Raw genomic sequence first — 112,029 nt, 5'->3', positions numbered from 1 at the left:
GTTCTGATAATGGGAGGACTGTTTCTGGAATTCTGACAAAAAGCGAACGCTTAACTAGAATTTTCTCGAAATCTTTTTCATTCACAGTGATGGTTTGGCTGATTGAGTGGCAGACTTTGTGTTCAAAGGAGTCGAGCATAGGCCGATGCCTTTAGACTTTTGGGACCCCAAATCCATTGTTTGGCACCATTGACTCGATCCATCACAGGGCCTATCAAACATGATACTTGTTTTCCTTGTTGGATCCATTCTTGTCTTGCTTGGTGGGTTCATTCTTGTTTTGGATCTGAATCCGATGGCGACGGCAGCAAAAGTGTCGGTCGAGCCTTCTATATCTATAGATACGTGTTTGGTTTGATCTTCAATTCATGTTGGATCATTAGGGGGCGTTTGATATCATCGGATTTAAGATCCTCATGATTAGAGAACATTGGAGTTAAGATCACAATCTCCCCCTCCCATCTTAAATCCGACATTTTTTCATCCCGAAAAAGTAAAATAAAGATGTTAAGTGTAGATTTTTGGTTTGACATATGATTTGATAAACTATAAAAATTTGCCATGGATCTTTTGTCACATCAGCAAAAACACGCTATGTCAGACATCAGATCATAGATTTCAAATTCCCGAGTAATCAAACACTCCCTATGTATGGGACCATTTTGAATCCACAGTCCGCAATTGGATATGGATATGGATATGGATACAAAACTATGATTGTTCTTCATAAAGTTGATTTGGATCCTATTTGTGCCTGATCATCTTTCATACAACCCTTTTCACATGCTTGACACAGATAAATTCGGGTCTAAGTGTACCAGATCTGGATTCATGAATGGATCTAAATGGACAAGCGATTGGGGTTCCACACGGTGGAGGAGATCTGAGTGGTAATTTCAGTTAGAAAAATCCAAATCTGAATCTGACGCCTGTCAGACAGGGCGCTATCTGATCAGCATGATATGGAAATACCTTTCCTGTCTAAATCCAATCTGCCACATGTCTGAGGATAAATCTCAGTTAGATCCATATAGAACCTTCCGTGTATAACATGGATCTGGATCTCAAATAGTACATTATGTGAAATAGATCCAATCAAACACGAACTGAAACCGAGACTTAATTTTAAATGATAACTACGCCTCGTCTTTGGAAAAGGTTGAAGGCCAAGGGTGCAAATAATTGGTTGGATCTGGATCTAGATCCAAAAACTAACCAAATAGCAATTATTGGTTGCAGTAGAGGCTCTCTGGGTCTAGGAATTGGAATCAACCGAATACAAGTTTGCCTTTCAACTTTGGAGGTAGACAACTTATGGAGTACCCCTTCCAACTTTATATACAAATAAAACTGCAAAAAAAAAAAAAAATTGGGCTCAATTTCGGCTGAGCGAGAGGGTCAATCTCACCGTTCAAAGCGAAGCCTGGAGGCCCCTTCATCCCCTTTGCCTCCGGGGTTCTGAACTGCGTCGGTGTCAGTGATAGAATGAGACACCCTTCAACTTGGATGTCAAGTCCTACCACTCAATTTAAATTTTATATTTCCTACTTACTTCTTATCACCCGGTCATTTGGTGGTATAAAAAAACACTTGATAATGTAGTTTTCTGTTTTGCTGAAATTGATGAAAAGAAATCCACACTTTTATGTGCCTTTTTTGCGTCGTATCCGTGGATGGAACTGGATGCTTGTGAAAAAGGATGCCCATAGTGTTATTTGAATGAGCTTGAATCTGCTAATGAAAATTGTGTGTCTCTTTTTAAATATTGCTTAAAGTAATATTTAAAAATTTAAAATTCTGGTTAAGAGGCCTTGGTTATAAAATTTAAAATTTTTGAGGGACACCAATATATAAATGAGAAAAACGATCCCGATGTCTCAGTATGAAAATAAACAGTTTGACAATTGCCCACGCAGTGCCCACACCTGCATCCGTCCATGAGGGGATGAGCATGAACATAGATCGGGGTGAGAAGGTGGAGCCGACGCGGCCGGCCTGGTCGCCCACCCCAAGAGTGATTTCTTTGTTGCTTTCCAGAGCTCAGGCAGTTGCTCTGAACTCATCATATGAACTGCCTTTGAAGCCAAGCCACACCTGCCTTCGAGACCGTTTGTTGGTCTCGTCGGCCATGATCAAATTGAGTGCCAGGTTTTCTGGATCTTGCAGGATTTGGATTTCGTTGGAAGGTAAAAGACTCCATTAGCTAGAGAATTGAATTCATAGGATTTTATTAGTAAATGGAGCAAGACGTGCTTGCTTTATAAGAGATTTTGCACCGGAATCCGGTTTGGATCTGATTTCTGGTGCAACTTGGAAACTAAGTGGATTTTATCTGGGTGAGGGATAGGTGCAGTTCAGTTTCTTGTTGTTAATCTGACTTGTGATTAAGTCCAGCAGGAAGCGGGTCCGGTCTGAGCACTGATGCCTTGGAGTCGGATCCGCAACTAGACTGAGAAGGGTCTGGCCTACCAACTATTATCAATATGACAATATCTTTGGTCTTGATTCCAAACAAGCCTCACATGGGCACAACTCCTGGTTTCTCTTAGGAGCCGTTTGGCAACTGTTGTTACTATTCCATGAATCTTTTCCTAAAAAATGAGCAGATTCATCGAATATTGTAACTATAATCACAAAAACGTGTTATTTAAAAAAAAGAGTGAAAAAAAGTGAGAAAATGAAATGCCATTTAAAACACCAAAAAAAAAACATTAAAAACAAGAAAAAATATGTTTTTTCTCCTTTTTATTTTTTAATGCCAAACAATTTTTTTTTCATTTTTTATTCTTTATTTGTTGCAAATCTACTTATCTTTTGATGATGTTTGTGTTATTATTTTCTCACTTATTTTATTTTTCCTCTATTTTTATTTTTTTAATTTTTTTAAAAGTACCATTTTTTCTCTATTTTTTTCTTGTATTTTCAAGCCCCAGTATTATACTTGAAAAAAAGCTTGCTGTTTAAAACTTCAAGACGTTATTTGTGACTATGATTGTAACAAACATTTCATTAATTTGCCTCACTTGCATATTCATATAATACCAATAGTGTATTACTGTTTCCAATGGCACCTTACCTTATCACCTCCCATGTTCTGGATTGGGCCAATAAGGTTATTAATTCCGCATGAAACATCAGGAGCTCAACCCAAAATTAGATTCAACATGATTGCGGGTACTGTTTGTTTTGTGAGATCATATGAGCCAGGTTGGTTTTAGTCTAAAACTTCAGGTCAATGAAGTTTATACAAGTTGGATATATAGATAGTTCGTTTGAGCTAAAATTTCCGTTCATTTGAACTCATCATGCTATGTACAGATTATTTGGTTGAAGAGCCTAAACAAGTCAAGTTGAATAATGGCAACTTGTTGATGCTCCAAGAGCTGCCTTAAACTGAGTCGAGATGATCATGGTACGAGCTAAACAAATTTTATCCATGAGGGAGATCAAGGATTCCTTGTGGAAGCACAGGCATAGACAGAAATGATCCTACCAAATGGATCAAACTTATGGAACCTTTCGCAGGTTAAAAAATTTGAATGCTTGGAGGTTTCTAAAATACCTAAACATTTCTTACTACATTCATTTTCAACTTTTTTGTTTTCTCGGGTAAGTAATAGGAATATTCGACTGCCAGAATCAGAAGCAAAGCCTCCATTGCTTCTAAGGTTCAGTCCGCGAAGATGCTTACAAGTAGGGAGCAAGACCGCTCATGGCATTGATTATGATGCCATAATCGGGTAGTATTCCATGTGCTCATGTGCAGTTTAAGTTTGATATATATATAAATGAAAAACGTTACCTTTTGCCAAAAGGTGCACAATGGAGAATTTTCTTATGCCTTTTTCTTGTCTCGTGCACAATCTTTTTAGTTCCCTAACAGAGGAGGGGTTACACTGCTCGAACCAGGAAATTCGAGTACTTTTCCTCCCAATCCCAACACAAGAAGGACCTAAATCGTCTTTGACAGCAGCAGCAGAACGTCCTGCCCGGCATCAATGCTTTAAGCTTGTGGAAGGAGTGATTTTTACTGCGGAAACAGAAACAGAAACATTGGCGGCTTCTCCAAGAGCAGCAGTGAAACGGCATTGCTGATAATGGTTAATGGCTTGGATCATGCAACGTTTCCCTATTCTTTTCTTGCTTTGATCACGATAATCTCATCTGACCATAATCTTGCTCCATAACGGGTTTCCTTCTACTTTTTACTTTCGAGCAGTAGTTTAATTTTACAGAAGGAAAAACCTGGCCCTACTGAAACTAAACGAATTGCCATGCTTCTAACCAGTTTAGTGACATTTAGTTTTCATTTTGCAAGAACTCCCCATATTTCCCCACTGCTTAATTTTGTTGGAATCAATCCCTGGGGCCGGAGGAATCTGGTTAGGAGATACAGGTAGGTTTTGTAAACCAAGGGTAAGGAATTTGGCAAGTATTCAAGCCTAAAATTAGAGTTTTCAAGTGAAAAGCATGACAGGGGGGTTGTTACCTAGCAGATTGAGGGTCACACCAATTACTCTGACGTTGCTGCACACGATTAAATGATTCCAACGTACAATGGAACAATGTATTCTTCTCATTATTGGAACTAACTGTTCTTGCAATTACCACTCCTTTGCTTTGGGTAGTCCTTGGAAGAAGCATCATAACGTGATTTTGGCAGAGAACTACTGGAAGAGAGTGTAAATTTATTAACGATGGAAGGGGAAAATTGTACCTCATAAATGAGGTCCCCAACTATATACAACTCTTGGGAATGAGACTGCAACATGAACATATATGCTGCTCTAAGAAAGCAGAGCATTTCTTGAGGAAGGGATGTAAAAGTGCCGCACATGAACATTATAGCATGTAATCAGAGATGTAGTCAAGGCAGTGAAACTCTGGATGAAACATCTGATTGTTCAGATTCTTCCAGAAGCGAATGCTTTGGAATCCATGATGTCAAACAACAGCTCATCAACCAAAAAGCGGAAAACAGCAACCTCCATTTCTGCGGCCATCTCATCATCAATCCCAAAACCCTTCCAGTATTGGTTGATATCCATTTCCTTCAGAGGAACTTCCCTGTTTTCATCCATTTCATTGCCCTTGACAAGCCATTCTTTTATTCGTCCAGTAACAGCTTTCACTAACTGATCTGCATTCAGTTGACTTCCAAAGCTTGATTCTTCTTTAAAGACATCAATAACCAGTGATCCAAAGGATCCCCACCGTCTCTTTTGTGTTGCATTCATGTACTGATTCAGTACCTCCATTATGCATTCCTCTACATCCTCTATCTCTACTACACTATCCAGGTAATCTCCACTATTACCGTCATAATGCTCTGCAAAATCCTCAGAATCTTCAACTGGAAACTCAAATATGAATGACTCAAAGCATTTATTGAGGTCAACAGGATCAAGTTCGGCAACAGTTTCATTCTGGCAATTCTGTAGTAGCTGCTGTTTGATCCCTGATTCAAGCAACATTACCATTCGTCAAAACTGATGTACAAAAATTGGTATCACAAAATCAGGACTGATTTATGCAAACAAATACAGGAAACAAGTGGCAGCTAAATTGACGAACGGACAGGATCTACCGACCAAAAAATATGGGACACGAGAAGTAATTTATGGTTGGTTCGTTACAGACTATGTTGCACGAATCCCAAGATTTTACCAAGAAAACCAGAAACAACAGCATGAGTTCTAGGCCTTCAGCACAGTTGGGAAGTCTATAGCCTTTATACCAAGAACCATGCTGAGGTTCTTAACATAAATCTGAAGTCACAGCTAACTGATAGATCCAAATCTTGTCTTTCACACGGTTAGGCTTTGTGCTCAAGGAATGGAAATTTTCTTTAAAAAAATCAAAATATTAGTCAGTTGCTCCAGAATACTGTTCTTGTGATGTCAACTGCATTTGCCTTGTTCGACCAAATACCCAGTCCATCCACATTAAGTTGGACTAGGTAACGTCTTGCATAAACAGGCCCCTTTGTTTCTGGTTTCTTTTCCTAGACAAATGTTCTAATATTATTTGACGAGAAAATAAAAAAGCGAGAGAAACAAGGAGGCCTGGCACTTGGTTCAATAGTTAATATGATGTGACTAAGAATGAATTTGACTCTCATTATTCTCTTAAACTAACGAAACTTAAAAGAGAAAAATAGGAGATCGAAACTTCACACATACTTCGTATGTTTGGAATGCTCTCCACAAAAGTTGCCGTGGCTTCATCTTCAAAAGGGAAGTCCAAAACGGAAAGTGGGCTAAATTGTTCCTTCTCGTGAAACCTTTCGACATCACATTCATTGCATCCATGACCCGCACGCTTGTGCTGTTGGACATCAGCCTGCTTGTTCAAATAATGACAACGGGTAATCAATCTCAAATTCTCAATGCATTATATTTGGGAAGCAAAGAGCGAATTGGAAATCAACATTACAAGTTATTCTATAGTTGTAAGCAGCGTTGGGATTTTTTGAAGGATTCACTAAAGAAAGGAAAAGACTACAGAAATATAACAAAATTGAAACCTAAGAACCCAAAAGATATTCTGTTTAACATTCTTCCGGCTCTCAGAAGAAAAGGTAACAGACAGCAACCTTAATAGATAAACAATGGCCCTCTGGTATAAGAAGTTTCCAAACTTAGCTCATACCTTCAAGAGGAAGCGTACACAAACATTGACCTATTCAGCCCATAATTCCTCATATCACTTCCCATCAATTCACCAAAATTCTAGGTAAAGTGGCAGACATGTGAGTGAGATCACTATCCCAACAAAGAATCATTTTTATTGATCGGAAAAAAATCTGGAGTTTGAGTCTCTACTAAACATTGGTTGAGATGAACTGGTATATGAGATTGTTTGATGGGGAGGACCATGTGTCAGGAACATTTCCTGCGGACAAATTTGGGCAAGCGTTATGTTCTCAGGGCTTGAGAATGCTAATTCAGGAAAGACCGGAGGGTAAGGGAAAAGCAAAAGCCATGATTACTATGCAGTATGCATGCATAAACCTATTATTCACTACTTTTCATACTCCAGTATACGTGCATCGTTGAAGTTTAATCTGAGAGCGGTGAGTTTCTTTTTTTTGGAAGCACTTTGATGCAGCTCATGACAGTAGCACATTTTTCCCAACATAGAAGCTAACATGAAGAATTTAACAGAAAAACTGGATGGGACGGCCGATTCTGAATTATTAGCCACTCTCCCGACAGAGCCGTTCTGTTTTCTTCATGTCCAAGGTAAGTTTATTTCAAAACATCGACCTGGAGGCGATTGCAATCTTTCACCGTGTCTGGCCTAACAAGATGGGCTTCATCAGAATCTGAAATGCTTAACAGGAGAAACATGATATATATAACGCGCTAAATCTTGTATTAAAAAACAAACTGTAACAAGTCAGAAGCCAACTCGACGGCTGCAGCTTACTCCGTCAAAGTCTGCGCAGGTCTCGTTACCACCAGAGCTGCCACCCTGCATGAATGGTGCCGGCAGTATAATTGTACCATATCACAGCGGCTATTAAAACAATGGTAGTTTTGACAAATGAGGTTCAGATTAATTTGTCTTCGCTCGCTGCTATAATACACAACATGCCAACAGCTGCATTGCATTATGGCTTATGGCTGACAGAAGCATTACATCAGCTCAAAAATTGTAGTAATAGGATGTAAAGGAGGAACATAAAAATTAAAAGAACAAGGGAAATCCCGTGACCAACAGGTGACAACGCACAGAGGAAATAACAGAGGGGTCAAGATGGTCATACAAAGCCAAGAGGTAAAACGGAGGTGGTGGTGCAGAGCACCAGAAGGATCGTAAAAAGACTCAAGCCAATAACGTGAATGGGTGCGAGCGTTGGGTCACAGATCTGAGATAGCAAAAACATAAGAAATGGGAGAGAGAGAGACACTCAAAGCAGTAACTCAACGCACCTCCTGCCCGTCACAGCAGTGGGTATCTGCTCTGTCGAGGGAATCCAATCCTCCTCCCGACATCGGCATCCCAACCGCAGGGTTAAACCCAAGTGATTCAATTGGGATGTCGGCTTTTGGTCGCTCGAAGCATTCCAACTTAAAACCCTCCTCCGTAGCAACTCTGTCTTCTTTCTTACTGTGGTAATTCAGTAAATGCATCTCGTCCTTCAACCCATCAGCCCCACCAGAGCACACTGAACTGTCGCTGGAAGAATGCAAATTTGATGCACCGTCGCTCTCTTGCCCGCATTCCGACCACGTACAACTACTTGTACGTGAAGATGAGAAAGAATCCAAGGTTCTATCAGGGATCTGTAAATGCGCTTCGTTCTGAGACAGGGCTTTAGAGTTACAGTACTCATTGTGCATTATTTCTTCGTCCCCGGACGATGTCCACCGCATGATATCTCGAACTCTAACCTGAATTTCAGCTTCCCTTTTGTTGTGGTGGCTACGATGAGAGAGGCTTCTCATGACCGCAGAAAGTCTTCGCGAGAAGCTTCCCTTCAGGGAATGACATTCCCTCATGGGAGCCATACTTTGCCCCCGGAGAATGGTGGTACCATGTGCGTGTTGAGATGGAGTGCAGATTGAGCAGGGAAGAATCTTGACTAAGACCTCCGAAGCCTTTCGTAAGGCAGAAGGGGTCGTCGTAGCTTGCTTAGAGACGATACCGCTGCCTTGGAGGATCCTTTTATTCCTTTCTGATTCCATTTCCAGAGGGGATCCCATGGTGGTAGGGGATTCACTGGAACTTCGACGGTGGCGTCTTCTTTTCTTTGAGACGTGCAGCGAATTCGTATTATTCAAGAAATCTTTAAGCATCAGGGGCCTCTGTCTCCCGTCAATATTTTCTCCTCTGAATTCCCGTTTTTGTAGCCCCGCCATGGTCACAGTCTGTTATTATAGAGAATTTCTGGAGACTAACTCGAAAGAATGACTGTTAATGCGCCAATCGACGGACAGTTCCGCCACAGAGTGTTTTTGATGGGACTCAGAGGTCGTTGGTACCATCATGGAGTTAACGCACAGAGAACAGCTATACATGTACTGTTGATCTTTCCCCAGTTAGGACGAGTGAGGAGACGGGATGTAGAAATGTGAACCAGAGGTAAGGTGGGGGACTCGTTTGTTGTAACAACCAATACTGTTTGTTACCTACTAATTTCATGGCATCAAATTGAATCAAAAGAAACGAGAGAAGCAAACGAAGACAGAAAGCAGGCGAAATGGCACTAGTAGAAGATGGGAGACCGAAAGTTTACCCGCTACATTAACAGAGTAAGTTATTGACAGGATCGATGCGCAATTGGCCGTTACAGCCTACAGAGTTTCATAGCTTTTCCTTTTTCCAGAATTAGACTCAGAAAGTGAGGGAGGGTGAGATGCTGAACAAACAGAGAAGCGTGAGGAGAAGGTTCTTGTTCAGCCTGAGAAGGGAAGGCTGGAGCTAAACCTCAGCATGACCTCATTCTTGGAATCACCGACATCGGCAGGTGATTCCTGCAAAGCTCCTGCAGACATTATAGCACAATGCAGCACATCAGAGAGGCTGTCCATGCACGACCATTTTAGAGAAAGGACATAAAAATCGAAAGGAAGGACAAACAGAAAAATTCAAATAACAGTCGAAACCATGAAAATATTCGCACAAGGATAACTTCAAAAATATGACAAAGGAGAGTACATAAATCCAAGAGACTTGATAGTAGAGAAGCTTGGAGCAGCAGATGCTCATATCGTCGACCTAAACAATTCAAGGGCATAAAATAATCTCTACAGCTGAAGAAAAACATTTATGAGGGCAAAAAAGTGGAAATGTAGCCATTGCTGGTTTGAGAAGGAACCAAAGTGAGAGCACGAACGCATGCAAAATGTAGTAGGCTAAAATCTTCGTCTTGCACAGTAAAGCACGGTCAAGAAAATATACTTGCAGGAAAGAAATTGAGGCTTCCGGTTTCTTTGCTTGAAAAGGAAGGCAACTCTGTCCATGCAACAAACCGAACTAGATCTTGACCTAAGCAGCACCGTATCAGAGGGCGAAAGCAGTAACTCACAGAAGAAACCACCTTTGAGCAAAACAACCGGAAAATTTTCACCGTCTTCTTAGCTTACTAAAACAACAGGAAAAGAACCAAAAAGGGACCCTCTGAACGATCAAATTTCTAAAGAATGCTCCAGAACGAGAACGAAGATCCAAAATGCTGGTCACCACCGGCTAAAAGTTCCACAAAAGAACCAGAAAAACTAGCTACCCAGATGGGCCAGATCACCTCGAACCAAGCGCCGTCTGCCGAACTCCAAATTTTCGCCGGGTGAAAAGCGAGAGGCGGTTTCCGGTGAAAAATGAAGGATCACAGCCCAGATTACAGGAAGCGCCGGCAGGAAAGCTTCCAGAAGAAGTCTGAAGAAAGGGAGGAGGAGAGAATGAGAGAAGGCGCGGGAGAGAGACGATTCTTGACCTAAGAAGCACCTGTCACCTGAGGACGTGCAAATTTATAGGCCAAGAAACCGCGCAGAGAATGGCGGAGATGGCGCCAACAAGGAGACAAGGGACCGCGGTGAAAATCAAGTGTCAAAGTAAAAAGGCGGACCGCAGCAAAAGGGAAAAAAACATGAACGGCCACAGTTAAATAAACCAACAGATAAATTGATTTTAGCTCTTTAATTTTTTTTTTATAGTAACACTGACTCACAAAACATAATCAGTTGTTGTGACTTATAAGAGAAAAACTTTTTAAATTTTATCAAAACACGCCAAATCTTTTACTCCACCTTTCACTTGGTATGATCCCATATAAGGTTTGTTTTTGGTGCGACGATCACTTGGTATGATCCGATATAAGGTTTGTTTTTGGTGCGACGAGAATTCAAAACAGTAACCAACTACTAACAACCCTTGTCTACTCCCTACCAAATTATAAAATGAGCAGTTTACAATAAAAAAAAAAATTGTATTTGATGCCTTGCCCCTTTCTTTTGTTGTTTTTTTTTTCTTGTAAATGAGACCCAAGATCATGTCAAAGAAGGTTGAAAATGACCAAAATGCATTTATTTATTAAAATAGAAAGTCATTCCTGTGTTACGAATGTAAAAGCGACTTTTTAGAAAACTCAGCTCCAAAAATCAAAGCAGAACAAGTTATATGTCATGGCAGATTACATGTTATGAATAAGAAATTACCAAAATACCCTTGTCGGCTAAGTGGAAGATCCCTCCCCTATAAACACAAGTGCTTTGGGCAAGGAAAAAAAAAACCCATAGTAAATGATGAAAATGTGGCGGAAATACAATTTTTCATGTCATGGACAATACATAGAAATCAACCTCAAAGCGAATATGATTTTGATAAACGCTGTTGAGGGCATATAATATAAACATCATGTTCCTTCCTTTAAGACACGATTAAGGCCGTGTATATCCAAAGAAGACGTCGTTGAGGGCATATAATGTAAACATCATGTTCCTTTAAAAGGATGATTAAGACACAATTAAGGCCGTGTATATCCAAAGAAGCACTAATTGTAACACCTCAAAAAGTGTAGTTCGGTATCAAAGATTATAAAAATTTTTAAGGGTTTTTAAAGGAGGTCATTGATGAGAAGATTGTCCTCGTTCCTAGCTTTTTTGAGCTTGTTGCTGAAACTACTAGGAGGTGGGTTGGGATTCGCCGAACCAGGAGCTCGAGCTCAGGAGTGGATCAGATTATTATGGTGGTATCAGAGCAGTTTCAACACTTGGACTTAGGGTCCTACACGCGTGGATGCGTGTGCCTTAAGAGAGGTGGATTGTAACACCCAAAAAGTTTAGTCTCGTATCCAAGATTACGAAGAATCTTCAAGGGTTTATAAATGGTGTCATTGATGAGAAGATTGTCATGGTTCTTAGTTTTTTTTAGGCTGGAGCCGAAACTGCTAAGGGGCGGGTTGAGATCCGCTGAACCAGGAGTTCGAGCCCAAGAGTGGGTCGGGTTGTTATACTAATGAGCATCATTATATAAATAAGCCAATAATTGGAAACAAGGGACATATGCCACTGCTTGGTAGGTACATTGCAAGTTGAATGAATCTAGTTGGAAACCTTAGTTGCTTTCCCAACCAATATTGGTAGCATTGATTTGGAATGGAATTGGATTTTCACAAATTCCACTCGCTCTGCGCCGTAAAATCAAAATCGACATAGTTTTTAAACCAGATCGAATCAAAACGACTTTTTTTGTGTAAAGATCAGGAAGTCAAAAAATTATAAGAAAAAGAAAGATTTAGAAAATTGTAGGAAAATCAAAGATTTAGATTCGAGTAGGATGATTAACTATTAACAGCACTGGATTTTTCAAGACATTGGGGTCCCTTTTTTGATGTGCCTATTGCGAATCAGACTCACATTAAAAGCATCCTCTCGCGATCTAATCATCTAATGAGTATCGAGTACTTTCCCCTTTGAACTCAAATGCTTTTAGATCAAGTTTCATAATCATGAACAATCAAGATTTTCTAGCTGATGGGCACTTGAGAGTGCAGACAATTTATGTAATTTTTGAGTTATCATGTTGGAATTCTAAACCTTTCAATAAAATTTTTAATAGACGGACATGGGTAGTGGTCCTGAATATAAATTGTTTTTTTTTTAAGATCACACTATTTTAGAAATGAGTAAATACATGCAGTTTTTGTATGTAAATAATATTGATGCCTTTCATTTATTTCCTGTGTGCAACCATCCATTTTCAATGTACTGGTTTTTTTCTCTTGTTTTTATACTTACATAGAGAAGCTGAAGTTGGAGAGAGGCCTCATAATTACCCGGCACAGAAGATATGGTACACCTGAAGAGAATCCTATGACGCATATACAGGAAGAAGGACAAAAGGTTTTAACTTTGGGAGGTACACTTGAAGAAAGCAACTCATGATGCTGGTTGGTTTAACTCACAATTTTGATGTTTTTTTTCCAAATTATAACATAAAAACAATGTTTGAACGCATTATTTTCTTTTTTATGATAAATAAATAAATAATTTCGATTTTTTTTCTAAATTATAACATGAAAACAATGTCTGAACGCATTATTTTCCTTTTTATGATAAATAAATAAATAATTTCGATTTTTTTTCTAAATTATAACATGAAAACAATGTTTGAATGCATTATTTTCTTTTATGATAAGTAAATTATTTTTGAGATTTCAGTAGTGAGTTGATAAGGCCAAGTTGATCAACGAAAATGAACAAAACCCACTTTTTATTTATATAAGTTTATGCTTTAAACAGTAAGGTTTTTTTAGGGTATCATGCGAAGAGTTTGAAAAAATGCAGTAACATTTTAAAAAATTTAAAAATCTTAAAAATTTAGAAAAAAATAAAATAAGTGACAAGCTGATAACACAGACATATAAAAACAAGTAAATAAACAACCAATAAAAATTACAAAACAAAAACAAGCAGTTTAATATTAAAAAAATGAAAAAAGAAAAAAACGTGAAAATACATAATTTTTTGTTTAAAAAACAGCATTTTTTTTTTAAGTTTTAAAGGGTGGCCTATTTATCGTGTCTGATATGCATTTTATTCGAAAAAAAAAAACATGTTTTTGGTTACTATGGTTGAAACCTCTTCTATAAGTTGCATTCTCAATATAACTTTGTTACTTTTCACTTATGAATATACTAAAGACATTTAATCTTTGTTGTACATTTGAATCCTCATTGAAGATAGTACCACGTAAGTGGCCTTAGTAATAATGTACATTAACTTATTATGAGCGGATTGATCCCCAGTAGGAGATCCGGACAACCCCATTGTGACACAAGAACTGTCAGCAAGAAGATAAGTTTGTTTTTCCACCTTCACAATCATGACTTTAATTTAGATGAAGCCAAAAACAAAGATAAACTATCCTATCAACTTTTAATCGTCATTTATTATGGTCATTGGAGATTTGACGCCTACCCAAGTTTAGATTTTTTTCATTTTCCTGCTACTTTTACCTATTTATACTTTCCATGATTCAATGGAAGCTGGCACTTATATAAATGGCAAGATCTACTTTGAACCACCACCACCGTGTTTGCACCAAGTTTAAGACAAACTTAACCCAAAGTTCAGAGAACAGGGAGGGAGAGAGAGAGCCGATAGATAAAGATTCTCAGGGATAAGCTACCAGAAAGGAAAAGATAAAGAAATAAAAGGAGTGGAGCTTCGGCACCTATCATTGTTGGTCATAGCTGGAAAGAACTTAACTAGAGTCAGGCCAAGAAATGGCTAATATGAGAGAGAGAGACTGCCTTTTCTTTACAAGAAGATGAAACTGAGATGCTTGAAAAATTGGAAAGGGAAGAGCAGATCAGGTGTTTGTTGAAGAAAGAAGTTAGGTAAGGTCACTTTTTCTCCTGAAAATTCCAAATCAGGAGATGGTGTGTGAGGGCATTGAGGACTGCAGGACCCACACTGATCATTCTCTTCAAAGGCTCCTCAACCAGCAGCCTAGGGTTAAAGATGAGGTCCACCACCCTTGGTTTATATGGGCTGAACCTGCCTGACCTAACTTTACAGGCTACCTCAGGAACTTTAAAAAAAGGTACTGATTCAATACCACCTTACCTTTGTATGTGATTAATGATCATTGCTCATGCAAGAAATTTTATATTGAAACAGACTGCAATTTTTTTATTTATTGAAGTGGAACAATGGTTTTGAACACAAAGGACTTTTTCCTTTTCTTTTTCTATTCTCTAAAATATCTGTTTTGTTTATTCTGTAGTCTCCTACTTTTCATTGATGGTGCCTTGGAAGATGCTGCCGATTAGTAAAAGAAAAGAAATTTTTCATTGAAGGGCCAACGTTTTGCAAGTTTTTTTCTTCATGCCCCTGCATGGATTTCGTGAACACTGTTCAAATTAGAAATCTGATTTAAACTGCCAGACGTCTTGGGCAGCCTGATTTTCATATGTCACTGTGTTTTCTTCCTTCTATGTATCTATGGGCAGGAAAACAGCCCGGGAAAACAGTCCCAATGGCAGCTCTCACATCATCCTTCTGTACTGAAGCATTTTGTACTTTTACAAAGAAGATATGACAGACGTTTCGTTCTATTTACCGACCTTCAACTTGGTGAAGGAAATAGTAAAATTGAAACCCTACTTACTAGTTGCCAGGGGACAGCGAATGTGAGGCTCATATCAGGAAAACTCATAAACATGAGATTCCCTTTTTCCTGGGCTCCAAAATGGATTTTTCTGTGCATTTCTCACATAAAATAAACAAATTCTGGCCTAATGTGGATATTAGAAATCTCTGATCATCTGATATTTCTTAAGACCAAGGACTACAGATACCATGCTGATACCTTACATCACATTTTGTGGGCTGTGATTCTCCTTCCTATGCATGGCGCCAATGTTATCCAATCACCTACAATCTACATTGGTTTTTGTGTGTTTGGAAATGACCCAACTTGCAAAAGTAGGTGAAGAAACAGAGATCTTCAGAAAGTGAGAGAATTGCTGGTTTCAGAAGGGAAAAACTACAATACTACAGTACTTGCTGTTTTCACCTTGTCAACAACTATCACGAATTGGAAGAGTACTTTAGCAAAGAAAAAAGGGCATAAGAGGACCATATGTTCTCAAACTGAAGTAAAAATTCTAAGATCTGGTCTCCTTGCTGTCGCAGTTAATGTGGCCAATTATTTGCTGCGACTTTTCAACCCAAGCCCAGTAAGGTTGTTAAACAGCACAATTTTTTTGAAGCCATATTGAAAAACACTGTAGCCTGCAGAGAAGTTGAAAACAATAGTTCATTTAACAGTGATTTACCTATTCTACATTACTCCTCTCTCTCTATATGTACCAGCCTCTATTTAGCCCATTCTAATAATTCTCAAAGCAGGTCGTACGCATGGACGATGATTCCGGTGCTGGTTGCACAGCCATTAGTGGCATGACAATAACCATTCATGATCATCATGTGTGCAAATTTTTAACTGGGACAGTGAAAGAGTCAGTTCTTATCATTTTTTGGCTGTGTCATATTTGATTTATTAATCTGCCTTGCATCCAACAATTTACTTATCAAATTTAGATTATATGGTCTCAGCTTTCCCCTGCTGTTCTGTGCTTTTGATGACTCAAGAGGCTGAGTACTGTTGGTACATTAATCTTGCTGAAAGAAACCTTCTTCCTAGCTACATATAACTAAATTTGTCAGGCTGCATTAGAGCCTGAAGAAGGTTGAAAATGGTGCTGTGATGCAGTATTGCAATGTCAGCTGCCTGTGCTTCTATACTTACCTCATTATGCTGACCATGTTCAAGATTGAAAATTTGGGCAATGGACCCTACAGATCAGAGGGTGATATTTTCAATGGGGTCACAACTGTCAGAAACAGTTTGCAACCAAAAGATTAGAAGAAGTTATCAGCATCAATTGCAGTCTGAGGAGTTTGGATGCTTGGTCTCCACATGCCCACTTAAAGTACTGGTTGGAGAAGTACTAATGAGACGAAAGTCTCAGACATCATAAAAACTCAAGGCCATCACCTTATTTCAAAAAGGAACTTGGGTCCACAAGGCATGGGGCTCATCTGTGAGAACCATTCTAAGTTTTGGGTGGTCCTTTACAAGGATTCATTCAAGTGCATCATTAATCTACCCATTGGTGTATAATTCATTTTTGAATTATTAAGATGTGTCACTATTGGTACAACTGTTTGTTTAATCATTCTTTGAATCATTAAGTTGTATGACTATTGATGCAGCTGTTTACTTAACCTATCTGTACTCTGCTGATAAGTAAGAACTTACTTTGACGTCTTGTAGCTAATTGTGAGAGAATTGTTGATGTACAAACCATGGCAAAGATCCATGTGTCTCATCAGGTGAGCTGGCTTAAAACCTTATGCTTGATGGAGAATAAGACTTTAATACTGGCCCTTGATGCAACTCATGGTATTCCTTGATAAAATGTCTACACAATCCACCACTTGAAAAAAAAGAGAAAATGAAGTGCACGGCAAAAACATGTTGAGCCAAATTTCACTGTGCACTAAAAATTCCCTTGGGGCCACGAAACATGCCGAGATGCGGCTGGTGCCTCTGAAATTTTCTGTCATCAGTTTGATTCCTATCGTCCCTATATTCTTGTGCCAATGAGGTGATACTAGTTGACATACATTAGACCCACACGGGAAATTGATGAAGCATTTGACAGGGGCAGCTGGTGGGCATCACCTCTCATCCGAGGTGGGATGCAATATTCCTCTTGCTCACCCGGAGCTTAATTGGAAACCCAAGTACGAATGCTTGGTATTTGGCTTGCTCGACTCAACCAAGCTTGCTAGTTGACAATTATTGCTTGTCACACAGTTGATGCATGCAATTTGTTGCAACTTCATTTTGCAAACAAACAAGCTGATCAGAGTTGCAGTTCCATTAATTCTGAGCAACTCAGCTTGGTTCAGCTTAATATGTAATTTGGATTCAAGATTTTTCCACATTGAATCTTGAACAACTTGGTTTGTGATAACAACGTGGCTCAAACTCAGCTAGTCTAATACATATAATTTCTTTACGAGCTTGAGAATGGTAAGGGCTGGTGTAAGATTATTGCCAGGGGTCCCGATTTATCCATTTGTCAATTGATAAGGTTGACATAAACAAACTCCATATTCAGGTCCGAGCAATCGTATACAACCCTATTTCCCGTCTCCGGTTCGCCGCTTCCCGGCTCAACCCACCTGAGATTCTGGTTGAAACATTCATGAATTGAAGGTAGGTCAACAGTTAAGTAGTTACTATATATATGATCTGTTTTGATGAACTCAAAATGGTGGGTTTTCTGATTTCCCATACAGTGTCATATTTGGGAAATTGGTTATATCTGCAGTAGGAGTTATTGATTGAAGGTGGTGTAGATGCTTAAGGGGATAGAATACTTGCAACCTTGCAGGTGCACATGGCAGTGTTGCATTTTTCAAAGTGAGTAAACTGATGAGTGTAACAGTGTAGTCTGCCAACTTCCCTTACATGAAATTACAGTGACCACCACTCTGCCCATCGTGGCAAATTATATATCTTGGGCAGCTTTTCAATTAAATTGTTCAAAAAGTGAAAGAAACAACAATGAATATATATATATATATATATATATATATATATATATATATATATATATATATATATCGAGAGAGAGAGATCACTACAAACTCGTACGACTACTTCAACAATAACCACCAGATATTTTTCATTTACTAAGTTTGTGTTTCCTATCTCAAATTTTCCAGTGTCGAAGAAATTGGCTTCAATGGGCCTGTTCAAATCAAACAAGTGGCGAATCATTTCAGTTCGTCGGCCAATACAAGTGTTACCATGTATCATACATCCATTCAGTTTTTATTATTTAATTTTAGATATTTTTTTCATTTGTTTATTACTTGACTTTTATAATTTTTAAAAGTGTAAATAATAATAATATTTGCTGAATCATAACCAATTCATCTGAATCGGCAGCGTAACCAATTCGATTCAATTTTTCATTATGAAAACACTGGTTTTCTAAATGTATGATCTTCTTTTGAACAACCATTTTTTTTTTTTGCTCACCCGTCCAAATAACGTTAGTTAGAAACTTAGAACCAAAGGTAGCCTTGTTAGGAAGGAAACGACATGCATCAGCCATGACTACCAGTAAAAGAAAGTTCTTTGTATTTACAAAGTGTTTCCTTATGAACCGACTCACGTACACAATCTTCATTTTCAAAACGTAGCTAGGAATTGACAAAAGCTCCACCATATTTAATACATATGCAGATTTTATAAGCCAGAAGAAATTGGTTTGTATTTTATTTTAAGAGTTCTTGGCTATAACTCAACAATATGTCGTTTAGGTTTGATCTTGACTATACAACACGTATACGTTCTTTTATAGCTAAAACTTTTATTTTATAATTTTTTTTTGTTATATATATATATATATATATATATATATATATATATATATATATATATATATATATATATATTATGGCGGGTCGGGTACATATACAAAATAAAGAAAGAATGAATGGTTTTGTGCCTAGTATTTATTCTTTCAACCCAGTTGCGGTCCACCATGTTTTAAGGGGATTGCACTAGGGGGTTAGTGCAATAGATGAGACAGAAGTTGGTAAGTGGCCAATCCCCATTTCATATTGTTAGGGCGTCAACTTCTTATACTGCAAAAAGAGAGATAGTGGCACATAAATTGAAGTATAGTGGAGGCGTCATTTCGACACACTGAAAGCAGATCTGGTACCTTGAGACTTAGAGTACGGGGAGAAGGGTAAAAGCTTCAACCCTTTTGTTGGATGGTATGATGAAATACTCCTCCGCTTTTCCCAATTCACCCAATAGTTGAGGTCCATCATCATTAATGAGTTTACAAGATTGAAGTAAATCAATAAGTTAACCTGTTAATGAAGTTTATAGATGAGTTATTCATTGAAAGAATGGTGTACCAATCTAGCAAGTATATCCACAACGAAACGTGTTTGACAAAATTCATTTAAGCCTCCTTCGATTTGCCAAAAATGCATTTATGTATTACAGAATTGTTTCTTGGCTCCCCCTCAATAATTAAAAATTTTATGTACAAGTGTCCTTGGCAACTTGAATTTCGGCTCCACCCCCGGCTCGAGCCTCAGAAGGCCCAGCTCAAGCTCAAAGCTATTAGCATGGGCTTTCATGCTTAGCCGTGTACAATTTGATATCCTTTTTTCAGTAACATAGTGCGGCCATGAGTGTTGAACTCGATGGAGACCTCTTAGAAAATCAAAGAGACGTCCATAGAACTCTAAAGAATATATGGTGTTTATTCTAGAGTTCCATAAATCTACCTTAATCTTTGATTTAGATTCATAAAACATTTAAATAGTATTCTCTCTGCTAAGCTGCTTCTTTGGAGGTATTTAGGAATGAAAACGATAACAAACTGTTTCATAATATGTCAAAGAATTGGAATATTCATGAAACACTGTAACATGAATGTTCATTGATCCTGCTCCAATCTTTGAGAAAAATTCATCAAACGGTTTGTTCCTGTAGCTATTGCCAAACAGCTTCCTAAAAGTGATCTTTATTGGCATTAAAAGGCTCTTATATATATATATATATATCATTTGCATGAAACAACCCATCTTTTGCAATATTGGTCTCAGCGTTTTCAAAATCAACTAGCAAAAGATTGAGCCATAAAGATTTCTTACCATTACATCCAAGTTGAGTTTTTGTGTTAAGCTTCAATTTTTGGTGAGTTGCCATGATTCCTAATCGATCCATGAAATCAACTGCTCCATTCAGGTGTAGGCGTCGCCTTTTTTAGGTTAATTGCATTCACTTCAATTCTAGTATATTTTGGGTTTGGTTAAAGAGATTGTGTAAGGTTGTGCCTGTGTTTCGTCGTAATTTTTGTTGATGCATCCTTATTTTTGTACATCTCCCTTGTAAATAGCCACTTTTTTGTGAATACCTTTTACTAAGAAAAAAGGATAGGAACCTGACTCGCGGTATAGTTTACTGAAAGAATTAATTTAGAATTGTTGTCGGATCTGATATATATATATCTATATATATATATATATAAGTCTTTGCTTACTCAAAAGCTCAGCCGAGCTCATCATTCCATCCATCTCACTTGGAAAGATCGAACGGTGGCTTTTTTAACTACTCTCAATTCATGTGGGTTTCTTTCTTCTAGAAAAGAAACCCTTTCTCTCCCTCTTTCCTCTTTACTTCCCATTTTCCATCGTCTTTCGGCAGAATCTTCCTTTATTCTGAAGAAGAAAACATGGCCTTTCGTACACCGTCATTATATATATATATATATATCTATATATATATATATATATATATGTAATCCCTAAATCCTAATTCTAGATATAATATACCTGTAGAAACATGTGAATTGTCTAAGATCAAACATTTCAGATTTCTAACACTTTTTTACTTCCTTCCTTTCCTTCTCCTTCCTTCATCCCTCTCATTTCTAACGCCCTGTTTGGATGAATGAAAAGAGTTGGAAAAGGAAAGACTGAACAATCAATTCTTTGTTTGGTTGACTAATTAAAAAAAAAGACAAAAGAAAGAAAAAATAAAAAAATGGTTTGGCTGCAAAGGATGGGAAAAAAAATTGAGTGAAAGGAAATGATGCTCTAATGTAAATTCAATCTCTCCAAAATTGGAGAGATCGATAAAGAAAGGAAAAGTCTATCCCTTTCTACCATATATGCCATTGACCTTGCGTGGCTATTTCTCTCCCTCCCTGCCATTGGTTAAGACTCCGACGGGTGTTGGGTCTCTCTCTCTCTCCCTTCTCGCCATTGCTTGAGACTTCAACGACAATCTTTCCCGTTTAGACCATACCGACCATCGCCAGAACCACCATTGCCGCCGTTGGTCAGTGGGTTGCTGTTGTTCATTGTGTTCCATGTACACCTCTAAAATTAAATGTTAAGGGTATTATTGTAAAGTAATATAAATTTTATCTTTTCCTTTCCTTTTTATCCAAACAAGCTTTATAATCACATCTTTCATTTCCTTTCATTTTCCTTCACTTCCTTTCTCATTTCCTTTTTACTTTTCTTTTCCTTTCCTTTCCACCCTTCCCTTTCATTTCCTTTCCCTCCATCCAAACAAAGTGTTATTACCTCTAGCCATGCCCATGATAGGTAGAGCAAAAGGGGGAGCCCGGCAGCTCCTCCCCTGCCATCGCCGGCTGGGCAGGCCAGGATGGTGGAGGAAGAGCCGCCGGGCTCCCCTTTTGCAACATGAGAGAGATGAGAGAGGGAGAGAGAGAGAGAGAGGGAAAGAGAAAAATTTTAAAAAGGGAGGAGAATCTGGGCCATCTGGATTATAAGTCTGATGGCCTAGATTTGATGTCATTAAATGGCTACACAAACTCAATGTCACAATTCAGTTGATATATATATATATATATATATATATATGATGTCTCATACAATGCATTTTCCCATCGACGGATAACATGATGATTTTGATCGTTTTTTTTTAATGTATATTAGTATCACTACTATGTGTCTTTGTAGTTAAAAGACATGCCTCCCCCGGGTCTCCAGCATAAGGTGTACACCACACTGTGATCATACGATCATAACGGTCGGATGCTCTAAATTTCAAAAAAATAAAAAACAAGCCGCCTTCTCCGACACCCTTACGTGTTGTTTGGTTGGAGGGAAAGGGAGGGATTGAACAATTTCTCTTTCGTTTGGTTGACTAATTAGAAAGAATGGAAAAGGAGAAAGTTTGTATGACTGTAATGAGGGGAAAGGAAAGGAAAGGAAGGGAAATGAGAGTATAGTGTAAATCCAATCCCTCTAAAATTGAATGGATTGAGAAGGAAAAGAAAGGAAAGAGAGAGATTGAGCATTCCATTAATGTCTTTCCCTTCCCTTTCTCTTCCCTTTCCTCCCTCCCTTTCCCTCCAACCAAACAGGGCATTAGCGCATCGTGGATGTGATAGAAGGGTGAAAAATTCACAATATTCTTTGAGGAAAACTACTCCATTCATAAAACATATCATCCACGTCGAGTTGTGCCCAAGCCAAACTTGGTGCAAGCTAAATGGTAAATACATGTAGGTTTGTCTCTGATGGTGTGGAAAAGATGGTGGTGGTTGAATTTGAATGTGTACTTGAAATATTCATGTAGGTATTATATAAAAAGTTTTATATTCAAAAGAAATTTGAGGCAATTCAATTGTTATGTGTGATGATGAGAATATCTTAATTTTTGCCTCAACGGACATAGTATAGTTGGTCGGGTAGGTAGATACATGAAAAGCAAGTCGCTCATCCACTTCATGTGGGTACTACTTTTTTGGACTGCAAACAACGAAATCGTGACACTATAGTTGACAGGCATACAGCATCCCACTCAGGTTTTGACGTAAAACAAGACCCTAAAAACGAACACAATAGGGTTGTTTTTGTTTTTGTTTTTTTTTTTTGGGACAAGTAGGGGTAGTGGGTGGGCGCAGAGCTGGGGGCTTTTGGATTTTTTAATTGGTAGGTTGTTAACCTCCTATTTACCATAAAGAATGTATTAATTTTCAAATAGACTAATGTTGCCAACAAAATTCCGCCTATCACTTCATGTGATGATGAAGTATTTCAAACAAATAACTTAATTTGGATCAATTCATGATCAATAATTCACCAAGGAAGCCAACTTTTTCAACATCGTGATCAACACATCAACTCAAAAGAAAGTTGTCGATGAGATGCTTCTAGTCGTATGATGCTTGCTAAGTTTATCAGTAGGGGCTTTAATTATGCTAATCTAGATATGACATGTTACCGACATAATGTCCTACACATTTAGAAATGGTGAAATTGATTCATTTACAAATGCTTGGTAACTTGATGAGTAGGGCCTTTTCGTTATGCTAGTAATTATCATTTGATATGACATGCTATTGACATACAGAATGTCCTTCACATTTAGAAATGGTGAAATTGATTCGTTTACTCGTTTCAGAACTAGTGTGCCCACATTCTTCAATGTTCCAGAATGTAGAAGACTTAGGTGGTTAGTTGCATAGTAAAATATTGGTAGATAATGAGTACTTTTGTCATCATTGCATTATGTTTTTGTTAAATTTGGCTTACTGTGCGATTTAATTAATACTTCATATGTTATGCTACGTTATCACATTTAGGTGCAATTTTTACATTATTAAAAATGTGTAATGAGTTATTATTTCTGATGTGCTTTGTGTTCTGGTATGTTTACTTATGTAGGTCGAGTAAGTAATATGTGCTTCATTTTATCTTATGTGTGCTAATTTATACCATCATCAAGTTCATGAAAGTTTGCTTTGTATTGGTTTAGGTGCTCATTAAATTTGTAAATCAATTAACTATTGACTTCTCCTATGTGATACTATAAATGAGAATGTGTGCAAAGAAAATTTAAAATTTTCAATTGTTCATAATAATTATGCATATGAGACAACCAATGCGCAGTGGCATAGATGCATTGGCCATCATAAGAAAATGCAGGCTAACAATGTGTGCTCACTCATAAAATTGCAATGACTTCCTATTTATGGCACACGGCAAACCTACCTAATTAGTGTGTATTTTTTTTTAATTATATGATGGAGAATAATTTATGTAAGTATCAAATAAATAATTAAATTTGTTATGTTTTTACTAACTTTGGTATGAAAATAAAAAAGTTCATCATGATTTTCAACATTCAGAAAAAGTTAGTAGATGTTTAATTAGTTTAGTTTCTTTTCCATGATCAGCCATGAACATATGAAGTTACCTAACACAAAAAATACCTAAAAAAATCAAGCAAAAAACCATCATTCTACTCATATCTTAAGGCACTAAACACCTTAAACTTCTATTTTTTAATTTTGTGTTTACAATTCAACGCTCCTGGTAGATTGGTCTTCCTACTTTTATTAAACAATAAATACAACTTTAAAATCGCAATTGTGTTGTCATAGATAAAATAAATGAATTGTGTGCGGAATGATTGGTGCAATGTTTAGTAATTTGATGTTTAAAAAGGGTTTTCTTCAAGTTGTTTTTGAGAATGAGTATATGATGCAAGCACCACTCTTTTGGTTTGACTATAAAATCGATGCACAATTGACAAGTTTGTCATCCTAAACATTTTTATTACCAGCATTGATGAACTTGATCATCGTTCATCTAAAACTTAACAATTCTATCTCTTTTCTTCTAACTTGTTTCTTTTGAGATTGAGTTGGGTACACAACATGTACACCTTGAAAAAAGGCGAGAGTGTTGGGGGTATTTTAGAAACTTTTCATGATGAAGTGTACCTTTTACTCTTTTTTTTTTTTTACAATTTCATTTTTTGTCTTTTTCAAAACTTTTATTTTTCACTTGATGAAGGTTATTTTGGTCATTACACACCCCTGTGCGATTAACTTACATTATAACTGTCCCATGAAATTACATAAAAAGATGAGTGAAATTTATATAACACTATAATACATTGTTTCGTGAATATACATCATCATTTTTTGGAACAACTTCATAAGACAATAATAATGTGTTATTGTTACCAAATGATCCTTAAGTACTAGTCAATTTTGCCTTCAAAATTGGGTGGCAGTGAGAAAATTATCAATGTCAAGACACCTAAAACTTCAGATTTTTCTGAGCTTCTTATTTTGATGTTTGCTTCATTTAGTTGTGGGGAAATTGATTAATTTTATTTCTTGAAATTGATTAATTTTATTCCTTGCATATGAAAAACTCATTTCCCATTAGGCAGCTCAAATTTTAACTGTCCAAACACATTAGTTGGATCCATTGTCTTCTAACAACTAAATGATCAATTCTTGAGTGCTTTAACATCAAGTGCAAAGAATATTCACTTACCCAACCATCTTTAAATTACTAAGTTCCCATTTTCCACAAATATTGTTGGCGGGTTGGGTCAAATGAGTTGACAGTGTGTGTGAGAGCAATAATGAGAACAATAAGACAATCAGATAGCGACTGCCCATCTTTCTGTTAACGTATATATATATATATATATATATATATATATATATATATATATATATATATATATATATATATATATATATATATTTTGTTGTAATTGTACGAAAAGATGCAGACAAATTTTAATATTAATATATATATATATATAGAAGCTCTTTTAAGTGTGAGACTTGTAATAAATCATTTTAGATTTTCTTTCAGTTCATCAATCTTGAAATGACCATCATCCGATATGAGCATTAATAATGTATTGTTGTACATTAAAATCATGAACATTTTAAATTTGATATCGAATTTCATTGCTCTTCTTCCCACGTAAAACGGTTTGATGCTTCCTTTCTCAAGGAAAAACTAAAAAGAGAAGATACCTTATCTGTAGCTCCACAGTCTTTCATCTTCAGAATTTTCTGGCGAGTTTTCCAGCGACGACGCGTCCATTCTCGGTGGAGTCAGCAGCATCCCCTCGGCCATGTCCACGAGCAGATTAGGCATGTTGAACAGCACCTCCTCGTCGACGAACTGATCTCCCTGCGGCGGTTCCGGTAACGAGCCTCCGTCCTCCAGCAGCTGCAATGCTCCAGCCGACTCCATATCCGTCGATGGCCCGGCCGCAGGCGCTGAGATCAGCTGAGAACTAGCCGAACCATCAATGCCTGGTGGCTTCCGGAACCTGTTCGCAGCCTCGATGGCTGCCGCCTGGATATCCTCCCACGAGGTGGACGGCGGCACCGGGAACGTGTCGGCTACGTCCTTGAAGTTAAGCACCGCATCTCTTCCTTTGAGCGCGAGGGCCGCGACGTCATACGCCGCAGCCGCCATCTCCGGCGTCGGGAACGTCCCCAGCCAAATTCTCTTCATCTTCCCAGGCTCTCGGATCTCCGACACCCACTTGCTCCCACGCGACCGGATTCCGCGATACACCGGATGCTTCTTAGGCGAAGGCGGCGGCGAGCTCTCCCTCCGCCGGGCAGCTCTAGAGCGGGAGACGGGTTGGCAGGTGAGCATGGGAGGCATGTGGTCGTCCATGCAATGCTATTGGTGGTAGTGGTGGTGCTGATGGCGGCAATGGTGGCAGTAAGAAGGATGACTGGATGAGGTCTGAGTCTTCCCCGGTGACGGTGGTGGCGTTTATGTGATGGCGATGATGGCAGTGGGAAAGAAAGACTGAGAGAGGAATGAGGCTTGGCAATGGTGCTATGTGCAGTAAGAAAACAGATGATGTGCAAGGAGTCTGGCCCCTTCCCGGTGATTGATGGACGCTGAAACGACGGCTTTCCCTCTCGCTCTCCGTCTCCCTCTTTTCTGTGATCGCCTGTGAGAAGGCAATCAACAGTCAAAACCTCTCTTTCTCTCTATTCTGTGATCGCCTGAGATATGCTTCCAAGGAGACTAAAAATCCCAGTTTCGGAAAAGTTCTCAGTTGGTGTTATATTGATGAAACTTCCGGCCGGCAACGAAACATACGTCTAGATTTTCATGCCGTCGTGCGTAGTGCCGTTTTTCGCATTTTTTTTCACCGAAAAAGGACGTCGCCGGCGGCCTGATCTAAAAAAGAAACGTACCTACATAACAGTCCTCTGGATTTGGTTGGACCAATCATGCTAACTCGTCCAACTAAGTTTATAGAGATCCTTCACGAGCATTTACCAAAGCCATCCATTAATTGCCGTTGGATCACTTTACTTCCCAAGCGCGACAAAATGCTGTAAGCATCCAAAGTTTATGGGAGAATTCTCGAGACTTCGGCTGCGTAACCTACTTCACATTTTGTAACAAAGGGACAAAAGAGCCGGTTCCGATCTGCGATTTACTGCAACAGAACGGCGCTCGTATACCTACAGTTTCTCATTTTCCGCCAAGTTTGTCATCCAGCAATTCTGCTGTTTCTTATACTCAATCGCGAAAAAATTAATTTATCATTATGTGTTACAAAAAAGATTGAATATATATATATATATATATATATATATATATATATATATATATATATATAAAAGAAAGAGCTTAAAAATGTTTGATCAAAAAGTTTACTCAAGTTGAGCTTCAACTGGGCCAGCTAGACTCAACTCATAAAACTCAAGTTCGAGCTCAAGCTCTACTTGAACTCTAATCCAGCTCCGTAGAATAGACTCAAGCTTCACTCGACAGTGCAACTCGAGTTTGATTTGTTTAACTCATTTTTGTTAAGCCTATCTAGTTTCTCGTAACTAGTTCAACTTGTTAACTAGTTTAGTTGATACTTGGTTAATTATTTTTTCATTATATTTCAGCATTCATTCATTTTGTAGTCGAACCAAGTCGAGTTCTTTTAACTCGAACTAGACTCGTTTAACATTTCGAACACACATTCGAACTCAAGTTCGACTTAAATTGAGTTTTGACGAGCGAGTTTGAGTCGAGCTTCAGCTGACTTTACTTGTTATAAAACCCTATAAAAAGTGCACCAAATAAAGAGAGAGAGAGTGTCTGTGCCACTGCAAATCTGGTGTTGAGAATTTACCCATAAAAAGAAAGTAAAGTGTCATACTAGTTAGAGTATGACTGTTGGAGATGCATCGAGGCACTGACTTATTAATGGCCTTATTGCATCGGGCGGTACCACTCTGTTCATATCAATAAATGTGATCTCTAGGTCAATGCTGCATGTGTATTGATACAAAGCCTTCAATTTTCACTCATCCAACAGTTTTAGCTTTTCCTTTTTTGGTCGTAAGTTTAAATGAACAGATGGATTGTACACGTATATGATCCAAAAATTGTATTAATCCTGAACTCAAACATATAAATAGAATCTTACGAGCATGTCGCAGATTGCGCAGTTAGATTTATTTAAAACATTAAAAATTGTATGGCACAATAAAAGGATATTTGATCTCATCCATGCAAAAAGAAAGTGGTAAATTCCGGCAAACATGTAAACCTGACAATCTATCTACATGCACGGATGTGTGTGACTTAAGGAAGATGGATTATAACATTCTCGTTATGAGTAGTAGATTCATAATCTTGTACTTAAGCGTATGTATCCTTTTAAGCACTAATTGATCAGCTAGTGTCCCGTCTATTCTCAAAAGTGGCTGATGAATTAACATATGTTCTTAAAACAAATGTTGGCAAAAAAAAAGAAAAAGAAGAAACATGTCTTATTTCACAAAACACTAGGTGATAATGAATGAACAAATGCTAGACATCACGATACTATCTGTTCTGAATCAAAAACATGGTGTTCTTGAAACATGCATCTAATGAACGTGTGTTTTAAGAACATGATGGTTTCTAATCAAACACTCGCAAAAGTGAAGCCCAAGATGTAACTTCAGACAGCTTGTGTAAAGGGTTATGGTCTCACTTTCCTCAACTCTCAAAACATGCAGTTAATATTATAAAGCACAATACGCTTATGTATGATGTATCCCTCAAAGTGAACCAACTTAAGAGGCGCATTATTGCCATTGCTAATGCCAATGCACAGACCGGAAGCAGGGATAATGAGGAGCTTTCAGACATTTTTCAAGAAAAATGAACAAAGAAGTTAATGAAAAACTCTCTTATTTGGTTATATTAATGGCACATTTTTCAAAACATCCACTTTAACATGTCACTTTTCAGGACATTATTTATTTATTGGTAACTATTGTTCGGACCACGGAGCCTTAAAAAAAGAAAATAAAGGTTTAGATATACACATCGCGGTGTACCCCCCCTTTTTTTTTTCTTTTACCACAAATCTAAGTTTTAACTCATGGTACGTACAAGGAGTACAAGAGGACACGGTAGCATATTGAATTTTTTCCAGTTATCTAATTAAGAAGGTACATGTTTTATTCATTATTTGAATAAGCTTTAGGTCTGGGGACAGTATGGGTAGGACCGTGATCGAGGACGCTTTGGAATCATGCAGAACAGAAAGACCAAAGAAGTTTAGGAACGGCACATGTCCAGTTGAGCACGGCCGAGATTGCCTCTTGAGTCCGGGCCCGCGAAGTCCTTGAGAACAAGTCAGGACTCTCTTGGACCTACTCCTGGACCTATTGGAGTTCCAGACTTTTGTCAAGATCTCACCAGTTGCCAAACGAGAAGCTTACCGTTTGTTCTTAATATCACTTATGATGTCTTCGACTTATTTCCGGTGAATGGAGAGACTCGTTGTCCGGCAGAGAGTCGAAACTTAAAATAAAATAAAAGGTTTGCTTTTAATGTCTAATGATACCACCTTTGTTGCGCATCAACTTACGTATCAGTGACTCTTTTTTAAAGCACAGGCGGTTGACACTCTTAATCTTCTCGAAATGTCGTATAAAATGATATAGTGATAATTTCTTGAACGTATTAATCTCAGTTCCAAATCTCAATGTTGTATAAACTTGTATCGTCATTGTATCACTTTGCTCACTCGTATGGTGTATGGGCCGATACGACCTGTATTTTTTTATTTTATACGTTCAAATGTAATTTAAAGTTAATTTAAAAAATGAAAACAATGACAGAAACAAGTATTTTAAAGAAATCCATATCTATTATATAATTTTTTAAATAAACGGTGGAAATGAGAGAAAAAGAAACGAGACATTAATGCTTGTAAAAAAAAGGAAAATAAATGAAACGAAAAAATTACATAAAACTTATTAAAATAAGAAAGAAAAGAAAGGAAGGTATTGTCAAATATCACGTTTGTTAACTATATAAAGTAAAGAAAAAAACAAATTTTAAGTTTTTTACAGTAATATCAGTTATATATATATATATATATATATATATATATATATATATATATATATATATATATATATAATCAGCATTTTCTCTACTATTTCTATTATGCCTTGAAGGGCACAATCATCCTCGTTGAAAAATACCAACTGTTTTAAACCCTTCAGTTGAAGATTGTGAAGCATAATGATAGTCTGGTTTGAGATTAAAAAAAAAACATAGGCAGTGACATGGAATACGTAGCAAAGGATCACCCGTATCGAGAATAGTTCCAGTGACACACAGACGGAAAGCGTACCCGCTTTCTAAGTTTGTCTTTTTGTGAGGTTAAAAGATGAGTTTTGTAAAAGACATGCGCATGTTTTATTTTATTTTCCGAAACACGCTTCAGGTTTGAAAATGTAAAAATATTCTCGTGGATTAGGCAACTATATTTTTTCGAGGTTTCATAATTTCTTTGTCATGTTTTATAAAATGATGAAAATTAGCTCGACCATGCCCCTCATAGATTTTTTAATAAAAAATAAAAAGAGAATTTAGATGTAATAAGTATTGTATGACACATTGCATGTTATGATAACAAACTTGGATAAGTATAACGTTAAAATTTTTCTTATTTCGAGTGATATATTTTGAACTTGTATTTAGAACTAGTTGTTCTAAAAGTTTGAAGGACGACTTCAATGTTATGGCATTTCACTTGCAACGTTAGAATGATCCAATCGCCTGATTAACAAATTACTTGCTCCAAAAAATTGGACACGAATAGGAAAAATTAGAGATTTGATGCCCATTCTGGATCTATGATCCAGACATGGGGATCCAGAAAATTCTCAGTTCAAACTATAGGTGAGTCTTTGGAATAGAAAAGAAGTATGGAGCTGTGGTAACTTCGACGCTTCACTGCCATGTGATCACACTTGCATATATCTCACATCCCTTTCATGTACACAGAGAATTTACTATGTCTAGCAATTTGATCGGATCATTTATGTGACGTGTTCAGCCAGACATAATTATATAGTATTCCTGGCATGACATCATATTGTCAGGCACATAGATTAGTAGCGTTGCAATTGCTTCGGATCCGATTTTTTTTTTTTTTTTTTTTTTGTCAATTTTGATTGGAACTAATCTAATCCTGAACTAACTTCAATGCATTTCACAGTTTTTGATCGGATCAGTTTGCAATTCTATAAATAATTAAATTGTTCTATATCTTGTCGTAAGTTCAGCTCAAGTTTGAGCCCAGCTCGGTAAACCGAGTCTAAGCTCGATTTGGTAAAGCTTGTGTCACTTGAATCATATATATTTTTTATTTTAAAAAATAAAAACCACAAAAAAAAGTGTTAATCATAATGAAAATGGCTGACCTAACCCTAAAGATTAATCAACATGGAACACAGAAACCAAATTAAGTTTAAACGAGTTGATCTCGTGTAACTCGAACCGCGCTTGTTTCTAACTCGAGTTCGACTCGTTTATTAAACGAATTGAAGTTACACAAGCGAGTTCGAGATTGGAGCTTGTTGTGCATCCCTAGTTGAAAATCCATAATTAACATTGATAAGAATTTAAAACCAATGTCCGGACGTACGTTTTTTTTTCCTTCAAAAACTCATGTTGAAAACCCGATTGAAATTCATAGATTTTATGTCGATTTGTTTATTTTTCCACATAAACATCACATTTTCATTGGACACATATAATCACATCGTGCATATAATACAATCGTGTTCATGTATCATGTTTTAATTGGTTTGCTTCTATATTTTAGCTACTATTACCCAAATGATACGATAAAAATTTGAATCAGGAAGCTGTTGGCACGTACTCTTTTCATTAAAACATGTGTTGCGGTTTATGTGTTATATAGATAAGAGTCATAAACGCACCACGGTACATCAATAATGAATATGACTTGGTTATCTAAAGTCACTTTACCATCTAATTAAAGATTGAAGGTTACAAAAAAAACCAAAAGAAAAATATATAAATTAATATTAGATGACGATCACTTTTTCCTCCTTATTTTTCTTTTAATTCATGTTAAATCGAATTGTATAGATTATATGGTTGGGTGAGTCTAAAAAGTCACCATTCAATATATATATATATATATATATATATATATATATATATATATATATATATATATATATATGTTTAAAGATGCTTATTTAAAAATTAAAAAAAAAAACTTTAAGAGACTGATGTGTTACCAAACCCAGAGAATCAGCTGTGTTGGTGAAAAATATTAAAAAACTCATTATGTATATATCATTGAAAAAAAAAAGAACTTTAATGACTGGTGTGGGCTCTGCCACTATTTGTCACCAACTTGCAACCAAACTCAGAGAATCAGTTGTGTTGGTGAAAAATATTTAAAAACTCATCATATATATTATATATATGATTGATTGTCAAATGGCTAAATAGTTGAAACCATTAGTTAAAAGTGCTATAAAACTGCCATTAAAGCGTCACCAACCATTTTTACATAGTTGTTAATGTTCTATAGCTAAAATTTTGAAGATGATAAATTTTAAAAATTTAATCATCCGGCAATGTTCGGCAGACAGCTAGTTTCGATTCCTACATACGTAAGAGCCGAAATCTCCAGCCATCCGGACATTCAGCGCTGTCCTGATACCCTGACCTCCTCACCTAATTGAGTTTTATCAAACAAGTTCAACTCTTCGTAAACAAGCGCTTGGTTGTACAAAAAGTTGAGCCCAGATTCCCATGTCAAGCTGCATACAAGTGCAGACAAGGACTGTCAAAGTATAATTCAATCACAGTATTTCTGAAAAATCGGATCATCAACATCTCCTTCAAAGAGAGGGAGAGTAGATTTCATCTCCTGGCTTTCATCTTAATTAGCGAAATCTATTCATGGGGTCGATGATTAACAACCAGCGGTTTAACCCGAATCATTTGCAGTATCACTGGTAGGGCGAACGTGGACACAAATGCGCGAAATAAGGAGGATCTGTCCTATTTTCCCTCCCTTTCTTGTCGTCAAATTGTCCCCATCCATCGTTATCTTATTCTTGGTTGGTTCTCAATGTGGGTTGTTTTGGGAGCCAATTTTTTCTCGTGGGTTACTGCTTGGCAGCCATGATGATCTCCGGAATGAACATTGTGATGACTGTACTTGGCTCTGTGTTCATCATCTCTGTGCGCACCAGGTTGGTCTGCACGAGGATAGCGTCCAGGCGGCGGCAGCGGGAAGATCTGCGCCTAAATGTAGAATTGGTGAGCTTGGTTGAAGATCACTCTGTCTTGTTTTAGTTGGGTCTGGCAACTTTTTTCTTTTTATTAGGTTATGAGAGTGGCGACCGTGCAGTGGGTGCAGAATTTGGCATAACTGCAAGTAGCAAGTTGGGTTTCAGCAGAACTCTTCTATGCCTGGTCGTAGTTCTGATATTTGCTCTGCTTTTTAGTAGATTCCCCGTTTTGATGGAGATTTGGCTTCAGTTTGAAGTTTGGAAAGCTGAGATTGTTGATCACGGAGAGTTTTCAACAGACTTCTGCTTGAAGAAGGGTAAAATTTTATCGAAGAAACGAAAATAGTAGAAACCTCCTTCGAGAGAAAAATTCTTTTATATGGAAGCTTTTTGTTTCTCATTTTAAGTTCACTGAGAACATTATTAGGTTGCTGGTGACTATTTTGATGATAAGCTGCTGAGTGCTTTAGACTTGCTCACAATTGCCGAATCCAAGGTATACCATTTCCATGTTAGGTTTCTATTATTCCGTCGTGAAATTCCCAGCTGCCTCTCCCTTATCTACCAAGAAGGACTTCCTATGAATAAGACCTTGCAGCAAAGGACAGCCAATTTGTTTCCATGATTTCTGAGGTTTTCCTTCTGCAAAAATTAGATCACTTGCAACTCGGGGAATTTTAACTCCAGCAAGGAATGCAGAGATAACAACTACTTGGTTTTCACAAAAAAGTAGTTTACAAGTGTTCTACTCTACCCTTCTTCTGCCATGGTAGAACACCAGTGTTTTAGGCTTCTGGGCATGTGGTAAAACACAGCGTCCTTGATTTGGACCATAGGATGGACGATAACTTTGATAAAGCAGAAAGAAGTGGCATGTTATTGGCTTTTGTAATTGTAGTTGGCTTTGTCCAAAAAAGGAGAAACAAGAGAAATTAATCTGATTGTTCAGCAACAGCCACCATTTTGGGTATGGTGACAAGAAAACATGCCTTGGTAGGATTGTTACCTTTATCTTGTGATGTAAAGTACAACATTGTAGTGGCATTCAATACTTACGCATATGGAACTTAATGTGGTTAATTTCCTTGCATAATCTGAGAAGTGGAACTGTACCATAGTTGGATTTTTTATGAACACATACTTCAGCAACTTGGTTACTGTTTTACTTTAGAAAAACGAAAGGTCGATGAGGAGCAGCATTTTGCAGGAGAACTGACTCTACAACCCTGCAAAATTGACCCATGCCTTCATACACGGGACAGAACGGTACAGTGTATTTATGGAGACATTTACAAAAGGTGCACAACCCCTATGCGATATTGAGTTGCATATGCGCTTGCAGGCTGTTACTGACAAGCATATTCACAGCCTACTTGCTCTCTGCAATGGAATAGCTTACTTTTTTTCAGCTATGTAAAACATGAATCACATAATTGTTCTAGTGAGCTTGTTAACGAATACAGCTCCTGTTCCTATTCAGAGCGCACCTTAACAATTTTCAACTACCAGTTTAGGTCTCCTTTTTGATGCCCCTCAAAGCTTTGCCCTTAACCTGTGGGATGAATTTGCTTAATTTGTTGCCGCCTTCCATTGCTATGGTTCTAATACCTCCTACTGTTCTGGTCGTAAACTTGCAGGATTACATCGACCCGATTTCGTAGTTATGTGCATGACTTTGAATCCTATTAATGTGGAGAAAATTTTTATTGACAGAGCAAACATACATGAATTGGAAGAAGTTATTGTTGCAAAGTTTCCTACGACAAATTTCAATAGTGATGATTTCCCTTCTAAAGAATATGCCCAGTAAGTATTCTTCGGAAAAACAACTTGAATCACTTTTTATTGATTCTAGACTCTTTCTGAAAGTTAAGGACACCAAATTATATCTTTGTGATGATTTGGCTTCCTCACGGTTAAAACTTTGACGGATTTGACTACTCTAATTTGTTCCCTCTTGAAGGTCAACTTCAATGTTTGCCACATCCAAAAAGTTTGGTTTGTAGCATTGAAGTTGTTTCTTTCATGATAACTGAGTTGCTTCCGCATCCTGCATATTGGTCTAGGTGAGGATCATAAAACAATCATTCAATGTGCCATTGTTTCTGGTGCTGATGGTACAGACGATTAATGAAGAGCTTTTATTGGAGTTCCTAAATGCTGCACAGTTTATAGAAGAGGAGGTTGGTGGAGAAGAAATCTCTCCACGATCTTGCAACTGCACTGATGCAGGACCAACTTGCAATTGAATTTAAAGTTACACACCGACCAAAAACAAATATATCTGAAATAGAGTTCCATTTCAGAGCCATTTCATTCACGACTCTGAGTTTGTAATATAAGAAGCCAAAACATAGTTCTCATACATTTCGAGTTTGCTAATCAAGTATAACAAACGTTGGAATAAAATAAATTTTTTCAAGAAGAGTTACCTTCCTAAAAGGCTTAAAAAAAGAAAAGGACCTTTCCGATGCGAATAAAACTTTTAGCTGGACCTTTTGCTAACAACTAAGAGGGTCCTTGAGGAAGATGATTAGATGAAAGTTAAAATAATACGAGAATTCGGATACTTTAATCTTTTTATTCTTTTGTATGTTGATTACTCCCATATACTCAGGTGCTCGATATGCTTGGCGGGGCAGTATCAAGGGAGGGACGTCTTGAAGACCATGCCAAAGTGTGGCCATGCATTTCATGTCGCTTGCATAGACACATGGCTGCTAAAAAAATCAACTTGTCTAGTTTGCGGTTTACCATTGAGAGATGCTTATCATGAACATCTCCTACAGTGGCTATGGCCATCCAAAGAACAGAAAGTCCAGATAGAGACACCATTACTGGACCCGGAAGGATGACCTCATCAGCTAACGGTAGAAGCTCCACGATTTTCACCTCATTGTGGCAAACACAGCACACCTTGAAAGGGGGAGTTCCATTTTTCGGATGTTTTAGCAGTTGGTGTCCATGGCTTTGATGATCCATTCCAATTGCTGATTTGGATTGCTCAATCTGGAGAAATAGGCAGGCAATTTGCACTGGACAAGGTGCACATGAATGCGTGGAGATTCTTACAGACGTATGCTATTATTGTTCACGGGTCAGAAAGAAGTTACTAATTCTCCTGCATTTCTTGAAAAAATCCCAGCATTTCTGCCATGCTTTCGAATGCTTTACTCAGGAAGCGGCTCCAAAACCAATGCCATTAACATACCGGCGCATCGACGTGTTGTTATCCATCAGCACCATGTAACCAACCTTATATTGATAGGTCACAGGATGAGAAACAAGCACCTGCAGAAACTAGGAACCGGTATTTGGAGCAAAGACAACCAAATTGATATTGGATGAGTAAAGTGATTATGTTTATTTGAATGGCGCCATCCTAAGAGCATAAAATTTGATAATCAGCATGAAATAACAGTAACAGTATGCGTGTGTTTGTGTTTTTGTGTGGGTGTGCGTGTGTGCAGAGGAAGAGAGAGAGAGAGAGGGAGAGAGGGAGGCGGCGCATTGTGATAACACTTAGATTCAGTGTCAACCTCATGTTACAACGACAAGAAGGAAAACTAGACATTCAGATTCAATTTGGTCTTTTAACTTTACAGCGTCAATGAGGAAAAATAAAAAAACGTAAACATCGAACAAGAATTTCCAAGTCATATTCCCTGCCAAGGAAAGGTAGATAAATGCTGTATCAATCTCAGGCAATCCATCAGCCCTATGGTCAGCTTCTTCTAGCCAGGAGTCCGGTACTTGATTGTGTCTTTCCATTAAATCAGTCTTCCACAGATGCAGATGACGCAAAATAATAGCGGAAGGCTATTTATCGGAGAATGGGGAAGGTGCTGACAGAACAGGCAGCAATTACCCAACATGAGGCACAGCAAAAACTTGTGCAAAGCTCTGAAAGTATCAACGTATTTCAAAGGTTCCACAACTTCGTATCGCAGCCGCAGTCGCAGTCTTAGTCTTTCACTGTCAGAGCATTATTGTATTTCAAGGCTTCCATAATTTCATGGTGCAATCTTCACCATACGTTGCTACCGAATTCTGATGAGGATGATGAGTAATTCCAATTACATCCTTTTCATGTGCATCCTAACATGATCAACACCAAATAAGGAATCAGTCATTTGCATTAGACATAGTATTGCAGCCATAGAGACCTCGTAGGTCTTCAAAGTCTCATATTAAGCCATGACAACTTGTAGAAACTCAAACAGCTAATAAGAAAATAACAGTAATTCTTTCTATACTTTTTGACATTCCTTCAAAATGAGGAGACCTAAAAGAAACAACAATGGCTGAAGACAATCAAATACCACATAGTCTGAAGTTTGTACTTTTCATTATTGCAAATGCAAACATTGTTTCTCATTTTCCTAACGAGAAAAACAGAAATTTAAAAGGTGAGTGCTCTTTATTTTCATTTGAAGAAGCCATATAAGCTTAGTTATTTAAAGAAGTCATGCAAACCCCAGATTTTTTCCAAAAATCATCACAATAGAGAAGGAGGGAGGCACTGTCATATCAGTGGAACATTGTACTCAAGCTATAATTTACAGCAACTTTAAGCCTCAATATCCCAAGGGCAAAGAAAACAAATAAAATAACTCACTTTGATTAGGTGTTCCAGTTTACCGGACTGATGGCTGAAGCAATAAATGTAACTGCAAAAGAACATGAGAAACATTACTTTTAATCCAGCAATGTCTACTCTCTGGAGGAGAAACAGAGTTTAGGACATTGATAAGGCCTTAAAAAAAGTGAATAAACCCAACTAAAAAAAGGTCTCAGCAATCTGTGGAATCTTCAAAACCTACCGATCTTCACCAATACAGTAAATCCATTCTCCTTTAGGTGAAACACAGGCTGCAACAAAGTCTCCCCCCTCTCTTCTACCGGAAGAAAAACTCTTTACCACCTGCAAGTGCAACTTGTAAGGTAATCCATTAACCATATAATTAAGACCAAACACCAAAGATCTTGCTCAAAATGCTAAAATTTGACTGATATGCATAGTAATTGAGTATTCAGATGTTACATCACATGCAAAATACAGGAATGGAGCTGCAGTTAGGATAAGCTGGATTCAGAGCAATGTCCTTGTTAGGCTTTCAACAGGTCAAGCTTAAGCTAGCAATAGTTGCAAAAATTTTCACTGACAAGGACGAAGAGAAATGTTTGCTTAAGTTGGTCTATAGACAGTAAGAAAGAAATACAAACAAACACTGAAGAAAGAGAGCGGGAGAGGTTACATTTTCTGGATGCAGGAAATAACAGGACAAGTACCTGGCCCTGGAATGTCATGATATATATTGAAGATGTCTTGTTGCAGACGATAATATGCTCTGTGTTCTTTGGGAAGAGAAGAACAGAGTTAACAGATGCATCACCACCCTGATTGCCCAATAAAATACAAGCATGCTGATTAGGTCTTGAAAATTATCTCTAAACGATGGTAACACAACAAAGAACATGTCTCAATTCATCTGCATCAATAACTATGAATTTGGTTAGTTTGTGTCTGGAGAATATACCCTCAAAGGAGGTGGAGGTTTGAAAGTCTGTAAACAATCGGTAGTCTTTACATCCCAAACCTGCTTCCAACAAAAGGAAAAAAAGGATATTCATTACAGACTGTAGAGGACAGGAATGTAATATAAAGTGCAAACAACATATGCAGATAATAAACAAGTAGTTAGCTCACTTTCACTGTACAGTCACTGGAGGCTGTAATAACACGACCACCATCACTGCTAAAAATTGCATCATTCACATAAGATGTGTGGCCTCGGAATTCTTTCAGCATCTTCCCAGATTTAAGCCCATGGATTCTGCCAGTAGTTAGTACAGTTTAGACAAATAATGCAGATATTCATATTAGGAAAAAGTTCTGATCAAAGTAAAGGATAGACCAAATTCATCCCAATAGACTCTATCTTGTTACAAGCAACAGCAGATAGCCTCAGCCTAAATATAACATTAGTTTTAAAACATAACAACGAAAGTTAGAAGCAGTTGTCAAAGAAAAACCTACACGTACAAACTTCTAAAAAGAAAACAACTAAAACGGTTTATGAACTCACATTAAACATTCAATAACATGATAATAAACATAAGCAGCAGTTTGAAACAGCATAAAAAAAAAGTTACAATTTAATGTCACTGCTTCACAATATTTCAAAGCAAGCAACATCTTATCATTTTCTAAGTACCAACTGTTAAACCTCTAATTCTAACTTCTAAAATCTAAACGCCTATCTAAAGCCTAAATTATTATTCCTTTTTTTTTTTAAATAAAGAGGGAATAGGAATGCTCACATTATCACAGTTTCCATGTTATATATATATATATATATATATATAGAGAGAGAGAGAGAGAGAGAGAGAGAGAGCAATCTAAAACCTAAACAAAGTGACGCAGGAGCAGTTCATTTGTTAGTCTATGCAGTTTGGATCCATACTATTGGGTTTATTTTCTTATTTATTTTCATTTACTGGGTTTGAAATTTTTATTTCAATAATGGATCCAAGATCCAATGTAGTTCGTAATCTCTATTTAAAGTGGACTTATGGTTCATTTTGGGGGAAGATTAATGAAAACCCTAATCTCTTCTTTTACATTATGTCCTTCCTTTAGCTCTTTTCTTTATCTACGTTCCTTTCAATTTGCCTTCTTACTTGTCGTTTGGATAATAGTTTGCCGCGGGGGTTAGAGCTAACCCTCTAACCACTGCATCACAAAGACACAAATATTCTGAGTATAATAACACATAATATATCAACTATAACTAAAAATATGGTTATTAGTACACACATACCCAAATATACAAAAATATGTTCCTAATGCAAATCACGTGAAACATCGACAAGAATGAGGACAAGAAAATCTGCATAAAAATTAGAAACAAAAGAAAAAGAAGAAGATGAAGAAAGAAAAAAAAGCCTCAGGCAACAGAAGAAGAAACAAAGAAGAGAAAAATGAAAAAAGATGTAGCTGTTGAGAAAAAAAGATTAGGTTGTTGAGTTCCGGGCGCGCATGGCAGGTTGCCTAGGAACAGCTAGGCTAGGCAACCAGTAAAGCTTAAAGACCCAGGTATAAGACTAGGCACGCTCTAACATATCTCAGACAACAGCTTGAGGCCGAGAAGCTAACACAAAGACTCTGGATATAAATGACAATAGTCCACAGCGTGGAGATTCTAGGGTACATCTTCATTAACAAAAGAAATGAATAATTGCCTAGTTTTTGCCATGACAGGAGCAACAGGATAGCTGATAGTAGCTACACTTTCTGACTTGTGCTTTGAACCCCAACCTTGTTTCAACTACTTTCTTCCCCCACACCATTTTCTTTGACAAGAGAAAATAAGATAACTAGAGATGAATGATAACAACAGAAGATAATAATGATGTACAATGTACATCCATTAACAGCAACCCGAATAACAAAAAGTGGTAAAGTAATAAAGTAATATCATAAACCAATCAGATGATCACCCAAATCTTCATGGAGGAACTAAAAGAGTACAATAAATGGATAACTTCCAGCTGTAACTTTCTAAATGACCTTGCAGTACTATCAAAGGAAGCACTAAGAAGCTGGCTTCCATCCCGAGAGAATGAAAGACTAGTTACGCCCTGCGAATGTGCACGTTCAAGTCGACGCAAGCACTGTCCAGTCCTTAATCTCCATACCTGCAAAACAAGGAGTAAGTTTGTATACCAATATTGTGGCAAGATGAAACAACACATAAATAACCAGGACACACAGCACAGCCAAAATATTAAAAGCACTACATATATATTTCCATCTTTTTGTATTTCTTATTTTCCTTTTTCTATTATATATAATTTCTTGGGCTTGTCAGTCATCTGCATGACCAACTAGCTGCTATACTTGCCAACAGCAACGGTCCATTGATTGCTTTGCTGCATATACAGAGGACGCTTTGGCGCTTTTGTTAGTTTATCTATCAGTAAAATTCATGTTTGCTACTTGTTTGTTTAAACATCAGTATTAATTTGTTTTAATTGTATGCATACACATGGTTGTGTGGGTGAGAGTTTTCATGCAACCCGAACTTTTTGAAAATACTCTGCATCCATGTCCACATGTCACCTGTGTCTGCACCTCTACATGCACTCATGTGCCATAGTACTAGACAGTACAATGACAAAAAAAGCTACTCAAACTGTACAAATGGAGATAAAGAAGGCCCTACAGCATTTACATAGATCATTGCATAAGCACTTGCAAGTTCCCAAATTGAATATTTTCCAACCGTTTGCAACATTGATTACCTTGATCTTTCCATCTTGTGATCCAGACGCAAGCATCTCTGAGTCTCTACTAAAATCCATGCAAAGAACAGCATCATCGTGCATCATAAAAGCATCCTGAATTAAAATATGTCAGTTATTATAAATTTATAATAGCAAAATTTGTTTAACTCATTGCAGAAAGGAAAACACAAGCACAGCCGGGTAAATTTGAGACTAGAAAATATCAATCATAAATTATATTATGAATGGGAAACCCATAAACCAAAAGAACCAACATTCTAAGCATAGTCACAAACACAGATGTCAAGATTTTATTGGCAAGATTTTCCTTGAGCATCTTTTGGCAAGGTTTTCTAATGAAATCCTTGGAAATCTTCCAAAAACATGAAAAAAAATCTAAAATTAGATTAAAAAATGAAGAACTAAAGAAGAAAATACAAAAAAGGTAAAGATAAGTAACCAAATTAGTAAGAATTTGTTAATAAACAAGTAAATGCAAGTAATGCAACAACCTTAAAGCAAATAAAATAACTACCGTAACATGGAATGAGTAACTAACAATTATATGACCATAAGTGCCATAAGTTAGCCATGCTGCCATACAAGTTACAACACACAAGTCATAAGGTCATCGAAGTTGTCAACGAAACATAAAAAACAAAAAATTTCTCAATAACTAACAAGCACCAAAATTCATAGTTCAAACTACAAAGGTTTCAATTTCCAAGGATTGAACAACATAAATTCATAAAAGTCACCACTTCTCCCTTCAAAATAGTTATGCCTATTTGGATTTTAAACTCTAATGTCTTCAAATACCACAGATGCCCTTAACGTTCAATGTTTCTTTGCCATAATATTTTCGCTCTTTACAATTTTGCCACCTTAAAATTTCAAAAGCCAAAAGGCATGTGCAGGTGAAAGAGGGTACATTAGCAGAAACACCACTCATATTTTTCATGATACTATTGCGAGAAATTTATTTTGGTGATGTTTTGAACATATCACGATATTTTCACTATAAAAAAAATGTTTTCCCTTGTTTTGGCAACCAAAACATAATATTAAAAGTATTACACATGTTTGTGCATGTGGTTACAAGAAAATATTAAAAATAATAATAATAATAAATTAACTCTTTACTAATCTGTGGCATCTCAATCTATATATCATGTTCTTGAAAAACTAAAAGAGATACCAGTTTCATGCTTCTTCTTCCATTTTATTTATAGACATGTACACACACGCACAATCTCTGTCAAGATTTCAGACATTCTCACCATAACAAGAAGTTCCTCCCTAGTTCCATGTTCTTGGATAAACTAAAAAGAAAGAAGCCCATTCCATGGTACGTTTTCTAACTTGATTTACCTCTACAAGTAAATGCAAGAAAGCAGTAGTAATCAGACTAGAACAGCAAGAAAGGTCTCCAATAGCAAAAAAAGATGAATATGGGAAAACCAAAGTCAGCTTACATCAGCTTGATATTGTAGATCCTTCTTTAGCTTGCCACTTATGGGATCCCAAACCTATCAAAGCACAATTTTCAACCAGGTGACAGATCATCAGAAAAGGAAAAATAAACAAGAAAAACAGACATACGAAGCATATCTACCTCAATGAAACCATCAACCGAGCATGAAACAAGGAACTGCCCATCAGGTGAAAAACGAGCACTTTCTGGGTGACTTTTCTTGCCAAACTATCAAACAACAGGCAAAAATATGAAAATTAGTTCCAAGGTTTTCTTAGGGGAAGTAAAAGAATAGACTCCTAATACATGTGATTATGAAGTCAAAAAACTGTGATTCTTGATTCTTATCTTAACCTTCTTAGCAATTCAAAGCCTTAAAATATGTGCAGAAACATAGGACTAACTGACTATGCTTAAAGGCTACAAATGCCTAAGGGCCTGAGCAAGTTTCTAGATGGAAAGGAGTTTTACTTTTCATTTTTTTTCCATGCTTTAATACTTTAAAAGAAAATTCCATTTCTGGACCTACCTTTTGGCCACAATTCCAAAAAAGGACAAGTGTTTGTGATCTCCCTAGTAAGGTCAAACTTTCCATGAAAATTGTCATATAAGGACGTGAAGTGGTTCCTATTCACTTGAAAAAATAGAAAACATTGGCTGCAATTTTTTTCAATATTACCTTGTATCACTAGATTATGCCTGATCGTTTTGGCAATTTTTTTTTTCAGGTTAGCAAGAGTTCACTCCTGGCCTTTATTAGGAAAATCACAAATGGACCCAAGGTGGTCCTTTTTGGAATTATGAGCAAAAGGTAGACCTAAGATGAAAACTTCCTTAATATAAAATGTGGTGAGAGTTTTAGTTATTTTTAATTGCTCCAAGTTTTCGATCATCTTAAATTTCGAAGCCAGTGCCACAATTTCCAAGTCAGTTTTTTTTTAAAACCTTCCTTTCAGTCACAACTAGGCCAATTAGCCCCTCCAATGCACTGAATAGACCCAGCCATCCACCAGACTTTTGATTTCTTGGAGAAAATAATTCCCTTCTTCTTCTCTCCTTCTTTAGTACCAGTCCTCAAACTCTGGACGTTCGAGTGTACCAGTAACTTAATCACCGCAATGCCAGGGGACAACTGGTATTGCTTGGAGAAGATATTGAATGTTATGAATGATATTGTTTCATCAAAGGCCTATGGCTAATTTTCTCATCTTTGGGATCTTCCAACAGTTTTTTCTTATTGGTACAGCTAGAGCTATGTTGTAAAGTGGCATACCATGGATCTTTAATGATTAATTGAGTGGTTTGACATCTGACCACAGTCTCTCTGAGACACTGAACAAGAACTTAATACATGTCTTTCATTTCCCAACAGAAGAACTAAAATTGAGAAAACCCACCCAGACTTCAATCAGAAGTTCATGTCAGAGAAACTGAGGTATGCACATAAAAGACGTGATTACCTTTATGGTATGCACGAGATTTGTTGGGTACATATCATCCTCATCCTGTTTCATTGCTGCTGTTCCTCGGAAGAGATCAAACTGAGTTCCAGGAGGAAGCAACCCTGAAAAAATCACCAGAAACCATTTTATTCCTAATACTATCCACATTAGCCCAAAGAAAACTATATCACATATAGTATGTCCCTAGAGAAATGAAATTATAATAGAACCTTGGTGCTGCTGCCATTTTAATGCTTGCCCAATCAAAGCCATTAATCGTGATGGTGGAACAACAGTGACTTCAGCAGCCAAAGCTGAAAAAAGCCAGCAAATAAACACACCTATTAATGAAAAGCTAGGCCTTTCAATAATCCAAAAGAAACAACTACAACTGCACTTGATTGCATACAGCCCAGAAATCAACGTAAGGTCACATTTTTGTGTTGCATAGGGTAGATGTTCTAAACCAAAAATGACAGACTGCTCACTTTAAAACCCATATATAATTTATACAGAACAAACATGTCTTACAGTGATTTGTGGGTTTGATCATGAAGATTGCATCCACATAGTTTGTTTTATGAAATAAAACTCTAAAAGAGTTTCAACTTTCAACTGTGGGTTTCGGCGAATCAGTATGAAGAATCCACAAATACAGACAATGTATGGTACTATGGTCGACAAGGCAGAGACCATGTTGCAAAAAACATACAAGTAATATGCTACCTTTTAAGGAAGGGAGGTAAGCTCACCTAAACTTCCACCAAACAAACTAAAAGACTATGTCACACGGGTATGTGTGATATGGCCAAGTAACCATGTCAGTACGTGGGTATGGCAACATGGGTACAGCAGCTGCATTTTGAAGCTTAAAAATTTACCTTTTCAAATTTAATTTTGCTTTAATTTTGATTTTTCCCTTCTTTTTATTTCTCTTCCACCTAGATTCTACAGGTATCTCCCCCTTTTCTTTAATTTTGAAACATTTGTGGATTATTATATATGTATTGTATATACATGTATATATGCTCTGCCTTACCCCAGTACCCATAATTTTCAAAACTGATGTGCCTATAACCACACCGCTGCACCCGTACCACACCAGTATTCACACCCATGTAACATAGCTAAGAAATGATATATGCAATCTAATAAGAAATATGATCATTTTTATTCTTTATAGAAACAACATATCTTTATTCAGTTGCCCTTTGTTTCACTGTAAGTGGTATAATAATTCACCTCTCTGCTTAGATATGCATTGAGAGAAAGCCTCATACTAGTTATTTTGGATAAATATTCATAGTTAAGTATACATTAGTAATGTTAGGTATAACACCCAACCCACTCCCACACCAAGCTCAGGCTCTTAGTTTGGTGGATCCCAATTCGCCCCCTGACAGCTTTGGTTTCAACCGTAAAATGGCTAAGAACCATGATAATCAATCACTTAGCAACCCTCTTCATAAGCCCTTGAAGGTTTCCCACAATCTTTAGTACAAGACTAAACTTTTGGGATGTTACAATCTAACCCCTTTAAGGCACATGCATCCATGTGTGCGGCAGGTTTAAGTGTTGAATCGGCTCTAATTCCACGATAAGATTTAACCCACTCCCATACTAGGCTCGGCTCCTAGTTTGGCAGATTCCAATAGTAACGGCGGTCCCAACCCTAAAAGAAAATCAACCACTTACAAACCCTTCTATAAACCCTTACAATTTTCCTACAACCTTTAATGCAAGACTAAACTTTTGGGTAGTTACATTGATTATGATTAAAGAGGATAATGGAAAAAATAAGAAAAGCATGATTTACTCATTTTAACTCATTAACCCAACTTGAATGAGTCACAATTGAGGTTTAAACTGACAAGAATCTGCTTTTAAAGAAGTGTGCAAAAGATCTGATGCATGTTTTCACAATATCACAAATATAGATTATCTTAAAAACCTTAGGCATGAAAAGAATTTTTTTTTTTTAATGAAAAACACAGACTACTAAACAAGAAACAGAGGGACACACCCCTTCTAGCACCAGCCAAACCAATTTTTCCCTGGTGAAAAGTTAAACAAATAATTGTTGGCAACACGCAATTCCAAAAGGATGGCTCAATGATTACCAACCTTTCTAGAAGTGTTGAGTGGTCAGAAAATGGCCAACTTTTGTTTCTTTTATTTTCTTTTGGAGTTTTAGCAAGAAAAATCATCCAGCTGCTCACACGAGCATGGCCATTCAAGCAGGTAAAGAACTAGATTTTGAGTAAACTAGGTTTGGTAAAAAAATGTGGTTTTGGTTGAAACATGGGATTCCCCTGCTCTCAATCACACCAATCTCAGTCTTGAGGGTTCAACAAGATAAAAGGAGAGGAAGGACTTCCAAAATCGAACCTTGAGCAATCTGTGCACGACGCTTCTCCTTGGACACTTCTTGATATGCCTGTCATGGGGACAGAAACTGCTAAAGCAAGTAATAGAATCCCGTAGGGAACCAAAGCTTCCTTTGAAGAGCAAAAATTAATACATCAACAGCCCAGATTTTGAAAACATAAAACACTAATACAGCCTAAAGTGAGGATGAGACACATAAAGCCACTAGATCAGCCAAAGCAACTATGTTTACAAGGTACAGAAAAAAGAATAATCAACAACAAATCTACTTTAATTGACAATCTTGAAAGTCAACTGATGACCGATTTGTGCTGCCATAATCATAAACAATGTAGACCAGCAAAATATGTTCATCTAGCCAGCCAAAACGCCCAACCAAAGTGAACATCAAAAGAGTACAGCCAATAGAAATCATGAGAACAATAGTATGGGTTCTGGATTTAACAATGGATCTCATAAACCTTCACTTTGTCAGATTGATATTGACAATCTCGGTCTGCATCCAATAATAGATTTTATATATATATATATATTGTCAAAAGCATTAATTGCACCTTGGGTGGTTAGAGGAGCCTAAAGACTAGGCAGGACTAGGTGCACTATGTGGGGCCCCCCAAGAAAAGGGAAACTAATAAAGTATAATACTATTTTTAAAAATAACAAGATAAAACCATTTCTTAATAAAAAATCTACAATTATCAATTTACAACAATAAAACAAATAAAATGCATGGTAACACAAATACATTACACGCTTTAACATGATAATAAATCTAACTAAAACTTTGAAAATCAAATTCAATAAAAAGACTAAATATTTACGAATTATATACTATATAGTAGAAAAGAAAAGCTTACAAGTAAATATCAATGTTTCATAGCATGCAAAATCTGACCATTCTAAATGCCAACTGCTAAATCTCCAATTTTTATTTCTGAAACTAAAACCCAAAAATAAAAAGAAAGCCTAAAGTTTACTAATCTATCTAAGAAAAAGAGGGAACATCAATCCTCAATAATAATCACTGTTCATGTTAGCATTGTTTGTCATAAAAAAAATTATACTACAATTCTAATAAACAAGAAAAAGTATTAAGATCACACATCCTCACAAACCAGAGTTAAAAAAAAATGAACCAACAAACAAATATTCAAAGTACAATAGTATATGAATTGTAATTAGAAGTGCACATGCACTCGTACTTACAATTTAATATAAAATCACATGGAACAGAGAGTAAAAGATAAACTGCACAAAAGCAGGGGGAAAAAAAGGAAAAATCCCTCAACAAAAGCAAAAAATAAGAATAAGAAGTAAAAAAGAAAAATAATTTAGGTTGTCAAACAAAAAAGACCTACACATGTAGGCAATATTTCAGGCACCTACGAGTGATAAATTGCTTAGGAAGAGGGTAGCTTATGTGAGGAGCCAAGCCTGGCATCTGGAAGAGCCTTTGACAACATAGAGCACTTTCTCAGAATTTTTTGATGTGGTAACCTTTCAAAAAGATGGAAAGTATGAACTTTAAGTCACCTATTATTGAGCACTATTTTATTCTTCCCGAGAGTGCACCATTCATTAATGATTTACAAGAAATCTATGCTTACATTTACTTGTAGTGTTGGTGACATTTATTTATATGTATTACCCGGTTGACTTCAGAAGAAAGATTAGAAAATTTTCATTTTCTAATAAGATTGTCATTGTTTAATTTCAAGAAAAAGGAAGAGCAAAGTTTATTTTTAAAATTTTATCACAAAACCATCTTAACGCTAGAAAATAACATGGCTTTTTCTGATATTACGAAAAACTGAGAAGTATAAAATTTTAGATACAAAAACATCAAAGAAGCAAAAATAAAACAATAAAACAATAAATGCCATACATACTCAAATTATATGAGAGAAAAGACATGCTTTTCTCTAAAAAATTACTAACTAGTCTAATACAAAAAGTTCCTAAGTCAACCTAGACAAACCCACAAAGTTACACTTCTTTACAATAGATAAGCAATTGTAATCAGGCCTTAAACCCATATGACACAACCATACATTAGCTTTTTAGGGCATGTTACACATAGGAGTGTATAATATGACATTTTAATTGGAATCCTTAAATCAACCTACTTCTTTTCTGTTTGACCATCTAAATGTTTTACGTTAATTCAATTGGTAACACGAAATAAGCAGCTACAACAAGTTTAACTATTCAAACGATATATGGAAGCACAGCAGGCTGTTGCTGTTCATGCTCTAGCTGTAAGATTTGAATGCTCAACAGCCTCAAGACAAGAGGCAACATGTCTACAGGATGTAATGCCCAACAAAAAAAAAAAAAAATCACTTCATTGTAAATCAGTTCGACAGCAGATTGAAAAAGTATCGAGCAAAAGTGTATTGTAGATCCTCTTTGCAAAATAAGATGGCAGAAGGTAAATGCCTGGAAGCAGTTGGTGACATCCATCAGAAAGATCAAATCACCTTAAAATATCATACAAACCTCATGTGGATCAAAGTATGTTCGGACCAAAAGATGCTCAAGCCTTAGATATCTTTCAGGCTGCTCCTGTTTCATAACACCCATTGCCTGAGTCTGTCTTAGAATAGCACGTGCAGTGTCCAACTCCCGGAGCTCTATCATCTCCAAGACAATCTGAAATTGAAATAAAAAATTTAACTACAAAAACCATGAAGGATGACATACAGCAGAAAGAATAGTTTAAGCATCCACTTAATAATCAATCCAATTTAACCAACAATTTTGCAGAAGGTGAGGTAAAATACCAAACAAACAACAAAAACAATTATACAGACTTGCCCCTCAATTCCCACAATTATATGGCTAAAATACCAATGGTATAGCGGAAAGCATATTTATCATGCCTAATGGAAGAAAAAAAAACATACTAAAACTTCACAAGGTGCAAAATCAAGTAACAACATACTAAAGGAATGACTAGAAAGTCAGTAATATCAAAAGAAAAAAGGATGGAATAAGCCTAACTTCTGAAATTACCTTCTCCAACTAAAGCAATGCATGCATCGTTTATTCCGGTGCACTTGCCATGCTATTATTCTATGTCAAAAACTTGGTTGTCTTAGACATCTGTATTATGAATAAAAGTGTATTCAATTCAACTGACTTGTTTGAACCACGTGGGATTTGACATATAATGAAGTTATGAACAAACAATGGATATAGCACAGTAAGCATTCCACAACTCCTTGACCTCAATTTCTCAACAATGCATATTATACACGAAGCAACTCTATAATTTCAACAGCTGTCCATGGTGATTGGAAAAGGATAACGATAGTGACTTGAGGAAGAGAAAAACGACAGCCCTCTGTTCTAGGGGAGAAAAACATATGTAAACACTTTTCATTTAAGTGGTTAGGTAGTTTTTCCATCTATGGTTATACCATGTTGGGCTTGCAGTGCTGTCACCTGGGCATGTGTGCCTGTCAATGGCCCTTCAAGTATACTGCTTCACAAAATTGAATATAGGATTGGAATCCAATTTTAAAAAGGTGCTGAAGTTCCAGTCCCACAAATTCTGTAAATCAGGAGACTCTTTTTAGAGTGAACAATACAGCCTATTTTAAAAGCGGATACCAAAAGTGTAGATCACAGAGATGACCAAGTGGTACCAAGTTCCAACAGAATCTGGTTAAAGTACAAGAACAGTATATGATGGTAACATATAATATGCATCAGCCTCTTCATTTTAGACGACCAAAGCCTCCAGACTGAGATAAAATCTTTCCTAAAGTTACCAAAATGTCAATGATTTTCCATCAAAATCACATTAAGGTTATCACAGCCTTGGGTTTGTACCCTGTAATGACCAACACAGATGGAGAATGCAAGTCTGAATATCTATCCATTTGGACATGACCTCAAATTCATGGTTAAGTCTTGACTTCCACAAGAAGAAAATCGTAAGCGACCAACTTGAGACAGGTAGTTATTTTAACGGGGTGAAAGGACGACGATATTAATAAAAAATAATCCAGCAGGTTTAGTACTACAGAGCTTCTGTGAAACAATTCGTCATTTCCGAAATATAATTAATAGGAGTATGCAACAATAAGGCCACATCACCTGCTCGTACAGGTCCTCAAGTTTCTTCCTCGGAAGTTTTAGCTGTGAAACTTGCGGCAATATAGCATCCCACCTCCCGCTGTTAATGTCAGCAACAAACGTCTCCAGGCTGTCCACAGTATTCAAAGAAACCTGGCACTCACTCTGCAGTACCTGAAAGGTCTGGTGGAGCGAATTCTCTTTGCAAAATTGAAGCACAATCTTAATGACACTGCATGGGAAAAACAAAATCGACGTCATCCAAATGCACGTTTCACAAGCTGCCCAAAAGAAATATTTCATCGCAGGTAGAACCAAAACCAGGGGATAAATTGCACATTCTACTGATTTAAATTCACTACGTTTGAATGAAGGCATTCACCATGATTTTGCACTCGCAACGCGCTGTGCATCAAGAACTCATCACCTTCCACCACATGTCAAATTCATTTTCCATTCGACAGAGAAGCAGTATAGATATTCAATTGAATTTATCTTTTGGAGTTATCATAAGTTTCTTGACAAAATCAAGCGTCCAATACTCTAACTAAGCTCATACGATTTTCTTTATAACTTAGTGAAACCCTAGTTGAAAATACACCCTACAAAAAACCTAACCTAAATACCATGAAACTGACTATACGTTCCAATTCTAAACATTGAAAAAAAATGAAGTAGCCAGACTGGACACACAAGATAAGACGAAGAAACCCTAGAAAATAGAGAAGTGCCACTTTTGCTTACTCTCGAGCCTCGATTTCAAGAGTCGACATCCTCGCAGCCTCGCTGAACGAACTCTTCACCTCAGAGCGAAGGAGTTCGTGCCTTCCGAAGGTCCCCTAGTCAGAGAGATGAAGAGAGGGTTTAAGCAACGAAGAAGCTCAGCCTGTCCGAGAAAAACCCCCCTCTCGCAACGCTGGGGATCAGAGAAGGCGGGTTAGATTTGGAGATCTAATATTGGATCCAGACCCGATATTGCCGATATCAATATAACCAAGTTAGGGGTTATGAGATCCATTATTGGATCCGGACCCAGAAGATTGTTCTCCTTCTAGCAATTTATATAGAAAAACTTATGAATGCCCCTTCTAACTCTTAAGTTTTACACATGAACGCTAGTTAGCACATTTTTAGTAAATATCTCCCTTAAAAATTCTTGGCATATTGGTGATGACTCCTTTTAAAAACTCTCTTGATGCATTGTGGAGTGTTTCCTTAAAAACTCTTCATATATGGTTAAGAGTTTCTAAGATATTAGAAAAATGAAAGGTTAAGGGTTTCAAATAAGACTGGACATCAAACCGGGTACCCAACAGACATAAACTTAGCAATCAGACTCGGCTCGACAACTAAGCTGGTCGGAATTGAGTTGTCGGCAAGGCTTTCGGATCTACCCGAGTCTGGCTTTATCGAACCTCATGGTTGCCGAACCACTTAACTACATCAAGACAAACCCAATTACCTTAATGACCCAGTCTTGACCCAATACCCAATCTTAAGCAGGTCCAAGTTGCAGGATAAAAATTGTCAAGAAGACACTGTCCATACATAAGTAACTAAAAGAAAACATGGAATCACTGGTGCTGTAAGAATGGTTTATATATATATATATATATATATATATATATATATATATATATATATATATATATATATATATATATTATGTGTGTGTGCGCAAAAGAATGTTATGCTATTTTTCCTACTTTCATTGGTTGGACATGAAGATCTCATGTTGTCAGTTCGATATCTTGCTCACATTGTAACCAATGCATTTTGGAGGCCTATGTGTTCTGATATGAGGCCATATTGATTTGTAACGACCAATATGGCCCCGTATCGGCTAATATATTAATATTAACCAAATTTGAACTTAAATGTGTAAAACTGTAGCATTGCTTTTGCCCTTCAAACATTTTTTATCCATACAACAAATTTTTTGGAATCCATGTTTGTTGCACATACATCCATTACATTAAAAAAAAAAACAGAATTTCTCAAAAAATATCAAGATATATAGTTATGTACTGCCTTCAGTCATTGCTAATTACAGTACTTGCATGTCGGGTGAGCAGGAGGTTAACAATCCACCACCGCCTGAAGAAGGCACAAGAGCCCGTCATTTCTCCTGCCCCGGGATCCTGAGCTGCGTCCATTTAAAGACATGTGCTTTATTAATCTTTGGGCTTCCTGGCTGATTGCATTTGATACATTTAATCTGATTTGTATGCTTGCCGATATTCTTTCCATATTCCGAAGCTTGTCTAATCCAGCAAGCTTCATGGACTGCCTTGAGTGAAAGCTCTTCATGCAAATGATCATCGTCTTGAACCAAACAAGATTTCTTACAGTAACATCACCAACTGTTCAAAACGAAGCACCAGAGATGAACGGGCTATGGAATCTACCGAAGTTGTGGGAATGCATTGATGGGAGAGCATTCTGTCCTAGAGTGAAGCACCCATCCTATGTAGCGTTCAAGGCAATTAGTAGTTCCTCTTTTAGTAAAACTCGATCACAAGTAGGGACGTCAATGGATCAGATTTGAATCGGGTGTACCTTTCACCATGTCAAATTCATCAATTAGCATGCTCACACATTCTAATTTGAATGCAAATGATAAAAAAAAAAGTCTATATCATATCCGGATTTAAAATTTGAATTCAAAATTCGAATCCAACTTTTAAATTCACAACTGAATCCCAATCCGACTTTTAAGTATGCAATCAAACCCTTACTGCATTCTCATATATTAAAAACCAACTTTCAAAATGTATAGATATCGAATATACGATATGTTTTAAAACTAAATCTAAATTCAAATCTGAATCCTATCTGATATCTATTTAAATCTGAACCCACATCCAAATCCAATTGGATGCCATTTCTTAAATATGAATCTGATTTACTATTTTTTAAGCAATTAGATCTGATATTTGATCCATTAACATCCCTAATCACAAGTCAGCCTTCTCTAATTTGTTTTAAAACTTTGCCTGATTCTTTTTGGGACTGCTTTGTATATATCGTGTTTCCCTTCTCCAGTTAGTAAGTTCATTTTCTTAATAATAAGGGATGGGGACCTATCCTCAATAAGGTTATTTTTTAGTAAATATTCCAAGTTGATTTACTGTTTTCCATGTGGTCATTATTGTGTGAGGGCTACCCTTCCCCTTAAGACCATACTCTTCTTTGAACCATGACTTGCAGATGTAGTGCACTCAAAGATAACCTTTCTCTTTTGAGTTTTCTCTTTCATATTATTAAATTTATAGGACAGCTTAAGATCAAAGCGACATTTTGTTTGATATTCAATACCATATGCAGATTCCATTTAAGACATTCATAAAGCAAATCTTATATACATATATATATGTTAGGAACTCTTTGGCGGAGTCTACATCTTTGCAAACAAAGGACAATTCTAGCTGTTTTTCACACATTTAATGGTCTATTCTTGGTTCACAAAATATGATGTGGACAATGTCCCAACGAGCATCACATAGTTAGTAGCACAAGAAAAAGGCATTGTAAGTTTGAATCCTATGAATATTATGTTTTTGTAACATACAAGATGAAGCATAATACCAAGATGAATAATCCTATACCTGAAGGGCAAGAGGAAAGAAGAGAACTTCGTCTCTTTTTCGGCTAGTGGGTCGTAATCATCTTGTCCAGCTCAAAATGTGACCTAGGACATTAATGTTTATGACTTTTTATTATTATATTTTCTTGCACTTTTCATCCATCAATGTGACTAGATTTTTAGAAAAGCAAAATACGAAATGATAAATATATGACAACACAGTCCATGTTCTTTGCATATGTAAGAGAGAGAAAGAGTAGATTTGGCTGTTAAATATATTGGTTATCTTGCCATTAATTTTTACAGATTTAACCACATGGATGTGGTTTGATTGTCTGAAACTATGAAATTCAGAATAAAAAAAAAAACAAGAGAAACACACACACACACATGCACACACTCATCTGACTGGTTCATTTCTACCAACAATGCTAAAATATCTTGGCCACTTGCCCTTTTTTGTGCGGAACTACTAAAAAAAAGATCCAGTGGTTCTCAAACCGACCTTTGAATTCATTTGATTAGGATTCCCATTTCAACGATCAACCTTTTAAAAAGTAATCTTGCTTGGCTATACTTGTACAAGAACTCCATCATCGATGAATTTTTATTTGGTGAAATAAATATGCAGCTAGCTAGCACAGTCCATCTCCCCTTCCAAGCATGGAGACTGTTAGCTACAAAGCCCGACCCTCACCAATAATTGCGCTCTTTCAACGGAGGCAGAAATCAAAAGAGCTGAGGACGTCAACAACTTGAAGCTTTTAACCATGGCGGCTTTGGTTTCTGGCTTGCGTGCTGGCCAAGGTTGGCAGCTGCAAAGTTCTTTCTTTTCATAACAGGGACACGAGAAGAAAGTCCCGAAAATAAATACAGCGGTCACATCTTATTTCTTTGGGGATGTAACATAAGATGATGGGTCTTTAGTTTGATTCTTTCTTACTGCGTGTTATTTTTTATGGACTGAAAACAGCGGCATATGCACCATTAAAGCTTTGGACCTTTTGAAAGAGAAGCTGTCACCTCTGGTATGCTACCATTTACAAGTTGACGAAGACATGTAGGTGGTCGCGGTTTGAAACACAAAGAACACGAAAATCAAAGAATGGCACACGCCAGCTCGTGAAAACAACAGTTAGTTGACCATCAATGGCTTCGGTTTTGAAAAGCCAACGCGTCCAAGCCAACTTAATGAAGCTTATGTTCAGAAACACCATCAGAAATACTGAAATTTGCTTCAAAAGAGACCATTTTCAGGCTGAGTTTATCAATTTCTTATTGATTGTATAGTATGTTTTTCTTAGCAAACTGAAAAGTTACTGTTATGAAGAGTAATTGGTGGCTCCTAGACATGTCTAAACACCTTCAAAATGGGCACCAAACATGCTTTTAACTTGATCTGGAAACATAGTCGATGTGTTTATCCTCGCATGCTGAGAGAGGACTGTAGCTCAATACTCACACAGGTGCTGAGCGTGGAAGCAATAGGTGTGTATATACGAATGGAAAATGAGCTAAAAACAGTCATATTTGAAATGGGTTTTTCAGGTTTCTCATCCAATGATCTACCAATATAAAAAGGCACGTCATGACTCATGGTGGTTTCTAAAGGGAGATAAAAAAGTAAATTTTATATATATATATATATAATGAAGTCAGTGGTTAACAATTTATCGATTCATTAATTATGATTCAAAAGAAAAAAAGAGGATATTGTCAATTCCATGCTGTACCTGCACGCTGGCGACTATTTTGGCGAGTCCATGTAACTTAGAACGAATTTAATTTTATAAAAATGTTTTGACTTTTCTACCGTCAAGTATTTCAAGTTAGATAAGCCATTAACTTCATTATTTTTTTAAAACTAAGATCGTAAATTGTCAATGATCACAAATTTTCTTTACTCAATCAAAATCTATTACGAAACCATAAGGTTAGGGCACAGTTTGAATAGGTGGAATGGGACTGTGTCTCCAATTCAACCTGCAGGGGTTATGGTCCATTCAATCTGTTGGGGTGATGCTCTTATATTGAAGAGAATAGTGAATCTCTACACGTATGTTGAAGCATGCGAAGAACTCATTATCTCACACGGACGTAGCTCTAGACACAGAGATAACTCTCCTGCTCATGTTTCGGCTCTCATTCAGACAGTGAGATAACTCTCCTGCTCACCTGAAACAAGGTTAGATAATGTGATATAGAAACTCAAAAACATAAAGAATGGTGTTTGCATTTGTTTCGATAATCCAATTTGCTTCTCTTATCATGACTACCACCTCCACAAAGGGTAAGGCAAAGCACAAAACAGGCACTCGCAATGCATCGGGCTCAGCAGCACGCAATCGCAAAGAGAATAGACCAAGCTGTCATTCCAGTTGTGAACAGTGACCGATGAGAATCAATTAACTTGTTGATGCTCAGGTTTCAATGGATTTCCTCGAAGGGTTACCTACAAGTTAGATTGGAAGCAACGTTATGACGACAATATTGGAAGTCAATAAGTAAAGATCTTAGACCATGCACAAGCTGAGATACTGTAATAAAATATCAACTGCAACTAATTCATAAGGAGAAACAAGAAAAGAAGCACATGGTTCTACAGGTCAACATCGAACAAGTTGTCGAAAAAAATAAAACAGAAGAAAGAGAAGACAATGCAGGAGACACGAAAAGTGAACCACCATACTGAAGAAAGAGAAAGCAGAAAGGAAGAAAACACACAGGTTTGGACTTTCCTTTGTTTTTCTTCTCCGATCTGCGCTTTGCACGGTGGAGCTAACAGTCATACGCCGACCACCATGCACCACCAAACACCGCAAGTTGCATTAGGCATCAAAGCCATGGGGCCCCTCAGGAGCAGTGGTCAGTTGCGGAAGAGCTGCATCCTCTTTGTCGACGCTGTTAAGTGAAAGAGATCCATGGCAGCAGGCACATGGAGCATGTCCTCTGTTTCCTTCTGCGTGGCAGGTGAAAGAAATCTATGGAGCGACAAAAGGTTGGTCCTGGAGCAACCAGACATCCGAACAGATTGTTCATCACCAGTGCAAAGTTGGTCAGACTTCCCTAGTTCTCACTTTGGTGGGGCGGATGCCTTTAAATGGCAGAGCTACATGAGAGTTGGTGTGGGCACCAAAATATGCTTATTCTCACAAAATATATTTATCTTCACATTAGTGACTTAAAGAGGTTGAAGTTTTTTTAATTAGTACCCTCCAGCTAAAATTTAGGGTTCTGCCATGTTCTTCATTTTCTCAAGGTCAATTTTGTCATTTAGAAAAATGTTTTTTTTTTTCACTTTTAACATTTAATTTGAACTGTTTTTATAATATGCAGGAGATGGTGTTGTGTTCGGTTCCTCACATTGTTCTTTTTGCAATGCAATCTTTCATGAATGTGTCCATTATTTTTCAGGAAACTCTGTGTTACTGAAAATGCAATATTTCTATAACTAAAAGCCATCATAAGGTCTGAGACCCTAACAATTGTTCATGCATGCAATACTTTTACGGGGCGTTTGGATGACACTCTCATATAACCAAGTTTTGTGAATACTTAGTTTTCATCAAACTAAGTATTTTTTTAAATAAGTTTCTCAAATTTGAGCCGTTTGCTTCGATGACACTTCTAAAACCTGGTTTTAGATAAACAAGCTGAAGGGGGTCAGGTTTTTCAATTTTTTTTACAAAAACAGGTTTTGCCAAAACTGGGGTTTCTTCAAACCTAATTTTGATGGCACCCAAACACTTCAAAGGTTTTCAGGATAAAACCTGGTTTTTTAGTGTTATTGAACTGCCGATTTTTTCTTTTGTTCATCCTCCCACTTGGAACATGTGGTGCGGAGGGTCTGGGACTCGAAATGAGTGTTGGTGTTTGGGATCCGAATGTGAAGGGATTGAAATGTTCTTACAAACAAAATTCAAATCAAATAATGAGAACATACCTAAGTTGAAATTCCAAGACCAACTTCATTTCGCGGACTCAAATCGAAAATCGATGATGACAAACAGGGAACAAGCTATATTCACAACCCATACCCATCACTATGATAATCATATAAGGGCGGTGGCAGAGCCGGAAATTTCTGGTTGAAGGGCACTTTAAGTTTAAATTTCAAATTTTAAAGAGCGTTCATATGAAAAAAGAAACTGAAAATTAATGAAATTTATATATATAAATAAAGTAACTTTTGTGGGCTGGTGTGGTCACTGCATAAGGGAAAGCTCATATATTGGAAAAAATCAAGTTGATAATCTCTTCATTATTATATTTTCTTCATATTAATTAATTAATTTATTATTCTTCATATTAGTCTCTTATTAATTGAAAAATGGAAAACCCAACCAACTCAACCAGACCATCGTGGACAACGGGTACGACAGCTCCACTTATGGGGAACGGTCGGTACCCGTTTAGCCAAAGGGGTTTTCCCCTTAGGTGCAACCCTTTTATTCATAATCTCAAATTTGGGCTTCACGTTACTGATGTTCCCAATACAGGGTTTCAGTTTTACATACAATTGTGAAACGCCAATGCCGTTTGGCAAGAGATAAAAATGTTTATTTACGATGAAGGAAATGGAATTATGGTGATAATGTCCTTTTCATTTCAATAAAAAGTTCTTAACATGAAGGAACGTTATAGGGCAGTAAGAAAGAAAGAAAAAAGATTTTGTGAAAGTTCTTTACAGAATCACAGATTTCATGGTGAGAAAGGAAAAGATATTTCAAGTTGAGCATGCTGTAGTGAAATTTTCAACAATATTTCCTCAGATTGTATAGTTACTTAGTTACATGCCTATATTCTGCCGGTTAAAATTTTCTTCATCGCCTTACAACCCCAAGGGTATGCTTTTCTGAATCCAAAAGGACGCGTCAATCACTCAAATTGCAGTAAAATCTGGTGATCTTAAACTTGTTTTTCCTTTTTCACAACTACTCTAATTTAGTGCACCGTCCTGAGTAAACAGGTAATAGGAAGTACGTTGATTGCACTTGAATCATATTTTTTATAAACAATGATTGTAGACCAAAAAAATATTAAAGAAAATTTTCACTCGAGCAAATCAAGCATTGAAAACTTATAAAATCAATCACGTGCATCACATCTATACGTCACTATTTTTGAAAAAAACATAGAAATGTAACAGATATTGGTTTTCATATTTCATTAATCGCAATCAAGCTTCTCTCTCTCCCTCTCTCCCTCTCTCTCTCTCTCACACACACACACAGAGGAGAGAGAGAGAGAGAGAGTCAGTGGCTAATACATATTCATGCACCAAACACGCAGTTGAGTGATAAATTTGTCAAGAATACCGTTAGAGTTCTACCAACTTAACAAATTTTGAATTTTATTTAAATGTGTGTGCCTTCTCAACCAAACGTTCCATCCTCCAGTCATAGCCAAGCCCCGTGCGACACCAAACAGAGATCTTCTAGAAACGCGTCAATTCCGCACCAGCCATCACGCTTCTGGACCCCAGACAATCAGCATCAAAGACAAAAAGTTGCCATCAGTGAATACAAGGAGCATTCCAACCAGCGGGAAGGACAAGGAGAGGTTCAAGCTGGCAACTTTGATTCCAGGATCAGAAAAGTAATTGAGTTCTTTTGTATCAGGAAAAAACTTATTCAGAGCCAATGCACAGCACTCACCGTACCAAATTCATCGACGACAACGTTGCATTTCATCACATGCTCCGATATAGACTGTCGACACCAACTTTGGATCTCATCACATGCTCCTTGGTAAATGGGCCACCACAGAAAGATTTGTCAATGTTTCCCGGCATTGTAGGACTAGGACATACATCTGTCATGCATTTACTCATGGTCCCAAACGTAGTTCACCTCACATCAAACAAGATCTACCTAGTGAAGATGGAGAAAATCCAACTTTCTGCAGGGGGGAGGATCAATGGTGATAGAATTTCAGTTAATTTGAAAGCAGAAGTAAAATAGTAACAAAGCTTCAAGCTTTTACAACAAAAGAAAAAAAGGAATTCATTGGTTATGCAGCTACCCACCGTTTCCTTTCTCTTTTACATCACCAAACATGGGAAGCGAATATCTGGTTTTACATCACATGCAGCAGGAATCGGCTACAGCGTGCTGGACTTATTCAAATAATTTAAATGCTCCAAATAATTGAGGGCCCTTTCCTCCCTCTTTCCGTGTATATATTGCTCCCTACCAGCATCTCGCATCCAAGCCCCTCCAAAGTTTGGTTGGTAGCTTACAGCGAGAACATCCGACCTGGTGTTCCTCTGAGCTGCACCATGGCCCTCCCTCTGCCATTCATGACAAGCGGCCCTGCAAGTTCCACCAAACTGGAGAGGTTTCAGGTATCACCATCTTCTCCTGCAGAGAGGATCCGATGCTCTAGCTTTGCTGCTCAAACCAGAAACATCCATATCGATCGAAAGCAGAGCATCGGGATAGAGCTCTTAGGCCGAGAAGAAATAGAAGAAATTCTATTGAAAACCCGTGTGACTGATCAGCAGGATAGCACAGGGCTTAGAATTGCTTACCAAGGAGTAGCTGGTGCGTACAGCGAGGCTGCAGCAAAGTTGGCCTGCATAGACTGTGTTCCTATTCCATGTAGGTCTATTGCAGCTGCTGTTGGGGCAGTTGAGAACGGGAAAGCAGACCATGCCATTGTGCCTGTGGAGAGCACGATGGAGGGGAACAAGGTTCGAAATTATGAACTTTTACTAGAGAAAGGTTTGTACATCACCCAAGAGATAAATTTATTTGTGCACTACTGCTTGCTCGCAATTCCAGGGGTGAAAAAGAGACATGTTAAGAAGGTGATGAGCCACCCGCTTGCACTAGCTCATTGCAGCCAGGGCCTAGCAAGGCTTGGCCTATCTGCTTCACAGGAAGCTGTTGATGATACTGCAGGCGCTGTTGAGATGCTGCTCTCACAAAACATGCTTGATACAGCAGCCATAGCCAGTCCACGAGCTGCTGATCTCTACCGCCTGCAAGTCCTCGCACAGGGCCTGCAAGATGAATCATGGAATGTGACAAGGTTCTTGATTGTATCCAACAGCCAAACGAAAGTTAAGAAGAAAAATACCCCAAAGACCAGCATGGTCATCACTCACCAAGGTGGTTTGCAACCATTGCTGCGGGTTCTCTCAGCATTCTCATCACGAAATATCAATCTGGCAAAGCTTGAAGTTAAGAATTTCACAGCAGAACCTGTTAGAATCTTGGATGTTCGTGATGGTTCGACTAAGGCCTTTCAACATGTTTTCTATGTTGATTTTGAAGGAACTATAGATGACCCAAAGGTGAAGGATGCAGTGGCTGAAATTTCAAGCTTCTCCACATTTACCAGGACCCTGGGCTGTTATGCCTCAGATTCCAAAATCTATGACCTACATTGACACCTGCATTGACGTCATAAATTCCTTCTGATACTAAAGAGACAACTTCAAGGATGGGAGAAAAGTGGACATGATATTTGTAGAGTTTCATCAGATGCTATCCATTAATAAGAGTTGCAAAGAGCTTTGACGTATCTGTAAGTTGTATAAAGATGTAAAAAATGCTGATGTAAAACTAGTGCTCATATTTATCAATTGCCATGCTTACCCCTTTTGTTTTGATAGTAAAATGTTGTGAATGTGAATGTTATGAAGCCAAAAGATTTTCATTCTTATCTAAGTAGAATGTTGAGAGTTTCCTGCAAATCCAATCATCGCATTTTGTTTATTAAAGTATGCAAGTTACAAAGGTTATAGCACCAGTAGTCACCAATTATGCAAAATTCCTGATCATTACAAAAACAAGAGAGAGAGAGATCTATAAGCAGAATTGGACATGGAAAAAGGACCTTTTATCTTCAGTGACAGATGAAATACCACCAAGCCCTTTTCACAATTCCTGCTTTTGCTGACTCTCCTTTATATGGAATCTCTTTCAAGAACAGTTAATGTGCTCTGTTGAGGTTATGTGCCCGATGAATGAAACCACTGCTATAAGGCATTTTTGTATGTGCATTTCTTTCTATCTCTCTCTCTCTCTATATATATATATATATTTATATATAATATATATATATATAATATATATATATATATAGATCTGTGTGTGTGTGTGTGTTCACATTTTAGTTGGCTTCAGGAATCTAGTTTAATGACCATCTTTTGCAGTTGCCTACTTCTGTTTCAGAATGACAGACAAAGGTCATCCCATATTACCTGGGTTCATGCTTTAGTCATGCAAATTCAGTGTAAAGAGGTATACAAACAACGCTAGAAGTCTATTTTTCATGTATATTTGCATGCAAATCATCAATACACACAAAAAAAAAAAAAAAAATGAAGATGAGAACACACTGGATTCTACAAGGCAGGAATAGTTCCTGGCATTTAAATTGGTAATTCAGCTGCCATTAACCACCTTCTATCCAAAAAAGATGTTAATCAGATTTCCAACAATATCAACGAGCCACACGAATGTAGCAAGAACCTTTTTGATAAAGCAAAGGCCAAACTGAAAATCCACTGCTCCTTCCTAAACTCCTGCTACCGCAAGTGTAAGAGATCATGTAGCAGTTGTCGTAAAAACAAAACATACAACCTAATCCCTTCTCAACTAACACCTGTCAGAAGTGAATGCTTGGAAAAGGATGCAACTCAAACGTCCAAGACAAAAGAAGAACAAGAAAATAAGGGAAATTAAAAGCTATCTTTTCTTCTCAAGTGCAACAAAATCAAACAGAGGTGAACACCTGAAAGAGATGGAAACTTGCCTACCTCCAAGAGATGGAGAGGAAAAGAGTCAAAAGACACAAAGAGGACAAGATGGTAATAACGAGTTAAGGCAATTACATCTAAATTGTTTGAATAGGTTCACAACAGTAAGTATGCTCAAGGGAACAGGATTCCACGAGGGAGAGCTTGAACAGGGATCCCGTTGGTTTGGCTTTGACTGGGGCCTACTCACTGAAGAGATAATGAGGGAAAACGAGAAGAAGCAATTAGACAAGGCCAAGCAAGGAATCTGGCCTAATTTTATGGCAAGCATTAGAGTTTAAGTAGTGTTTTAGAAGCAGAGAGGCTTCCAATAGCCAGCTGGTTAAGGTGTGGTCTTTGCTCTTGCAATAGAGTTTTGGGCGCCTTCCAAGTAATCCCAATGCCAATCAAACAAAACTATGCACCTCGATCTCAATGGCTCCATAAATGGTATTGCTTACCTCAATTTTGAAACAGCGGGGTACCATGAACATTCAATTCAAGGCTTGTCAACACATGCTCGTCGAGCTCATCATAGATTGAAGCAGAAGCATCACTAGATACAACTCTAAAGGGAGTTTATTAGAATAATTCCACTGACAAAGTTAATGTCCTGAAAGTTAAGCGTCGCCACAGTAAAACCAAGTAGTAAGAGACAAAAACGCCAGGGGGTTCTCCTGCAATTCAAGGTGTCAACCAAGTGCATATCGTTTATATACCAACAACCAATAAATGTCAGTATGAAGGCTTTTTAAGGTTTGCAAGTTCACTAACATAACCAAAGAACAAAATGTGGGATCGTTCAGCGAAATCAGAGAATGGCAACTTCTGCAAGAATGTTAAACACCAAATGCACAGGTAGTCTTAATTCTTTTACCTGCAATCCCCTCATATGCAAGCCATAGATTGTCGCTTAGAACTGAAAACACAGAGAGAGAGAGAGAGAGAGTGTGTGTGTGTGTGTACTTTGGAGTGGCATCCATGGCTGTGGCGGCAGACCAGAAAATTTTGGTGGGGTTTGAGGAGGAAGAGGACCGTCACGGACTCGGTCACTCAAACCACTCGAACTTCGTCCCGTATTTTGAATTAAGTTGGCAAATGAAGTAACCGCTTAATCACTTAGACCAATGAAATTCGATGTTGGAGATTAAGTTGAAAATATACAAATTAAATTATTTTTTTATGAAACAGAAATGGCCATCAAGAGGCAAGGAGCCTCAGTTTAAAAAAATCTTTTGGTTTACCTTTTTTTTCCCTCTCTTTCTCTCCCACCCGCTCTCGCTTTTGAGGATTATTTAGTTTTTTTGGAAAAACAATTTGGCTTTTATATTTTCTATTTAGTGTCTGGTTCTCAATGTCTGATCCCTTTAATATATATATATATATATATACTACTTAAGTTTGAATTGAAAATTATTTTAAATGAAATGTGAACACCTTATTGATGTTCATAAACACCAATTTGGTATAAATCATGTTTTAGTTTAAGTTATTTTTGTAAAAAAAAAAATCGATCTTTCCACTATCACAATTATTGACAAACATTAATAAGTGGAAACATGACTAACTTAATATATATTTATCATCAAATCACTCTTAAGATCACACACACACACACACACACACATATATATATATATATATATATATAGAGAGAGAGAGAGAGAGAAAGAGAGACCTAACTCAGACTAGCTGCTAACCAAACAGGGCAGTCCAGGCCGACTCTCAAGTTCTATACGTTCGAAAGTCGATTTTTTAACCCCAAGCCCGGCCTGATGCTGGGTCTTACTCATGAAATGTGTTTATAAATCATAGGCATTTATAATTTAATTTTTCAAACATGAAGCAGTTACCTTTGGAAACATAAAATATTTTGTGGTTTTTTAAAACTTTTCATTTCTTAACATTTTTTTTTTTCGCTATCAAGCGTTGCAGCCGAGTGAACGGGTCGGATGCCCTGGTAAAGTAAACTGAAGCCTGCTTTTCAAATGTTGGACAAGAAAAAATAATATTAGACATATGTTCCTTAAGATACACGCTCCTGTTTTAAGAAACATTATGTGATTAAGTCTAGCGTTTGATTATTAAATATAAAATAATATCTATATCACCTCATGTTTGTTGAAATGAGACATGTTTGTAGGAAGTTTGTTTTGAGAACATGTTACGTCAAGGACGTGATATTCTTGCCAAAAGTTTAAATTTTATACTTTAAGAGGCGTTTGTATGAAGAATAAAAATTATAGAGATATCAATATATACTTAAAGTAATTTTAATGCACTAGTGTGGGCAATGGTCTACACCAGCCCACACCTTCATCTTGGGCTCTCCGAGTCCAACCCAAAAATGACTTGGATCTCCCTATATTTTTATGAGCTTGAAAGAACTGGGTCTATATAAGTCAAACCATTCAACTCTTCCTACAATTTGTCCTGGGATGCCATTCCTTATTAGGGATGTCAATATATCTGATTTGAATTTGATATTTGACTAAACCGTTTTAAAAAAAATAGATGTAAAAAAAAATTCACAAATTAGATCATATTCGGATTTAAAAAATGACATCCTATCGGATTCAAATTCGGATATACGTAAATATCTGAGCAGATTCAGTTTTGGATCGGATGTAGTTTTAAATAAACATCATGTGCCCAATGCTCTTCCATTTTGAAAATCGGCCGGATTCCGTTCATAAATTGGATTAGAATTCAGATATGAATGTAACAATCAGATTCGGATTATCAAATCACATTTCGAATTTGGATTCAGAGATATATAATTTTTCTTTGTCCGTATTCGAATCCGAGTACATGCATATCCGAAAAAACGGATATGGCTAATAGTATATCCAATTCAAATCGGATCCGTTTGACATCCCTCTTAGGCTCTTAGTGGAAGCCAGGTGCAAAGTTATCAAAGAAAAGGTGCTGAAAAGAATCAGTCCTCTAAAGATGTACCTCTCCTTAACATGCCTGCTAAAGCATATGCTAGATAATGTTGTTGGCTTTTGGGTAATCTCCTTTAAATTGCCTAAGGAGACTGAACCACCAGAAAAGCTACATGGTTGGATTCTTACAAAGAGATACACATAATGAGCAGAAATTTTACTTGACTGGCTGGGGATTGCCTTTGTCACCCTCTTTTGAAAGAAGGAGCAAGCATGAAGAAGATAAGCGAGGTCGATGTCGCAAGTTTTGCGCGGCATGCGAGCCAAGTTCGCATATCTGATCATGCATAGGTTGCAAAGTACCTTATGAAGAAGAGCAACTTATAGTTGGTTGGGAGCCACAAAATTGACCCACGGCCTTGATCTGGTGTCGTTTGGGCATGAAAAAACGTTTAAAAGGGCCGTTTGGCAATAGGAACGGTAACAAATTACTTTATGAATCTGTCCCAAAGATTGGAACATCTTCGTAAAATAATATAACACACTGTTTCATGAATCTGCCCAAATCTTTTAAGACTGTGGCCATGACCCTTAATATTACTCATCCTTGAAAATTGCTTGCAGCCACAGCATCATTTAATTTAGAAGTGTTCTTTTTGAAATGGAATTCCCTAAGCTTTGCCCGAGAAGCTGCGCCTAATCCTTCTTTGAGTTCATTCCTTCTCACTTCTCAGTCTCTCCAAACTGGCGTAGCCTCAGATCTCTCAACCATTGTAAGAAAGAAGCCAAATCAGCTTTCCCATTTGTGAGATTCACTTCATAATTGATTTTTTCAGTTTCTTCATTACTTTCTCGCTTTTTCTCAATGCATTTCGGTATTTTTACAATATTGCACATGGTATTACGTTTTCATAAGTATACAGTTAGTTCTTCATTGACCTTTATCTTACTTTTTACTCATGTTCATTTATTAATTTATTAACTTATTCTGCACTATTATTTCATTTGCATTTATTGCTCGAATAATTTGGTCATAAACATATCTTACCTTACACTTACCTAACATTTGAGGCCTGTTTACCTGCTTCCGCTGCCCATGTCTCTTTCTATATCCATTTGTAAGCTTGAAGTTGGCAACAATAGGAATATATAATTGTTTCACATATCTGCCCCAAATATCAAGACAAATTTTTTATGTATCCCAAATATTGATACAGATTTATGAAACACTGTGTTGCAGTATTCCGAATCTGCTCTAATATTTAAGATATATATATGGAACAATAACATACTAATACTATCACTGTTGACGAACTGTCCTTGAGTCTAAAAAGTCTGAATTTCCCTGTCACCGACAAGTATAATTGCTTCCAACGTCACACAATACAAAATGGAAACAAAAGTTTGCCGCAAAGCAATCTTTTTCATGGTAGACAACAACATATCAATCCAAAAGTCGCAGTGGATTAGGTAATCTCAACTAACACACTTGGATTTGAAAACCTTGGCAACGTAAGCAAATTTTAGTATATGCTATCTTCTGTTTGTGATCTGAACCACTAGGCTTGCTTCGGATCTGTCTTTACAAAAGATAACGATCAACAGAGAAAAGAACGATGCTTCAAGACCAATGGTTTTTCAGAAATTTGGAGGAAGCAGCATCAAAATTTGCAGAACTTTGTGAATCATCTAAGTCAAAAACAAAACAAATTTTGGATCTAAATAATTGTTTGAGCATGCTACCCGATGATTTCAAACACAAATACTTATCTGCATAACACAAAATCCTCATGTAAATCACTAAATCGTAACATAAATAGCGAACATTTGACACAAACTAATTTTATGATGCAAATGCAGAAGACGCGTGAATAAATAAAAATTTTCTGATCAGTAGCAGAATGAGGTGCAACAGCACTTACAAATATTTCTTTTAGCACATTCAGATCAGCCAACATGTAACATTCACAACCACGCAAAGAGTTAGGTTCTAGATACTGTGTACATTATTCTTCTTGGTACCAAAACGTCTTGCGAACCCATTAGAGATGCATCACTCAAACACCACCTCAGTGATTCAGAGAGAAAACACAACCTGGTTCAATAATTAGCAGGATCATTCGCGTGAAAACAACTCCAGGACTACAGAACGGCCAAGAAGATTCATCAGGCCAAGAAAGAGGAAAACCAGCGAGGTTTAATTTACAAGATATATAACATTGCAGCCGCGCAACATCTACAAGTTACGACACAAAAGAGAAGGCCAACCTTGCCAACTACAATTTGCTCCACAGAGAGAATGAAACAAGAGTTACCAGGGTACTTATGTAGCAACAGTTCTCATTGATTAAAAGGCATAGTTAGTGTTTATTTTCGGCTGAACAAGCTTCGTAACTTCCCTCTCTCTAGCTTCTCCAGCAGTTTCTTGGCACCTGGAACGTCCAATTCACACAACTTCTTCAGATACCCAATGGCACCATACGAAATCATCAGCTTTTTGCACTTCTTGCTTGAAGACAGAGCAGTCAAGCAAGAGATAGCATACTTCTTCGCTGTATTCTGCATACTTGGTTCGAGTAATTGGACGAGATTGGGCACACTTTTGTCGTCTTTCCTAATGTCTCTGCAGTTTTGTGGGAACATTAGCAGATTTCCAATTGTTTGGGCAGCGACCTCCCTAGCACTGTTAGTTTTGGCTTCTAGCATTTTCACAAGTAGTGGGATGCACCCAATCTCACCAACCAACCTTCTCATTTCCATAGAATTACATATCCGACATATAGCAGAAGCTGCAGCTTGCTGAGCACCTAAGGAGCCAGCTTTGAGGACGTGCACCAGACGAGGAAGAAGACCTAAAGAAATCAGATCTTCCAAGGGCACTGAACCAACCAAATTGCGAACAGCACCTACTGCCGATTCTTGGGGCAAGGGGCCGTCAAGATACACCAGAAGACGCTGCAACCCACCTTGAGAGACCACTTGCCGCCTAAGGCTCTCATTGCTGCACGTCATGTTCTGCAAACACTCAGCAGCGTACTCCTTAGAACCCAACAAAATTCCGGCATCCAAAAGATTTACCATGACCGTGACCACCCCTTCTTCAGCAAGAATCTGTCTTACTTCTGGCACCGCGGAAAGGTTCTTTAGAGTTCCCGCTGCAGCCGACTGAGAAACAGAAGCCCCAGTTTGACAGATGCCAATTAGTGGGGGAATGCCACCATGCCCAACGATGGAACGAGCAGTTTCGACAGCCATAGATAATCTTTGAAGAGATATTATAGCCTTCTCCTTGGCCATTGGGCTTCCTGACTCAACCAGCCTAATAAGAGGAGGAAGCACCCCTTCAGATACAAGGAAATTCTCACAAGTACCTGATTCGGCCAAGGTGCAAACCACAAAAGCAGCTTTCTCCTTAATCTTAGGAGAACTTGCACTTAGCAACTGAACGAGAGCAGAGACATTGCTTCTTCCCAGAACACCCAGTACACTCTTCTCATCTTCCTTCATGATTTCCACCAGGTTATCAAGAGCTTGGTGCTTAGCCTCCAAGTGACCAATCTGCAGACGAGCCAACAGCTCCCTGATAGTCCACTTTGCAGGCTCTAATCTTCCTCCTGTCACTGATTTTGTGACAACCACCGGAAAGGTGGCCTCACCCAGGACACCGGTTTTAACAAGGAGTCCACAGTCATGAAGATTCAAGTCCAGTTTTGCAGACAAAGCATCAAGATTACTCTGCATCTGAAGTTTACCTCCATAGTTTTCCTCAGAGCATCTTTTAGCCAATCGAACGGCTTCCTCTAAAGTGCTCGAGATTGCTACAAGCTGTTCCATACAGAGGGTGTTCTTGGAAAAACAAGGATGGCTGGATAGATCAGACAAACAAGACGGTACCTTTTCCAGCTTGGAGATTATGATCTTCCACCTGCCCGTGAAAACGCTCACGGCCCTTGCTTTCTTTAGGGCTACTGGAATCAACCCATTGGCATGTCCTAGCCATTCTTCTGTGGTTTTGGTGTCCACTTCTACTGTTTCTTTGGCCATTCTTTGCTTCTGAAGACAAAAACTGATGTATATCAATCCTGACAGATCAATGAAGAAGAAGCCAACATGGTGAGTCTGGACCAGGAATCGTCTTTTCTAGAAAAAGGAAGGCATGCAGATGATATGAATATAGAAAATCATAAACGACCCCTTTTTTATTCAGAAAAAGTAAACGTACCAGTGCTTTGGGGAATCTTGTATATCACTAGCCAAGCCTCACGAAAATCAAGACAGACCTAGATAATCTGCAAACCATAGGGAAGAAGCAGCAGGACCACTCTTGAGCATCTATAGAACGGCCTCAGAAGAAATGACTCGTGAGTGAATTGATAATCTTGAACCCAACTACCCACTTAACCAATAGTTAATCTTCATTCTAGTGGCCAACGGAAGAATCAAGTCAACGTTTTGTAGTATTAATATTAAAATTTAAAATGGCCTAATATAAATATTAAAAATACGTGCTGCAGACACATACAGAGCATCCATAAACCACAAGTTGCAAGAAAAAAAAATCCCCATTCACACATGCTCCTAGTCTATCAACGTCCCGAAAACTAGCTCGTTTAACGCGCACAAATCTGCGGTTTTGAATCCCAAGGTAAACAGATCACCAAAAGGATGTCCGTGTCATGCTCCATGTACAATGAACAAGTACGGTGCAAGTCTGAACCTCATAAAGAAGAGTTCGTTCTTTACCTTTTTGAAGTGTTATTTGCCATGAACATTCACCGACCGCATTAGTGCGCTTCGCTTGTAAAGCAACAGAATTTGCATACTGCATGCATTGAGAGGCCGGAATTGCACCTGTATATGTATTCATGAAACGCCAAAAAAAGAAAACGAATGAACAGGTGACATGACAAAAATACCCTCACAGTGGCACCATCCATGATCCATGTCCGCAAAATCACAGTTCAACTGTAGGAAATGGCTCCAATTTGAAATATAATGGACACCTCAGTGGTGAGCAGGAGCGGACGCACTTTATATTAAAAAAAGTTGGTATTTCATGAACAGACAGATAAGAGAAAAATGTCGGACTATTGCTACCGACGCTCCTTTTTGAAATGCTCGCTTCTAAAACAGAACAAGCTCAGATGAGCAAATCTGTCCTTTTTTTTCCTTCATGAGATAATCATATTCAATACGTCTAATTAATGCAGGGAACGTCAACGTTCTAGGATAAAAACAGGGAACTCCATTCAAGAAAACCACCCACCCGAGTCCGTAGGTCCTACTTCCGACCCACAACTTAGAAAATAACCATCAGAACTTTGTTCGGTCCCGGACACCCTTCACCTACCCAGACACGGTGAATGAACGCCTCCTTTGGGTAATACCCTCCATGCCCACAAGGATTGCAGTCTTGACTTTGGTACTGTCACCTAAACATCCTATTTAAAATTTTAAACAAGTTCTAGCTTTGACAAGACCTGAAGCTGAAACCGACATCTCGGCAGGCAAGGCTGAGGGCTACCTTGGGAACAGTGTAGAGCCAGTGGAGAAAGGCTCAACAGGGCAAACACGCTAAGGCCATCTCGGGTTGGTTCGAAACTACGGCGTGTTCAAATGGCCACATAGTCTCCTTTTCCTGGAGAAGTTATATTCACCTTCCACGGAGAGGTTATTCTAGCCTTGTAAAACCACGAGCCAATACAAATCTTTTCCCTTTTTTTTAAAAAAATTGAGGATGATTTGACAACATTTTATACTTGAAATTGTGGGGAAATTGTTGGAGATGAAGCCCCCACTTTCCTCTCTTGTTTTTGGCGTGTGGTATACCTCAGGTGAAAGTACACTGTGGTTCGCCCTGTAACCGTGGTTTGCAAACACGCCTTGGGCGTGATAATGCCGCAGGACAGTGCTTAGAAAGCCAAAGGCAATGTGGAAAATTAATTCTAGGGAAATTTTTCTAACCTTTCAGCTGTTACTGTCTATGGCAGAATATGAAGGCGATGTGAGAAAAAGAGGGCTTCAGAGCAACAAAGCCTTCAGCTAGGTCGGCTTTCAGCAACCTGAGAAGGAAAGACAGACGCAAGGTTAAACAAGAAAAACGAAAGCAAATAATGCACATAAATTATCTAGGTTTTGAAACCTAAATGGGTTGGCAAGATGGGGCTAGCTGTGGCTGTGATCTCGACTCCAATCACCATGACTGATCCTTCCTTGCCCAAGTCAATGCTGCATCTGTACAACCTCAAAAGGGTTCAGGTTCCAGTTTTTCTTCAAATAATTTACATCTACATTCTTATGTATAGAAAAGAAATGAAACAACTCATTGATATATCTAGATTCTTATTTGTAGACAAGAAAGAGAATGAAACTCAGGGTACTGAAAAGAAAAGGAAACTCTTGGAAAAAGTTGCAAACATTCTCTTGCTTTTAGTTGAAAAGAATTCTTTATCAGCGGAATTAAAAGATTAAAAGAGAGAAGCAGAATTCTGCGAATCGTGTGCAAGAAATAAAGAGTATGATAAATGAAGAAAAAATGCTTCATTTTAACAACAACTAGGCAGGGTAACGGATTTATTCTCTTTCTAGAGAGCGATAAAGAGATGAAACCCATCGACTCAAAAACTTACCAAGGATATTTTGAATAAATGAAAGGGAAAATTTAGGAAAAATTTCTTCTGCTTCTGCGGAAAGCGGCGAAAAAGTAAACTCATAGCCAAAGCGAAGTAGAAAGAAAGAGGTCGATTTCGAAGAAGAAGCAGGGGAAGAAGGAAATATCTCAAGAATGTTTTATCCTGAAACTATGCCTCTTCTCGATCAAACAGAGAGACGCGGAAAATTGACCTTTTTTGCACCAACAACAGACAGAGGACGCTAACAAGGCAAAATGCATCTTCATCCGCAACAATCCGTAGAAAACCGCCGTTCTTAAAACAAACAAGAACCAGAAACTCCGTCATTCGGCCATCAATCGGGTAAACTCTATCTTCGGCAGCCGAAGGAACTTAAATCTAAAAAAAGATCCGTTTTTTCAATCATGCACAGAAACCTAAAAGTTCAAATTCCAAAAAACATCAAAGAGATGCAAAACTCAACCGCTGGAACAGCGCGAGAGTGACTGGAATGGTGAGAAGAAGAAGAAGAAGAAAAAGAAGAAGAAGAAGAAACTGTCCTTTTTCCATAAGAATTTGAAACTTGAAAACTCAGTAAGATAAGATCAAAAGATACGCGACAAAATTTACCTCGACACTCCAAACCTCCAGAATCACTGATCACAATGGCCACCCCGCACAAACTCGTCGACGAAAAGAAATTCAAACTAAAACCTCGGTGCTCCTAAAAAACAAAGGGAGTTGGGCCTTGGGAGAGCGAGAGAGAGAGAGAGAGAGATTTTCTTACCGCGATTATTCGTCCCTCTCTGCAAATTCCTTCCCAGCGATCGGACCAAACCAACTCGGGAAGCGAGAGGGCGGGAAGATCCCGACAGCCGCGCCCTCGACAGCCCACAAGACGATCGAACGGCTCGGCCGCTGTCAAAAAAATCTCCGTTTTCGAATCCCTTTTCTCCACTCTCTCTTCTGAAAAATTTCACAGACGTCCCAGTTCTTTCCTATTATGACATCCACGGAACCTCACCTTTTTAGTTTCTCGAAACGGCCCCAGGCCACTTTCCAAGTTATTATGCTTTACATGTGAATGAGAAGACATCTTCCCTCACTAGACAAGAGGGTTATCTTAGGGCATAAATTTTTCCGATTTTATTTTTGTTTCCTTATCTGGGTAGGTTCTTCGTATTCAACATCAAGATGGATTTCAGTTATTTTTAACTAATAATAAATAGTCACTTATAAGAGTCATAACATATAACATGCTCCCTCGAAAACAGCTAAAGCTATAGAAGAAAAAGAAACACATAAATTCTTTTCTTTTTTTTTTTTTACTTTTCTGTAATTACTCTTGTATCTTTATTTGTGCGAAATTTTCTTATGCGTCAAATAATTCAAGAGGTTTAGGTGAAAGTAGGCGTTTAGATTTTTATCAGACAGTCGTAGGCCTTCTTTCGAATTATGCGGGCACGTAGCGCCCTAGACGTAATTGTACACTCTCAGTCTTCGTGGTTTTCCGAGATCCAACGTGGCGCCCCGAGGGGTGCTTAGGCGGCCGGAGAAGGCGTAGGGCAGGCCTCCACGTGGCGCAAAGTTTCTCTATCCACGTGTTTCCCACTTAGGGATCGGAGAAACACCCCCGTTGGCACTATTAAATTACCGGAAAAAGGGATACAGCCCTTTTCGAAATTTAAAGTAGCGCCGACCTGTTTTCCGCTTTTACCCCCACGAAAAGTGAGCTTGCCGTCCTCTGTCCCCCAAGGACCAAGGCAGAGGTCGGGATGTTGTCCTTATTTACGGAGAACGACTAGTCCTCGCTTGAGTCCAAAGGGAATAAGGGCACAATTGGTATTTTATATTTGAAGCGTTACGCTGGGAAGAATGAAGGACGAAAATGGCCCTTTGGGATGGGCCCCACGGGAGTGGGGTTGGTGGGATTTGTGGAGCCCACGCTGCCGAGGAAGGGTAGCGTGCCTTTGGGGGCGTGTTTGGTTGGGCGTTCACGAGACCGACGGCCACGCCCGTGGCCGGACCGATCTCTCGAGGGGCGGAGAGAAGGGACCCGCCCGGCGTGGGAGCCAAGGCTGGGTGGTTGGCCTTCTGCCTCTTTGCTTGCCGTGCACCCTTCTGGAAGGAAGTCGCTGCCGGAAACCGGTCGCCGGCAGCCTCGAGTTTGGGATCGAATATAAGCTTTGCTTAGAAAAGTGTAAAATTTCATTTTGTAAAAGTGACGTAGTGTAACGTGTCGAGAATGGTTAACAGGGTCGGTGCAGAGTAACGGATCTGCCAAGCACGCATCACGCTTTTGAATATTGAAACGGACGATTCACGTTCAAAAGGCGTTTTGTAACTTCTGTTTGTTCTCCTTGTTTCTTAAATGATGAGGACGAGATAGTCTAGGGCTTGTTTATGGGAACCAAAAAGTTCCACGAACTTTTTTATCCAGAAACTTATTTCTCATACGTGGTGGAAGAGATCAGCTGGTATTTGATGACTTAAATGCATTAAGAAATACTTGATAAAATAAAAATACCCCCCGAATTAAGGTTGCAGATGAATTGGGCCGGAGATCGGGTGGGTGTTGGGCCAGTGCTTAAAATTAATCTAGAATTGAATCTGTCCATTCGGTTTTATTGAAGCGAATCAAATTTAGCTTAGTATTTTTTTTTCTTCTTTTTTAAGATAAAACGACAATTGGGAGATTCTGAAACCATATTGATTTTCTTGTTGAGAATCATGGAACCCAAATCCTGAGATTTAAGATACAAAGATCTCGGATTTCATCAACTTTGATATTCGTGGTAAAGAATCCACCTCTAGATATTATATCCCGTAAATAATAGCAAGAGCCAATCGTGTGCTATCATCCCACCTACCGTGAAAACGATAGCCGTTATGCTATCCGACGATCCAAGCAAAAGACAGATTGTAAAGACTGGGAGGACAAGCCTATCAAATAATTTCTGATCAGAATTGGTTGCACTCATTTCACAGGGGAATATGAAGAGGATGAATTTAGACACCAGCTTTCTTGGGGAAAAAAATAAAAAAATAAAAGCACCGCAAAAGCACCGCAAAAAATAAAAAAATCAAAATCAGCTCCAGAAGGGATGTCTAGCATAATAGCATTCGTACATATAAATAACAGGCAAAAACATATGCAATAAGTGAAAACCTAACTCGAGGAATAAAGACTGGAACAAAATGGCTGGTTAAGGTAAACAGGAAAACCTTCACATAAACTCAATATTGCCATAAAATTCCACCAAGAAAAGAGAAACAAAAAAGGGAAACTCCTGGCAGTCTCTATCTTAGCTTCCTCAACCACAAACTGTAATGTCAACACGACGAGGTTATCAGTTTACATGAATGCACCACAACATTTGATGTCTAACTGCAAACGTGCAAAAAATGCACCAGTCAATGCATATTAACCAGGAGCACAAGATGAATTCAGCTTACTTTCCACCACTTTAGCAATTCAGGACCTCGATCTAACAGGCGATTCACTGGTTAAACGATAAAAATTATTGTCAAATACACAAAATAAGCAGAAAGTTAATAGAAGTAAAGAACTAACTTGTAGCAGCGACAAATGGACAAGACTCACCTGTGACGCCTCTCATAGTTCGGGCTTTCTGCTCTACCATAGTTGGGGCTACCCCTTTCATCTGGCCTTGCATAAGGGCTGGGACCACGCCCATAGTCAGGGCTAGCCCTCTCAGTAACCCTACCATAAGGACTTGGTGATCGACCATGGTCACGGCTTCTCCTCCTCTCTGGTGTCCGGTCTCGCCCTCGATAGGGGCTATAATCATTTCTTTTATCATCATCATCACGAACAGCATACTCAACAGAAATAATTCGGTCCATCAACTTGCTGAATGTTACAAATGACAGGCAAGGAATAACTTCAGCAACCAGAGAAGAAAAGCTCTATAGCCACATCAAACAATTTATTTACCATGATATAACAATAAACAGATTTTTCATAGGTTTGTTCAATATCGATTGGCCATTTCATCATTCTGCCGCTATAACAAACATACTAATCCATAAAAAACAGTAAGATAACAATAACCTCTGGTTTGTTGCTTCCAGTGCTTTGGTTGCATCTTCTTGTAGTTCATATTGAATGAATGCAAAATTCCTTCTTATTCTGATGTTCAGAACTTTTCCAAATGGGTCAAAGTGCCGCTCAAGGTCTCTTACTCTGGTATTGATTGGATCAAAGTTTATAACAAACAGTGTTTTTGTCGGTCTCAAGTTAGCAGCAGATCTTCTTGAACCAGCAGATCTGCGACCACCACGCTCTTGCTGCAGGCAAAATTTACAAAACAGTTAATATAAATGCAAAATTTAGCTCCCCAAGAAAAATCAAGAGAAGCAAAAGGGAAATAAATAAGAGACCTTTGTCCATTCAACTCGAAGCCTGCGGCCATGCCTGCCAAACTCTGTCCTGTCAAGTGCACGTATAGCATCCTCAGCATCCCGTTCATCATCCATGTATACAAATGCGAAACCTGAAACAGATCAGCCACCAATGAATAACATAATAAGAGACGCTCATAGATGCACACATCTCCAGTAAGAGGCTTCCTTGACATGACAAGTGTTAAATGGCCCTAACAAGGATACACTAACTCCAGGTGAAAACTCATGCAGCCCACTACCATCTCTTCAAAAGCTAAAAACTAGCAGACTAGAAACATAAGAACAGACCTTGCAAGCTGAACTAAATTGTGTCAAGAAACAATAACCAAAAGTGGGTGTTGGTGGGTCATCCAACAAAAGAGCTTGCGCCATAAGTTCTCCTTCTTGGCTGCAAAGATGGCATTGGTTCCTACCATGAGACATGCCTGAAACTGAAGACTTGGGCGTGGGTCATGAGGAATGAAAGGTAATGATTGCTTGAGGGAAATGTAACATGATGCCATTGTGGATCAGATCAGCTCTTCTGAAAGAGTATAGAAGATGAAGCACTGGCACGGGCAGGAAAGGTAATGCACATGAGCCCATCAGCCAGGAAAGGCATGGATGCTCCAAGAAATTCCTGCGTCAAAGAAATTGTTGAGTCGGGGGGCTTAAACTGAAAAAAATATTCACCTTTAGAAACTTTTATTGACCCCCAATCGGGACTCAACCAATGAACCAATGAAATTTCCTTCACTTGTAGCCTGAGCACTGCAGTGAAACTGGCGATTGATGAAGCAGGGCTACCACCTTCATAGAAAGAATGAAACCACCTTTGCTCGGAGAGACACTTTGACATTGTGTAGCATGTCCATGGACTTGAATTATTAACATGAAAATACTAAAGATCTAACTACAACCAATGAACTCATCATGATTTACACTCCATTCAGATGTCCAGTCTGTACAAAATGAATCCCTTCATGTTTGGAATAGAGATCTGAATTTATAAACTAAATTTGCGCTATTTGCGGCACAAAGAACCACCAGTAGCACACTGGAAAAAAGAAGATATAGAATACACAAGTTTTTGATAAAGAAGACGAAACCACTTACCTGATTTCATATCTACCCTATCCACTTTCCCATATCTGCTGAAAAGGCGCTCTATTTCAGATTGTCGAGCATCATAATCAAAATTCCCACAATAAACAGACCGCATTTCTCCAATAATCGTCCAAGTTTCCTGATAGTAGTTAAAATGAAATTCTCAAAACAAAAATTGGCAAAAAACACCTACAGAAGACCTGAAGAAGCACACACAAAAGTGCTGTTTTGAAGAATGAGTATTACAAGCATAAGAGGTCAACCTTACACTCAACCAGAAAAAACCATGGTTGTATAAATGCCAGCATATAATTACATTTCCAAGCATGCAGGTGAAAGACTAATTTGTAATTGCAGTAGTTATGTATAATTAAGCTACTGGTAATTGGTGTCAAACTTTCTTAAAAACATAATTCCAAAATACATAATCCAACAAGAACAAGAGCATGCTATATGAGGCCATACTTAAAATATAAAGGTACAAAATGGAAAAGGATGAGCAAAAAATGTTTCCTCATCACTGAAATTCTAGTAACAATCACAATTTTTTATCCTTATATCTTCACAGGCAAGAGAATATAATAACCTAAAGGGGCAAACAGAAAAACAGAAGTTTACAGAATACTTGCATTTGTTTTAGTGTCAACAACGCAAGAAACAAAGAAACTAGTTTGCAAACCTACAGATTGTGAATCAATGCATTTTTAGGTTTGATCACCAGTAAAAAAACTCAATAAATCAGTTTCTAGATTTTAAATAGAAAAAGACAATCCGATAATAACTTGACCCATAGTAACAAAAAACCCGTCTCTTCCGAAAAAAGGCTCAATAAAAGCTATGTCACATGAGTGCGGGGTGCGGGTGTCCGAGCAGCACATCCCAAAAAATTTAGGTGCAGCTGTGCGGCGAGGGTATTTGTTCATTATTATTATTATAAATTTATTATATATATAACAGAATAAGCATGTATATATTATTATTACAATTTAGTTATTAATGTATATAACATACTTGCATAATTGTATTGCATAGGAAAATATAAGAAGAACATATATTATATATAATATATTATATATAGTAATTTAGTAATATGACATACTAAGATTCTAACATAAAACATAAAAAATTGATAGAATCATAGAAGCAGAAATTGAAAATTTGAAATTAAAACTTCAAAAGAACAACACTAACCACAGCTGGTCGGCTGCATAATGCATATATAAAAAAGCTTATATTATATATTATAAGTTTATAACATGACAATATATCACTATATCAGTTGCAAAGTATATATGCACGGCTGCATATGTACACGACTGACAATATATATTTGTTAGTTGGACTTTGAAAATTTTATAGTAGATTCAATAACAACTGAACAAGCATCTAAAATAAAATGCTAAAATGTATACAAAAATAATACCAAAAAATGGGACACATTTAGACCGGATGCGGGTTGACCGCACCCGACTCGAGTTTGACGCGAGTCAAGTGCGTGTCAGAAATGGACAAATATAGTCTGGTGCTGCTGACCGCATCCGACTCGCGTTGACTGGGCTCGGGTGCGAGTCAGAGCCACACCCATGTCCAGAGCGCACCCAACTCAACGCAACTCGCGTGCGGAAGTAAAATAGAAGAGTGTATATGACTTAGAATAAAAGTGTTGAAAACAATGAAAACAAAAAGGAATCTGTCTTTTACCCTTTAAAAATAATCCAAAATGAATTTTTTACATTTTTTCTCAACATTTTTACATTACTTTTGCTTTAAAGTTTTAAACTTAAAGTTAAATTATTTATCTTCATTTTTATCATTACTAAAACATCATCTTTGTCACTTTATCAAGTTATTTTGTATGTTTTCTTGTAAGTTTTTCATTTATTTTACTTTTTCCTAATTTAGGACTTTTTCTTTTCTAAAACATTGCTGAACTTTTTCCGAGACTTTCCCAAAATTTTCACCTCTGCCGAAAAGCACTCAATGAAAATCCTCACCATTTACTATGACATGACCTTATAATGAAATAGAAAAAATGTTAGTATTAAAAAAAAAAAAAAGAACCTATAGGCTATAGGTTTCTTCACACTACTCGCAGTCACTACTTGCTAAAGCTTGAGATAGGCAGTCTATATGTCATTAACGTTGATTTTTGATCAATTCAAACTGAAACCCTTAGTGATTAAAGCTTTAATAGGGACACTTGGGCCATTATATGTGTTATGTATGATGCACATGCATAAAAAATAAGTCCATAAAAAGATTTTTCTGAAAGAAATGAATGTGGTAGAATTTTGTAAAACAATTCATTTAAATTGTCATTTTCCTTAAAGATGTTTTAGCATGTATCACTGTGACCCATCCATATGGATGCACCATTTTCGAGTTGTATTAATAGCAAAAGATTGAAACCAACCAAAGAAAAGGAAAACCTGGTTCCAAACAGGATGAAGCAGTCTTATACAAATTTGAGAACTGAATTCACGTCCAGGATGCCGAATCAGCTAATCAGCCAATTCAGCAATTCAGCTTAATTGGTTATGAATTGGCAATGAAAATCAGTTTATCAAATTAAGAAAATAAATCGAAGAAATAGTAAAATATGTAACATAATTAAAAAAAACTTCCAAAATTAAAAAAATAATAATAATAGTATATGACCAGTGGCACCTGTACTGCCACCAAATTGAATCGACTTGCCACTGATTTGATTTGAATCAGCCAACACAGCTCAATGTTACAACACTAGGATGATGTGTTGAGCATCAACTGCACAAGCAACTGGAAAGCCACTAGGCTCTGCACCCTGGATTAGAGATTCATCCCACTAACCATGGAGGTGGCACTGGCATGCATACCAAGTTTAACAGTTGACAGCACAACCTCAAACCATTGCAATTAAAAGAAATGGAGAAACCCAAATGAATGAAATCCCCCAAGCCTTCAAGCAAGTTTCAGACCCTTATTCTAATCATTGCATTTCAAAGGGCATTTCAGCTAAATAAGGGAACATTTTTGCAAAATCATACTTTTTATTCTGCATCCAAGATATATGTCATGGATTATGAAGTCAAAACATCCTATAACCACAAGAAACCATGCCCACAAAACAAACATCGTATTTTGCTTTTAAGCACCATAACATATACACAGCCATAAAGCACTGATTCTTATCTATTTCTTCCCAACCCAAACATCTTACTATTCAAATTTTTAATTGAAGGTTTTCACGATTAATCACTTCTCCAAACAAAATACAACAACTATCCAACAGATGGAAGGTAGTACAATAATTTAACTATTACCAATGGCCCAAAATAATCACTACCTTTGCCAGTTCTGGCAGCATCACAACACTGCTAATCTATGTCATAAAAGCCACTAGCGCCTAGGCCAATGTTGTAAAAAGCGTATCGTAAGCCGTATCGTTCTGACTCTAAGATACGCCGTATCGTAAAATATCGTAAAGTATCGTAACCGTATCGTAACCGTATCGTTTTTTTTTTAATAAATATGAAAAAATAGGAAAAAATCGAAAAATTCATTCAAAAATCAGTAAAAATCAAGAATAATATGTTCTTCACAAAAAACATGTTTTTACAGAATAATAGACTTATTATTGCTAGAAAGTTACTGTTCATCATTCGTAAACATCAAAATTCATAACAATATCAATCTAGAAAGCACAAGTCAACAATTACATAATTTATATCACAATTTCATAACCATAGATTTATAATCTTCATCATATTCATTTTCATCCTCATCTCCATCTTCTTCTTCTTCTTCATCTTCATGATTTAAAAAAAAAAATCTTTCCTCCCAATGGGAATCAGCCACCCACGCACAAATCCATGGTTTAATAGATGATTTCATAGGTTAAAAATGAAGAAGGGGTGGGTTTTTATTTAAAAAAAAACTCGAAAAAGGGAGTTTGAGCCCCTTTTTTTTAAATCAACCCGTATCGTACGATACGGGCACGTACACCCCTATTTACGATACAGGAGGTGTATCGTATTGTATTTGGTAAACGATACGGCCCCGTATCATACAATACGTACAACACTGGCCTAGGCACACCTGGGTGTGCCTGTTCACACTTAGGCAACAATTACAATAATGAAGCTATTAATTAGCTGACATTAAGTTATATACTTATATAGTATGACAAAAGTCAACATTATATTATATGATTAATATTACACTTGTATACTGAACACAAAATGCAAATTTTATAGCTTTGAAGATTCAAGAAGCTGAAAGCCTATACAATAAAGTATAATTAGTCTGCTTGTAATTCTGTATACAAAGGATATAATCAAGAACCAATTGAGTTATGAAGAATTAATGACATTAGCTGAAAGCCTGAAACATAAATCAAACTTTTCACAAAACATAAATCAGACTTTCCATGTCAAAGATTTTAGAAAGCTTTCCATTAGCAAATTAAATGTTTAATCTCATAGAATGGATCTCACAGAATGGAATGTATATTTCATAGGAAAACTGAAAACTATGAACTGACGATAATGAGTTACAAATAGATTGTAAATAGTCAAATAAACATACTGTAATGAAACGAGTTACAACTTACAAACAGAGTTGCAGACTATATAGTAAAACATAATCTATGTAAACATTATTACATTAAAATTATCAGCCCATATATATTATAGACAAATAAATGGACTATAATCAACAGACAGAGTTACAGAACTTACAATGGAACAGAACCGATATAAACATATTACATTAAATAGCCATTTCCACATTCAATTGATCGTGGAAGACTATATCTTAGACTTCCATAATCTTAAAACGTAAACCACAACAATCTCCAACACCCATTTAATTTACACTAAATAGTCTTGGACTACTATGGACTAGGCGTGCCAAGTCCTAGTAGGCATCTGCCAAGGTGCAATATCACCTGGACAGAGGCGACGCCTCAACAACATAGCAGCTAATATCACTCATTCAACTTTAGAAAGATAAATCCAATTAGAGATTTAGAGCAAGCAACGATAGCTACATTTTAGTATTTCTTCACAGTGTTCATAGTGTTTCATCTGACAAAAAAAACGGAGATATCTATGTCCCATCTCCACGTCCACAGAGGGAGGGAAAATAAGCGCACAAAAATGACTTGACGATTCAATTATCTATGCCGCTTTTGAAGCTTTCATCTACCAAAATCTCACTTTTAAGTGTTACAGAAATACCCACTCAACTTCGAAGAGAACGAGTCCCAAATTCTACCAGAAACATGGTGACTCGGTCAGATCAAGGTACCAATCCAGCATAAGACCTAATTTCACGGAACAACCATTTCCAGTTCACATTCCCGAAGAAAGTAACGCAAAAGCGCAACCAAACAACTGTCCCACGATAGATCCAATTTTTCAACATGCATATTCGAGCAGCCGCCGTTAAAAATTTCACCCCAAGGAGAAGACGGAAAAGTAATTCTACAAACCTAAGTACAGCAGTTCATCAACATAAACCGTTCAAGAAGTCCCAAACAACCTAATACTGGAAACGACAGAATCAGAAGAACATGCAAGCGGAGAAGCATACCACCAATCCACCGACAAGCTCGGGTTCGACGGGGACGACGACGTCAAAGACGGGAGGTTGAAGAGGGAGAGTTGAAAGGAGAGCGAGAATTTGAACCCTTATTCCTTTTCCTAGAGAGGAAAAATACTGAAATGGCCTTAGAAAAATCAAAGATGGCTCGAGAGCGGGGTGGGTCGAATCAGGTACGGATCGAGGGAAATAAAATTAGGGTGTCAACGTCGGGTTCCGTTCCAATACAACTCTTATAATATCCAACCAACATGATCTTGCTTTGTCAAACCCAAGAGTCGGATCCGAATTCGGATGTATACATAAATCTAGATCTGAATTTTTACATGCAATGAGATATAATAATTGTCCAATGCAATTGAATGTTCATCTAATTGTAGGCTTGGACATCGGGCCGGCCGGCCGGTTTACAAAACGCCGGCAACATTTTATATTTGGATCGGGCCGGCCCGACTATTAACGGGCCGACTAAACCAAATCCGATGCCTGGCCCAGCCCATGTTTTAACTGTTAACTTAGAACTCTACATCTATATGTTCAGCTAGACAAACACACATGATATTCGTCCCACTTCAGTGGTGGGAAGACAGAGCTTGCAAAAAGCTACTTCACAGAAAATATGTAGAACATGCATTACCAAGATCTTCACCCTAATATAGAAAATACTATTGGCGTATTATTCAGAAAGTTCCCTAAATCCATCCATGACATGCCACTAGATATTAACACCATCAACGTAAATGAGAAAATAGAACTCCACACCGCAGGCCCATTTGGCAAGTATCAAGCTTCAGAAGAACACCATCTCAGGCACTTTTGAGCAACAAGATTTCATTAAACGTCATATACTTAGATGGTAGTAAATATATAGGATTCAACCACACAAGTCAACGGTGTAAGATCATAATTTAACACTATTGGAATACCATGGTGAATGACTGCAATTAGATGCATGCAGTCGTTAGTGATACATGGCTTTTACAGTTGAACAAATGAAATAACCTCTTACAGCCGCAGAGAGTTTTCCAAATGCTACACAACACATTGTATTGAAAAGCATGTTTACAATAAATGGTCGACTTACAGTAAACAAAAAAAAAAAAAAAAAACAGGAAAAGGTTAAGGAACACGAAAGGGGAACCAGTCCTGAAGGGAATGCTTGATCAGCTGAACTGAGCCAAGCAACATTTTCTCCTAGTCGATATCTCTTTCTCTCTTATACAAAAGAGGAAAAGAATGTATGTACAGAAGAACTGAACACAATAAAAAAAAAAAAAAAGCAAGGTTGTGGAACACGAAAGGGGGAACGAGCGAGGGTTTACCTAAAAATGGAGGCTGATGATGATGATGATGATGGGCAGCAACAAAACCGAAATAGAAACTTTGACAGATCTGTACGCCAAAAACTGAAACGATTGGGTCCCTAGCTTCAGTGCTCCACCAGATGAAGAGAGGTTGGGGCGTGCGGCGACGGTGGCAGCGGCGAGCGGCGACGGTGGCGGTGGCTTTAGTTGGCACAGTAGCAGAGGCAGAGGTGCAGAGCCGCACAGCTCTCTCTCTTTCAAATGAAAAACGAAGGAGTGTCGACGGTCGAATGTCAAGTTTTTTCGACCTAACGGGCCAAGTAGAGGCTGGCCCGTTATGATGTAGCTCCGCTCCGGCGCCCATGCCTTGTAGTGCCGATGAAGTTGACTAACTGACCTTGTGAATCTCCGGGGTTTTGGTTGCAGCCTGAATCAATAGGAACAGCCATATACATGACATAGTTTAAAACTTGGTAAAACTCAATCAAGTTCAGCGAGTTGGTCTAGGTGCCAGTTTCAGGTAACGGTCCTAAAGGGCAAGGGTTTGAATCATTATATATTTGCTTCCATTTTTCTAGGGATGATTGAGACGAGTCAATTGACATTGCCGTTTGATATGAACCAAAGCTTTGAGAATTAGTAACCCCTTTTTGTGTCTTCTTCCTGATAAAGTCTCAGCAATCTTTTTTCCTTGGTTAATAAACCATATAATTACATTTATATGCAATTGTCTAATAAATCTGGACCCAAATTTTACTCTTAAATATATAAAAGTCATTCTAAACGCAACAACGTCAAGATGGCCGAGTTGGTCTAAGGCGCCAGTTTCAGGTACTGGTCCGAAAGGGCATGGGTTCGAATCCCATTCTTGACAAAACAAGTGTTCATTCGTTCTTCTTTTTTCCCTTCCATTGTTATATGGCAACATCTATAAAAGATCATATTAACTAAGCTCCATTACTCGGCAATCCTCCGCTCTTGCCCACCCTCCCTTCCTCAGTTTCTTCTTATTTTACGTTTTCCTTTTAGATACATACCACTGGTTGTTTTATTGGGGGATCGTGCTTCTCTTTCGAATTATACCACAGTGCTGACGAGAAAAATATATATATATGGTACCTAACCAAGACAACACATAAAACTTTGACAAAAACAGATAACTGTTAGCATGTTATTCTTATCATACAATCAAGCGTTTGGACTCCATCTTTGCTCCGTTGAGCACAAACATGTTATAAACTCAAAATGTATGAAGTTATTTGCACCAAAACCAAACACCCGTTACACTTGGACGTCAGTTTAAACTTAAATAGGGACCGTTTGATATACCCAAAATCATAGAATTTTAGAATCAAAATGGTAAATAAAAATTATTAAATAAATTAACTAATTTGCTTCAAGAATTAAGAATTTGAAACCTGGAATTTTGTTTCTACTTCAGTTTGACAAAGAGTAATGATTATGAAATTTTCATTCTTGAATCAAAGTTCTAAACCATCAAACACCTGCTCAGTATGCACACCCTTGTTCGAGGGTTTCAGCTTGCCAAGTGAACAAAGAGGCGGCAAGGTATCTTTGCGATCTCATGTCCTCTCGGCTACATGTTTTTAAAGGGGGGCAGAGTTTGATGAGGCTAAACTTGTGAAATTAAAATATTTAAATTTTCGTTTTTTGATGAAATGAAAATTGCTTTCGTAACAAAGAATTTTGATTCCTGAATTATGGTTTCGTTTTTGAATCAAAAATTTAGAATTGTGATTCCACCAAATGGGGTGGAATTACTATGATTTCACAATTTTGGAATTTCATCATTGGCACAAGTAATGAATGTCATAATTTATGAATTGTAGAATCTTAATTTCTATTTTATCAAACAAGTCATTTTTTAGAATCAAAATTCCAAATTATCCAACAGAAATGTAAATTTTAACTGAAATTTTCAATCCAATTCCAATTTCAGGTGAATTTAATTTTTCGGAATTTTCATTACAAAATCCAAATTCAAGGTCGTCAAACGCCCCTCAAAGTGTTCCATTAAAAAAAAAACTTGTACAAGCTAAAAATAGTTCTTCTCTCTCTTAAAACAGAGAAAATAACAGTTCCAACTTCGAAATATCAACATCTACAAACAGTTGAACCTTCTCATCTGCTTCCTAAAACTGGTGAACATCTGTTCACATTTTCCAAAAACCACTCGCACCAACTCAATCTCAAGGACCATGGGAGTGGTCACAAAAGATAGAGAGAGAGAGAAAGAGAGAGAAAACGATGAATATGCCAGCCATCAAATCATCTTATCATTTGATGTCTACCAAAAGTATATTAAACCTTAACAGAGTAATTTAGAGAAGCAGAACAGAAACAAATAATATAAAACAAAATTAAAACTCCCAACATAGACAGCCATGAAATGTCGTCAAAATGCAGAAGTGCATATAGCTAATGCATGTCCAACTGTTTTCTGCCAAACAAATCACTCGCTAAAATATTCACCAAGACGAATTCTCCAAGATCGCCATCAACTAAATCAAAATTTTCTACCAGGTGGAAGTGTTTGACTTTGAGTCTCTTAACTCTTAGCAGCCTGCTTTTCCTTGGCTTTCTGGATCTTCAGGACCTTCTTAACAATTTTCTGCTCTTCAACCAAGAAAGCCCGGATGATCCTGCAAAAGAGAATAGCAAATTAAGACGAAAGGCTTGAAAAAGATGTTGTCCATGACATCATGTACATTACAACTCTAGGAAGAAAGGCATGTACCTCTCTCTAACAGCACCGCCTGACAAAACTCCACCGTAAGCTCTGTTGACAGTCCTCCTGTTCCTTGCTAATCTAGATCTCTTGTACTCAGTAGGCCTCAGGTGAGGAATCTACAAAAATGATCACAGTACTTTGCATAAATTACCACGCAAAAGCTACTAACGTAGGAGAATCCATCCCGACATATGCACTTCGTAGATGCATTTCATAAACTACTAATGTGAGCGTTGTTCGTGATTGTTCATATCAGAGAGAGACGTCTTCTGAACCATGAACAAACAACAGAGATGCTTGTGACTGAAAAGCAAAATAGATCCTGGTATGTGGCCGTTTTCAGATTCATCTTGTCAACTACAGCGGTTTTCAACTTCCCTTCGATTAAACAAGATTGTATTAAGTACTAACAACACAATGGAAAGGGCCACCAAATCAATACACAATTGCAAACCAGTGGTTACAAAAGATAAGAAGCTCCATAGACAACAAACGCTGTTGACAAGATACAACAATAAATACATTTTTAGTCCTGCATGTCACTAACATAAACTCAGATTGTATTAAGTACTAACAACACAATGGAAAGGGCCACCAAATCAATACACAATTGCAAACCAGTGGTTACAACAGATAAAAAGGTCCATAGACAACAAACGCTGTTGACAAGATACAACAATAAATACATTTTTAGTCCTGCATGTCACTAACATAAACTCTCCTTAAATGGTCTCGGTTGCATTGCATAAATAGCAAAAAAGAGGCCATCACCCTTCTCTTGACAAAGAATGGTCATTACAACAATGTTTTCATGCATGGTCCACATAATTAGTTTCTCAATGAGAAAACATAAGCATAAAATCAAACCAGATAAGCTATGGCACAACAAAACTTAATGCATTGGCACAAGCTTGGGTATTCAGAAATCAGAACACTTTGCCCCCAAGAAATTGAGTCATAACCAGAAATTATCACCAAGCACGTAAACGCAAACTTCCAGAAAACACTGAAATCAACCAAACGATAAAAAACTGCTGTCAGAGACAGATTCATACCCCCTGAATCCTCTTCCCCGTCACAGGGCAAATAGGACCCTTGGCTCTCTTCTTTGAGGTTTGATACACTAGCCTACCACCTGAAAGCACAAAGATTAAAAAAAAAAAATCAATAACTACTACAAAGAAGAAAAAGTAAAAGAAAATTAAAAAATGAATAAGAAAATAAGTAGCTACAGCCCATATGCACCGCAACCAAGAAGAATATACTAAGTTATTAGCTGAAACAAAAATGCATAAAAGGTCATCGTAGCAAAAATAATTTCAAAACCCAAATACAACAGCTAAAAGACAATTAGGGTGACCAGAATAATGAGTATAACAAAATGAAAAGGAAAGTTAGGAAAATAAAAAAAGTGCATAAACAATTGATACAATAACAGCAATGTGCCAACAGCATAAAAACAAAAGGAACTGAAGAGATAAGATCGCATGGAAGGGAAGAAACACATTTGTAGAAGCACTATATGACAAAACTCAATTTCAGAAGTAGAATAAGGAATCCAAAAGTGAAACCTTCATAGCACAAAATACGCACTCGCAAGATATAGTATCTAGCTAGCATGGCAACAGAAGGCATTAGGCAGAAGGCATTGAACAAAGAATAAAACAACATTGGATACCAAACTTGAATGCCTTGACAAACTAACAGTATTTAGCAAAAGACCAAGCCAACAAGGTATCAAACATAACTTATTCACAAGATCAAAATGATTTAATTAAAAAAAAATCGGAAAGTTGAGGATTGAAAAGCAAAAGTGAAAGGCCACCAACAAAATCCGCCACTGAACCTGGGAAAGGATCAATTCGCCTTCAAGGACGAAGAAGACAAAGTACCACCAAATCAAGAACCCCAAAACCCACCAACAACAAGAAACTAGAACAAGAGAGGCTTGCAGACCAATGCCACAAGAAGAAACAAATGACACTGGTTCTTAGGATCACAAACATGTTCAGCCCCACACCATCGCACAAGAAAGAAGCCAATCGGACTCATGAGACGAAATGAATTAGAGTTTAGGGTTTAAGAACGTGTTACCAGGCTATCAATCTAATACAACAACAGCCAAAGGAAAAATAGTAAACTTCAGGCGATTACCAGGAGTCTTGACGACCCGCGTCTGGTTGGACTTGGTGGCATAGCTATGCCGTTTCCGATAGGTGAGTCGCTGAACCATGGTGCCGCTACCTTCTCTCTGAAATTCCAAAAGTGAGTGAAGAGAGAAAAAAGGTAACGAGAAGAGAAGGACACAACTCGAAAATTTTCATTTACGACTTGGAGAATGTATACATGCTCAACGGACTATATAATGAAACAGCATCTATGTAAACAGTATTACATTAAAATTATCAGTCCGTATAAATTATAGGCAAATAAAAGCAGTATAATCAACAGACAGAGTTACAGAACTTATAATGGAACATTGTGTTCCATCTGACAAAGAAAAAGGAGATACTCATGTATCCATTTCCAGTTCACATTCCCGAAAGAAAGCAACGCAAAAGCGCAACCAAAAAAATGTCCCACGATAGATCCAATTTTTGAACATGCATATTCGAGCAGACGTTAAAGATTTCACCCCCAAGGTGCAGAGGGAAAAGTAACTCCACAAAGCTAAGTTCAGCAGTTCATCTCCAGAAGTCCCAAACAACCTAAAGCTGGAAACAACAAAACCAGAAGAACAGGCAACCGGAGAAGCATACCACCGATACGCTCGGGTCCGACGGCGACGACCACCCCGAAGACGGTGGGTTGCAGAGGGAGAGTTGAAAAGAGAGAGGTTTCGAACCCTAATTCCTTTAACCAGAGAGGAAAAAGACTGAAATGGCCTTAGAAACATCAAAGAGGGCTGGAGAGCGGGTTGGGTCGAATCAGTTACGGATCCAGGTCAATAAAATTAGGGCGTCAATGTGTCGGGTTCGCGTTCCAATACCACTCTTATAATATCCAACCAACATGATCTTGCTTTGTAGTCGGATCCGAGTTCGGATGTATGCGTAAATCTGGATCCGAATTTTTACATGTAATGGGATTTGAATATGTCCAACGCAATTGGATGTTCATCTAATTATGTGGGGGGGAAAAAAAAAAATCAAATCCGACCAATAGTAGGATCTGGATTTTCTCACAAATACAATTGCTTTGGGTTTAAAGTTGAGCCAAACAGTAAACTGTATCCAAACAATTGACATCCCTACGTAGTCTGATCATGTTCATAACGTAGCATCCAGATTCCAATTTCGGTAGGAGTCAGGTAAGTTATTTTCAACTCCAGCGTCATTAAGATAAGATTTTTATTGGCTCATATGGACCCATATGCATTTTGTCAGCCTCTCCATATGTTGCTAAAATTGCATATGATTTAATCTTAAATCAATTTAATTCTTTTTAAAATAAGAAACACAATCCGATGCACCACTTAACCCAAAAATTTGATCCAGGCCATATGGGTAGAATTTACGGTGTTCAATGATGTAATGATCTGAGAATGTATCAACTTAGTTGCACTACAAGCATCCTTTCCAAGGGAGTGAGGAACATTGCAACCTTACGTGGTCGTCAGTGTACTCACACTCACTACACAGCCCCTTGTTTGAACAAAGAGGCGGCACAACAAGTGGTACAAGGCAAGGGCATCACCATTAGAGATCGGAGGAAGGCTCCTCACAATAACGGAAGCGTGCAAAGACACTACTTCTCCGGTAATTTGTACTGCGATATCATGTCCTCCCGTTCGTCAAAACTGAGAAAACTGGCAAAACAATCGCGAATAATATTGCACGACCGCTACAGGTTTGTGAGCACCAGTTTTAAGTAAGGTATTCCATTTTGCATCATGGTCTAAACAAGCATGTGCTTGCAGTCTTCTATTGCAAAAATGGAAATAGGGATGAACTACATTCTGGTTTTCGCCGTCTTAATGCGGAGAAAAGTTTACCGAAAAATGCACTGCTCAATTCCATCTTGGTCAGTACTCACCTCATCTTGGAGGGTTATATAAATCTTGGGGGTAGACGTCCTTTGGCTAGTATGTTCCAGTCAATCAAGAAAAATTCCCATAAGATTCAGATCATGAGCAGAGGGGCAGTAGATCTTGCCACTAACATTTTCAACCACCTTTGATTTTGGGCTTATTTTTGGTTTCCTTTACTTGATTCCGCATGCGTATTCCTGTGTTATATTTTTTCTTGGCCCCATTTTTTGTATGTAACTGGTTAATTACATTTCGGTGGAAATGGCACCAGAAGGGTTTGTTGGGGAAAAGAACACTTGAACAAGTTAGTAACAGTTCTACTCTTAAAACAGAAAAAAATAACAGTTCAACATCCACATACAGTTGAACCTTCTCATCCAATTCAAAAACCACATCGCACCAACTCAGTCTCAAGGACATGGGAGTGATCACAGAAAAGAGAGATAGATACAGGGAGGGAGAGATGAATATGGCAGCCATTGAATCATCTTATCATTTCATGTCTAAGACAAGTCTCTTAACTCTTAAACCTTAACAGGGTAAATAGGAAGCAGAATCACAGAAACAAAAAATCAAAAACAAAATTAAAACCACAAAGATAGGCAACCATGAAATGTCGTCAAAATGCAAAACTGCATATAGCTAATGCATGTCCAACTGTTTTCTGCCAAACAAATTACTCCATAAAATACTCGCCAACGCCAATTCTCCAAGATGTTCGCCATCAACTAAATCAAAATTTTCTACCAGGTGGAACTGTTGATTTTGCTTCTCTTAACTCTTAGCAGCCTGCTTTTCCTTTGCTTTCTGGATCTTCAGGACCTTCTTAACGATTTTCTGCTCTTCAACAAGGAAAGCCCGGATGATCCTGCAACAGAGAAGAGCAAATTAAGACCAAAGGCACAAAAAAGATGTTGTCCATGATATCATGTATATCCTAGGAAAAAGCATGTACCTCTCTCTAACAGCACCGCCTGACAAAACTCCACCGTAGGCTCTGTTGACAGTCCTCCTGTTCCTTGCTAATCTAGATCTCTTGTACTCAGTAGGTCTCAGATGAGGAATCTACAAAATGATCACAGTACTTTGCATAAATTACCATGCAAAAGCTACTAAGGTTGGAGAATCCTGCCCAACACATGCACTTCGCAATTGCATTTTCAGAAGCTACTAATGTGAACGTTGTTCATGATTGTGCATATGAGAGAGAGAGGATTGTGCATATGAGAGAGAGAAAGGCATCTTCTGAACAACGAACAAACAACAGAGACATTTGTTTGACTGAAAAGCAAAATAGATCCTGGTTTGTGGCCGAATCCAGATTCATCTTGTTAACTAGAGCGGTTTTCAACTTCCCCTTAATGAAACAAGATTATATTAACTACTATTAAAAAAAAAAACACACATACACACAATGGAAAGGGCCACCAAATCAATACCACAATAGCAAACCAGTGGTTACAATAGAGAAGAAGCTTCATACAGACAAACACTGTTGACAAGATACAATCATAAATACAATCTATCAAACAATTTATATCTTGTTTGAACATATTCCATCTTTATAGCCATGAAAAGATACGTTCATGTATATGCATTTTGATCATGACCCATTCTCAGTGTATGATTAACTCAAAACTTTAGAACACCGTTTAACAAGACCTCAATTATTTTTAAAACTAGGAAAGCCATTGTGAAGGACTTTCCGTGGATAAGTACCTTTAGTCCTGTATATCTCTAACAATAAACTCTCATTAAATGCTCTCGGTTTCAGAGGCTATCACCTTTCTCCTGACAAAGAATGGTCATTACAACAATGTCTTCATATTATTATCATGATGCATTGACGCCTGATACAGAAACTAGTCCATGTATCCAATACAAGCTCAGTCTTGGACATGAATGCCAACTTAATGAGAAAATATCTAGAAATTTACAATTTTTATGACCAACATAGAAAGGACACCCATGACATTCTCATGCATGGTCCATGTCATTAGTGCCTCAATGAGAAAATGTAGGCAGCATATCAAAACAGATAAGCTACAGTACAACAAAACTTAATGATTGCCACAAGGTGGGATATCCAAAACATTTTGCTTCCAAGAAATTGAATCATAATCAGAGACAGATTCTTACCCCCTGAATTCTCTTCCCCGTCACAGGGCAAATAGGGCCCTTGGCTCTCTTCTTTGAGGTTTGATACACTAGCCTCCCACCTGAAAGCACAAAAACAAAAAAAATATATATTCAAACAGAACTGCTACAAAGAAAAAAAAAAACTAAAAGAAAACTTAAAAATGAATAAGAAAATAAGTAGGTAGAGTCACTATGCAGCCGCAACCAAGCAGAATTTACTAAGTTATTAGCAGAAACAAAAATGCATAAAAGGTCGTCATAGCAAAAATAATTTCCAAAAACCCAAATACAACAGCTAAAAGATAATTAGGGTGACCAAATTGATCAGTGTAACAAAACGAGAAGGAAGGCCAGAAAAATTAAAAAAAAAAAAAACAGTGCATTACCAAATGATAGAATAACAGCAATGTATCAACAGAATAAAAAGAAAAGAAACTGAAGAGATAAAATCACGTTATGACAAAACTCAGTTTCAGAAGTAGAAAAAGGAAACCAAAAGTGAAACCTATACGCACTCAAAAGACACAGTATTTAGCTACAAAGCATGGCAACGGAAGGCATTAGACCAAAAGGCCTTGAACAAATAATAAAGGAAAATCGCGTACCAAACTGGAATGCCTTGACAAACTAACGGTATTTAGGCGCGAGAGCACGCCAACAAGGTATCCAACAAAACAATGTATCAAACAAAACTTACTCACTAGACCAAAATGATTTAAATAAAAAAAAAATAGGAAAGTAGACGATTGAAAAGCAAAAGTGAGTCAAACAACAAAATCCGCCATTGAACCCGGGAAAGTATCAATTAGTCTTCAAAGATGAAGAAGACAAAGTACCACCAAATCAAGAACCGCAAAACCCATCAACAGGAATAAACTAGAACCAGAGACGCTTGGAGACCAATGCCACAAGAAGAACCAAATGACACAGGTTCTCAGGTTTAAACATGTTGAGCCCCAAACCTCACACATAAAAGAAGCCAATCGGACTAACGAAACGAAATGAATTAGGGTTTAGGGTTTAAGAACGCGTTACCAGGCGATCAATCCACATACAACAAACGCCAAAGGAAAAAAGTTAAACTTCGGGTAATTACCAGGAGTCTTGACGACCCTCGTCTGGTTAGACTTGGTGGCATAGCTGTGCCGTTTCCGGTAGGTGAGTCGCTGAACCATGGCTCCGCTACCTTCTCTCTGAAATTCCACATGTGAGTGAAAACAGAAAAAGAAAACGAGAAGAGAAGCAGACAACTCGACAATTACTATTTACAACTTGGAGAATATATACATGTTCAACAGGTAGCGATAGAGATGAACATTACAACAGCTTGCATAATTACTTTACTCCTTTTCTAAGATTGACCACCAGCTCACCGGGTCCATGTTGCCTACCGCATACACAACATTGGACGATAAATGCAACAAAGGTAACGGCAAACGGAAACAGAACCATTAGGTAGCGTTTGATGACCTCGGAAACAGCTCAACCTCAAATCATCGCAATAAAAAGAAATGCAGTAACCCAAATGAATGAAGTCTCCCAAGCATAAACACTCAACTTCGAAGAGAACGAGAACCAAGTAAAACATGGTCACTCGGTCAGATCAAGGTACCAACCCAGCATAAAACCTAATTTCCACGGAACAAGCATTTCCAGTTCACATTCCCGACAGAAAGAAACGCAAAAACGCAACCAAACAATCTAAAACTCGAAGCGACAGAATCAGCAGAACAGCCAACAGGAGAAGCATACCACCGATCCACCGACACGCTTGCGACGACGACGACGACGGCGGCGGGGTTGCAGAGGGAGAATGAAAGGAGGGCGAGATTTTGAACCCTAACTCCCTTCCCCAGAGAGGAAAAGACTGAAATGGCCTTTAAAAAACTCAGAGATGGGTGGTTCGAATCAGGTACGAATCCCGGTCAAACCACTAGGATGTCGACGTGTGGCTTCGGGTCCCATTAAAAATATCCAAATCTGGCTTGTCAAACTAAGAGTCGGATCGGAGTCGGATGCATATACGTAAATCTGGATCTGAATGTTTACATGTAATGGAATTCGAATGTCCAACGCAATTGGATATTCACTAATTTCGTGGGAAAAAAAACATATCTTGGCATCAAACCAGACCACTTGTAGGATCTGGATTTTCTCACGAATCCAATTGCTTTATATTCAAGGTTGAACCAAACGATAAACTATATCCAAATCATTGACATCCCTACATAATCTGATCATGTTCATAATGTAGCGTAAAGACTCCAATTTGGTTAGGAGTCAGATAAGTTATTTCCGACACCAGCGTCATTACGATAAGATTGGACTGATGCATTTTATCAGCCTCTCCATATGTTGCTAAGCTTACATATGTTTTGATCTTAAATCAATTTAAATTTCTATGTAAACTTATTTTTTTAAATGAGAATCAAAATCAGATACGCCATATCGGTGAATAAATGAACATGGAAAGGTACCAACATTGACAACACCACTTATCCCAAACCTTTCTCCGGGACATGTGTGCGGAGTTTATGGAGTTTGGTCTTATGATTTTAGTAGCTCTGCTGTATCGAACACCTAGACTTCCTTCAACCCATACACTTTTTTTGTAAACAGTCAACTTTGCACTGATGTCTTAGGAACTCTCTCTCTCTCTCTCTATCTATCTATCTATCTATATATATAGAGAGAGAGAGCTATCAGAACTGATGAGAAACACCATTAAGTTTAAAGAGATTAGACGGGAAAAATTAAGTTCAAAAAAACACCAATCATATTTTAAAAAGACCGAAACACCCTTTAAAAGAAGAAGGCCTCTCGATGAAGAAAGCTTTTTTTATTTTATTGTTTGAAAGGTATTTTGGTCCTTTAAAAATATAACTGAATTTTCCCTTTTTTCAACTCAATCTCCAAGGAATCACTGGAAACAATTTCCATCAAGTTTGGCATGAAAGGATCGGGTAGCTATCAGTTTTCCAACATATACACAACAAAGAGGACCAAATGAAAGAAATTCAAGCTTAAATGTTTCTATTGTATTACCAAAACTTCCAGACCTTCTTTGTAGCAATGTCAAAGTTCCTTCTTTTCCTTATATATACGGCAATTGGCTATGAACCGCTTGGTAAGAGAGCAAAAATTTTCATGGAAATCAAAAGATTCTTTGGTAGGGCACTTATGCCTGATTATATCTTTGTTGGCAACACTATTGATGCACACGATGGTCACAATTAGAATAGAGAGCTAGTTTCTCTACCTTGACAAAGCCAACTATTTGCCAGGACGACATAAAAGCTCCACAGGTCATTTTTTACTTCCATATTCAAGCTGCCCTAGCATGCTAACACAAAATTTCCCGTGGATGCAAATCCAGAACAACCATCATTGATGGATAGACTCTAACAAAATTCAAAATCTTGAACATCGATCGGAAAAAGAGGAGCCATATTTTATAGCAAAGTTTTCAGATATCACTTTCATCCAAGCAATGCACCCAAGTAGCCACCCGATACCTTTACCCAAAGCTCTGTCAAGTAAGAACACTTGAAGTAACATTTCTCAATTCATCTTCTGAATAAGATCATTGATTAGATCTTCTCTGTTTCCAGCATCACCACCATCCTTGAAATGTTTTTTCATCCTCTGCAGGCCACCATCAGGTGCACGCAGCTTGAATGGCTGAAGGAAGCTGCTGGCTTCCATGAAATGAGATCCCACTGAAGCAATCTCATGAACGAGATCTTCGATGCAAATGATGCCATGTTTTCCCAATGCCTAGGAGTGAAAACAAAATGTGATCTTAGTAGAGAGACAAGGTTACTACACCAAAACCTAACGGAGAAATTACTAGCTAGGCAACTGAGGCAACAAAACCTAATTCACGTCAAACACAAAACTTGGAACTACTTGTCTAGACAATTTTAGGGCACCTAAAGAAGAAACACACACACAAAACCTTGCTTAAACTCCAAACTCTAGCTTAGCTTCAAGTTAGTGACAAAACCATGAAGGGATTCTTGTTTCTCCCTCGGCTATGTTAGCATCTACATGTCATGTCCTACCTAATTAAGAGCAGGGCACTTGATGTTCTACACACCTTGCCATAGCGACTATCCCCAATGATTCTAGCAAACATATCAGTGTACAGACTACGCTAAACTGATACCAAAATGAACAGTGACATGGAATCTTTCATTGCTAAGTAAAAGCACCTGCTGACCTAAACTGAAACTATAAAACCATGTTGAGATGCAAATGGCATCTTCATTTACAGCTACATCGGTCACCAGGAGACCTTTTTAAAATTGTGTACTAAAATTGCACAAACATGGTAGCCCAATTTTCTTGGTTATTCTTTTTACCAGCAGCAGCTCAAGCCAATTATTTCAGTGCTGAATAATAACAGAACCAATACCTTCTCAATGATGGAGTTATCTGTGAGTGGGATTCTCTCCTTGTTTATCCTGCCAACTCCCTTTTTCAAGATCAGCTCCTTTATGCTCCTTAAGTTAGGATATCTGAGCAGCAATAGGACATGAGAGTCCAAAACATGACTATGACTGATAAAGTTACACAACAAGAGGACTACACTATCTTCTTACCCATACGTAACATAAGGTTCCACCACTTTCAATAGTTTTGCCGTCTTGTTGTTCAAAATGATAAAGACACCATAGAATAACTTCCTTAGGCGCAATAGATAAAGGATTTTCTTTGTTTTTGGATGCATATCATTTGTCCTGAACAAAAAAAAAAGATAAAAAACAATGAAGAAACGATATTGGAAACCAGTTGGAAAAGCATCATAAAAAACGTACAACATATTACCCGCCAATACGTGTTACAAACAACAATCTGGATTCAGGTGTCTCGTGGGATGATTTTTGCCTTTTCTTGTTTCGCTTCAATCTGAAGCTATCCAGCTCCTGGAAAAAGTTTAAACAAGAAACAAACTATAGAACTGCACAGAAGAATATATGAATCGTCATTTCCTTGGCAATATATTAGTTTATTAGTTCCTGAAAGGTTGAAATTTCATGGATTAATGATTACTCCCTCCTCTTCCTAAACCCTCTTTTTTTCTCAGCCTGTGGCAAAAGTTAATTATTACTATACGTGACAAATCACAAGATTTTCCAGTCTGCAGTTACCGAAAAGTTCAGTTTTCACATCTAAGAATGGAAGGGTTCAAAACAGAGAGTATCACGTTAAAAATTTTATGGACGATGTTACATAATTAGGTTAAAACTAATTTACACATTTGATTTGAAGTCGACATTATAATGATGTCCATCTTCACTGAACTAGTTAACAGCAAAGTCAAACGACACTGCTCATTTCAGTTCCCAAGTAAATGTGCAATTCAGCAATATATTCCATTTGCTCAATGCGACACCAAATCACATACAAGTGTAAAAATTGTTTCTTCTGAAACAGACAACAACAACAATTACCTGCAGTCTGTACTCCTTAATGAACTGTTCAGCCCGCTTAAATTGTAATTTACGGTTCTCTTTGCTCCTTAGTTTCCGAGCTTCAGCTTGCTCTTTCCTTCTAATTACTGCCTGCTCATTATCCTTCCTCTTCTTTAATACAGTTTCAGGAACATAAGTTAAGGGTGATGGTTCTTGTTCAGCCATGACCTAAAGATTTATCCACCAACGTTAGCAATGAAACTATGATCATCCTTGCCCACCCCAAAAAAGCAGACCCACTAATGGCCATTGAGAAAGAAAACCAAACAACGAACATGTGTACATGTCAGAAGACTCAGAATCAATCAAAGAAGATACCAATTATATCTTTCACAAATTCAAAAAATTGTTTCAGTGTCATTAAAAAGAAATATACACATCTTATTCAGTCTCAAATTATGATACAACTAAATTCAGGTCAGAAGTGGAAAAACATACAAGGAAAAAATCCTGTGAGTCTGTGACAAAGATGGAAAGCACAGAACCGTTACATGATTCCTAATTCAAAAGCCCCATTACCATTGCATTGAAGCAAACTAGCAACATATGGATGCAGGGTGCAGACGCGGGTGCCGGTGCCGGTCCCGGTGCAGCGAATCTCAAAAAATTTAGGTGCGGCGGTGCGGAGAGGGTATTTATTATTATTAGTAGTAACTTATTATTAATATCTGGTACCTGTTTCATATCCCTTAAAAATGGTTATATCATTATCCCTATGCTTTCAGCCACATCCCTACAAGATAGTTCTGAAGCATTTGCAGGCTTTAAAACAGCACATGGGCGCACGGACAAATAGCTAATAACTTTAATATTTGTCTTATTAAATTTGACTAGAACAAGCTTCCATGCCTCTGAAATTTGCAAGCCGGGACGTGCTCGAGATGTCATCACCAATAATTCTTTCAGAAAACACGATAGCTGCAGGCCAGCTAGTTTTTTATACTGAAAACCAGGTCAAATAACTGAGGGAAAACAGGGTATATTATCCATTGAGGACAGTTAACTCCATTCATTCCAATCCGAGAACTCTACAAGTTATAAGAACAATTCATGCTGTGTACTTTACATGTTATAACTTATAAATTTATAATTTACCATTGGCTTTGCTGTCGAGGACTCGAGAGAAAGAGAGAGCTAACAGGAAACACAGGAAACACAAAAAGCAATCTACGCAGGAAACACAGGAAACAATCACCGACCCTATCTCTCTCTCAAAAGCCATCTACGCACACAGGAAACACAAAAACAGAGCGTCACTCTAGCTACCTTCCTTCCTTAAAGCTAAGTGAAAAATAAAAGGCTAATCGTCTGTAGATTGTCACCTGATTTTAGAGAGAGAACAGCGGACGAGGAGAGAATGCCACCGGTTAAGGAGAGAAAGCAGCGGTCGCCGGACGGAGAGGATGCTGCCGGTGGAAGACACGATCGCAACGGATGGAGAGAGAGAGAACAGCGGGAAGGGGCGAGTCGTGCCCTAAATCGATAAAATTTAAAAAAAAAAAACCCTTAAAAAAAATGGACCGAAATATCCTGGTTCAGTTTGACCTGACCCGACTCGTGTTAGACACGAGTCGGGTGCGTGTCCAAAAATGCGATTTTAGTCAGGTGCATTCAGCTGCACCCGACTCACTTTAAACTTGACTGGGAGTGAACCTTCGCTTCAAAAAATGGACCAAAATATCGGTTTGACTACACCCGACTCGCGTCAAATGACGATTTTAATCGCATGCGGTCAGCCACACTCGACTCACTTTTTGGATGATTTTAATCGCATGTGTTCAGCCGCACTCGACTCACTTTAAATTTGGCTGGATGCGAATCTGGGTCACACCTACACCCGCGTCGATGCATGCACCTTCATGATAGGCAGTGATTTACAACTAAACACAGAAGATTCAGGTTCAAATGTATGCCTAAGGTAATATTTTGGATGAAGATAAGTTGCATAAGTGCAAATAGTTTGAGTTAATTAAGATTAACGATGGAAATTTCACAATAAAAAATATTTCATTTTACCATACATAAAGTAAACCAAGGAAAATTTCTTTCACTGATTATTTACACCTTAAACAGGATTAATTCATGGTACCCTAGAATTATTCAAACAAGGTACAAATTAACAGAGAACCAATAATTCTCCTACCAATGATATTTCAGTCATATAAGCCTGCTTTAGAAAGCCAGACTATGAAATGAAAGGACATACATTTCAATGAAAGGAGGAAGAGTTAATTACTAACTCCGATTAATCACCTGATCCCCTTTACTAACTACGCCATGCAATTGATATTTAACAGCGAGATGTGTGTGTGTATATATATATATATGAACCACTTCCAATTTATATTCGAGGAATATATATAATTAATGAGTACTATTCTGCTATTGAATGTTAATTCAATTATAAATATTTTCACCTAGAAAAATATGCCAACTACAAGAGAATTTTGGGTGTCATACCTAGAGGTGGCCCCTAGCAGTGATGAATAAATCACAAACACAAATGACAAATACTGATATCATCACTAATCATCATAGTTCTTGTTAGCAGTTGATATGTTATAAAAACATTAAGAATGATGTAACTATAGCGGCAATAGTGCTGCAAAAAGGGGATACCGATATGCAAATTGTGCATAGCGAAACACCTGACCTGAGACACCATAAAGCAGTCATGATTAGCCTCCGGCTTGCCCGAAAACTATACTGGCTGTAGTTTTTATTGGCACCTAAAAGATCTAAACTGATGCTTTTCACCTAAAAAAGTTTTACCTGCTAAGGCCAAATGTTAGTTGGATCAAAAGGTTGCTAGAAACAATAAATATTTGTAGATTGAAAGTGAGAAATTTTGAACTTTGTTATCTAGATTGATCTCAATCATTTAAGGAAAAGTACATCAATAGAACAATTTATTTTTTACTCCAAGACCTATTTGCCTCAAAAGAAACTAAATGGTTTGATTTAGTTCCTGCAGAAAACCAAATACGATTGGACTCCTGTTAAATGGAATATTTTGGCGCCAGTTTTCTTTAATCTCAAGCTGAAAAAACCGCTAGATCTAAGCAAATCGTATATGGAGCAAGTTCTAAGCATCCATAGATTCATCCAAATTAGAGAGTTGCATTCCCATGAAAATTTGAATTTATATATGATATAGAGCCGTTCCTGACACCAGGATTACAATGCAAGATGGAAAATCGATTCACTCATTGTTACCAGGTCGAGCCGTTCCTCTCACCATTATCAATAACAATTCAACCAAAGATGACGGTTATCTTAATTTAAAGAAGATTTTATATATATATATATATATATACCTGAAGAATGAGATAATGTACTCGCGGGTTGCCTTCATTTTCGAAATATTAATCAACAAATTATTCTAAGAAAGTTGCATAAAACTCAACAATTAAGTAGAAATATTAATTTGGGTGATCAAAGACAGATGAACATTAAGAAGTGTATGCGAGATGACAATGAAAAGTGCCGAAGTCTTCCTCTAAAAGGTCCACAACCAAAAGGGCTGAAGCTTAGAAAGGGACCAAGTGACTAATCTCATCATCTGCTTAATGTCGTTGCTACAAGTTGAGGTACTATTTAAGTCCCAAGTTCCTTCAGAAGATGCAGAATCCTGACTTTGAAGGAAGCTTAAGACGAAATTTCATGAGGAAAATGTTGTTAAGATCAAATGAAAGCATCATACTAAAAGTTAAGTATGAGCGATATTTAGAAGAAGAGGGAAGTAGAGATTTATTAGGGATGATCTAGCGAATGCAAACTGATCTCAAATAAATGAAGTTTGAGGAAGACAATGTGCCTGTATTTGAAGCTTTGAGGGCGTTTCTCTGTACTCCAAGAGAAGAGACTCGAAGTCATCTCTCCCAATACTTTCAATGATATTTTCCTCCAGGGGTTCGCAGATGAATCTTCAACGTGAAATCACTCAAAGGGGTTGGAAAGTAAAAGGTTCGAAATGGTTGGGAAGAAGACGATTCAAAGTTGTGGGGAAGGTGAAAAGTTCTTGGAAGCTTGAAGGAAACAATCACTAAGAGCAGCAGTGCCTGTACTGCATCAATCTTAAGCAGGAGAAGTTAATCTTTGACGTCTGCATGGGGAACAGTTTAGACATGGAAGAAATTGAACCATTTCGTTTGCAGACAAAAGAGACGCAGGTCTGAAGTCAGTGTCATGACTGCACGCCATGATACTCAGTGATTTAATTAGAAATAAAGGCAAAAGATTTAGGTACAAACAGGTAGAATGTTTTGGATGAAAGTAAGAAGGTTTTCTGTAAGCGCATTAGTGCAAATCACGCAAGTTTTAGACGCAAATGAAAACAATTACCTGTGAGTTGGGTGGTATGCAAGAGGCACAAAGGAAAAAATACACAGCTAGATCTGCAGTGTACATTTCATGTACAGGAATCTTGTAGGAGCCATGGTTTCATGAATTAATATTATTACCGTTACTCCACTGGACTTAAAGAGTTTTTAAGCTTTTTGAGGATTCAAGGGCTACAAAACTAGGGAAATCTTGTGTATCCAGAAATAACCAAACAATGTTTTGAAACGTATAGAGTTGCAGATAGGAATGTCAACGGATCGGATTCGAATCGAGCATATCGAATAGCCCTTAATCACATCCACTTTTTTGGATACTCACATGTTTGGTTTCAAATTCAGATTCAAATACAAAATAAAAGAAACCCATATCTGAATCCAAATCCAAAATCCGATTTCACAATCCGAATCCAATCTCAATCCATTTTTTATATTCATATCCAAATCCAAATTTTGAGACCAATTTTAAAAAATTGGAAGAACGTTAGATGTAGGATATTTGTCTAAAATTAAATCCGACTCAAATCCATATCCGAATCTGACTGATTATTTATGTATAAATCTGTGTTCGAATCCAAATCCGATCAGATATCATTTCTTAAATCCAAATCTGATCTGGTTTCTTAATCGGATATGATTTTTTTTCATATCTGATTTTTTGGATCGCTTCGGTCGGATATCCGATTCAAATATGAGGAAGGGGCCTTGGCGCCACCACCCCCTCCCTCATATTTGAAAAAATTCAAAAATATATGTAATTTTTAAAAACTTTAGTTTAAATGTCTATAATAAATTTGAAAAATTTTGTTTTTGCTCCTATTAAAATTTTGAAACTACAGTTGAGCCCACGCAATGAAAAATTTTTGGCTCTGCCTCTGCTCTCGACCATAAAAGGTTCTGAAACAGCTCTCGAAGGCGGCGGGCACAAAAATGCAAGAGCTAAAGCTTCGGGGCAGTTGAAAAAATCATTCATCTGGCCTCAAAACAAGATTAAAAAAAGAACTTGCTAAAGCTATAACTTAGTTCAATGGATGATACCTGTTTTGTTCTCACGCCCCTTCATAAAAAACAAACTCGAATGATGCTTTGTACTCGAAGCTCAGGAGCATTTTTTGTTTGTTCTTTCGCTGTTGAGTACTGCTCTTTATTTCCTGTAGTTCATCATAATAATTCTTTGATCTCATAATAATTCTTTGATCCCATCTGCCAGCTCTTATCTGATTAACGAAAACTTTGGCTCGTTTTTTTCATGCCCTTGGCGCAGAAATGACTTCATTCATGACGATGATCATCAACTGCAACAAATGTTGAATTTGAAGGCACCTCGTCGGCAGCTTGCGGCAGCCAAAACGACAATGATATTGAAAAGATATTGATATTCTGCCGACAAAAAATCTCCGTTATCAACCTGTGTTCCCCTATTTATTTTTTAATTAAAAAAGTATTTTAAAATATTTTAAATTGACTTAAAGCAATTTAATTTATTGACAGGCCAACATTGATTTCATTCTAGTTTGAGGAGGAATTATGATTCTACAATTTTCATTCTTCCATAATCAAAATTTCAAATCATCAAACACCCCATTCACACACCCACACTATATATATATATATATATATATATATATATATATATATATATATATATAAGCATTTTTAAACGATTCGTCGCCAGAAAGTTCTGGGTAAGGAACACTAGTTATAACATTTCAACATTTTAAGGAACACCAATAATAGACGAGAAAAAGTACCCCAAAGTATCAACATGAAAGTAAATGTTTCTTTGTTGGTTTTTGTGGGCAATCGCCCACACAGCACCCACGCCTACCTCTACCCCTAATTTGCTGTCCAAATATCAGTAAATTCACACTGACCAACCATTTCAAGCATATTTACGTAGTTCAAATTATTTGTGGGAAGAATAGTTTCAAGCATGTGTGCATGAACATATGCATAATCATACTTTCTTCGTATTATGTCAAGTTCGTTTGAAGTGTACAGTTTGAACATTGAGGATGACAACAGAGTGATATCTGTTATTTTTTGTCAATAAAAAAGATGTGGGTGAGCCCCCAAATGGGTTGCAGCGCAAGGATGATAACAAAGTGAGTTTTATGATATTCAAGGGACGAGGACTATATATATGTGTGTGTGCAGGGGCAAAGACAGGTGGGGTGTCCGTAGGGCGTGTGCCCCACGGAGATACTATAAAACGTTAAAATTATAGTTGGATTTAAGTGGACTTGAGTCCAATTATATGGGGCAGCCCCACGAGACTGGGGTCATTGTCCAATGAATATGGGTAGATTTGATTGTTGACTTTATATTTAGTGCCTCGAAAAAAAATTTCTAGCTCCATCCCTGTGTGTATGTGTGTGTGAATGTGTACATACTTCTATTTTCTGTGATTTTAATTCTACTCTCCTTCAAGAAGTTGCAAAATGTTTAAATTGCACTCGTAAGTGATTGAGATTAATGCTACTCTCTTCAAACATGTCGATCTATTTCATATGATTTTGATTGACAAAACACACACACATATATATATAACCACTTAGATAAGAGACAAAAACCAGACCTACAAAAATTAATTATTAAAATGTTTTTTGCAACACAATTTATAGATATGATCTTAAGAGTGATTTGATTTTGATGAGAAACATATATTAAGTTAATTGTTTTTTTACTTAACTAATAAATCTTTTAATAGCCAAAAAATGAACGGCTCTTTTAGCATCAAAGTTTTGATAGTATAAAGATCAATTATTTTAACAAACATGACTTAACTGAGGCATGATTTGTATTAAATTAGTGTTTATAAACAAATTAGATGGTTCACATTTTTTGTTAAAACACTTTTTAAGAGGAATTTAAGAGGTCACGTTTTTATTCCTTACCCAAGTGGTCATATTATATATATATATATATATATATTTTCGTTTATGAAGCTGCTTTCTCATGACTCTTAATCTTAAACACGTGACATGCAAGTTTCTCCTGCATGTCGTAGCAATGGAGTAAGAAAGTTAATATACGTAAATGAGAGGGATCTAAAAGTGCTCCATATCTTGTAACTTTAGCATACATTATTTCGCTTTTGACTGGTCAAATATTGAGTTAACCAAGACATTGCAAAATCACTAACTAACTTCATGGCCAAAATGTCAATCATTTTGGAGGGCTCAACAAAAAAAACTCATTCAGTAGTCAACAGTACATTAAGCAACACCCGTTTTTCGAGGCGGCCAGGTTTGAAATGAGATTAATTTCTCAGCAAAAGTGGAGCCTATATATGAAAACTAAGTTGTATGAGGTTCTTTTTTGTAGTTACGACCAAACGATAGTTTAATATATATGTTAATGTTTTGATATATTTCATTGTTATACATATAAATGCCCCAGACAAATTAAAGGTATTGAATGAGTGCCCCCATCAGAAAAAATTTCTGGCTCTGCTAGTGGGTCCTATAAAAACATTTCCACACTTAAACTACCTGGATCAAATCGTGCGCAAGATTGCACACCTGATCACAAAAGTCATAAAACAAACCTGACCCACATATGTTCACCGACTAAGATCCAAATCCAAACCCATTGACATTGCGATCTGCATGCCGCTTAAGTTTGTCAAAGTAACATTAAGGCCATTAGATTGTCATTATCGTTGGGTTTACGTCCAAGTTAATCACTGCATAATCTCCTTACTCCTTCAAAAATTATTATTTTTGTGCATGTCATGTTCATTGCATGTTTGATAATGTCTTTTTTGTCAGGTTTCTGTGATGGGTGACATAGAACCAACACTAAACAAATGTCCTTTTTATATCAAACAGATCTAAAACCCTAGAAAAGGGTGAATCAAATTTATGTCACTGCTTACATCTTCATTCCAATTGACCAACATATCTTTTGAGAGCCTCAATAACTTATCAAAAGTTGAGACTCAATAGACAACTGCAAGATTGACATAATGCCCTTAGACCAACAACAAGATTTAGATTATTTTAGTTACTATTGAATTGCAATCTCTCAATGTGCATTCCAATTCTTTAGATCTCTAAAAATACAAGACTGAACTTCGCGGGATCCAACAAAGTTTCCAAGTGATTAAGAAGAGCCTGACTAGCTCTCTTCCGCGGCTCGAGGTTATCCTTCGTGGAAGAATTTCATTCGCGGAGCCGAACAAGGGACTTGGATGGTTAGGTTTCCGAGGAGTCGCGGGTTTGGATCCCGATGCTTGTATCGGATCTCCCCCAATCAACAAAACCCCAATTGGCACCCCATTGACATTGCAAGAAAGCATGCTTGAATGCATCATGCATGTTTTGAAAGAAGCAAGGAACATAGATGACATTCACTTATACAATAAACTAGGCTTACTTTAATAATTAAAAAGGATTAGCTGACATACTCTTCGATAATAAACTAATCATATTAACGGTGGAGATTTGTGGCGTTTTATTATACTAATGTGAATATTAAACAAATCCAGATCGATCTAGGGTTTCAAAATGCTCTTCTGTTGCCTCTTGAATCTCCGACAGACGGTCCAGGCTAAGCGAGCCCTGACCGGTCAAGGCGTTGACTCAACGTGGTTGGGCAACAAGGTTGAAGGGCAAGTCTCAAGAGGGCAGCTAAATTTTAATTAGTCCGTAATCACTTTCATATTTCATTAAAAAAAAAAACGCTAGTGCATCATAGCTTATAGAAGCACAGCGAAATACATGCGTTGACTTTGACCGGTCCTGACTCCTAGTGGGGGCCCGGGTTCATGAAGCCCTTTGACCGTGCTAATTATTGGTATTTTTGAGTAAGCCTCACATTGGCTACAATTAGCATATATATTAAGGCCGAATTGACTATATCAATGCCGTGGACTTTGGACTTTGGGTATATATATATATATATATATATATATATATATATATATACATTGAAAGCTTTCCATATGAAGAATGACGTGCCATGAGCGTGTAGGGGACAAACCAAACAGACCTGGGTCCGGTTTGGTCAAACTAGAACCAGGAACCTTGGTCAAACAGAAGCCGAATGTCGAGTTTAGTCAAAGTCAAAGGTCTAAAACAGCAAAAAATGGGCGCTGCAAGTGCAGAAGTGACTGCCACGGCTCTCCAGCTGCCTAAAGGGACCAAGACGGCCGTGGAGTGCACAATTAGACCCAGTTTGACCAGTCAGATAGGAGGATCGGTCAAAGAGGAGGTCCCTTGGGTTGACGTGCTGTGCATGGGCCTGTGGGGATCTGGGCTTCTAAAAAGAGGACCATGAACGGGCGTGCCCCCTCGGAAGGGTGGGCCTCTGGCTGAGTTCGTGGTGGGCGCCAGGGGCTCGAGCCCAGAAGCAACTGGGCTCGATTCAGTTTGCCTCGGAGCAGGGAACATGGCTCGTGCGCCGCGCCGGAGCAGCCGGCACGGTAGGGAGGCTCTCCTTCGTTGGGAACTGTTTTCACCAAATTCGTCCCCGACCCTTTCGGATTTGACAATCTGATCCTTCCCAGATGTCTGTCGACATTTTATTTTTTTGTCAAGTAGTTCAAATTAAAGAGTGCATTTGACCTTCCAATAAAGTTTCAAAAGCATCGTTCGGGAAGGAAGTGTTTTGCTTACTTAATAGAGTTATGACTAAGCCCCTTTTTTCACTAATCACGTAAATCATTTAGTTAGGTACACTGATAAGCTGTTAATTATGATTAATGTAATAAAAAGGTATGCTTTTCAAAAAGTACAAATATTAGGAATGTGTTTGTCATTTTAAATGAGGTTGAACAGATGGGAATTGCATGGAAAGGGGATTAAACCGTGGACAATAAGTTGAAAAAAATGAAAACCAAATTATATTTTCAAGAGACGAAATTACCCATCAAAAGAAGGACAGAGATCTCCATTAAGTAAACAAATTTGTTTTCTCCTCTCACAGGTATTTTTGTCTCTTTGAATATGGGATATATATATATATATATATAGCAGCCGTTTATTGTATGCTGATGGTTCTTTAGCTATAGTTTTAGTATAACGATAGTTTTTTTTTGAAAAAAAAAAATTTAACCATTCAGCAATATCTAACATATTTGCAAGGGCGATTGCAGCCATGTACATTTCTTAAAAACTGCATATTGTGGCGTCCATAAAGGGAAATAACCTCTTAAGTTTTCAAGTCTAAAACTTTGATGGCCATGGATGCTCGAGCACCATTGCTTCCTTGCATTCTGTTTTGTAGTCTTTTTAGGTGTTGAAGTGAAGCAAACTCACAAAAGAGTGCCTTGAAACTCACTGTTTGGGCGCTTGAGTCAGTTTTTAGCTAACATTTTGGGTGATTGACATGAAAGATTAGCTCAATGATGAGGAAGCACATCCAGCAATCTGAACCCCATGAAGAAGTACATTAAATTTTGAAAATAAAAAGCAGTTCATTCAGCTGAATTAGTGATAAATAGGAACAGTATTATGACGTCAAAAAGTTTAAAAATATCTCAAGAAACAAAAAAATTAAATGGTATGCGGCACTTGGCACTTGTCAAATCAAGCGAACAGAATGATTAACTACTAATTTGATTTGAACGGGGCGATGATCGTATGGTACACTCTTCAATTCAAGTGTCGCACATGTCATATGTTTACAGTGTAAAAGAATAACACTCACAAAATCAAATTGAAGACGCGTCGACAGCGCGCCGCTTAGACCAACAAGGCATGGATTGACCCTTTTTTTTTTTTTTAACTTGACCCCAAGATTGGCCCCTCCCTTATTGAAAAGGTGCACCAGTTGCTTTAGGAGGTGCACAAGGGTGATCAACTGCAAGGAAGTCCAAAAGCCACTAAAAAGAATCACCACTTATTAATGCACTAAAGATGGAAGCAGCCCAATGCATGAAGGTACGCCACTATTTCTCTTTGTTTGTAAAATATATTTTTCATTGTTTCTTGAAGTTGCCATAGTTTATTGAAAATACATGTCCTACTAAAGCACATTTTAGCTTACTTTCAAGCTTTTCATAGCATCCCCATGCATTGGTAAACTTTGTGATGATGTACAGATTCATGCTCCCAACTTGTGCCATTGATTTTCTTTATTTCTCCAACTACCATAGAAGTTCAAACCAAGATCTGCTTTAGTTCAGAATAAAACAAGATTCATCCTCACTGAGATGTTAGTGACCATGTCTTGGAAGTTGTATGTACTTTGACTACATGTATTGATGTGATATATCATGGATGCCTTGATTTGAGTTGGTTAATTCACTTTCATGCTTTGCTATCCTTTTTAGGTTTCTTGAAGACATCCCAAATTATATTTTTTTTTCTCTATTTATTTGTGGAATGAATAAAAAAATTTATAGTTCTCGCGTTAACCGGTCCTGAATTAGGTGTAGCTATATCACAAGCAAATGATGGTAGATGAATTGAATGATTTTTTTATGACTTTTTTTTTTTTTTGAAAATTTTGTAAGAAAATAAACAGGTAGATTATTGATCTAAAGAAGTTTCAAGATGCCCAGAACTCAAATTCTAAATATTCCACCAGCTTGGAGTCTATGATAATTTAAACAAATTGAGCACTCTTTTTCAAGTCCTTGATAATCTAAACTAAGTTGGGACTGCTAAATTTAAAACCCAAAAAGCAAAAAAAAAAATGTGTGGACTTTGAGATCAACATTAACAAAGAAATCAAACCAACAGTCTTCGATCGGAGAAGCCTTGTGGCCGACTCGAGGCTTGTAGCTTGAACGTGAAACTTGAGATTATTTATTCTCCCGATTCGAGGGGCAACTGCGGCCGGCGAACGTCAGATATGGAAGCAACAGCTGCGTACAAGGGAGCAGTACTTGATTGTCCGATGCCCCATAAGCCGTCATCCCGCCCAAGAACATGATCCATCAATCGTACTTCGTTCACAGACTAACGCGGC

General features: G+C 37.6%; 10 protein-coding genes, 1 long non-coding RNA gene and 1 other non-coding gene across 24 annotated transcripts; 3 read left to right on the top strand and 9 right to left on the bottom strand.

Moving 5' to 3' along the window:
• Positions 1-4,668: 4,668 nt before the first annotated feature.
• LOC116246745 (uncharacterized) lies at positions 4,669-10,437 on the bottom strand. 3 transcript variants are annotated; one of them, XM_031618597.2, is made up of 5 exons: positions 10,253-10,437; positions 7,938-9,493; positions 7,432-7,476; positions 6,183-6,342; positions 4,669-5,458 (listed from the first exon to the last, which is right to left on the bottom strand). In XM_031618597.2, the coding sequence occupies exons 2-5, from the start codon at positions 8,865-8,867 to the stop codon at positions 4,905-4,907; spliced, it is 1,689 nt and encodes a 562-aa protein (XP_031474457.1). In that variant the 5' UTR covers positions 8,868-9,493; positions 10,253-10,437; the 3' UTR covers positions 4,669-4,904. The 3 variants fall into 3 exon arrangements, with proteins under 3 accessions (XP_031474457.1, XP_031474458.1, XP_031474459.1); XM_031618598.2 differs by lacking the exon at positions 10,253-10,437 and adding an exon at positions 9,910-10,237; XM_031618599.2 differs by lacking the exon at positions 7,432-7,476.
• Positions 10,438-25,753: 15,316 nt separating this feature from the next.
• LOC116248672 (ethylene-responsive transcription factor ERF027-like) lies at positions 25,754-27,100 on the bottom strand. Its single transcript, XM_031621597.2, has one exon. The coding sequence runs from the start codon at positions 26,544-26,546 to the stop codon at positions 25,890-25,892; it is 657 nt and encodes a 218-aa protein (XP_031477457.1). The 5' UTR covers positions 26,547-27,100; the 3' UTR covers positions 25,754-25,889.
• Positions 27,101-33,079: 5,979 nt separating this feature from the next.
• On the top strand, positions 33,080-36,832 carry LOC116247859 (putative RING-H2 finger protein ATL50). Of its 5 annotated transcripts, none has more exons than XR_007572465.1 (4): positions 33,080-33,488; positions 33,680-33,777; positions 35,174-35,266; positions 36,078-36,832. XR_007572465.1 is itself a non-coding variant. In XM_050075958.1 (4 exons), the coding sequence occupies exons 2-4, from the start codon at positions 33,693-33,695 to the stop codon at positions 36,313-36,315; spliced, it is 492 nt and encodes a 163-aa protein (XP_049931915.1). In that variant the 5' UTR covers positions 33,080-33,488; positions 33,680-33,692; the 3' UTR covers positions 36,316-36,832. The 5 variants fall into 5 exon arrangements, 3 of the variants coding, with proteins under 3 accessions (XP_049931915.1, XP_031476092.1, XP_049931914.1); XM_050075958.1 differs by having other exon boundaries at positions 35,098-35,266; XR_007572464.1 differs by having other exon boundaries at positions 33,080-33,777.
• A 138-nt stretch (positions 36,833-36,970) lies between these two features.
• LOC116247858 (suppressor of mec-8 and unc-52 protein homolog 1) lies at positions 36,971-52,035 on the bottom strand. Its single transcript, XM_031620230.2, has 16 exons — positions 51,881-52,035; positions 51,158-51,368; positions 49,553-49,705; positions 47,054-47,102; positions 44,896-44,979; positions 44,684-44,787; positions 43,365-43,451; positions 43,225-43,278; positions 41,768-41,863; positions 41,034-41,161; positions 39,171-39,297; positions 39,001-39,060; positions 38,753-38,860; positions 38,284-38,384; positions 38,079-38,130; positions 36,971-37,558 (listed from the first exon to the last, which is right to left on the bottom strand). The coding sequence occupies exons 1-16, from the start codon at positions 51,907-51,909 to the stop codon at positions 37,457-37,459; spliced, it is 1,545 nt and encodes a 514-aa protein (XP_031476090.1). The 5' UTR covers positions 51,910-52,035; the 3' UTR covers positions 36,971-37,456.
• Positions 52,036-56,923: 4,888 nt separating this feature from the next.
• On the bottom strand, positions 56,924-57,771 carry LOC126409829 (uncharacterized). The gene is made up of 2 exons (XR_007572619.1): positions 57,447-57,771; positions 56,924-57,174 (listed from the first exon to the last, which is right to left on the bottom strand). It is a non-coding gene; the product is annotated as an uncharacterized LOC126409829 (long non-coding RNA).
• Positions 57,772-60,914: 3,143 nt separating this feature from the next.
• LOC116247080 (arogenate dehydratase 1-like) lies at positions 60,915-62,348 on the top strand. The gene has a single exon (XM_031619033.2). The coding sequence runs from the start codon at positions 61,003-61,005 to the stop codon at positions 62,116-62,118; it is 1,116 nt and encodes a 371-aa protein (XP_031474893.1). The 5' UTR covers positions 60,915-61,002; the 3' UTR covers positions 62,119-62,348.
• A 6,087-nt stretch (positions 62,349-68,435) lies between these two features.
• Positions 68,436-73,887, bottom strand: LOC116247317 (uncharacterized). 3 transcript variants are annotated; one of them, XM_031619426.2, is made up of 6 exons: positions 73,758-73,887; positions 72,502-72,593; positions 72,324-72,421; positions 71,103-71,210; positions 70,582-70,648; positions 68,436-70,441 (listed from the first exon to the last, which is right to left on the bottom strand). In XM_031619426.2, the coding sequence occupies exon 6, from the start codon at positions 70,401-70,403 to the stop codon at positions 68,727-68,729; it is 1,677 nt and encodes a 558-aa protein (XP_031475286.1). In that variant the 5' UTR covers positions 70,404-70,441; positions 70,582-70,648; positions 71,103-71,210; positions 72,324-72,421; positions 72,502-72,593; positions 73,758-73,887; the 3' UTR covers positions 68,436-68,726. The 3 variants fall into 3 exon arrangements, with proteins under 3 accessions (XP_031475286.1, XP_031475287.1, XP_049931872.1); XM_031619427.2 differs by having other exon boundaries at positions 68,436-70,412; XM_050075915.1 differs by lacking the exon at positions 73,758-73,887 and adding an exon at positions 73,601-73,727.
• A 2,158-nt stretch (positions 73,888-76,045) lies between these two features.
• LOC116247318 (serine/arginine-rich splicing factor RS41-like) lies at positions 76,046-85,681 on the bottom strand. Of its 5 annotated transcripts, none has more exons than XM_031619431.2 (6): positions 85,390-85,681; positions 78,494-78,623; positions 77,375-77,487; positions 77,046-77,281; positions 76,575-76,844; positions 76,046-76,473 (listed from the first exon to the last, which is right to left on the bottom strand). In XM_031619431.2, exons 2-6 carry the CDS (start codon positions 78,597-78,599, stop codon positions 76,446-76,448), a joined length of 753 nt encoding a protein of 250 aa, XP_031475291.1. In that variant the 5' UTR covers positions 78,600-78,623; positions 85,390-85,681; the 3' UTR covers positions 76,046-76,445. The 5 variants fall into 5 exon arrangements, with proteins under 5 accessions (XP_031475291.1, XP_031475290.1, XP_031475295.1 ...); XM_031619430.2 differs by lacking the exon at positions 85,390-85,681 and adding an exon at positions 84,059-84,204; XM_031619435.2 differs by lacking the exon at positions 85,390-85,681 and adding an exon at positions 77,687-78,017 and having other exon boundaries at positions 78,494-78,625.
• A 483-nt stretch (positions 85,682-86,164) lies between these two features.
• TRNAL-CAG (transfer RNA leucine (anticodon CAG)) lies at positions 86,165-86,245 on the top strand. The gene has a single exon. It is a non-coding gene; the product is annotated as a tRNA-Leu (tRNA).
• Positions 86,246-87,646: 1,401 nt separating this feature from the next.
• LOC116247951 (60S ribosomal protein L34) lies at positions 87,647-91,034 on the bottom strand. The gene is made up of 5 exons (XM_031620436.1): positions 90,883-91,034; positions 90,278-90,374; positions 89,179-89,258; positions 88,130-88,239; positions 87,647-88,034 (listed from the first exon to the last, which is right to left on the bottom strand). The coding sequence occupies exons 2-5, from the start codon at positions 90,354-90,356 to the stop codon at positions 87,941-87,943; spliced, it is 363 nt and encodes a 120-aa protein (XP_031476296.1). The 5' UTR covers positions 90,357-90,374; positions 90,883-91,034; the 3' UTR covers positions 87,647-87,940.
• A 1,589-nt stretch (positions 91,035-92,623) lies between these two features.
• On the bottom strand, positions 92,624-96,160 carry LOC116247952 (60S ribosomal protein L34). Its single transcript, XM_031620437.2, has 5 exons — positions 96,045-96,160; positions 95,389-95,485; positions 94,293-94,372; positions 93,109-93,218; positions 92,624-93,021 (listed from the first exon to the last, which is right to left on the bottom strand). Exons 2-5 carry the CDS (start codon positions 95,465-95,467, stop codon positions 92,928-92,930), a joined length of 363 nt encoding a protein of 120 aa, XP_031476297.1. The 5' UTR covers positions 95,468-95,485; positions 96,045-96,160; the 3' UTR covers positions 92,624-92,927.
• Positions 96,161-97,657: 1,497 nt separating this feature from the next.
• LOC116246881 (60S ribosomal protein L7-2-like) lies at positions 97,658-101,236 on the bottom strand. Its single transcript, XM_031618787.2, has 6 exons — positions 101,092-101,236; positions 99,749-99,937; positions 99,123-99,220; positions 98,897-99,034; positions 98,710-98,812; positions 97,658-98,069 (listed from the first exon to the last, which is right to left on the bottom strand). The coding sequence occupies exons 2-6, from the start codon at positions 99,932-99,934 to the stop codon at positions 97,854-97,856; spliced, it is 741 nt and encodes a 246-aa protein (XP_031474647.1). The 5' UTR covers positions 99,935-99,937; positions 101,092-101,236; the 3' UTR covers positions 97,658-97,853.
• Between the last annotated feature and the right edge of the window lie 10,793 nt (positions 101,237-112,029).

Source organism: Nymphaea colorata, chromosome 2 (assembly GCF_008831285.2).
Source record: "Nymphaea colorata isolate Beijing-Zhang1983 chromosome 2, ASM883128v2, whole genome shotgun sequence".
Lineage (NCBI taxonomy): Eukaryota > Viridiplantae > Streptophyta > Magnoliopsida > Nymphaeales > Nymphaeaceae > Nymphaea > Nymphaea colorata.
This window is presented reverse-complemented; position numbering and strand designations above follow the sequence as displayed.

Bases quoted from the DNA above. Each gene is read 5' to 3' on its own strand.
- LOC116246881 (XM_031618787.2), bottom strand. From the start codon at position 99,934: ATGGCTGAACAAGAACCATCACCCTTAACTTATGTTCCTGAAACTGTA. The intron at 99,035-99,122 runs GTAATATGTTGT...TTTTTTGTTCAG, and splicing joins TTTGTAACACGTATTGGCGG to GACAAATGATATGCATCCAA. The intron at 98,813-98,896 runs GTAAGAAGATAG...ATTGCTGCTCAG, and splicing joins GAACCTTATGTTACGTATGG to ATATCCTAACTTAAGGAGCA.
- LOC116247318 (XM_031619431.2), bottom strand. From the start codon at position 78,599: ATGCGGTCTGTTTATTGTGGGAATTTTGATTATGATGCTCGACAATCT. The intron at 77,488-78,493 runs GTAAGTGGTTTC...GATCTGTTTCAG, and splicing joins TAGGGTAGATATGAAATCAG to GTTTCGCATTTGTATACATG. The intron at 76,845-77,045 runs GTTATTGTTATC...TGTAACATTCAG, and splicing joins CTGGAAGCAACAAACCAGAG to CAAGTTGATGGACCGAATTA.
- LOC116247317 (XM_031619426.2), bottom strand. From the start codon at position 70,403: ATGGCCAAAGAAACAGTAGAAGTGGACACCAAAACCACAGAAGAATGG.
- LOC116247859 (XM_050075957.1), top strand. From the start codon at position 33,203: ATGCGCGAAATAAGGAGGATCTGTCCTATTTTCCCTCCCTTTCTTGTC. The intron at 33,489-35,097 runs GTGAGCTTGGTT...GTAAACTTGCAG, and splicing joins TGCGCCTAAATGTAGAATTG to GATTACATCGACCCGATTTC. The intron at 35,267-36,077 runs GTAAGTATTCTT...CCATATACTCAG, and splicing joins CCTTCTAAAGAATATGCCCA to GTGCTCGATATGCTTGGCGG.
- LOC116247952 (XM_031620437.2), bottom strand. From the start codon at position 95,467: ATGGTTCAGCGACTCACCTACCGGAAACGGCACAGCTATGCCACCAAG. The intron at 94,373-95,388 runs GTAATTACCCGA...TTGTGCTTTCAG, and splicing joins GAGGGTCGTCAAGACTCCTG to GTGGGAGGCTAGTGTATCAA. The intron at 93,219-94,292 runs GTAAGAATCTGT...ATCATTTTGTAG, and splicing joins CGGGGAAGAGAATTCAGGGG to ATTCCTCATCTGAGACCTAC.
- LOC116248672 (XM_031621597.2), bottom strand. From the start codon at position 26,546: ATGGACGACCACATGCCTCCCATGCTCACCTGCCAACCCGTCTCCCGC.
- LOC116247080 (XM_031619033.2), top strand. From the start codon at position 61,003: ATGGCCCTCCCTCTGCCATTCATGACAAGCGGCCCTGCAAGTTCCACC.
- LOC116246745 (XM_031618597.2), bottom strand. From the start codon at position 8,867: ATGGCGGGGCTACAAAAACGGGAATTCAGAGGAGAAAATATTGACGGG. The intron at 6,343-7,431 runs GTAAGCTGCAGC...TTGAACAAGCAG, and splicing joins CCTGCGCAGACTTTGACGGA to GCTGATGTCCAACAGCACAA. The intron at 5,459-6,182 runs GTATGTGTGAAG...TGCTTGAATCAG, and splicing joins GAGCATTCCAAACATACGAA to GGATCAAACAGCAGCTACTA.
- LOC116247858 (XM_031620230.2), bottom strand. From the start codon at position 51,909: ATGTCGACTCTTGAAATCGAGGCTCGAGA. The intron at 41,162-41,767 runs GTAATCAATGTT...CTTGTTTTGCAG, and splicing joins CACAAGATGGAAAGATCAAG to GTATGGAGATTAAGGACTGG. The intron at 38,861-39,000 runs GTATATTCTCCA...TTGGGCAATCAG, and splicing joins AACCTCCACCTCCTTTGAGG to GGTGGTGATGCATCTGTTAA.
- LOC116247951 (XM_031620436.1), bottom strand. From the start codon at position 90,356: ATGGTTCAGCGACTCACCTATCGGAAACGGCATAGCTATGCCACCAAG. The intron at 89,259-90,277 runs GTAATCGCCTGA...TTGTGCTTTCAG, and splicing joins GCGGGTCGTCAAGACTCCTG to GTGGTAGGCTAGTGTATCAA. The intron at 88,035-88,129 runs GTACATGCCTTT...TCTCTTTTGCAG, and splicing joins GGCGGTGCTGTTAGAGAGAG to GATCATCCGGGCTTTCTTGG.